Source organism: Homo sapiens, chromosome 6, assembly GCF_000001405.40.
Source record: "Homo sapiens chromosome 6, GRCh38.p14 Primary Assembly".
Classification (NCBI taxonomy): domain Eukaryota; kingdom Metazoa; phylum Chordata; class Mammalia; order Primates; family Hominidae; genus Homo; species Homo sapiens.
In genome coordinates, this window is record NC_000006.12 from 98,217,590 (window position 1) to 98,361,768 (window position 144,179).

The 144,179-nt window shown below is 36.4% G+C and overlaps 1 annotated feature.

Moving 5' to 3' along the window:
- Positions 54,294-55,045: an enhancer, noted in NCBI's record as "VISTA enhancer hs284". NCBI's record gives its function as "enhancer in: neural tube[6/7]" and the evidence as "EXISTENCE:transgenic organism evidence [ECO:0001131][PMID:17130149]".

Genomic DNA, 144,179 nt, shown 5'->3' on the forward strand with positions numbered 1-144,179 from the left:
TTGGGAAGTTGTAATTATGATTATAGAATTATTCAATTTAGGTTCCTACATCTGTGTTTCCTATATCAAATAATCAAAATATGCATTCTTATTTTACATTACTATTGCATTGTATTTCCCAAGTGATTTACATTTATAAATTAGCTTCTGCATGTGAGAGTTTGATGTGAAATGAGGGTAGTGATGGTCTTCCCTTACTTTCATGGGGAGGTTATTAAAAGGTTAAAACATGATATGCTGTTATATTATCAGTTTTTTTCTGATTGATTATTCACCTAGATTTCCACTTGCAAATTTCATTCACTACTAAACTAGATAAAATGGTTTGAGGATTACATAACACCAGTGCAACTACAAACAAGTAATTACAAAAATGAAATCATTTATTTTATTGTGAATCAATCTCTCAACTTGGTAAGCAGTTTGTATATTCCCAATGACCAGCATCATTTTTACTGGAAAACGAAAGGGTAACTTGCCCAGAGCCACTTTGGGTCTAAGCCAGAATTGAAAATTGTAGCACTTTCTATAAAAAAGGAGGAAAAAGTATAAAAGCTCAATAGAAAATGGACAAAAGATATGAATTGATCATTGACAGAAAAATGGTCCTTTAACATATGAAAAGATGCTCATCCTCAGTATAATAAGAGAAATGCAAATTAAAGTTACACTGAGCTATCATTTCTCACTTATCAGATAGACAAAAATAAAAATTGTACAATGTACTCTCTTGGGGAGGCCATGGAGAAGTAAGCACTCACACATTGTTGGCGGGAGATTAAATAGTATAACACCTATGGGAAATTTGGCAATTGCATATATATATGTGCATATATGCATATGTATGTATGTATATGTAAGCACTATGCATATATATGTACATATTTATATATATATATAGTATGGAATGATCTACAGGATAAATTGTTAAGAGAAAATGTATGCCTCATTTTGTGTAAGAAAGTAGAAGACATATGAATATATATATAAATATTTGCTTATATTCTCAAGAATAAGCAAGAGATGGATAAACCACAAACTAATCAAGATAATTACCTATAAAAGAAGGTAAGGAAGAGGATAAGAGGGATGAAGATAGAAGCAAGACATCTATCAATGCACCTTGTTACATAGTTTTGAGTTTGAAATTGTATAAATGTATAGTATACTTTTAAAATAGCAAAGTAAAAGGAATTCCTAAGAACTGAAAACAAACTAAAACAAATGAATCCAACTATATATAAGGTTGCTATTTTAACTACACAAAGAAGGGGATTACTGAAACTGACTTTAAAATAGTATTTTGTTTGCACATCCCTTGTAAAACCTAATCTAATAGGAAGCTCAGAAAGGAAGAGCAAAGATATGTTAAACTACATTTCTTTGATTATTGTTAATTATAATAATGGCTTTGTTATTTTGGCACTATTAAAATATAGAGCAAATGAACAATTACATTAATATTAGGAATCAAGATTTTTGAGTAATAGAAAAGACGTAAATTTTTAAAATCAAAGAAGTTGGCCAAAAAACTGTGATCTCTAACTTAAATCCAAATATCAGTACAGTCTCCTGGTTTGTTTCCATGTTTTTAAAAATATGTATATTTGTGGTTCAGCCTGAAAAAAGGTATAGGAACAAGGATAAAGCACCTATAGTGCTATTCTTTTTAGTGACGAGGTTAAGGTTTCCAAATTATATTTACCATGAGAAAGGAACCATGGCTCCATGGAAAATGGCTATTTCCAGGTTTCTTGTTGTTGTTGTTTTGTTTTTGTTTTTTGTTTTTATTTGAGACACAGTCTCACTCTGTCGCCCAGGCTAGAGTGCAGTGGCGCCATCTCGGCTCACTGCAAACTCTGCCTCCTGGGTTCAAGCGATTCTCCTGCCTCAGCCTCCTGAGTAGCTGGGACTAGAGGCGCGGGCCAGCACGCTTGGCTAATTTTTTGTTGTTGTTGAGGTGGAGTCTCGCTCTGTCGCCCAGGCTGGAGTGCAGTGGCGCAATCTCGGCTCACTGCAAGCTTCGCATCCCAGGTTCAAGCTATTCTCCTGCCTCAGCCTACCGAGCAGCTGGGACTACAGGCACCCGCCACCGCACACGGCTAATTTTTTTGTATTTTTAGTAGAGATGGGGTTTCACCGTGGTCTCGATCTCCTGACCTCGTGATCCACCTGCCTCGGCCTCCCAAAGTGCTGGGATTACAGGCATGAGCCACCGCGCCTGGCCAATTTTTTTGCATTTTTAGTAGAGACACGGGGTTTCACCATGTTAGCCAGGATGGTCTGGATCTCCTGGCCTCGTGATCTGCCCATCTCGGCCTCCCAAAGTGCTGGGATTACAGGTGTGCGCCACCGCGCCTGGCCTATTTCCAGGTCTTGATCGATGTACAAACTGAGCTTGGGACAACTTGTTCCAGAAGGCAAATACATGCTCAAAGACTACAGGCATCATGTCAAAAGGACGTAAAAGCCATTTGAAGAGTTTTCTTCTGCCTTACAAGACAAGGCAAGAAGAAAAATGACTAAAATTGAAATAGCAAATACATAAAAATTCATGAAATCATATCTACTAAAAGCATTAAAAATAATTGATCCCATTAGAAGTTGATAGTACATGAATTTATTCTCTTAATCTTAAAACTAAAGAGAAAAAAATCTAGCTGTTGGCCTACCTTTCCTATACATTGTATTTCAGGATAGGCAAATAGTCAATGTGAGATAGTTCTTCTTTATGGAATAATTCAGTCAATAAATGCAGAATAAAACATAGGGATGAGAAATTATTATATTTTTATCTTTAATGAAATAATGGAGGCAGGACTTGATCATCAATGAAGGCTAAATCCACTGGGTGAAAAACTCATGTGTTACTTGGTAATAGCTAAAAGTCTATGAACCCACTGCTCAATCCTATCACCACTAAAAATGGAAACACTGAATATTATGTAGCTCATAATAGGACATGATAAAATGTACATAGTATCACTTATTTTTTTTTCCTTTTCTCCCAGCTTAAACCTGAATCTAATTAAATCTCTAAATCCTACTACTAGTTAATAGGAATTAGGAGTTAGAGAGTATTTCTCAGCTTTTTCTCCATTACACCCTCCCAAGAAGCATTTTTAGGCATTTTTTTTTCCTCATGGCTTCACCTGTTCTCTTTATATAAGATGGCTCTCCATATACTGTGGCCCTTTGGATTTTCCCCTGGTGGGCGTACATCACCCCCTTTGAGAATGCATCAGTTAGAAGAACAAATGAAATGACATCACAAGTAAGGAATCAATCAAATATGTAATCTACAACTATTTCTCCCAAGAAAGCAATAAAATAAAATTAAAAACCAAAGAGAGAGGGGCACTGATTAAAAAAAAAAAAAAGACATTAAAGAAACATATCATCTTGGTTGGGTGCGGTGGCTCATGCCTGTTATCCCAGCACTTTAGGAGGCCGAGGCAGGTGGATCACTTGAGTTCAGGAGTTCAAGATAAGGGTGGCCAACTTGGTGAAATCTAATCTCTACTAAAAATACAAAAATCAGCCAGGTGTGGTGGTGCATGCCCGTAATCTCAGCTACTTGGGAAGCTGAGGCAGGAGAATCTCTTGAACCCAGGAGGCAGAGGTTGCAGTGAGCTGAGATTGCCCCACTGCAATCCAGCCTGGGCAACAGAGTGAGAAAAAAAGAAAGAAAGAAAGAAAAGAAAGAAAGAAAGAGAGAGAGAGAGAAAGAGAGAAAGAAAGAAAGAGAGAGAAAGAAAGAAAGAAAGAAAGAAAGAAAGAAAGAAAGAAAGAAAGAGAAAGAAAGAAGACATCTAAAAGCAATGTATAAATATATGAAACTTTTTTGGATTCATGATTCAAACAAATTATTTGTGAACAGACATCTTTGTGACAATCAGAGAAATTTGAGTAAGGACTGAGCATTAGATGATATTAAGAAATTCTTGTAATTTTGGTGAGGTGTGATAATGACATGATGGATTAGGGGAAAATGCCCTTATCAGCAGAGATGCATAATGGGGTTTTAATGGTATGATATCTCAGATTTGCTTCAAGAAACTCCAGAAGAAGAAGAAAGATGGGATGTAGTTAAAATGAAATTGGAAAAATACTATAAATTCTGTGAAACTAGGTGGTTGGTAAATGAGGTTTATTAAAATTTTTATTATTTTGTATATCTTTGAAATTTTCCATAATAAAAGTTTATCACACTAAATCACTCCTCAAAAAATTAGAAGGATTTCAAATTAACAATCTAACATCACACCTCTAGGATCTAGAAAAACAAAAACAAACTAACCCAAAAGCTAGCAGAAGAAAAGAAATAAGCAAAATCAGAGCAGAACTGAATGAAATTGAGACTAAAATACCCATACAAACAATCAAAAATATAAAAAATTGATTCTTTTAAAGGATAATCAAGATTGACAGACCACTAGCTAGATAAACAAAGACAAAAGGATGGAAGGTCTAAATAAGAGCAATCAGAAATGACAAAGGTAACATTATAACTGATGCCACAGTAATACAAAAGATCCTCAGAGGCTATTATGAACATCTGTCTATAGACAAACTAGAAAATCTACAATAAATGGATAAATCCCTTGAAATACCCAACCTCCAAAGATTAAATCAAAAAGAAATTGAAACCCTGAACAGACTAATATCTTGTTCCAAAATTGAATCAGTAATAAAAAAAAAACCTACCAACCAAAAAAAGCCCCTGACCAGATGGATTCACAGCTGAATTCTACCAGATGCACAAAGAAGAGCTAGTACCAATTCTACAGAAGTGATTCCAAAAACTCAAGGAGGAAATCCTCCCTAACTCATTAAGTGAAGCCAGTATTACCCTGATACCAACATGTGACAAAAACACAATGAAAAAGAAAACCGTAGGCCAATGTCCTTGATGAAGACAGATGGAAATATTCTCAACACAATACTAGCAAACTAAATCTAGTATCTCATCAAAAAGTTAAATCACTATGAACAAGTAGGGTCCATTCCTGGGATGAAAATTTGGTTCAACATATGGAAATCAATAAATATGACTTAGCACATAAACAGGAATAAAAACAAAAACCATATAATCAGTGCAATAGACACAAATAAGCTTTTCTTAAAATCCAATGTTCCCTCCTGATAAAAGCCTTCAATAATCTAGACATCAAAGGAACATACCTCAAAATAATGAGTCATCTATGACAAACCCACAGCCAATATCATACTACACATACAAAAGCTGGAAGCATTCCCCTTGAAAAGTGGAACAAGACCAGGATGCACATTCTCAACACTCCTATTCAACATAGTACTGGAAGTCCTAACCAAAGCAATCAGCCAAGAAAAAGAAATAAAAGGTATCCAGTTAAGATAAGAAGAAACCAAATTATCACTGTTGACAGATGATATGATTCCTTACCCAGAAAACTCTAAAGACTCTGACAGAAACCTCCTAGACCTGATAAACTACTTCAGCAAAATTTCAGGATAGAAAATCAATGTACAAAAATCAGTAGCATTTCTATACACCGATAAAGTACAATCTGAGAGCCAAATCAAGAATGTAATCTCATTTACAGTAGCCACAGAAAAAAGAAAATGCCTAGGAATACATCTAATCAAGAAGGTAAAAGACCTCTACAAGAGCTACAAAACAGTGCTAAAAGAAGTCATATATAACACAAGTGGAAAAACTTTCCATGCTCATGAACTGGAAGAATTGATATCATTAAAATGGCCATACTGCCCAAAGCAATCTAAAAATTCAGTGCTATTCCTATCAAATTATAAACATCATTTGTCACAGAATTAGAAAAAACCTATTCTAAAATTCATGTGGAACCAAAAAAGAGCCTGAATAGCTAAAGCAATCCAAAGAAAAAAAAACAAAGCCAGAGGCATCACATTATTCAACTTCAAACTACACTATATGGCTACAGTCATCAAAACAGCATGGTACTGGTACAAAAACAGACACATACATCAATGGAACAGAATAGATAACCCAAAAATAAAGCCACACACCTATCTTCAACAAAGTTGACAAAAATAAGCAATGAGTAAAGGATTCTCTATACAATAAATGGTGCTGGGATACCTACCTAGCCATATGCAGAAGAATGAAACTGGATCCCTATCTTTCACCACATACAAAAATTAACTTAAGGTGCATTAAAGACATAAATACAAGACCTTAGACTATAGGAATCCTAGAAAAACACCTAGGAAACACCATTCCATATATTGGCCTTGGGAAAGAATTAAATTCTCCAAAGCAATGGCAACAAAATCCAAAAATTGACAAGTGGGACCTAATTAAACTAAAGAGCTTCTGCACACTATCAACAGAGTAAACAGGCAATCTACAGAATAGGAGAAAATATTCACAAACTATGCATCAACAAAGATCTAATATCTTGAATCTATAAGGAAATTAAATAAACAAGCAAAAAACAATAACTCCATAAAAATGGATAAAAGACATGAACAGATACTTCTCAAAGAAGACATACAAGTGGCCAACATGAAAAAGTGCTCATTATCACCAATCATCAGAGAAATGCAAATAAAATCCACAATAAGATACCATCTCACACCAGTCAGAATGGCTATTATTAAAAAGTCAAGGGCCGGGCGCGGTGGCTCACGCCTGTAATCCCAGCACTTTGGGAGGCCGAGGCAGGCAGATCACGAGGTCAGGAGATCGAGACCATCCTGGCTAACACGGTGAAACCCCGTCTCTACTAAAAATACAAAAAATTAGCCGGGCGTGGTAGCGGGCGCCTGTAGTCCCAGCTACTCGGGAGGCTGAGGCAGGAGAATGGCGTGAACCCGGGAGGCGGAGCTTGCAGTGAGCCGAGATCGCGCCACTGCACTCCAGCCTGGGTGACAGAGCGAGACTCCGTCTCAAAAAAAAAAAAAAAAGTCAAAAAACAGTAGATGTTGGCAAGGCTGTGGAGAAAGGGAATGCTTATAACTGTTGATAGGAGTACAAGTTAGTTCAGCCACTATGGAAAGATGTTGGAGATTTCTCTAGGAACTTAAAACTGAGTTAGCATTTGACCCAGCAATCCTATTACTTGATATATATCCAAAGGGAAATACATCATTTTACCAAAAAGTCACATGCACTCATACGTTCATTACACTGCAATTCACAATAGCAGAGTTTTGGGATCAACCTAGTTACTCATCAGTGGTGGACTGGATAAAGAAAGTGTGGTAAATATACACCATGGAATACTACACTACCATAAAGTAGAATGATATTTTGTCCTTAGCAGCAAAATGAATGTAGCTAGAGGCAATTATCCTGAGTGAATTAACACAGGAACAGAAAACCAAATACTGCATGTTTTCACCTGTAAATGGGAGCTAAACATTGTGTACACATGGACATACAGATGGGAAGAATAGATACTGGAGACTATTAGAGGAGGCAGTAGGCTGCAAAATCACCTGTTGGGTACTGTGCTCATTACCCGTGTGACGGGATCATCTGTACCCCAAACCTCTGCATCACATAATATACCCAGGTAACCAATCTGCACATGTACCCCCTCAATCTAAACTAAAAGTTGAAATTATAAAAAAAATAATAAAATATTTGTAAGACAACTGTAAGAGTATACCACATCTTAGAGTAGCCCAGGTGCAGTGGCTAACACCTGTAATCCCAGCACTTTGAGAGGCTGGGGCGGGAGGATCACTTGAGGTCAGGAGTTTCAGACCAGGCTGGCCAACATGGTGAAACCTGTCTCTACTAAAAATACAAAAATTTGCCAGGCGTGGTGGCAGATGCCTGTAATCCCAGCTACTTGGGAGGCTGAGGCAGGAGCATCGCTGGAACCCGGGAGGCAGAGGTGGCAGTGAGCCAGGATGGTGCCACTGCACTCCAGCCTGGGCAACAGAGTGAGACTCCATCTCAAAAAAAAAAAAAAAACTTATACTTTGTTATATAATTCAATAGCAATGATTCATGTAATCTATTGGGGAATCATACCACTTTGAAAAATTTGGACCACTTGCTTATTTAAAAATAATCTTTTCACATGATGGAGAAATGAAATGTAAAAAAAGCCACTCATCTTGGCAACGATATTCATGGGACTGACATTGATAGAATTCCAAAGACAAAAATATATTTTTTTCATTCATGGTCATATGGAAAACCCTGCATTCACTATTTTTGGATTCCTAAAGAGTGACATGTGATAACTATGACTCCAGTTTCTTTACTCTGCATCAATCTTCTCTTTCTTTTTAATGTATTTTCAGTGGGGAAAGATAAAGAAACTGAAAAATGGGGAATTGTGATATTTCCAATATTTGCCTGAGAAACGCCATGGCCTCAGGTCAAAGTAACTAGCCAAATGATGTTCTCCCTTCACTATTGATAAACTGGTTGGCAGTGAAAATATTCCACTCATTTCAAACATACTGGTTTGTATATTAGATGCCAAAAATAAATTTGTTTGAATATTCTTATGATAAAATTAAATAATCTTGTTGCTAATATGTAATATAGGCCTAAGTTGCTGATTCCACAAAAATTCTCAGGAGAATTGATGTTTGGCATAATAAAATATTTCAAAAGAATTAATTTTTGGCATACATCTGTGTGGTTAAATGCCCAGTCTTTGTTCCATTCAAACTTCCAACAAGAATGTTACTGTTTTTCCTTTTACATTCAGTAACATTTGGCTTTTGCCATTTCTTTTTCAGAAGAACAAAGTGTTCTGCTGAAAAGAATTAAAAGCCATGACCCCATTAGGTGTTTATTATTGTTGTTGGTGGTGGTGTCAATGTATAGCAATTCTAGCTATACCTCCAATACTTTCCAGTGATATCAGAAAACAATAATGACAGAATTTTCTAAAGCTGAAAGTGAAGCATATATCTCAAATGAGGAGAGGGTTTGATATATTTCAAGATCTTGTACTAAACCAAGGTTGATTTTATAACCTGCATATCACAGACAGATGAATAACAGAAACTTGCCCAATTGAAAACAAAATGTTGAACTGTTTTAAGTTCTGTTGATATTTGACGAGTTCATTATTTTATTTCCCATTTACTGTCCAGCTAAATTCTTTTTTTTTTTTTTTTTTGAGATGGAATCTCACTTTGTCGCCCAGGCTGGAGTGCAGTGGCATGATCTCAGCTCACTGCAGCTTCCACCTCCAGGGTTCAAGAAATTCTCCTGCCTCAGCCTCCCAAGTAGCTGGTATTACAGGCGTGCACAACCATGTCTGGCTAATTTTTGTATTTTTAGTAGAGACAGGGTTTCACCATGTTGGCCAGGCTGGTCTTGAACTCCTGACCTCAGGTGATCCACCTGCCTGGGCCTCCCACAGTGCTGGGATTACAGGCATGAGCCACCGCACCCAGCCTGTCCAGCTAAATTCTGTATAGTAAGTCTGTAGTTGTGAACAGGTTTAAAACAGCACTTTATCAAACTAACTTCATATTAGCTTATGAAATATTACCATTTCTATTATTTCCCCTTATTATGACAGCTAAGTTTTGACAAAAATAGAATTCCCAGGAAGATGAAAGGAATTTTTTTTCTTCCAGTAAAACCAAATTGCAAATAAAACAAGGTACTTTTCAGCAATGGTATTAATATTGACTTTTAAATTAAAACTATCTCAAAATACTTAATCCTGATTTACAGTTTTTCAGCTAAGCTACAAGTGTCTAAATTGTGGGGCTGATTTATATCTAATTAGAAAAACAGGTATTTTTAATAGAAAAGCAAAATTAAAACTGAAGATAAAGAATTCTACATATTTCGACTGTTTTCAGCCCCTCACATTGATTAAGACTTGACTCAGGTATAATCTTAATGAAGGCAATAGATGTGTTTCCAAGGCAGATGAGCAAGGAGAGGGAGTTAGAAACTGTCTGGCATGTGTGATATGCAGATTTCTTACACTAAGTAAAATATAGAAGACCCAGAAATATTTTCAATAGAGGAATATTTTTAATAAGTGACTCCATTATAAATTTGGAAACAGTTATTTAATATTGAATTTAAAAGCTTAAAAGTCACTATTCTCACTTACTATGGGACACTTGACTCTTTATATAATTCAACGCAGAAATTTTTTAGCCTTTATATATGTTCAAGATTGTCTTGGTTGTTGGATAATTAAAAAAGAAAAATGAGTTTGTGCAAATATTTTTGACCCATCCTGTCTCAAGAAGTTAACCAAAAAAGCATATTTCAATCATTTATCAAATATATGATTTGTATTTTTTTACATTTTATGGGTTGCCTTCTTACGCTGTTGATAGCATCTTTTTTGATGCGCAAAATTTTAAAATTTTCATGAATCCCAATTTGTCTATTTTTTTCTTTTGTTGCCTGTGCCTTTAGTATCGTATTCAAAAAGTCACTGCCCAAGCAAATGTTATAAAATATTTTCTCTGTTTTCTTTTAAAAATCTAATAGTTTTTGGTCTAACATTTAGGCCTTTGATATCCAGAATATATAAAGAACCCCTAAAACTCAACAACAAAAAAGAAAACAATCCAATTCAAAAATGGGCAAAGGGCTTGAATAGACATTTCTCCAAAGAATATATACAAATGGCAGGTAAACACATGAAAAAATGCTCAATATCACCACTTATTAGCAGAATGCAAATCAATAATAAAGTTAGATACCACGTCATACTCATTTGTATGGCTAAAAAAATACAGACAATAACAAGCATTGACAATAATTTGGAGAAATTAGAATCCTTATGCCCTGTCAGTGGGAATATAAATGGTATGGCTGCTGTGGGAACAGTATGACTTTTCCTCAAAAAGTTAAAAATAGAATTACTGTATAATCCAGCAGTTCCACTTCTGGGTATATGCCCCCCAAAATTGAAAGCAGAGTATTTGAAAAAATACTGTTCAACCATATTCACAGCAGCATTATTCACAATAGCTAAAACAACCTAATTGTCCCTAACAAATGAATGAATAAGCAAAATGTGTTATATACATACAACGAAATATTATTAAATCTTAAGAAAGGAAAATTCTGCAATACACAACATCTGTGAATCTTGAGGACATTGTGCTAATAATATAAACTAGTGACAAAGAGACAAATACAGTATGATTCCACTCATAAGTGATACTTAGAGTCATCACAGTAATCAAGACAAAAAATAGCATAATGATAGCAAGGGGGTGAGGGGAGGGAGGAACGGGGAGTTATTGCTTAGTGGATGTAGAGTTTCAGTTTTACAAGATGAAGAGTTATGGATGGATGGTGGTAATAGCTGTACAATATTGTGAATTTCTGTAATACCACTGAACTGTATACTTACAAATGGTTATAATGGTAAATTTTGTTTTATGTGTCTTCTACCATAGTAAAAAAAATAAAGGGTTCATGTAGATGTTATGAGCTACAAATGAAGCTGGAGATGGAAATTAGCTAAAGAGAAGTATATTTTCACTGGGCTTTAAGAGTAGGTTTTTGCCAATAAACCTTCTCTTCTGAAAAAAAGGTGTGAATGCAGGTGGGCAAGAGGTTTGGGCTGGGAGCACAAACTCATGAAAGTGTAGAAAGGCATGGAAGTCAGCATATCTACTTGTTTAGGGAACAGTGAACAGATCCGAGTGGCTGGAATATGAAATTTATGAAGAGCTAATGTTAGAAAGATAGCTTATGGAAAGACTATGAATGATCTCAAAAGCTTATTGGATTTTTATTTAAGAAGTGAAAAATCATTGAATAGGGAATGTGATGACTAAATACACAGTTTAAAAGTGAGATTTCAGAGGCAAAGAGAAGTGAGAATTGAAGAGTTAATAAATTGAGTGTGGAGAATTACTCAAAAGACTACCGCAGTTGTGCCTGTATGGGAAAATAACAGTGGGCATGGAAAAGGGAAGACAGAAATAGAAGGAAGACATTGTTGAAACTGAATTGACAGGGCTTTGCAAATGATAAGAAAAGTGAATGGAAGGGAGAAATGGGAAATGAGAAAAAATGGCAACATTTTTAAATGGGAAATAGAAACATAGGATTGGGAGGAAAGAATTTGGACAGGATCAACAATATGGGTTCCCTCTGAGGCCTAATGAGTTTGATATGTTATAGAACATATAGAATATGCACATATAATTATTTTCAATGTAATTAGAAGTGTAGATCTTAGGAGAATGATAAGAACCAAAGACATATATGTGAAAATTAGTGGTGACTGGAGGTTGGTTGAGGTCATGGGAATGGCAAAGTATGACCTGGACTGAAAGTCAGGAGGACTGAGTTTTACACCTGGTCTGCCAGCCACCAGGTAGGTTCTGGGTAAATTGCCTCCTCTCTGGGCCTCATCTTTACACATCTACAAAATGGCCTTGTTCTCTTTGTAGGGTTATAGTATCAATCACATAAGTATTTTGAAAGTTCTTTATAAAATACAAAGCACAATGTAGACTCAGAGACTCAAAAATATTAAATGTTTGCCAGTCACAAGATGACTTATCCATTTAATATTTTATTCATTATTATGTACAAATGAATATACTTTTTCATTTTGCTTTTCAGTTACGTTTATACTCTTTGAACTCACTTATCTTTCTCTACATGTATGATGTCTGTATTGTGCCATGTAACACTGAGAACATTCTAGTGGACAATAGAGGTAGGGTAATGTGAAATCCAAACTAAATACACATTGAATTTTTGCCCTTGGGAAGCTTTCAATTAAGCTAGAGCACCAGCATATGCACAGAAAGCATTGCAAGAAGTAGGCAGTGCAAAACTACCAAAAGAGGATGTATGTCCTGGGGGAATGCAGAGTAGAAAACAGTCAGGTGGCTGGGAGTTTTAAATGAAAGCATTTAGGCAATGAATTATGTTCAGTCCAAATTGTAAAAGGGAGTGTGAGGCATGGATTCCTAGAGAGAATGAAAGAAGGTGCTCCAGGCATTTGTTACAGTCGATTTATTCAGGTAATAGCCATGCTAATGAAGACTGCTGTTACCCATAATCACTACTGTCTGCCAGCAGTTCCTGAACAGTGTGCACAGAAATCACTTGGAAGCTCAAAATCTTCACCAGGAGGTTCTAACTCAGGATATCTGAGAAATATACTAAAGCATATGTATTTTTTTTACCCTCCCAGGTGATTTTGATGTGTCCAGATCCCTGGTTAGATACCACTATGCCAGTTATTTCCATTGTTGTTTGTACATTTACATTACTTCAAGACTTTAAAATTCCAAAACTCAACTTATACCTCAGAGTAAGTAAATCACACAATATCTGTGGGTGAGGGGAGAAGAAACATTCATTAGTAGTTTTTAAGTTCCCTGGGTGATTCCAATGCACAGATAAATATGGGAACTACTGCAATTTCCTCTCTCCCTTAATCCACTTCCTAGAAGGAGGAGAAACTCATGTGAGTAGAGGAAAAAATGAATTCCAAAAGCACATGTAAGCCAATGTGCTAAACAAAGAAGCTTCTGTTTGGAAAGGGGTAAACATTTCTGTAGAGAAATGTTTGAGATGCCATATTCCTTATGGTATCTCAATATCTTGGCTCCTCCAGTTAAAAAAAATATTTTGTGTTGCTCTTCCTTCCTTGTGTTGCTCTTCCTTCACTTCTCTCCATATAGATAGTGCTACAGAAGTGGCCTGGGGGTTCATCCCACAAGGGAAATGTAATTCTCCCTCTCTTTCCTTTAGGACAACAGTCAGAAAAAGAATGGAGAAAAAAAGGAGTTATGAGGCATCTTACATAATTTTGATTGTGTATGGAAGATACATGTTATTTAATAAAGAAAAATCCTCCAACATAGAATATAAGCAGCTGGCCAGATATTAATGTGCTTGACCCAGCAACTTTCAGATGGGACTAACCACTAAATCTGCAGTATAAAACTGATGAGTTAAAGTCTTATTACACCATAAGTCTCGGGATTTTTTATTCTTTTGGCAAATGAGAAGTTTTCCCTGATTTGCTTCTTCTTGGAAAGAACCACTAGAACAATATTGTGTTTTCCATGCCTTTAGTGTAGCTTATGTGATTGCAGTTTCCTCTGAAGTGATGTGTTAGGAGATTTTGGAGCTCAATTCTCTGTATCAGTCCATTCTTACACTGCTATAAAAATACTACCTGAAACCGGGTCATTTATATAAAAAAAGAAGTTTAATTGACTCTGTTCCACATGGCTGGGGAGGCCTCAGGAAACTTACAATCATGGCAGAAGGCAAGGGGAAGCAAGGCATGTGTTTACAAGGTGGCAGGAGAGAGAGGAAGCTCAGGGGAAAGGGCCAGACACTTATCAAACAACCAGATCTCCAGAGAACTTCCTCACTGTCATGAGAACAGCATGGCAGAAACTATCCCATGAGCCAATCACCTCCCACCAGGACCCTCCCTTGACACATGGGAATTACAATTGATGATGAAATTTGGGTGAGAACACAGAGCCAAACCACATCATTTCACCCCTGGCCCATCCCAAATATCATGTTCTTTTCATATTTCAAAACCAATCATGTCTTTCCAACAGTCCCCCAAAGTCTTAATTCATTCCAGCATTAACTCAAAGTCCAAGTGCAAAGTCTCATCTGAGACAAAGCAAGTCCTCTGCCTATGAGCCTGTAAAATCAAAAGCAAGTTAGTTACTTTCAATATACAATGGGGGTACAGGCATTGGGTAAATGTTCCCATTCCAAATGAAAGAAACTGGCCAAAACAAAGGAGTCACAGGCTCCATGCAACTCCAAAACCCAGGAGGGCAGTCATTAAATTTCAAAGACCCAAAATGATCTCCTTTTACTCTATGTTTTACATCCAGGGAATGTTGATGCATGGGGTGGGCTCCCATGGCCTTGAGCAGCTCCTCCCCTGTGGCTTTGCAGAATACAACCCCTGAACTGCTTTCACAGGCTGTTGTTGAATGCCTATGGTTTTTCCAGGTGCATGATGCAAGCTATCGATGGATCTCCCTTTCTGGGCTCTGGAGGATGGTGGCCCTCTCTCACAGCTCCACTAGGCAGAGCCTCAGTGAGGAATATGTGTGTGGGCTCCAACCCCACATTTCCCTTCTGCACTGACCTAGCAGAGGTTCTCTATGAGGGCCCTACCCCTGCAACAGACTTCTGCCTGGACATCCAGGTGTTTCCATACATTCTCTGAAATTGGCAAACCGTCCCAAAGCTCAACTCTTGTCTTCTGCGTACCACAGGCCCAACACCACATGGAAGCCACCAAGGCTTGGAGCCTGCACCCTCTGAAGCAACAGCCTGAGCTGTACTTGGCCCCTTTTAGGCATGGGTGGAGCTGGAGTTGCTGTGACACAGGGCACCAAGTCCCAAAGCTGCACTGAGCAACAGGGCTCTGGGCCCAGCTCATAAAGCAATTTTTCCTCCCGGGCCTCTGGGCCTATGATGAGCAGGACTACCATGCAGGTTTCTGACATGTCCTGGAGACATTTTCCCCATTGTCTTGGGTATTAACATTCAGTTCCTTGGTACTCATGCAAATTTCTCCAGCTGACTTGAATTTTCCCAAGAAAATTGGTTTTTGTTATCTACCACATGGTCAGGTGGCAAATTTTCCAAACCATTATGATCTACTTCCCTTTTAGACACAAGTTCCAATTTCAAACCATCTCTTTGTGAATGCATATAACTAAGTGCTTTCAGAATAAGGCAGGCCACCTCTTGAATGCTTTGCTGCTTAGAAATTCCTTCCACCAGATACCCTAAATCATCTCTTTCAAGTTCAGTGTTTCACAGATCTCTAGGGCAAGGGCAAAATGCTGCCAGTCTCTTTGTTAAAGCATAGCATGAGTGACCTTTACTCCCGTTCCCAATAAGTTCCTCATCTCCATCTGAAGCCATCTCAGCTTGGACTTCATTGTCCATATCACTGTCAGCATTTTGGTTAAAATTATCCAGCAAGTCTCTAGGAAGTTCCAAACTTTCCCACATCTTCCTGTCTTCTTCTGTTCCAACCTCTGCCTGTTACCCAGTTAAAAAGTCACTTCCACATTTTCCGGTTATCTTTATAGCATTACCCCACTTCTGGTACCAGTTATGTGTATCAGCCTGTTTTCATACTGCCGGAAATATACTACCTGAGACTGGGTAATTTATAAAGAAAAGAGGTTTTGTATTTTATTATTATTATTATTATACTTTAAGTTCTAGGGTACATGTGCAAAACCTGCAGGTTTGTTACACAGGTATACATGTGCCATATTGGTTTGCTGCACCCATCAACTCGTCATTTACATTAGGTATTTCTCCCAATACTATCCCTTCCCCAGCCCTCTACACCCCAACAGGCCCCAGTGTGTGCTGATCCTGCCCTGTGTCCAAGTGTTCTCATTGTTCAATTCCCACCTATAAGTGAGAACATATGGTGTGTGGTTTTCTGTCCTTGTGATAGTTTGCTAAGAATGATGGTTTCCAGCTTCATTCATGTCCCTCCAAAGGACATGAACTCGTCCTTTTTTATGGCTGCATAGTATTCCATGGTGTATATGTGCCACATTTTCTTAATCCAGTCTATCACTGATGGACATTTGGGTTCATTCCAAGTCTTTGCTATTGTGAATATTGCCACAATAAACATACGTGTGCATGTGTCTTTAGAGTAGCATGATTTATAATCCTTTGGGTATATACCCAGTAGTGGGATTGCTGGGTCAAATGATATTTCTAGTTCTAGATCCTTGAAGAATCGCCACACTGTCTTCCACAATGGTTGAACTAATTTACACTCCCACCAACAGTGTAAAAGTGTTCCTATTTCTCCACATCCTCTCCAGCATCTGTTTTTTCCTGACTTTTTAAGGATCACCATTCTAACTGGTGTGAGATGGTATCTCATTATGGTTTTGATTTGCATTTCTCTGATGACCAGTGATGATGAGCATTTTTTCATGTGTTTGTTGGCTGCATAAATGTCTTCTTTTGAGAGTGTCTGTTCATATCCTTTTCTCACTTTTTGATGGGGTTGTTTGTTTTTTTCTTGTAAATTTGTTTAAGTTCTTTGTAGATTCTGGATATTAGCCCTTTGTCAGATGGGTAGATTGTGAAAATTTTCTCTCATTCTGTAGATTGCCTGTTGTTTCTTTTGCTGTGCTGAAGCTCTTTAGTTTAATTAGATCCCATTTGTCTATTTTGGCTTTTGTTGCCATTGCTTTTGGTGTTTTAGTCATGAAGTCTTTGCCCATGCCTTTGTTCTGAATGGTATTGCTTTGGTTTTCTTCTAGGGTTTTTATGGTTTTAGGTCTTACATTTAAGTCTCGAATCCATCTTGAATTAGTTTTTATATAAGGTGTAAGGAATGGATCCAGTTTCAGATTTCTACATATGGGTAGCCAGTTTTCCCAGCACCATTTATTAAATAGGGAATCCTTTGCCCATTTCTTGTTTTTGTCAGGTTTGTCAAAGATCAGATGGTGTAGATGTGTGGTGTTATTTCTGTGGCCTCTGTTCTGTTCCATTGGTCTATATATCTGTTTTGGTACCAGTACCATGCTGTTTTGGTTACTGTAGCCTTGTAGTATAGTTTGAAGTCAGGTAGCAGAATGCCTCCAGCTTTGCTCTTTCTGCTTAGGATTGTCTTGGCTATGCGGGCTCTTTTTTGGTTCCATATGAACTTTAAAGTAGTTTTTTTCCAACTTTGTGAAGAAAGTCATTGGTAGCTTGATGGGGATGGCATTGAATCTATAAATTACCTTGGGCAGTATGGCCATTTTCACATTGACTATCCATGAGCATGGAATGTTCTTTCATTTATTTGTGTCCTCTTTTATTTCATTGAGCAGTGATTTGTAGTTCTCCTTGAATAGGTCCTTCACATCCCTCATAAGTTGGATTCCTAAGTATTTTATTCTCTTAGTAGCTATTGTGAATGGGAGTTCACTCATGATTTGGCTCTCTGTTTGTCTGTTATTGGTGTATAGGAATGCTTGTGATTTTTGCACATTTATTTTGTATCCTGAGACTTTGCTGAAGTTGCTTATCAGCTTAAGGAGATTTTGGGCTGAGACAATGGGGTTTTCTAAATATACAATCATGTCATCTGCAAACAGGGACAATTTGACTTCCTCTGAGAAAAGAGGTTTAATTGACTGACTGATGCACATGGTGGGGGAGGCCTCGGGAAACTTACTTTCATGGCAGAAGGTGAAGGGGAAGCAAGGTATGTCTTCACAAGGCAGCAGAGAGAGAGCACACAGGGAAAGGGCCAGACACTTATCAAAAAAACCAGAACTCAACTTTCTCACTATCATGGGAGCAGCGTGGGAGAAACAGCCCCCATGATCCGATCACTTATGACCAATTCCCTCCCTTGACATGTGGGGATTACAATTCAACATGAGATTTGGGTCAGGACACAGAGCCAAACCATATCAGGGTTACTCTGTGCCTAAATAATTCTCTATTGGAAGGACCTTGGAAGTCATCTGTTATGACCCGGTTTTGTAATCCATAGGGTCTAGTGTTAGGGAAATACATATCAAGAGAGGAAGGACTGCCTTTGCCTAGCCCCCATTTCTAGTTTGTTTTATGTTGCTCCATCATACTTTTAGATGCGAACATCCTCAAACTTGAGGGAGATTGTGACAAGCATAGCTTCTACCTTTAGAGTTAAGACTACCCTCTACGGTAGTTACCTCATATTCTAATATTCCCAGGAATAGTTTGAAGTCCTTAGTAAAAGTCAGACACCGCTAAGAAAACAAATGTTGTTCCATTGTGAAGTGGTAGACAGGGAGAGTGTTCTCACCCATGTCTGAGGTTCTGCATCTGCCATCTGTGCCCTTCCCTTGGTGGTTGGAGAAGTGTATGATGGGAAACTCCTGGAATATTAGAATAAAGGAGTCTAGCAGCAAATGGACAGATCAGTGCAGTCTTTCACACCAGGTTACAGAGGACAAGCTTGGCCTATTCAGTTCTGAGGTATCGGGGGGCACAGTTTGGAGTCTCAAAGCATTGAAGACTTCCAAACCAAGTTACACAGGACAAACTGGCCCTACTCAGTCCTGAGGGATCTAAATTATAGTTTGGATAGTCTTCCAATACAAGAGAAACCTCACATGTGAAGTTCTTTAGGATTTAGGAGTTAACAGAAGAAACACTAAGAACTGTCATGTCCACAAAAGAGAGAATTAGACAATGTTAGTTAAAAATACATAGAAACCCTGGGCTTTTACTACTAACAGGGAACAATGTGGGCTCCTAGGTCTCAGAGATGATAAATAAAAGCTTGGATATTTAAGGAAGCTAGTTCAGACAGTTTTGAGTCCTTCAGGAACAGACTCTCTCTAATGAGCTTATTTAAAGGCTGAATGAAACTCAACAATAAAATTGGCTTGAATGGAGAAGGCATAAGCATATGCACTGGCCTATCCCACTGGCAGGTCAATCAAAATGCATAGCCTATTTCTTTAAGTAAGGAGAGAATTATGTTATAGAATCTCACAACTGAAAGAAATTTTAAAGATTATCTATTGTGAGGACGTTTGAGGCGGGCTAGGTTCATTCATTCATTCATTAAATTACCCACTCATTTATTCATTTAACAAATATAAAATGAATATCTGGAGATGGCACTCCTGATGTTATTCTTTTCTTATAACTATAGCCTCCTGCTAGGAAGAGAAGAAACTTCATTGGTTCCCAGGCTGCCACCAAGCTGACTTGAGCTAATAGTCTCTATTATGATGACTTAAAAGAGACAAAGGTCCATAAAAGACAAGTGGCCACTGTTTATGATGGTATGCTTAGTGTTTCTTGGTTACCACTAGCACGAGGAAGTTGTGTTGTCAAGGCCAATAAAGAAAGCTTATATTAATTGATGTTCATGAAGTAGAGCAGTCAAAGAAAGTAGAGCATTGGAAAACACTGGCTCCTGGAACAGGAAGAAACCCAAATAGTTATAGATGCTCCTCCTCAAGTTACAGTGAGGTTATGTCCCAATAAACCCATCATAAATGGAAAATATCTTAAGCTGAAAATTCATTTAAAATACCTAACCTACCAAACATCACTGCTTAGCCTAGCCTACCTTAAATGTGCTCAGAACACTTACATTAGCCTAAAGTTGGACATCTAACACAAAGCCTATTTTATAATAATTGAATATCTCATGTAATTTATTAAATACAGTGCTGAATTGAATACAGTACTGACAGTAAAAAACAGAATAGTTCTACGTGTATTCAACGTGCAATTTCTACTGAACGTGTATCACTTTTGTATGACAGTAAAATTGAAAAATTGTAAGTCCAGCTATCTTAAGTTTGTAACTATCCATATATTTATTAAGCAGTTGCCTGAGAACAGGCCTATGATTGTGGAAGTGATGACACAAAAAAAGTTACTTTAAAAGTAATGGTCTTTGGCAAAATAGGCATAGGAAGTAGGATTATCCTGCAGGACTAGAAAGTACCAGTATTTAAACACACTCTGTTGAATGTCAATAACTTCAAGGATAAAGAAGGAAGTGAGAAAATAATCAGGCAGGAAAATATGATATGTATAAATATTATAAGGGGAACAAAAGTCTGGCCTCTAGCAGACCTGTTCATAACATTAGATGCTAAGAGACAATAGAGTAATATCTTTAGAGTTTTAAGATATAAAAGAATGTATAGAAATCATTTATATCCTGTGAAGGTGTCATTCATTTATGATGGCATGCTATTGTCAATGAAGTAAAATTCTATAATATGGAGTGGGAAATAATTATGAGTATAGGGAATCAGAGTACTATAAGTAATAAAAAATCAATTTAATAAATATATATCAAATGTTGTGTCCCACAGATGCTACATTCACTTATTCTCCTAAAGGTCTTTTCAACTCCCTGTCATGTATTGCTGGAATAGGGCCTAAGTTCTCTCTCTCTGTCTTCCAACCCTAATGTCTCTTCAGGATATTTATGAAAACTTATTTAAGCTTTTGAAATTAAAAGCGAACTCAGGAGAAAATTGTTTGCAGGCAAATTCTGCTTTCATCCAACCCTGAAGTAGTAAGTACAGGGTCTGTGTTATGGATAATAGCAGAAGAAGAAAGGGGAAAACCTAAGTGAAAACATAAATTAATAGTTCAAAAAAGGTACTTTCTCACAACATTGACTTTCTTATTATGAAAAATTTCTATGTAAGAAATAAAATACTGGGGTGGGGTAAATCTTCCAAATTTTGTCCTTGAATGCACACCATGGTTTTTTAATAACAAATAATGGTGACACACAATTTGAATAATGTATATATTTTTCCAATCATTAAGCAAATTATTCACAGTCTCTGTTTGGTGCTGACTTGATCCATGTTTCTCATTTCTTCGCACCAGCTTTCAGTGAGAAATAAACCAGATGCTCTTTTAAAAACATATTCCTAAAACTCTATGATTTTTAAAAGGCAATAGATAATTTTTTTTTCTGGAAAAGCACTGAAAGAAAAATGATTTAATTCTTAAAGAGGCAAATAAGTAAGGGAATTTCGGATCAGGTTTCACTAATGACTTAGAGGGTGAGACCTTAGAGGGACTCCTCAGCCAGTACTTGAAATGTTACAAAAACAACAGCACTCCAAGTCCCTGATTCTTGCCTTATGAATACAGATTTTGTTCTTGAGGGAGTCTGGATGTAAATCCGTCACCATCACGTGACAAATGATCCAGAGCACACATCCCTTACCAGTGGGTAAGTAACTTGTCTTTCACTTGGAAGCACAAAGCTCTCATTACCTGATTCCCTGATTTTTTTCATCTATCATGTTTCTCCCATGTGGTATGACTGTCTTTGAATCAGCAAGTGACTTCAGATGTGCTTATCTTTAAATGTCATATGTCCAACATGGAGCTGTTGAACTCCTTCATCCCAAACCTGTAGCTCTTTCTCATTGCAATAAAAGAGACCACTCTTTGCCATGTTGCTTAAATGACACCATCTGAGACTCATCCTTGATTCTTCTCTTTGCTTCACCCCTCACCACCAATCTTTTAACAAACTCTATCAATTCTGTCTCCAAAAGATATATTTGATCATCTCTGCTGCCATATTTCACACCAGGACTACAGCAACAACTTCCTCTATGGCCTCTCAGCTTCCACTCTTGCTCCTCTACCATCCATTTTCCATACAGCAGCCAGGATAAAGTTTTATAAACGTAAATCTGATTATGTTGATTCCTTGCATAAAAACTTTCGAGAGCTTCCTTCACTTTTAGAAGAAAAATTTAAACACTTAAAAGTGTTATGTTATCTGAGTACATCTCCAACTTGATCTCAAGCCCTTGTTTTCCTTGCACACTATTATTCTCTCATCACATTAGCCTTCTTTCTTATCTTCAAATACCCTTTTCCACATCAGAAACTACACTTAGCATTTTCTCTGATTGTATTTATCCGGTTTCTTCGTGATTGCTTATTGTCATTCTTAGCTTGAAAATCCCCTCCTCTAAGAGGACTTCCTGACCAGCTATCTTAAATTTCAGCCCACCTCTCTCCCTTTTGGTGCTTCCCTGACCATCACTCTTCAGTTTCCCCTCAATCTGTAATCTACTTGTTTATTTTTCTTTCTTATTCATCACTGCATTCCCAACTCTTAGCATAGTATGTATCACAAAATAGGTGCTGAGTAAATATTTGTTAAATATGTGAACTCCTTAATGCCTAGTATATTATCCTGCAAACTAAGAACCCATAGGAATGGTAGGACTGCTGACTACCACAGTGATGATAACGGTATTAACAAGGCTGTCCAGGAGAATCAGTGTTCCCCACATGATTCCTACAAATGTGATATTATTAAATATGAGACTCCCCAGATGACTCTAGGATTCATGGTTATTTTTCTTTTGTTCCATGACTAAACAACATTTTTGTGTTCTACCAGGAAGAAAAGCAGGCAGCTGTCAACACTTGTCAGCAAAGTTGGATAGAAAGGTTCTCCAGCCCTGCGCGGTGGCTCACGCCTGTAATCCCAGTGCTTTGGGAGGCCGAGGCAGGCGGGTCACCTGAGGTCAGGAGTTCAAGACCAGCCTGGCCAACATAGTGAAACCCCACCTCTACAAAAAATTGGCCTGGCGTGGTGGCACATGCCTTTAATCCCGGCTACTAGGGAGGCTGAGACATGATAATCACTTGAACCTGGGAGGCAGAGGTTGCAGTGAGCCAAGATCGTGCCATGGCATCCAGCCTGGGTGACAGGGTGAGACTCCGTTGAAAGAAAGAAAGAGAGAGAGAGAGACAGAATGAAAGAAAGAAAGAAAGAAAGAAAGAAAGAAAGAAAGAAAGAAAGAAAGAAAGAAAGAAAGAAAGAAAGAAGAGGGAGGGAAGGAAGGAAGGAAGGAAGGAAGGGAGAAAGAAAGAGAGAAAGGTTCTCCAAAGTCCTTACCCATGACTGGAACTATAATTCTCATTTTGGATTTAGCAATCACTGAATTGTATTTTATAAACTTCCTGATTCTCAGAGTCATTTGTATGAGATATTTGCCACTAACCTAAAGTTCTGCAATATTCTAGATTTAAGTATAGTAGACTTCTAATTGGAATATCTACTTTTGAATATTAATAACTATTTTTGATACAAAGCAGCATTATCATAAACAATTGAAACTCAGATAACAATGTCTAAACAAATTACAGAGAATATCTTACTATTTGAGATAATTTTTATTACATTTACCATCCATTAGCCCACAAAATATAGCAGTTTATAGTTAACAGTTATACCTGAAGAATAAAATAGATTTTAGTCTACATATAATTTTGATTTAAGTTACGGCTATATGTTGTAAATAGAAGTGATAAATAATATATGTATAGCAATTTATATGTTTTAAAAATCCATTCATCCAGGCATTTATTAAATACTTATTGATCCACTATCATCTTCTAGGCTCTAGACTAGATTTGGGGGATTCGATGATAAATAAGGTAGCTGGTGTGTTTCCTCCTGGAGCTTACAGTCTAGCAGAGAGGACACATAGCACTGCATGACTTTATGCAATTTACTTCATTCGCCAAATGAGAGGATATAGCTCATTTTGTGGGGAAGAGATAAGGTTGTCCATAAAGACTCCTGGAAGAAATGACAAGTACACTATAACAAAAGGGTCTATAGGATACTTATTGAGGCAGAATATAGGATACATGGTTACAGGCAAGGGAAGAGCATGTACAGAGGCCTGGAGGCAAAAGAGAGCACAGATAGAGGAACTGGAAGGAATACAGAAACATAGCATACATAAGAGGAAGTTGCAAAGAAATACTCGAAGGGTCTGGATGATGCAGGATCTTATGAGTATAGTTAAAGAATTTGGAGTTATTATAAAGACAATGTGATACAATTGGGAATAATATGATCAGGTTTATGCTTTAGAAGGTCCTTTCTGGAGGTATTGTTGCAAATAGATGGGAGGGAGAGGAGACACTAGGTAAGGAAGATGCCAAAAATAAAACCACTTTTAGTCAAAAATATAATGGGGTAAATTAAAATTAAATATAAATGCAATGACAACTCCAGACAGATGGTAAGGTTCACAGAGCCAAACTTGGATTCAAATGCATAAAAAACATAAAATTTGATCTAATCAAATGCAAGATGTATGCTAAATTCATGTTCTACTAAAATGTAAGACACTTAAATAAGGAAATAGAAAAGTAGAGCAAGTGAAACCACATTAGCACAATTACTCAGTGCCCATCTCATGCAGCCATATGATGTGCATTTTCCTCTAATATTATCCAAGTGGACACTGCTGCTGATGCCTCATCCCCAGGAAGGTGATGGCATAGTTTCTGTAACATTTCTCAACCAGTATCAGTGCAGCATTAATTCTTTATTCCACAAGTATAAAACTCTTTATAATCCTATTGTTCTTCAGGAAATTCAGAATAAAACTACTTGGTGCCAGATAATTATTTAAGGGTGTTATATAACGGCATGCCATTGCGTTCTTTCTCTGAATAATGTCACCAAACATGCACACCTTCACCTTGAATACTGATGACACAATGTTAGGATGTCACAGTTTAAAATGTACATAATTTATTTCCTTAACAATTTTACAACTGCGTAGCTTAAAAATGTTAAGAGACAACTATTTTGACTTTTTCTTTTTATCAGTTTGTTCAGCTTTCTCTAAAGAAAGGAGAAATACCTCATAAACACCTCCAAACGTGCACATATAGGCAGGGCAAACTTTTAACAGTATGAATTGAAATAAATTGTTAAGTGCATGTTCAGTTCCAGATTTTGAAGCAAAAATAACTTTGAACATTTTGGGGCTAGAATTAACAAATATTATAGAATTTCCTTCCCACATTTGAAATTTTAATTTCATAGTATTTTCAGTCCTCTGGGCTGAAACGAGGACCAGATAATATTTTAGCAAAAAAGGTGTTTTGTTTTCACGCTTTCATCATGCAAAAATAACCCAACTAATTTAGCCCTAACTTCCAAAAAATATTCAGTTTTATGCAGAAATCAACTATGTAGATCTCAGGCCAAAAGGAATATTTATCAGAAAACTCTGAAGCAAAGACTTTTATAAAAATATACTCTTCCATAAAGTTTTATTTTCAGTCATCTTTGACATGATGTAAATGAATTACTGCATTATTGCTTCCTAGTTATCTCTTATCTTTGCTGTGCCAGGAATTTGTGAGTTTTTTAATATAAATTTTGATCATTTAAAATTATAAACCCCTGGGGTCAGGCTTAAATATTGTAATTTTAAAATAATTATGAGGCCGGGCGCGGTGGCTCACGCCTGTAATCCCAGCACTTTGGGAGGCCGAGGCGGGTGGATCATGAGGTCAGGAGATCGAGACCATCCTGGCTAACAAGGTGAAACCCCGTCTCTACTAAAAATACAAAAAATTAGCCGGGCGCGGTGGCGGGCGCCTGTAGTCCCAGCTACTCGGGAGGCTGAGGCAGGAGAATGGCGTGAACCCGGGAAGCGGAGCTTGCAGTGAGCCGAGATTGCGCCACTGCAGTCCGCAGTCCGGCCTGGGCGACAGAGCGAGACTCCGTCTCAAAAAAAAAAAAAAAAAAAAAAAAAAAAAATTATGAAATATAATAGCATTTCACATTTTTGGTGCTCCCAAAATGCCAGAGACTATGCTAAATACTGTGTATATATCATCTCTTTTAAGTGTACCACAATCTGGAGAGGGAAGTATAATTGTTATCTCCAATTTGTAGGTAAAGAGACTAGCCCTTAATGGGATTAAATAATTTGTACTAAGTAATACTAAGCAACTGTATTTACTGGGTGATGGAGTCACGATTCCCCTACCCCATGCCTCTCTGACTCCATACTCCACTTGAAAGTAGCATCCTCTTTTAGAACAGCCCCAATATAGCCCTAATCAATATAGTTATAGACGCTTCCCCAGAACAGACAGAAAAATAGTCAGCAGGTTCATGAAAAATGTTAAACATTACTAATCATCAGGAAAATGCAAATCAAATCACCATTTCACTTCACACCTGTCAGAATCACTAGTATAACAACAGCAACAACAACAAAAAAACAGAAAAGTATTGGCAAAGATATGGAAAAATTGGAGCCCTTGTACACTGTTGGTGGGAATGCAAAGTGGTGCAGCTGCTAAGGAAATTCCTCAAAAAATTAAATATAGAACTATTCTATAATCCAGCAATGTCACTTCTGGGTATTTATCCCAAAAAAGTAAAATTAGGAGAGCAAAGGTATATTAGCACTCCGAGGTTCATTGCAGCACTATCCACAATAGCCAAGACATGGAGACAACCCAAATGTCCGTGGATGGGTGAATGCATAAAGAAAATATAAGATACATAGACAGTGAAACATTATTCAGCCTCAAAACAGAAGAAAAATCTACAATATGGACGACATAGATAAAGCTTAAGGACATTATTCTAACTAAAATAAGCCAGTCACAGAAAGAGAGATACTTCATGATTCCACTTACATAAGGTATCTAAAATAGTCAAATTCATGGAATCAAAGAGTGAAATAGTGATTTTCAGAGGCTGGGGGAAGGAGGAAATAGGGAATTGCTAATTAATGGGCATAAAATTTCAGTCAAGCAAGATAAATAAGCTCTAGTAATCTGCTATACAACATTGTACCTATAGTCAATAATAAAGTATTCTACACTTAAAAATGTGTAAAGAGGGTGGAGCTCATGTTAAGTGTTCTTACCACAATAAAATAAAATACAAAAATAGCATGAACAGGAAGAACAACAATGGTAATAAAATAGTGTGTATTATAATAATATATAATATATAACAAGTATTATAATAATATAAGTATAGATGAAATGCTGAACACTCAAACCTTCTGTTAAATTACATAGACATTAAAATGATCTATTGTGTTAAGTTCTAGTGTGAATTAAGTCAACAGATTTTTTAAAAAACAAATTATATTTTTATGGCATTTTAATACTGACAAAAAGTATCAGCTCAATTATAGCAATATATCATTGTAGCTATTAAGACACTTTGGCCAAAATCTAAAGCCAGCAGTGACCATTCTAAAGACTTTGAATCAGCACAGAAGGTATGCTTTATCTAGCTTTTTTTTAAGGTTTTTCACTTACCCACCTATTCTGAGCACCTTAATACTAGGTTACTGGCATTATTTTAGGTACTAGAATGAGGGACATTAAGGTAAGTAGTAGAAATGTTGTCCTTAAGGGACTTACATGCTACACATATAATAGGGTGAATTAAACAAATAGGGAATTTCAAGAGTGTGGATTGGATTGCTAATGGTAAAATTATGTATTGAGCCAAGGAGATGTGAAGCAGGGAACACATAATTCGGTCATGAGCCGTGGCCTACAGGGCCAGTGCGACTTGCTCTGAAGTTGCATTCCAACTTTAGCTCATTTTTACACTTCCTCTTCCTCAGTTTGCTCCTGCCACCCTTGGACCGTGTATCTATTTCTTAAGATTCTGAACTCTTGGAATCTTACCCCTGCCTGGACACTCTGGCCAGAAGTGTGCTTGTCAGCTTATTCTTACCTTTCAGGATTCAGCTCTAATGTCACCTGGTCAGGAATGCCATCCATTAACCTTCTTTCTTTATATATATATATATATATATATATATATATATATATAATTTTTTTTTTTTTTTTTTGAGACGGAGTCTCGCTCTGTCGCCCAGGCCGGACTGCGGACTGCAGTGGCGCAATCTCGGCTCACTGCAAGCTCCGCTTCCCGGGTTCACGCCATTCTCCTGCCTCAGCCTCCCCAGTAGCTGGGACTACAGGCGCCCGCCACCGCGCCCGGCTAATTTTTTGTATTTTTAGTAGAGACGGGGTTTCACCTTGTTAGCCAGGATGGTCTCGATCTCCTGACCTCATGATCCACCCGCCTCGGCCTCCCAAAGTGCTGGGATTACAGGCGTGAGCCACCGCGCCCGGCCTCTTTATATATTTTTTTGAAACGGAGTCTCACTTCATCGCCCAGACTGGAGTGCAGTGAGTGGCACAATCTCAGCTCACTGCAACCTCCACCTTCTGGGTTCAAGCAATTCTCCTGCCTCAGCCTCACGAGTAGCTGGGATGACAGGTGCGCCCCACTACCCCTGGCTTATTTATTTATTTATTTATTTATTTATTTAATTTATTTTTTAGTAGAGACAGGGTTTCAACATATTGGCCTAGGCTGTTCTCGAACTCCTGACCTTGCGATTCACCCATCTCAGCCTCACAAAGTGCTGGGATTACAGATGCAAGCGACTGCGCCCAGCCACATGAACCTTCTTTCTACTAAAGTGGTGCTGGTTTTGGCTTTGCACCAAAGTTGTTCTTCTTCTATCACTCTCTGTCATGGAACTCTGTTTTTGTTTGTTTGTTTGTTTGTTTTCCTTTTATAGCCCTTAAAACAATCTTATCACATAATGTAGTAAGTTTCTTTTGGGATATTTTGAGTATGAGATAACTGTGAGAGTGATTAGATGTTCATCACAGATAAGTGATTAGGGTAAGAGATATCAAAGACTTAACCATCAGGGATCATGCCCAGGCAAAATTGAGAACTTCATCTACTGCTAAGAGGCACTCCTGTGCACATATCCTAGAAGTCAACAACCAACTCTAGATTCAGATGAAACTTGGAAGGCAACTGAGGGGTCATTGGCACTTGGTTCTAATTCAGTAGGTTTGAATTAAGTACTAGAACCTATTCCCAAAGTTTCTTCAAGATTCGTCTGATGACCTGCCTCTTTCCAAATATGGTTATCTCTTTGACAAGATCTCTATAGAATAATTATCTCATTACTGCTCCAACATTTTGAATAATATTAATAACTTAATACTTCAAAAGCACATACGGATGCTTGAAGCATGAAATCTTGATGTTCTTCCAAAACATAGCCTAAATTAGCCCTCCCGTAACTTATAACCACTAATTCTGCTCTCAGATTTAAGTCTACACCTCAACACTTCCCTAAATGTTTCATTTCACATGACAGCACATATTAGAAGACAGTTATCACCTTTTCCACTAAATTTTCTATCTTCAGGTTAAACATCTTCACTTCCTTTCACTTTTTTTTTTCCTTCCAAGGCAACAGATATTTGAATTACTAGTACATATTGGACCCTGGACTAGGCACTAAAATAACATGGTTTTATTTTCTTTACAATTATAGTATTTTGCACTATCCTGCACCTGCAATCTGCATTATGCACACTATCTTGAGATCAAATTGCCCCAAAATGTGGACACTACACATTTAGTAATGTACTTTGTTAGCTTATTGGCTTGAATAGTCACATTAACTTGTATTTCCTACTTGCCTAAACTTGTCATTTTCGTATCTTCATCACGAGTTTGCCATATTTGGACACTACCTCTACAGACTTGATGGTTTTCTTTAACTCTCTTTTGTACCTACATATGTTTTCAAAAGAAGTTTTAAGGTCAGTGTCATAAATAAAACACCAGTATCACTGTATTAATGTAAGGAAACTATAAAATAAAGGCAATAAATATGTTATTAAAATTCAAAATAAAAATTAACTCCATGTATCAATAAATATAGTTAATATTTTAAATTACTACTTTAAAAATCTCTCAGTGAAAGGAATGGAACTATTTTTACTAGTTACTGATTTTATAAGAAAGGTACTAAATCAATAAGAAACGGTATCTTTAGTTTTGATATTAATTATCTCCTTAAATTTTTATTCATATATATCTAGATAAAAAGGTAATGGTAACATTAGCCGTATTATAATTTAAACTATTTATGGCAATAGGTGGCTTTTTGATCAATAGTGAGAAGGTGCAAAGCCAAAAGCTTGGTCATGATACTTGGTAACTGAGCTCAGCCTTCACTCCTGCTGCAGGAGACAAGAACGTAAGAAACCTGTGAAATGAAAAAGCTCCCAAGGACAGCATGCTAGACACATGCATTAGCTTTTATCCCCTCCCTCCACAGTCCACTCCAGAAAAACCCTACTAAGACCACAGTAACAGAACAGGGAAGAGGCCAGGCACGGTGGCTCACACCTGTTATCTCAGCACACTGGGTGTGGATCATTTGAGTCCGGGAGGTCGAGACCAGCCTGGGCAACATGATGAAATCCCGTGCTACTAAAAAACAAAATGCCAAAAAATTAGCCAGGAGCCTATGGTCCCAGCTACACTGGAGGCTGAGGTGGCAGAATCACCTGAGCCTGGGAGGCAGAGGTTGCAGTGAGCTGAGATCCCACCACTGCACTCCACCAGCCTGGGCAACCAGAGTGAGACCTTGTCTGAAAAAAAAAAAAAAAAAAAAAAAAGGACAGGACGAGAGGAGCTCACAGAAACAAAGAAATTGGGCAAGAGGCAGTAGCAACAACTGATAAATAGATGGAAAGGTTGTAACTGATTTAATAGACCTGAAAAGCTGAATCCTAAATTAGCTGTGGGACAAGCCAAGAAGCAACCTCACTTAAATTGTACTGAAAAATTCTCAGAAGGCTCAGAAGCTGGGTGATACTTCTGAAAGCATTTTAGCATGGAGCTAAAAATTTTTAAAAATGGTTAAAAGTTTATTTAGGAAGCAAGATTATTTAGATTTCCCCAAGAAACTGCTTACCAACTGGAAGATGTCTGGAAGTTTATTCTCTAGAAAGAATAAAACTGAGGTCTGGATCAAGGGACACTAAGCACAGGCAAGGTCAGGAGTACCTTACTGAAATCAAAGTCATCAGTGAGTGTTTTCATCCTGAATGTTGAATCCTCAGCCTTATTCTTCACCCAGGTCCCAAAATGTTAGCAGTCATGTTTATGTCATCCAAGCAGGAAACTGGAAGAAATTCTTCTGAAGAATTTGACCCTAGCCAGCTCCAAAGAAAAGTCCTAAAGATATTTACATCCAGGTTGCCCCTCTAAACATAATTTTCTGCATGACAATTCTTACCAGTGAGTCTGATTTTAGTGTGGCACTGGTCTTAGTACCACTGACCTAGTCAGCTCTTTTCAGAGAATAATCTTCCAGTCATCTGCCAGTGGTGAAGGGGATATCTTGGAGTCCTAAATAAACTTTTCACCATTTTTAAATTTTTTAGCTCAGAACTCATTTTTAACAATGCCTATTTACACATGCAGTGGTTCCATCTAGCTTTCTTTTTGCCTACTCTGATAATAGTAGACACTTGAGAAAAGCCTTTATTGTGAGAGGAAGACCAGAGCAAACAATTAAAATAAAGCAACCACTGCTATGAGCAACACACATTAGGAGATAGCCATTTGGTCCTTTTAAATCCTCAGGTTTACATTTAATAATCAACAAACGATATTAACCTGCAAGCAGTTACTGATTCAGATAGAAGGAGATCGTGATATGAGCCATTTTACTGAAAAACTTGGGTGAGAGAATATCACTTAAGGATCTGGCTAAAAGGGTTTGCTAACACTGTCTATGCTAGCCACCCACTCACAGACTCCCAGGCTAGGCATGGGAGACCATCTAGAGAAAAATTTCCATCCGCAAAGCAGGCAAAATACACTCACCCAGGATTGCTCTCTCAAACTGGTCTCAGGTAGAAGCAGACAGGGGATCCCCAGAAAGCATGATTTTTTCATGAAATTGTTCTATCCAATAACTGACTTGGGGTGGGGGGAGTGAAGCTACTAATGGCCGTCATCCACCAATCTAGAAGCACCCTCTCCCACAATGGACAGAAGTGAGTGAGAAAGAGAAGCAGAGGCCAGCAATGCTACTCCAGTGGAAGTAGCTGCACAGAAACCTGAAGGGAAATGAGTATTCCCCTATAACACCTGCTGTGTTCTAGTCTCCTTTCCATGTGAACTGAAAGCAGATTCATCATTTTCAACAGTGTCATTATTCAACTTACATTTATTTCAACTCATTTTTTCACCTAATCACTTTTGGACAATTTTTTCCAAAATGTCGACGTATGTTCAAAATCTGAATTTTATAATAGAGAACTTACCTACCATATTTTAAAATCATGAATTCAATATCTTATCCTTTCTACATATGTATCTAAATATAAAATAGTACTATAAGATATAGCTAATGACAGGACCTTATTGCTTCATGGTAACAGTGTTACATCGGATGATTCTTTTGGATATGGCCATTTGGCCAGTTATAAATCCACTTACCTAAACAGTTTAGTCCAAGTGTCTTACCAACAAGATAAGTCATCTTATCATCATGGAAATATTAAGAAATTTGATCAAATATTGTTCTGAGATTCATATTTTCATGTCTGCTGCAAATTTCTCATTTATGTTGTAATCACATTTTTCAAAAAAGAAAAGCATAAGAGAAACAAAAGGGACTTCTATAAGTGATTTGTACTAGATGAATCCTTTCCAGCTAGTAATGAGCATCACTTCCTTTTCCTAAGAAAATAATCTTTAAACAAACTTTTCTGGAACTTTATCAGTGACAAGGTTATACCCACTTACCTGTAATTTCCATATCTGGCCTTTTTGTTCTTTTTGAAAATCAGAGAAATGTTCCCATATCTGGTATTCTAGCTAGCTTTTTTTTTTTTTTTGTCAAGCGTTATCAATTGAGGCTCTGCAGTCACGTCTGTAACTTATTTCAGTTTTGTAGGATGAAATTCACCCAGCCTAGATATTTGGATTCATTTAAAGAATCTCAGTACTTCCTTACTGTCTTCTCACATTTACCTCTTCATCATTTTTACCCTTTCCAGTTTGCAAGTCATTCTCCTTGAAGAAAAAAGACAAAAGCATAATACTTGTGTAGTTTTGCTTTTTCTGTGTCAGCTGTCAACTCAATCTCTTTCCTCAGTAATAGAATGATATAATATCTTTGTAGAGTCTAAAAAATCCTTTTTGCTCAGCATTTGTCTTTTAAAAAATGTCTAGGAGAAGAGAAAGAAACTGTAGCAGGATTCTTTGTATCATTAATGTATGCATTCATTTACTTGCTTGCCCATTGAGTCATTCATGGGAGAGTGATTAGGCAGCAATTTGCAGATATTGTGTTGTATATGAATGATGGAGACTTAAGACTGATATCACCCCTGGCCTCAAAAGGCCTCATGGTTTAGTCACTGGGGTTGTGTTAGGGTTAGGGAACAGGGATGGGAATGGGGCATCACAGATCAGAAAAGTAAACCAACAAAGAGAATGGAGAGTATTAAGTACTTCAGCTCAGTGCCAAGGGAAGGACACTTGGCCAAGGACAGTGCTTATGATGGGAGGCTGTGAGCAGAAGAGCCAGAGAAAGCTTCCAAGTGGAGTTGACCTCTGAGCTCAATCCTGAAAGATGAGTAGGGGATACACTTCTAGACAGGATGGCGAATATCAGAGTAGGTAGAAGAGATGACAAATGGTTAGAGAGATCAGGACCCATTTAAAAATCTCTGTCATTAGACCTGGCATCTAGTGAAGTTGAGCAGCAAGAAGGCATGCCCTTTCTTAGTGACACTTTCTTTAAACATATAGTTTTCAGGTAGCTAGTTCAGATTTTCTCAAGTGTTCTTTATTTTGCTTTCTTACATGCTGGTTGAGAACTTGTATATAGGAAGTGATCTAAAACTTCATGCTGGTCTTGTTCACAGCAAATTTGTAACACCTTCTGAAAAGCAATGTCTTTCTTCAAAGGCTTGGCACAGTGAACATCTTTTGTCTTGGAATGGTCTCATTTCAGATGTTCTGTTGTCTTTTATGAATATACTTGTCCCACTGTTTACAAAACAGAGACCTTTATATAAGAGAATACTGGAATTATTGTAAACCAGGATTTTAAATATCTCAGAGAGCAGAGAAAAATAAATAATGAAAAATAGAGTTGATAACACAGCCAACACAGTACTTCTGTAATTTTTTCATAATATTTCTTGTTAGTCTAAAAGGAGAATTTTGGTTGTTTTAGATTATTATTCATAGAAAATCATCTTCCCAGATAGATGACAGAAATGCTCTCCCCCAATTTGTTACTAAAACACATAAGAAAATATTGAAACATTTACACATGTACACACTTCTATCGAAAACTAGCACTAAGACCCCACCCCATTGCCAGAATTTTAGTAGGAGTTTTACCAAAACAAACCTAACAAAAAATATTTTACAATTATAAACAATAGTTTATCCTTATGTTTTGCCACCACAAAGTATGTAGGTAGCTTCCTCATGCCTTCTCCATTTTGGTTTCACAGTTGCTCTGTGATCTCTGTTCAGAAATGTAAATCTTCACAAAAGAAAAATGAATAAAAATAAATGGCCCAACTTGGCATTGTTACTTTGAATGAGGTGTTCAGTTTGCCATTTCACCTCAGGTACTCTTTCTATGAGCGAGACACAGCAATTCCTAGGTAATAACTCTCCAGAAAAGAGGCAGGGCATTGTGTTTGACCTGATAACTCTGGAAACAAATGTCCAGCCAGACGACTCCAGCCCGTGAGTATAAAATGATGTCACATTAATTTTATGCCCACATTACACTGACTTGAGGCCCTTTGGCTTAATGATTAGGTGTCAATACAATCTCCTCACAAATTATCCTGGTAGAATTTTCCTGGAAAGATTTCTTGAATCCCCAAAGCAGTGCGTATAACATGTGTTCACAAACAAGTTCTGTTAACTACCATCCCTAAGTGGCATCTGTTATATTATTTTTTTCTGCTACAACTGTATGTGGCTCAGGTCTTCAACCTTTAATCCAGCTGGAGAAGCCTCACAGGTGGTACCGTTGATATACCAGTCAAAAGATTGCCAGTATCGATGTCAAAGGTTTAAATAAATGAAGATCTCCAGGTTCTTATAACCCTTCTGAGAATCAGTAGGTTTTAAATGGAGGTGAAAAAAATGCCCCTCTATCAAGATTTCAGCCATATTTAATTACTTGGGCTCCTTAGCAACTTGGATCATGACCTGACTACTACAAAATTATTTCCTCAGTGTCCGTGCTCAGCTCTGCTTTTTTTCACATGTAGGCAACTTTCAACCTGTGCCACTCACAAGAGATCATTTCCTTATCTCCTTCCTCTTCACCCCAAATCACCCTTCTCTGCAGGAACAAGCAAGCAAGCAACAGTTCTGACAAAATTTATTTTATAATTGACAAAAATTGTATATATTTATGGTGTACAGCATATTTTGTTATGCATATACATTGTAGAATGGCTACATCAAATTATTTAACATTAAATACTTATATTTTGGTAGTGAGAACACAAAATCTACTCTTTCAGCAATTTTAAAACATGTAATACATTGTTATTAACTAATAGGAAGCATGACGTACAGTAGATCTCTTGAACTTATTTCTGATGGCTAACTGAAATTTTGTCTTCAAGCCATCTCTCCAATTCCTCTACCTCTCAGCTGCTGCTAACCACCATTTTACTCTGTATCTAAGAGTTTAACTTTTTTACACTCCACATATAAGTGAGATTATATGGTATTCATCTCTCTTCTTTTGGCTTATTTCACTTAACATAATGTCTTTCAGGTTCATCCCTGTTGTCTCAAACGACAGAATTTTCTTCTTTTTTAAAGATTGAATAGTGTGGCTCAGGTCTTCAACCTTCCATCATGTATATATACCACATTTTCCATATCCATTGATCTACTGATAGACATTTAGGTTGATTTTGTATCTTGGCTTTTGTAATTAATGCTGCAATAAACATGAGAGTGAAACTATCTCCTTGACATACTGATCTCATGTCCTCTGGGTATATGCCTAGTAGTAAGATTGCTGGGTCATCCAGTAGTTCTGTTTTTCATCTTTTGAGGAAACTCCATGTTTTCTATAATGGCTGTACATCCCCACCAACAGTGTGTAAAGGTTTCGTTCCCTCCACATCCTTGCCAACACTTGTTATCTTTTCTCTTTTTGATAATAACCATTTTAACAGATGTGAGGTGATATCTCATTGTAGTTTTATTAATAATTTGCATTTACCTAATAATTAGTCCGGTTGAGCATCTTTTCATTAGTCTATTGGCCATTTGTATAGCAAAGTCTATTTTAGAGTATACTCTACAAAAAAAAATTTCTCCTCAACTGTACCCAACCTCCACTCAAAAGGTCCCAAATCAAATATATAACACCACACATAACCTTAAACAAACAATCAAGTACAAATTGCCACTGCTACATTACCAACTGGAAAACCGAATATCATCAATAGCGAATTTTTAGTTTTCCTCAAGAATATTGACAAGTATATGACAGATTATTTTCTGAAAAGAGCACAACTGTACGTGCCATCCCACATAATCTTCTTGCAATGTGACTTTGACATGGGTCTATGCTCCCATTCCTTAAACTTGGGTGGATTTGTGACTACAGCAGAAGTGACACTGTGTGATTCCCAAGGATAGCTTTTAAAAGATAATACTGTTTCCACCTGATTATCTTGGGGATGCTTGTTCCTGTAATACAGCCAGGATATAGTGAGAAAGCCCAAGCAGCTCACAGAGAGGTCCACGTAGAGACGAAACAAGGACCCTTGTCCACATCCTGGCTGAACTCCCAGCACCAACCTGCCCTGACTCCCAGTCAATCTACCTCACCTGACACAACAGGGAGCAGAGATAATCTGCACCTGCTGGGCTTTGTTTTCTGAGCTCAAAATTGCTCATTTGTGAACAAAATATATGATTGTTTTTGTTTGAAACCATTGTGTTTGAGGGTGGTATGGTATGGAGCAATAGGTAACTGAAACATAGTTTAGTACCTGGAAGTAGGGTGCTCCCGAAATAAAAGTTGTAAAATGTGTCGCAATACTTTTGTGATCAGCCAGCAAGTATAAGCTGCACGGTCTCAAGGACAACTAGTGAAAACTCAAGGGCTTCAAAGAGAGAGTTAGAAAAAGCCTTAAGAGATTAGAGGAGGTTGTCAGTGAGAGCTTCAAAAAAAGTGGGGAAAATGTTGTTGGACACCAGAAAAAAGAGGACCTTTCATATGAAATGGCAGGAAATGTGACAAAACTGTTGTCTCGATTAATGTGAAAAAATAAGAAATCTGTAGAAAGACATTTATGATATGAGGAAATTTTCAGGAAAAAAAATGTCTTGGAGATGGCAGCTGACTTCTTCCAGCTGTCTAGACTAAAATGGGAGAGACAAGAGAAAACAGAAGAAAATAACTGATCATTTTTTAAGGAAAATTTGAGGAAGTATAAATGATCCAGGACCTTCAGGGATTCCAAAATAAAACTTTTCCTCATTCCCATTCTCTCCTAATTGGCAAAATGCTCTCAAATTAAGAAATTGCCTTTGGTCTAATATCAAATCCAAGATCATCTGTAAGATCCTTCATTACAATCTGAGAAACATTTAAGGTGATGCTGCAGAGTTGCCCCTTACCTCTATATGAGATTTGGAGGTTTCAAATCCCCACCTGTATAAGATTTAAATGCCTTGAATGCTGGTCTCCCATTCAAGGCATTCAAATTCTATCATATATCTGAATGCAGTCAACTTTTCCTGAATGCGTACTCATCTGTACTACCCTGGGAAAATCCTGTACCATTTGATTTATGCCTTTCCATAAGATAGGTATAGAGTCCCACCTAGGCTCAATGGATGCCTACAAATGCTGTGAAGATGACTATCTTGTAGTTGTCTTAACCTGTTTCTACCAATTGCTGTCCAAACTATAGATTTGGGAGATTTTTTGTTTGTTTTGTTTCTAGTTTGAGGTTATTATGCAGCAGTTATATAAGTGAAGCTTTACATTTGGATTGAATGGTTTCTGATAATTTCTCTAAAATGAAAATCCCCACAGACGTGAATAATGCCAATGGTAATAAAGTTAGTTAAAATGTTTCAAGCTACACATCACAACATTATTTAAGTAATTATTCAATTAGTTAATATAATAATTTAGAAAGCATTATTATTATAAAGTGCATGAGAAAAAAGATGCAACCATATTTTTGTACATATGACTATCTCTATGATGAAATAAGTATTTAAAAACCCCAAAAAACAAATAATATGCATGGATAAAATAGTGAAAAGGCATTCAAGAAATTCCCTAAAATGATGAGATTATGGATAGTCTTGTTCATCTTTTTTTCTATCTTTCAGTAATTTCCAACATTTCTAAAATATACATTATTATATTTACAGTGAAAACACACCATATGCCAATTTACATAAAAACTCAGTGATTTTATGGAACTTCAGCACAAAGCAAAATTATAGCTCTTTGCCGTTTAGTTGTCATTTCAGGGTTTCAAGGCAAATAAAACATAAAATATTTGTTTTACTTTCTTGAAAATATTTGTAAAATATGCCTGGGTGAAACTGTTTTTCGTTTTTTTATTTTATTTCCCAAACCTTCTTTAGACAAAATTTTAAAATTTTTCTTAACTCCACAAGAGCAGAGATATACCTTCTTCATCTTTCTATGTATATACCTAATTACACATATTACAAAATGCCCTTTCAATAAATATTGTTGCCTGAATATATGAATTCTTTTTGATGGCTCCTGTTCTTTCTCACAACAACTTTATGTGTCCTGTAACACTTGGGGAGATAAATATATATCTTTTTCATGCTTAAAGAGCTGCTCTTCTGCGATACCTTTGACTCCCTTCCCTGTGCAGATAATTCATCAGTCTGTATCTTCATTCCTGTCTCCTCTTCCAGTCCTGCATTTCTCAGTGCTCCGTTAACATCTTCAGTGGGCATGCTCATATATCGTAGCCTTCATTATTTCTGAAAATTCCATGCTGAGTTTCTCATCTCCATAATATGCAAAAGTTTTTCTCACTTTTTCATATTTGCTGTTCGATTGTAACCAGAATACTCAAAAATTGTATATCTGTGTCTTCCAACTCATCACTACATTTTCCTTATTTCCTCCCCTGCCTACAGTCCTTGGAGTAAAAATGATAAAATAATTTGTTTAGAGTGAATCAACAACTCAAGCACTCCACTCTGAATGCATAGAGAAGGCACTCAGTCAAATCCTAATTCATTTCACCCTTCTCATCCTCATTCATTGCTCTTGTTACGGCAAACAAGCACAGTCTTCTTTTCTTCTGTTCTCTTCATTGTGGTCTGTGTAAGTCTCCGTGGTCACAAGCATCTTTCTCATCTATCCATTTGCCATCATAACTCTTCACCATAAATCCCCCCGACACTGTTTTTTCTTTGTCACTAATGCAGATGATTGATCTGAAGCTGTAAATTTTCCAGGAGCCAACCCTATTGACTCACCTGATACTTCATAATCAGGCAAGCAAACTTGCTTTCAGTCACACAAACAGAAAGAAAATTCTTTGAAAATTAGGAAAAAAATGATTCTGGGGGAAAGAATACGCTAGAGTTGTGACAAGAAAGACTAATGTGTAAAAAAATTTTATCATTTATTCATCTACAGTTTTGTTCTGATTTCTGTGTGTCCTGATGGTTAATACTGAGTGTCAACTTGATTGGGTTGAAGGATGCAAAGTATTGTTCCTGGGAGTGTCTGTGAGGGTGTTGCCAAAGGAGATTAACATGTGAGTCAGTGGACTGGGAGATGCAGACCTACCCTCAGTCTGGGTGGGCTCAATCTAATCAGCTGCCAATGCAGCTAGAACAAAGCAAGCAGAAGAAGATGGAAGAGCAGGCTTGCTGAGTCTTCCAGCCTTCGTCTTTCTCCTGTGCTGGATGCTTCCTACCCTCAAACATCAGATTACAAACTCTTCAGCTTTTGGACTATTGGACTTAACACCAGTGATTTGCCAGGGGCTCTCAGGCCTTCAGCCACAAACCAAAGACTTCACTATCAGCTTCCCTACTTTTGTTTGAGGTTTGGGGACTCTGGCAGGCTTCTTCCCCCACAGCTTGCAGATGGCCTATTGTGGGACTTCACCTTGTGATCATGTGAGTCAGTTCTTCTAATGAATCCCTCTTCATATATACATATATCCTATTATCCTATCTGTCCCTTTAGAGGACCCTGATTAATACATGCATGGTCATGTGTTTGCTTCTTTTTCCTGTTCAGGAGGAAAGGGAAGATAGTCATATTAAGAAAAATAAACCCATTCTAAAATAAGTGAAAATATCATCATGCTCATCATGCTTATTGCAAATGAGCATGATATGTGACTCTCTGCTGGTAAACAGAATTGATTGTTAAGTAAATGAAGTGCTCAATGATATGCTGTACTTAAGTATGTGTAATATGAGTATGTGCTGAACAGAAACATCACAAAATAGAATATGCAAGGTAATGCAATAAGTTTGTGAATAACTGTAGAAGATATGAAACCTTGCTCAGGTAATCAGGGACAAGCGAAGTGAAACAAAACTCAACTGCCACTTTTACATTAGGTTATCAAAAAATTTAAATTCTATTCCAAATGGAATTGAGGAGGTCATGAAATTACTATCCTTCATTCTTTGTTGATGTCATTATCAATGGTCACAAGATTTTGGAAAGCAGTTTGCAGTGTGTATTGAGAGCCACAAAATATTTGCAAACTTGAGGTGATAATTCCATCTATGAAACTTATTTTCTAAAAAATCCAAAAACAGAAAAAAATGCATTTTTATTGTAGTAAATAAAAAGGTAATAACTAATATGATTGCCTTCCAGTACTCAATTGAAATTATGCTACAGCTAAAAATTTTTGTTATGAATACCATGATATGGAAAATATGGAATACAGAAAGTGATAAGATACATTTTGAAACTTTTACTACATTTTTTCTTGTAAAGAAGCCTTGTAACAGTCTATAACAATTAAAAACCAAATTACTTAAAATAACACTATCCAGATATAAATGCTATCAAGTTAGAGTATATTTTGTTCCAGAAAAATTGACAGATTGTTTGATAGTTAAATGCATACACAGATATATAAACGGACATAGTTACATAAATATATAGCGTAACTATGGTTGTAGAGTTTGTAGCTTTTTGTTTATTGTGTAATACTGATGCTAAGTGAGAGAAGCAGAATACAAAATTAAAAATAGCCTAAGATTAATGATATAATAAAGAGAAAAATAAATTACAGGAAAAATGAAAAAATATATATTGAAATATATTAACCCTGGCTTGTAGTAGTAAAATGTGATTAATTTTTTCCACTTTGTAAGAATTTTGGTTTTCTCTTTTTGTTTTTGAGGAATGGGGGTGCTTTGAGTATTTGGAATTTTTCCCAACCCAGAATCATATAACCTTCCACCTTAGAAGAACACCCCTAAATAAGTAGGAGGTGGGGTCTCTGACAACAGAAGCTGAAAAGGCATAAATAATACTTTTCCAACTGTCTGGAACCTAGTGCTCAGGTGCATGACACAGGCAGCGATGCTTAGACATTCCTGCTCATGACTAAGAGTCTTGGGGAGGGAGTAAAGTTGCAGTGACAGCCAGGAGATTTTAAGTGACTGTGGAAAACAGAGATATGGCCATGTATCCAGGGGCAATATTATCAGTGGCTACAAATTAATCAGACTTTTCTGGGGAAATTATGGCTATGCCTTACTTCCCTTAGGGTTTTGAGATGGGCTTTCAAGGGATATTAACCTAATGAAATCATATAACAAATGAAATCTCTACATATGTGCATTTTCCTTGGAGAAGAATCTTCAGATAGGCAAAAGATTCCATGATGCAGGATATGCTAAGAGCCTTCAACATGGGTGATATGGTTTGGCTCTGTGTCACCACCCAAATCTCACCTTGAATGGTAATAATCTCCACAGGTCAAGAGCGGGACCAGGTGGAGATAATTGAATCATGGGGTTGATTTCCCTCATGCTGTTCTTATGATAGTGAGTGAGTTCTCAGGAGATCTGATGGTTTTATAACCATCAGCTTAGCACTCATTCTCTCTTGCCACCCTGTGAAAAGGTGCCTTCCACCATAATTGTAAGTTTCCTGAGGCCTCCTCAGCCATGCGGAACTGTGAGTCAATTAAACCTCTTTTCTTTATAAATTATCCATTCTTGGGTATTTCTTTACATCAGTGTGAGAACAAACACAGTGTGTCAACATTACTGAGGTGCCCTATCCATTTCTGTGCTTCATCTGTTCTTTACAAGATATCTCCACCAGGCTTTACATCTAATAGTCAGAGGTTTGCAATGAATCCATGTTATTTTAGTCAACTAATGAGTCAAATGAATTAATTGATTTGCTCAATTACTTAAAAGTATTTATTGCCATCTTCTACCTGTTGGGCATGGTTTGGTAAATGAGGTACACGTGCAAAAGTCATCAACGATAATCCAGGTGAGGGCTAGAGATAAAAGCATGAAATAATTGCAGTCTTCTCTGTAAAGATGGAAAACTGGATACCCTGAAAATCTCTCGTGACAAATCATCTAAAAATGCCAGGTAAAATACGTATAACATTCTCTTCAATAAAGGTACGACCTTACAAGATAGCAATGGAAATGCTCTGAGGACTAGAAAGAAATTCAGGTCTAGGAGGTAAGTGAGTCTTGCAGCATCAGCAATCAAGGGCACCTACAATCTTGAGTGGCCCCAAGTTTTAATGTTATTTATTTATTTATTTATTTATTTATTTATTTATTTATTTGAAGAGCTTTAGGGGTACAAGTGGTTTTTGGTTACACACATGAATTGTATAGCAGTGAAATCTGGGCTTTTAGTGTACCCATCAACCAAATAGTGTACATTGTACCCAATAGATGATTTTTCATCCCTCATCCAACTCTCATCCTCCTCACTTCTGAATCTCCAGTGTCCATTATACCACACTGTATGCTTTTGTGTATGCATATCAAACTAACTTTAAAGGGCATATGCAGAAGGAGAGAGGAAACTTATGGGGTCAATAGAAATCCAATATTTGTTCAACTCTGGGCTTTTCTGCAGTTACCAATACTGAATTCCTGGTGGCTGCAAAAGTCTCCTTTCAACTGATTTGTGTGGAGTTGAACATATCATTCAAAGTCTTTATATCTCAACCCCTCCACTATGAAAATTTTAGTTACAATGCTTCTATAATTTTTGAAGATATATAAAAAGTCCCACTATATATTACATTGCCATATTCATATATGGGCAGAATTCTTGCATCAGGCCACCTTGTAGTCCTCCATATGAGCTGCCTTTGTGTCAGCCACTCACCCCAGATCCAAAGAATAAAGCAGCATCATGACATTTCATGCTTAAGGGACACCTGTGAACCCCTTTCCTTAGCAGGATTAAGTGGGCAGAAATTTTTTAGGAAGAAGTGTAGAAAAAATTCTGAGGCTTTGTCTTTCCAACTAAGATGACTAAAGGGATAATTTCTAAGTAAACAGGGATGCAAGGAACAATTAATTTATTTTTAACCAGAATAGTGATTTAAGTCTAACACGTTCTTGAATAACAATTTTCAAACTCCAGGAAAACATTGAAAATAATTTATATGCAATGTAAGATGCATTTCCTGGTTGCATTTATATTTTAATGTTATATTTTAATATATAATTTTAAAATACTACTCAGAAATCTAATCCCAGTAGGCCGAGGAATGTGTGATGTGTCAGTCACTCATCTACATGAAAGCGTATAAGCCAAGGTTAAACTATCTGACAATAGGCTGAGTTGTAAGACTACCTAAGATATATATTTATTTTCCTTTAGGGAAGGAATAAAAAGGAAATGGCAGTGTATTAATATAATATATAATATATTAATTGCTATAGGCTGATAATTAGGGTAGCTGAATCAAATATTAAATTTATAAATATCACAAAATTTGGATGGTTTGCAAGCACTAGATAAAACTGAAAATACGTTTATGAATATAGAGAGGTTACAGCTTTGAATAAGAAATATCAAAATAAGATTAGGCTTTGGAAAATGTAAAGTAATGCATCTTGGGTGAAATATTCACAGATAATGAGGGAAATTGAGCTACTGTATTTGGAAAATAGTAGTGTTGCATGAGATTGGGAGTGGTAGTTACAGAAAATTAGTATGAGATTGCATGGAATGATATAGTGGTTTATAAAAACTGTTTGGGCAGCACATGCAGAGATAACACATCACGAGTCAGACAAGTGTGTCCATTTATGAAAACCTCAGTTCCAGAAGGATGTCATCGTACTACAGTGAATGCAGAGAGGGGCTACAAAAATGATTGAGGGTCTGGCAGGGCTGATGTGAAGTAAGATTAAAAAGAACTAAATATGTATGGCTTATCCAAATATAGACTATATCACCACAAAATCATGTGCTCACACACTGAGAAAAGGGACAGAATGTTCCAAGTTTAAGTAAAGGTTATCAAGAACATCCTTAGGAAAAGTAAAAAAAGAAGTTAAGGTGAAATAAGGGCTCCCTAGTGTGTTAAGTAGAGAAAATAAGTGTACCACTTTGGTTCTCTAGACCCATTTTGCAAAGTGAAAATAATACTACCATTTAATCTTTTAGTCTTTCAGTCTCCACATCTTTAAAATCAGGAGTAATGATCCCTTTTTAGCAAATTTAAGAGTTTTGATTGACAAGATCAATTCTAGCCATATTCATTTAAATTTTGTTTTTTGAAAAACATTTAACACAATGCTTAGCATTTAGTATAATAGCATTCAGATTTTATTTCAAAAATTCAAGTTGATCTAAGAAATGTATAGTAAATGTAGTAACGTTTAAATATGAACATGAAATATGGAAACTGGAATTTATTGTGGTTTCTGATATCAAAGATCTTGCAGTCTCATGAATGAGTAGACATGTATTCAAGCACAACAGCAAAATATGTTAATGGCTACAGTAGAGTTTCAAAAAAGAGCAACTGAGATTTCAAGAGATCCAGAGGATAATATTTTAAGGATGAGAGTAAAAGGTGGCACTGGAACTGATCCTTAAAGAGTAGTAGGAATTCAACAAGAGGGGATTGGGTGCAGATCTAAAGAGTGAAGAGTATCAGTGAATGATACCCGAGAGAAGATATGAAACCCATGGGCAAAAGCATGAGTGGCCTGGTATGACTAAAACAAGAACCACAGGGAAGTATGAATGTAAGACCAATCTGGACAGGTGCATTGTCATTTATTGGAGAAAAGCTATGACTAGGATATTAACAGGAGTTTAGACCATATAGAAATCAGTTGTTTTCAAGCATTTTTTAGACTTTTGTCAAATAAAATATTACACAGAGGCCTTATCTATGGAACAGATGAATAGAGTGCCTCTCTGAAGCAGGTTAGAAGCCTTAGGTCCTGCCCACCAGAATCTCTTTAATCTTTCTTCCGAGTCTCCTCACCCAGAAGACTCTGAGGCTAATGGAAAGACTGAGAAACTGTGACACAGAGTTTGAAGAATACAAATATTTGTAAAAAGAAACAACCCAGAACTGTCGAACAAGGCAATGTAACTGGCAGAAATGTGAAGGATAGGTCAGGCTGGGTGAAGGATAGGTGAGCCTAGGTGGTAGATGAGGAATAGAAAAGATGTGGCTTTGATACAGTATAGTTGAATAGCAACTCTCCTAGATTTTTTTTTTAAAGACTGATCATGAGAAACAACAGTAGATGCTAATTTAGATCTTCAGAATGGGTGAGTAAGGCATTGTATAATGCCACTAACTGAGTTAGAGGGAATTTTCACTTCATACGTAATTATGGCTTAGGATTTGAATCTACGACTTTCTCAGCAGCTCTGTTGTGTACCTAGTGACATAAACAATAATAAACTGTATTGCTTGATAGAATTTCTGCCTTCTGAGTTCTGAATTACAAAATCCTGTCACCACAGGGAGAGGGGAGAGAAGTATGTACAAAAAGAATGGGATATCATTGTAAATGAATTCTTTTATTCCCTCATTCATGGGTTATGCATCACTCACTAATCATTTGAAATATGTTAAGTACTGTGGTAGATGCTGGAATAATTGAAGTTTTAATTATTTACTCATTTTTTTATAGATTATTAACCTTTAAACTCATCTTCCAGATAATCATTTCTGTCTTTGTCTCTTTGGGCTGCTATAATAAACTACCACAGACTGGATGGCTTGTAAGCACCAGAAATTTATTTCTCACTGTTCTGGAGGCTGGTAAGTCCAAGATGAAGGCATTGGCAAATTAAGTGTCTGGTGAAGGCCCAATTTCTGTTGTATAGACTGCCATCTTCTCACTGTGTCCTCACATAGCAGAAGGACTGAGGAAGCTCTGTGGTGTCCCTTTTATAAGGACACTAATCCTATTCATGAGGGCTCCATCCTCACGTCATTTTATCTCCCAAAGATCCCATCTCCTCATACCATCGAATTAGGGTTAGAATATGAATATTATTAGAATAGAATATGTATAATAGATACAAATATTCAGTCAATAGCACCATGCTTCCAGATTTATATGTATATAAATACAGAATTTTGAATTTTTTCATTTTTGGATATTTTTATATGTCAAATAGTGTCAAAATATTTGTGTAAGTACCAAATACTATCCCTAAATGAAGACATTTTGACCTATGTTATCAAGTGTCCATATATTTGAAAATATTCTATGTAATAAATAAAATTCACCTTTGTATCCATAAATTTATTTTCATGAAACTTTAGATATTTTATTTCCATCATCTTCATCAAACTAGGATCCCAGTTGGCCAGTTCTATTATGTAAGGACAAATATATGTCTTGAAAAAAAATGATAAGAGTGCTCCTTTAACTTAGCCATCTCAACCCCAAGGTATCACTTCTTATTTTGTATTGTCAGTATCACTGGCAGCAATATTAAAGACTAAAGTACGTTTATTTTAAAAAAATGCCTATTATCAACGTATTTTGAACTATCAATTTTAGAGCAGAGATTGAAAAATTTGAAAAAATATTGTATTTACAGCCATTACTGTATGTCATTACTATACATCATATTAAAAATATAGCATTGCTATATTATCTTTTATATGACTTTTATATTTTTATATAAAAATATTGTTATATTATATTATATACTTTGATTTAATCTTTGAAACCTACAAGACCGGTATAATCACCAATTATATATATGAGGAATTTGGGGTTTTAAAAGTTTAACTTGCTCAAGGGCACATAGCTCCTTACAAGTAAAGTAAGAGTTTGAACTCAGGTTTGTAAATTTCAAAGTCCAAGTACCTTTCATAAAAATGCTCCCTACCAGAGAATAGTAAAGAACTCATTAACATCATCCAATATCATTGTCATTGGGGAGGGGAGAGACGTTAATACTTTTTCTTCCTTGTAATAACTCACTAATTGTCATTTACTGCTATAATATTGTAGTGATAAACCAATTTGAGTTTTGTTTTCCTATCTAGTTGGAAGAGCCATCTCTGGTCAAAATAGCTCTTTAGAAGGAGATCTTTTCATTTACTGTATAAAGTAATCAAGGTCATCAAGTCTCAAATTTATTTTATAAACGAATGAATAATTTGATAATATACATGTTCATAGGATGTCAAATTCATTGTAAATATTTGAAGGATTGGCCTATAAACCATTGGGAGGTATTTACACTGAAATGCATACCAAACTAGATTGAGGTGGGGAGAAATGAGTTCTTAGAGAATGTTTTGAAATGCTGATACATTGACATAAGCTACATGAAAAGTGGTTAATTTTTCTTGTTTGTCCAAAGTTGCTTTACTAAGTTGTAAGACCAAACAAAACAAAAACAAAATAGATTTTTCTATTTTTAGAGATTTCAAAGAGTATTTAAAAGGTGTGCTATGAGTCAAGATCCTAGCTCTGTGACTTCTTACCTCTAGGTCCTTGGCAAGTTATTTTAGCCTCTTTGCACCTCTGTGTCTTCATCTGTAAAATTAAGATATTAGTATCTAATTCATAGAATTTTGGGTGTTAAACTGAGTTAATCACTGTAAATATTTAGTCCACATGGGTAGAAATGAAAAGAATCATTGATGTGGTAGAGAGCAGTGAAGAGGGTGGCTTGGGAGCAGCTGGGCAGGAGCAGGGGCCAGGCCAGAGGTGTTCTGGAGACTATGAAAGGAGCATATCCTTACACTAAAGACACTGAACAGCCATTGCATTATTTTAGCCAAGGACTGATATAATTAAATCTGTAATACAGAAATAATGTTGAAGCTAATCAAAGAGGTTATGATAAAGATTTTTTACTTTCTCACCCTGGAGCAGACTAGGGCAACTATTTAGCCTTTTGTTACTTTCAAGTGGGATCTTGGTCAGGTTCTGGTAGAGCTGCTCTTTTCCATAACTCCTAAAATACAAAGACTTATCCTTACATAGAATAATAAAAAGAGAGGCTAGGTGCGGTGGCTCACACCTGTAATCCCAGCACTTTGGGAGGCCGAGGACGGCGAATCACGAGGTCAGAAGTTCGAGACCAACCTGGCCAACGTGGTAAAATCCTGTCTGTACTAAAAATACAAAAATTAGCCAGGTGTGGTGGCAGGCACCTGTAATCCCAGCTGCTCGGGAGGCTGAGGCAGGAGAATTGATTAAACCCTGGAGGCAGAAGCTGCAATGAGCCAAGATCACGCCACTGCACTCCAGCCTGAACGACAGTGAGACTCCGTCTCAAAAAAAGAAATAAATAAATAATAAATATTAAAAAAATAAAAAATAAAAAGAGCATCTTCGAGAGAATGGATAATAACAGACTTATCTAAAAAGTCAAGTTAGAGAGAAGATCAACAGGAAAAGCAGTGCTATCTCAAGCCATCACACCTAGAAACAATACCCAAATATAGTCTATGTGCTATTCTTACATAAAAATGTTGCCACATAGTACATTGCTTTTGATATGTTGAGGAAGAGAGAGGCAACAAAATTAGAAAATGGAAAAATATATTGCAAATATATATGTGTGTGTGAAATAAATGTTTTAGGATGTCTTAGTATCCTGAATCTATTATTTCCATACCCTTGGATTAAAAATACATAATCAATGAAAGTTTGAGGGAAATATAATTTTTTCATATTTTAAATAGATTGAAAATATGTGGATACACACAGAGACAGACAAACAGAAAAGGGCAGAATAAAGATATTAGAAATGAATTGCGTTGGAATAATTTTGCTCTAAAAAATAACTATTTGGGTTTTCTCTGGAATTTAAAGGCAATTCACAGGAAGAAAGGGTTTCTGGGCAGCCAGAAATCAGCCAAATTCATAAAGAGCCAAGTACAGTTCCAATATATCATCTGCAGCATGCTAGTGCTGAGCCCTACCTTAGCCAAGAGAGTTGTGTACAAAATGCGCTCAGAGATCCTGATTCTTTTCCAACATTTGCACTCTGCTTTGGCTGATGTTCATTTAGGTTAAATTGTCACTTTTTTTTTTCAAAACAAGAAAACATACTTCATCAATTTAAAAATGTTCTGGAGACATTTAATGAATGCAAATGTTTCTAAAGTCTAAATTACAAAGTTGGTTAAGAATATAGGTAAGTATATTTTGAAATATCCTGTTACCTAATTTTCTGAGTTAGCCATGAAAGATTCTCTCCTTCCTTCCTTCCTTCCTTCCTTCCTTCCTTCCTTCCTTCCTTCCTTCCTTCCTTCTTTCCTTCCTTCCTTCCTTCCTTCATTTCTTCCTTCTTTTTCTATTTCCCACACCACCTGCCTTTCTCTTTCTTCTTTCTTTCAACTGAACTAACTGGATAGTTGGTGGTTGCTTTCTATCCAGTGAATATAGTGCAGCAGACCATGAGCTCCAATAAATAAATAAAGTTACTTTGTCACAGAGAACTTTGTTGGCTTACTTTTTTATAATTTGTGTAAATTTAAGAGGTACAAGTGCTGTCTTGTTACATGGATATATTGTGTAGTGGTGAAATCTGGGCTTTTAGCTTAGCCATACGTATATGTATCCATTAAGTGTTTCTAGTCACTACATTGCTCAGATTTGTGACATTAATTTAGAGAGGACAGAAAGCTAACCTTAGACCACTGCGTTTGTTTAATATTACAGTCTAGGCCTTTGGTCTCCACTAATTACTATACTGAGGAAACTAATCACATGAGCCAACTGTAGAAACATCTTAGAAATTAGAAATTTTACTAACTGAAATACCTAGTATTTCTGTAGAAGGCATATCATACTTGTACGGCATGTCATAGGTCATAGAGATTAGAGCTTTATATTGTTTTATTTAATTCATTCCTTCAACATTAATTCATTCACAAAACTATTGTGTGCTAGCTATACACAAAATCAAAGATGTCCCTGACCTTGAATAATTTGTGATCTAGTCATTTACTCCGTACAAAAATGGTCAAAGATGGCTCTTATCATCTCTACCTGATGCTTAAATGCTTAAATCAATAGTGTGGGAGCACTGGATAAGAGCCTTCTGAATCTAAATTCAGGGTATTTCCATGATTCCATGTTTCAGACATAGTCTCTGCAAGGAAACATTAGCCTCTACTTGTCAACCCTTCTCTCTTAGTTCGTTTGTGCTGCTATAACAGAAGATCACAGACTAGGGATTTATAATGAACAGAAATTTATTGGACTCACAGTTCTGAAGGCTGAGAAGTCCCAGATCAAATTTCTGGCAGGCTTGGTGTCTAACATAGGCCCAGTCTCCACTCCCAAGATGGCACATTTAAATGCTGTATTTCCCAGAAAAGAGGAACAAGGTTCCTCACATGGCAGAAGATCAGAAGAGCCAAGAGAGAGTGCTCACTCCGGAAAACTATTTTTTAAGGTATTAATCGCATCCATGAGGGTGGAGCCTTCATGACTTAATCACCTCTTAAAGGCCCCACCTCTCAATACTATTACATTGGCAATTAAATTTCAATATGACTTTTGGAGGGGACACATATTCAAGCCATAGCAGTGTTTTAATAACTACCTTGATGTATTGACAGTCGCATGTTCTCTAGAGTCAGGTAGATCTGAGGTAGGATCCCAGCTCTGTCTTCTAATACTTATATGAATATGGAAAAATTACTTACTTTCTCTGTTATCCCTATTTGCAATAGAAACTGCTCATGCCCACCTTACAAGATTGTAGATATCAGTAAATGAGAAGATACAGATGAGACTAGTATGAAGTAATGGAAACACTCAAAACAGGGTGCAAAATGTAAGGAGATGGTACCAGTAATGTAAATAATATTTTAATGTAATATTTAAACATCATATTATTAAATTATGATGCATAGGTTAGCCATCTGGTTTTGTGGAAAAACAAGTTTTATCAAAAACATCGTCGGGGCAAGGGTAAGGCAAATGAGCCAGAGTCATTCCTGCAAGTGAAGGGTTAAATACTATCTTCATTTAAAATTTTGATGTTTTGTTCATCATGTAGTAGGCAGAATTTCTAAAGCAGCCCCCCAAAGATGTCCTTGCTTACTCCCCAGAACTTGTGAATATTCTGATATGTAATTCTCATTATTATTTCATGTTATATGGCAAAGTTGGTAATCATATGAGCTTTTAAAATCAGAGAGCTTTCTCTGGCTGATGACAGAAGAGTAAAGCAGGAGTCAAGAAGATTCAAAGTGTGGGAAGAATTTAATGTGCTGTGGCTGCCTTTGAAGAAGGAGGAAGCCATAGGCAAGGAGTGCAGAGCAGCCACATAGGATGAGAGTGATCAGTAGGCAAGGAAATAGGTACTTCTGTCCTACAACCACAGATTATATTGTGAACAGGAATGAGTTTGGAAGGCAACTGTAAGCTACGACTTAATTTCACCTTATAAGATCCTGAGCAGACCCAGCCATATCATCATGGACGTCTGACCTACACAAACTTTGAGATAATAGATGAGTGTTGCTTTAAGCCACTAAATCTGTAGCAATTTTTATGCTACAATGAAACAAATAAATCATAAATGTTTTGTATTATTATTATTATTTTTTTTTTGAGACAGGGTCTCGCTCTGTCACCCAGGCTGGAGTGCAGTGGTATGATCTCAACTCACAGCAACCTCCGCTTCCTGGGTTCAGACGATTCTCCTGCCTCAGCCTCCCAGACTACAGGCACCCGCCACCACACTCGGCTAATTTTCTGTGTTTTTAGTAGAGATGGGGTTTCACCCTCTTAGTTAGGATGATCTCAATCTCCTGACCCCGTGATCCGCCCGCTTCGGCCTCCCAAAGTGCTGGGATTACAGGCGTGAACCACCGCGCCTTGGCCCTAATTTCCATTTTTAATGCTATCTTCATTTAAAATTTTGATGTTTTGTTCATCATTGTAGTAGGCCGAATTTCTAAAGCAGCCCCCAAAGATGTCCTTGCTTACTCCCAAGAACCTGTGAATATTCTGAGATGTCATTCTCATGATTATGTTATGTTATATGGCACAGTTGATAATAACATGAGCTTTTAAAAGCAGAGTTTATTGCAAATATATTACATGAAAATATTATTTATCCTGAATACTCAATTTTTGGCACTCCTTACATATTTTACCAGAGTTGAGTGCCTCATTTACCTCCTTCTATTCCCCTTAATATTTGGCATTATGTAGCTACCAAGTGCATGTTCTTATTATTACGCTTGTTATTCACAGTGTCCTGTAATTCTTGTCTTATTGATAGAGAATCATCTTTATCTTCCCCATTTTTTCAAAGTTTCTCTTCTCCGTCTGCTTCTTCCTACCAGTGGCCATGGTCCATGCCTCCTTTACTACATCAGATCCACCTAGTCCCTGGACTAATCAGGTGATTATATATTGGAACAGTGTTGTAAGGTTATCACTGGATATCTTGCCAAGTAATTGTCTCCTTAAAAGGCCCCTGACTTCCAAATAATTCAAAAGTAGTTTTCTCCTGTTTATTTGAGAATTTCTTTTCATCATTTGGTATGGCACATTGAATTCATATTACTAATACAATTTACTCCTACAGATTTCAACTTTTTCTAACTATCTTTTAAAATACTTTTGCTAGATGTAGGGGATTTAGGATATATGAGTTTGAGAAACATGAGTTTGGAAAGAGGTAGGTAAGAACAAAAAAGAAATGGCTAATGAATTTGCCCTCTGGTCTAGAAAGTTCCTATCTGAATTGTTACAGTAACACTTATTCTGGAGTTCCTATTTTATTACAAAAAAAGACAAGGAAAGTAGCTGTAAGAATCATCCATAACCACCCGTATTAATGACTATTTTCACTAGATTGAATCATAGATATTTTATATCTATAGAAAGTGGTCATTTTTACTGTGCATGTTGATTCATAGTTGCATAACTAATCATGACAACTTTATTAATTGCTTATTATCAAGGGTTTTCTCTTTTATTAGAGAACAAGTGACTTCCTTCCCTTGCACTGGTGTGCATATATATCTCTGTGTGATAGAGATTAATGCATAAAGCTTTGCAGGAAACTGCCTCATTGATTTTGTTGCCTTTATATTTGTCTTCCTTAGATGACTTCCACTAACATAGATAAAGGATGTATAGCCCGTTTCAGTGGGACACCCAGGGCCCCGCCTATGGAAGTTGGAGTTCTGGCTTGAGTTCAGGCAGCTGAGTGAAAAAGAGTTTAAAGAGATATTTTTGGAGAAATGAATGCATTATATTGTTGGTTCTTGTTAAGGTCTCCAAAACACTGCTTCTTTGATGTGGGCACTTTTACATAGTAGTAGTCCTTGCTTGTGTTTGCATACTGATTAGAAAGTGCACTAACAACACTGATGTAAAGATGTGCCCCAGAATATTATTTAATTTTCTAATGAGTTGTATAGAAGTTCTATCTCTCAAATCTATGTGTTTGAATATTCTATGCCATATTTTCTAATTCTTCAAATTTCATATTAACCAATCCACAGCCTTAATGTATAATTTAGAAATGTTTTTAAACTCCTGTTGTTTTCCCCCATTATTAAGACTTGAATTGATTTATAAGATTTGTATGCAGTAGTAAATTCTACTCTTAAACATAACTTAATCTAGCGGCATCAGAGCTAATGATGAATAAATGTAACCTACCTTAATAACGGTACTTCCTTTTAAAGAAACTCTCAAGAAGTCTTTTTTGAAGAAAAGTATCAAATCGGTACCTTAGAGTCTTCTGTGCTATGATAGTGCATTGAATACAAGAAAGCTGATGGGGTAGTTTTAAAAAATGTCCTGACAGAGTCAAGGTGATGGCCATTTTTAGCTGCCCTGCTATCCATCACCTCTTTCAGCCAAGCATACTCCATCATATGCAACAGCCTCATGAATTTATGCATCAAGCTGTGCAGCCAGTCGTGCCGAGGGCGCTGGTGACAAGTGAAATTGCTGTGCGCCTCATTTAGCTGTTTATTGCGCCTGAGTACGTGTTGCAGCTGTCATCCCACGATGGGATGATAGTGCTCGTTAATAGACAAGACAGGCAAATAATGATGGAGGCCACAGCAAGAGATGCTCATCTGCCAATGGGCTCTGAGCAATATCACAAACATCCACAAAGTTCTCCATCAAAAGCAGCCCTGTAAGAAAATACAGAAGGCAGGGCTGTTCTTCATGGGACTAACAATGGAGATTAAACTGTTGCAAAAAGTGTAGCCCAGTAGATCTTGTAACTTAGGACTGGCATTTGAGCTTCTACACTATGCTTCCCTTTTAAAAGAAATACAGGAAAATGACCAGACGCAATCTCCAGGTTTGCTTCTGATGTGTAAGTTGACCATATTCCTACCACACACCATGGAATTAACCTTAACCCAGCTGAACAGTTGGCCTTATTCTGCTGGCAACCACAGTACCAGAAATTTGCAAAAGTTATTTTTCAACTGTTTGAAGACTTCTTCTATACATTTAGGATTTTGGATGGCTATGTTTCAATTCTTTTCAGTATTTTAGTGAAAAGTAACTTGAAATAGAAATATTCTATCTTTAGATTTGAATGGAATTTTCTTTTGTATAAAATTGAATTATATTCAGGCATTCATATCTTGGCACATAGCAAAGAAGCTCCTAATAAAATCTCTTGCAGATGAAAGTCTGTTAAACAACTGACTTTCATTTCCCTTTTCTCTGAATATGTGATGCTTAATCTTATGGGTATTTTACAATTGGTGTTTAGTAAGTGCCTAAGGTATAGGCTTAAATGTGAATCTTTATGATTTTACCAACAGGTTATTCATTTTGTAAGAATATAGAACTTAAAGAGTTAATTAGCATGTTTGGTGTAATGAGATGAAGCAAATTCTGACAATCCTTTGCAGACTTTTATATATAACAGTAATATCCAAGAGAATTTGAGTTCTGTGCTTGCTAACTGGATATTATTTTGAGTGTCAAATATAGAAACAAATATCAAGGTCCAAACTGTGAACATGGGATGGAAATAACTATAGGTATTTTAAAATTTAACAGAAGAGCTGGAAAAACCCTTCAGTACAAAAAAATGAAAATGAAATATAGAAATAATCTATTAAACACATATACACTATTAGGAACATGGCCTTCTTGGATTTAATAACATGTGGCTATGACCTTTTAATGATGTCCATTTTGCTATAAGGAAAGACTGACAAAAGTTTAACACAGACATTATTACTCATAAGCACATCAAGAATTATATAAAGTACTAACCATGCCAACATAGAGAGAACACCCTTGTCAGGATCACGAAGCTATCATGATGAAGAAACCTTAACGACCCTCTAGTGTGGCCTCATCATTTTAAGGATGAAGAAACCAAGTCTCCGAGAGGCCAAGTGACCCAGTGAGGTCTGCAATGAGTCACCCGTAGCATCTGCAGGTCTCTGGGGCCTAATGTCCTCCATAGCTGCTGTACCTGTGACATTTCCCACATCCTTGCTGTGACTGACCTTGTGCGCTTATTTTTACTATTTACTAACAAAAATCTTATTTTTATGTATGTGTTGCTTCAAAAGATCATTCTGATTTATTTATTTACATATGCATATTTATTTATATGCTTATTATTTTTAAAGAGGGAAATACAAGACATGTAACAATAGGGGTAAAATAATAAATATTAAATAATGAAAAGAGAAGAGAGAATCAGAACGAAAATACTCAAGCTAAGGATAATTGCTAGATTTGAATATAAAATTTACCACCGATTTAAAAGGATTGATTCATTCTTAAATGTGATTATTGTCTTTGGGCCAAAAATTACTTCAGTGAGAGTGAATCTTCAGTTTTATGATAGAAATAAATTAGAAAATATAAGTTAACTTGCAGAAAAAATAGTTTTATGATGGGCATTTCAAGAATGCACATTTTCTGTAAAGTGAGGCACATCTGTGTTAATTTTTTAAAGGTCTTTTCCTTGTTTAAAACATTCATACCTGTGAATCTTCTGTTTTATTCAAAATGTGTAATGAAAACCATTTAAAACAAGTATCCAGTGAGTATCTTGATCCAGAAATATCTATTTGCCATATAAATCTGATAAACAGTATACAGGACAATGTATATTCTACAACAATTAATTTGGATGCATAGTAGACATCATTACATGGGCAGTACAGAATTATATTTGGATTATATATTATAGTACTGATTTAGCTCAGAGTCTTAATGTAAAATCCCATAGACTAACATGTAATAACTTTATATACTTTATTTTCTTTTCCTGTTTTGTGCTTACTGTGGAATAATACAGTGGGAGCTATGTTATTCTGTTCCTTTGCTTTTTCAAAAATAATGACAACAATCTTTTATTTTTGGCATTTACAGAACTAATGGTCAGCAAATTTGAATATGTTGACTCCTTTTTCTTAATAAAATGGGAAAGAGATGTGTGTTACACACACACACACACAAAGTTTTATTAATGTTTCATAAAATGGTTGCTACAATCAAAGGAACTGCTCTGAAAATTAAATTACTGGGCTGACTCTGAAAATCAGCATAATATGCTCTGTTTAATTCAGTCATGCTAAGATGTTAGATTCCCCTTCATTCTCTCAGCTTTCTCTCTCCTTCACCTGGGGGCATCTGCTGATGAGTCTCTTCTAGAGGTTGTTTAATGACTATTTTACAGGAACTGTCAGCTTTCTAAAGCCCAGTGGCATTGGGCGTCACTGTATTATCAGCCTTTTTACACAATTTGCCTGACTGTAAATCGGAGGTTTAAAAGTACAAGAAAATCTCCTATTTGATTTAATGACTGGTTGATGGGGGTTGATTAATCTTTCTATGCTCGGATGTTTTACTCATAAAGGTCATCTATTGTTTGTTTATACTCACTTTTCTGATTTTAGAAACACAAGAAATAAGAAGACCATTTTGAGAAGAACAGAGAGTAGCCTTAAGAAAATCCCTGTCGCAAGCACTCTGGGATTTGGACTCAAATGCTAATTATACAGTAAGTGAAATGAACACAGCCTTCACATTAACCTAATGTAAAGCTGCAAAACCATGATACCTGCTCAATTTGGTTACAGAAATTGAAGATGGTGGCCCTTCTTTTGAGTGGGGATGGGGGGGATTTATTTCTATTTTTAAAAGCAGGGCTATTGATCATATAAAGAACATTCTTACCTCGCCACCCAGCGCTTTCAAAAAAAAAAAAAAAAAACAAGCAAGAATCTTTTTAGTACTATCATCTTGTTTTACCCAGGACATTGCCTGTATTCATGGTTAGGAGCTTTATTTAATTTAAAAAAATTATAAATTTACCCTTTTAAAAATTTGAATCAATTCATGGTAACCTTAATATGTACAATACACATTCTTGTTTATGGAATATGAGTACTCAGGATGTCCATCAAATTATTTTGGTCAGTTTTAATTTTTGTAGTGTTTAAAGACAAAAGGGTAACTCCTTTGATCGAAAAGTGTATCAATCAATCAAAGCTACTTAATAAATGGTATTAGATCACACAAAAAAGTAGCATACACAAAATAATGCTGAGGAAATATTCAACAAGTTTGTTAACACTATCCTTTCAAAAGTTAACACAACAGAGTACAGTTATTCTTCAACTAATCAAAATATTATCTAACCATGGGCTCCCCTAAACAAGTGGAAAGGAACAATCATTCTGACAGTTTTTCCTGAATGAAGGAGGTCTTTCTTATTACAAGTGGATACAAGACAATACAACCCAGTAGAAGCTGGGGCATACATACTGAGAAAAGGTGGTTGTAAATTCCCCCTTTCCTTTCAAGAGTGAGAATAATATAAACACTGAAGAAAAATATGGTCCCGTAGCTTTTCATTGGAAAATCTGTTGAGACATGCAGAGCTGAGGCATCTGGATATCTACCCTGCAAAATCCCTAGAGGTAAGAATTTTGCTATTACCAAGCAATTCAAGGTGTCAAAAAGCCACCCAACTAAACTTAAGACTGCTTTGTTTGAATCTCAAGTCCACATTCTACCACCAAATGACCATAAAGAAACCATACATGTAAATAAAACAGTGAGTAGAATTCTGGTAAATTTTTCTTAAAGTATGGTTTTAAATGCATTTCTAAGGACAAATATAGAAGGAATAAGGTATAGCACAGTATAGCTGCTCTGAAGATGTAGCTCAGGTATCATCTCTTCCTGGAAAACTCCAGGACTTATTTTACTGTGCAGCCCCCCTTCCTTGGGCTTTTACTGCATTAAATTGCATTCATTTTTTAAAACTTGGTCATCTTTCTCTAGAAAATTGTCTTTATGAGAGCAGGGCCTATTTTATATTTACCTTGACATATCCCAAACATTCCAGGACCTAGGTTAGTGCCACACATTTGGTAAACATTCAATAAATATTATTTGAATTAAATAATCAAGTTCTGCTAAAAGTTTTTCACATTTAGCAGAAGCCAGTTTTAAATATTACATTCCCTGTTAGGATTCCGACTGCTTCGTATTGCTAAGCTTGAAGGGGCAATGAGATTGAACATGGAAATGGAGGCTGTAGTCTCAGCTCTGTGACTACCAAGCAAGGCACTTAAACTTTTGATTCTTTAGTTTCTTATCAGTGAAATTCAGGATTGGATTTAGCGCTGAGATTCTTGACAGCTATGATAATCTGATTCTTAGATCCCTGCTATTCTCATTTGTAGTCAGCCCTTTTCTGTCAGCCTAGCTGCAACTCTAAATTATCACTAATATCTAACATTTACTAAGCATTTATTTGCAGCATTCATACTGCCTCCTATAATACTCACAACAATCCCATGAATAAAGTTTTTACAATGCTAACGCTGGGGCTCAGAAAGATGCAATATTCATCCAAGAGATTACATTAGCCGTAGGTGGCATACATAAGATTCAAGCCTTGATCTTCCAGTGACAATTTCCCCCACTTTTTCCGTTGTGCTGCCCAATATTAACTGTGGCTCATTCATTTCTGGACTTCTAAAAGTATAATATTGTAATTTTTAAAATCGAATTCCTCAAGGAAACAACAGGACCCTCTGAGAGGAGACTTTCTGATTGTAAGTCAATGACTCTGAGTTGTTTTATCATCAGACCTGATGGGGTTCTTCTGATTCCCCCATATCTTTTCTCATCCTCTGGTGCCCAGTGCCATGCATTTTCAACTGCAGTTTCTGGACAGATGGCCAATGGACCCTTCGGCCATAAAATAGAGCTTGGCAAGCTACTCACACAAGAACTGAACTTGTGACCTTGGTGTTATTTTCACTGTACCCCAAACAAGTGATTTAAATAGCCAAAGACAGGTCTGATAAGCACTACATGAAATAAAACACAACCCCAAGATGTGTAAATATTTATCATTCAGGCCATTTATATTTTAATTAATTTCATTTGTTTATTTCAGACTTGTACTTTGTAAAACAATGCACTAGAAACTGCAGAATAAATGCATAGTCTGGATGGACCTCTAGAGCTTAGAGGATATGGGGAGAGGGGAAACACAGATCCTTACCACAGGTCCTAAGACAAGCCAAGTACCAAGAAGTGCAGTCAGAAGAACCTCATTCAGATGTGAGGTATCAGAAAGAGCTTTGTGAGGTGACCCTGATAACCTCTCACTCCTCCCCAGTTCCTCTCCATATCTCTATTTTTATGATCAGGAATAGTTCCCAAGTTACCACTTCAAAAAGGCTGTTTAACAGCCCATTGGCACTCACACCAAATTCTTAATTGGATCTCAGTCCTTGCAATGGTCCTGGCTTGAACTTACTCCACTCCGTATTGTGAACTTATTTTTATCTACAGATCCAGGTGATTTCCAGTGTGATGCCTATTTTTATGTGTCAACTTAACTAGGCTAAGAGATGCCTAGATAGCTGGTAAAACATTATTTCTGGTGTCTGTGAGAGTGTTTCTGGAAGAGGTCAGCATTTGAGTAGGTAAACTGAGTAAAGAAGATCCATGTCACCACTATGGGTGGGGATCATCCAATCTGCTGAGTGACCAAACAAAACAAAAAGAAGAGAAAAGGTGAACTTGGGCTCTCTGTGTTTGAGCTCGGATATCGATCTTCTCCTGCCCATGGTTATTGGCTCTCCTGATTCTGGGGCATTCAGACTTAGACCAGTACTTATTCCAACAACTGTTTGGTTCTCAGTCCTTTGGACTTGGACTGAATTACACCACTGATTTTCCTGGTTCTCCAGTTTACAGACAGTAGAGAGTGAGACTGCTCAGCATCCATAGTCAAGCCAATTCCTAATATATTCTATTGGTTCTATTTCTCTGAAAAACCCTGACTAACACACCCAGTTTACTCTTTCATTTAATTTCCCATTTACTGGTTTCTTACTTCTCTGAGTACCAACTGGACGTTTTCTTCTTTGATTTCGCTTTCACCCCCTCATCTTTTAGTTGTACTTCCCGTGCACTGTATTTATGATCCTACTGCTGTTACTATCTGTGTTACTTAAAGCCTTTGCTCCACATAGTTCTCTCCAACTTCCAGAGGAGCCCAGAGATTTCACTCTTAATCCTTTAGAATATTATAGCACTAACTGCCTTAGAACAGAAGCTCCAGAATATAGAGTGTTTTGAAGAGCCAAATTTAAGATTTTATTTTAAAGGGAGTAAGGAAGCTCAGCTTAGGATTCAACCCAAGGTCAGCTTGACTAGTAAGTTGAGACTATCAGGTGGATTTTGACTTTCATCTAATGGGCAAGAAACTGAGGCAACAGAGTGTCATGGAATGGTTTTCTCTCCTCATGAATCGTCAACCTCCCTTCTCTATTGGCTTTTCCTGAAGGTCTCCTTTAACTCTGAGATTCTGTAATACTCGATGTCAGTCACACTGGGTGTATGGGACAATATAATGATGTGTTTTATGCTTTTGTTGTCTACAAATGTGGTGGTTTCTTTTTAGGAATTTACTTCATAAAATTGTTTTTTAAACCACCAAAGGAAATATTTTTAAGTGTAGAGGGATTTAGAAAATAAGACAATTCAATATTGTTCAGTAAATAGTAATTAACAGACTAGCTTCTCAATCAATGCCAGCTCTTAAATTAGTATCTCCAGCAAGCTACAAGTAATATTTAAAATTAAGTTTAACTTAATATTACCATGTGTGTCCAAATTCTCAAGGATATTCTCAACCTCTTATTATAAACTGCTTTCAAAATTCTATCTTAATATATCTTATATTTTGGGATTTAATTTAGGCAGGTCATGCCACTGCATATATTTAAATGTTTCTCATCTAAGGTTTCCATGAAGTAATGCTGACTTAAAAAGTCTATAATGGTAAAATAAGTGACATTTCTACCAATAACTGCATATCAATCACAACATAACTGAACCCTGATTTGCTAGAAGATTGTTCTCTATTGCTTTGGCAATAGAATATGGGGACCTACTGAAGTTCATGTCAACAATTCCCCCATAAAGTTACAATAAGCTTAACAGATTGTTTCTCCAGGTCTATAATGATGACTGGAATAGGAAATTCGGACAGCAAAAGTGGTCGCTTCTTAGGCTTCCTGCCAGATTTTGAAAACCACTATAACTAGTCGTTTCTGCCAAGTAAGTGAAATCTGAATGCTGGCTAAAACATTTGGAAAAAAAAAAAAAGAAGAAGAAGAAAGAAACCCATGCTGACTAATAGGCGCTAATGTGTGAGTAATAATTAGTGCAATTAAGTGACTGGCGCTGTGTGGGTGAGATTTTCAGAATACAAAACATTAATGTAGGGGCTTGCATACACATAAACAAAGCTTTATAATGGGCTAATATAAGCGGTGATATATGGAAAAGTTTAATGGTCAGAATAAAATTTGTGGAAGTCTCATTGCAGGTATGTTAGTGTTAGGTATAGAAATTCAATGAATATAAATCATTATTACAATCTTATGTAATATTCAAACGTGTGACTGTGTGTATGAGTGTGTGTATGTTTCATATATCCTTGGATATATGGAAAACAGGTTTTGAAGCCTGATAGAGGGCTTAGTAAAACTAAACTGAAGCATATGAAGTTAGAAAATGTTCATGTCTACGAAACCACACTACCTAGCTGTCTACTCAGGTTCCTATTTGTCCCTCTCTACCACCTATTCAACCCCCTATCTCCTTGCCATATATCCACCTCCATTCTTCTATTCTTTAAATCTGTCCAAATAAATGTCTGTCATCCTGCTCTCTCTCTCTCTGTCTGTTTCTCTCTCTCTCCCCCTCTGTCCATCTGTCTCTCTCCTCCACCCATCATTTATCTAAATATATAGGACTAGTTTTCTTGGTAAGTAGTACAGAATTATAACTGAGAACAACCATGGACTTAGTTCATCTAACATGGGGAATAAATTATTATTCTCTCTTAGAAATACTGCTATGTCAAGGTCAGGATTGAGGTCATTTGCAAGGCAATGCAGAGGACAGCATATAATTTACTAGCCAGAATCACTCACAGCTGATGGGGGGTGGGAATAATATTTCCATCAGAAATCCATACTCATTTAGCTTTCATAAACAAATGCTTGTAAAAGTATAAAAAATACTGGGTTGTGAGCTTAATTAAGAAGCATCAAATTATCCACTTCTTTTGTTCACCTTTGGAAAATATATTTAGTAGCTGATGATTAGCGACCTGTGTGTTTATTCAACAGGAATAAGGAACTCTAAATCAACATGTTCTAATGTGCTGTCCTTTGCAAATGAAGACAACATTATTGATTCACAATCAATGGCCATGCATTTATTTCTTCTTTCTTCTGAAGGGTTAAAGTATTGATGGCAAGTGGACTATCATCTGCAGTTTCTTATGTTGTCTAATTTGTGACCTATGGCTTTAATCTAATAAATAGCTGTCCAACATAAAACAAGTAGCTCTTGATTGTGAAACAGAGTAAACACAGTATAAAATTTTTTTTGCTCTCTTTACCAAGTGTCCTGGAGAGTTTTAAAATAGTTCAAATACTCACAATTTCAGTATTTTAAAACATTTATATTTGGTGATGCCATTCACCACTACCCCTTGCTATATATTCTCCATATATGCTCTGGACAATGAAGAAATGAACCTCAGAAATACAGAGGGAGTAAAATAAGACCAACAGGAAAGAATCTAGAAAATATTAAAATAAAATACCCTACAAGTAGGATTCATCTGGGCCTGCATACATAAGTAAAATTATGGTCTGAACTCTGAGCACAACTTGATATTTCAGCCCATCCTCATCATTTCATTCTAATTTTAAAACAACACGATCCCCTTCTCCAATTTGATGGATCCTCCTGCTCTGTTCTCTATCCTGTATCATTTCATCTCTTCCTTGACATAGACATTCTTTCAGTAAACACTACTCTTGGCAAAAGGGATTTAATGACAAATTAAATGAGCCCCCAAATTCCCTAGTATGAAATATTGACAAAATAGATAATTATCTATTAGATATAATCATATATTTATTTAAAAATCCTGCAATTATACATAGAAGGGACTGTGAATCCATACTGTAGGTAGAAGGCAAGAAGGATTTAAGAAGATGAAAAAAATGCTTCCGAGGGGATCTGTTTATGTTTATGCCTGAATTTCAAAGCTCTTCTTCTATACTGACTTTTTTCTGTTAACATGCTCAAGTCTTTCCTATGCTGAAAGAAAGAAAATCTTCTCATCAATCCTGTATTTCTCTTTGACAAATATCCTAGCTCCTCTTCCTCCCTCACTCAGCCAACTCTCTTCTCTGCATGGTTTACACTGTGTCTGTGTTCTCAACTCACTACCACCTAGCTTTCAATTTCCCTACATTGCCCAAATTTTTCTCACTTTGTCACTTTTGATCTCTTTTCTTTTTGAACCCTCTATTCCCAGGAATTCCATGGTATGTATCATTCCAGGTTCTTCTCTTATCTCAATTCCAAATCCTTTCCTCTGCATTCATTTTAAAAACCGATATTCTTGAGTTATCTGGTATAGCATTTCTTCTTAGTCTACATATTGTCCATAGTGATCAATCTCTCTCTCTCTGTGTGTGTGTGTGTGTGTGTGTGTGATCCATTCTCTTGGTTTTAACTATATACTTACCTACATACTTACATCTTCCAAACACAAGCCTCTACCCCTTTGGTTCTCCTCTGAGTTTCAGAATCAAATACCTAAATGTTGAGAACTCTCTGCTTGGAAGTGCCAGAGACATTACCACATTTCCAGTATGGTCCAAAATTTATCTCATCACCTCTTCCTTGACTTACAGTGGGGTTACATCTTTATAAACCCATCATAAGTTGAAAATATATTAAGTAAAAAATAAATTTAATATACCTAACCTACCAAATGTCATAGCTTAACCTAGCCTACCTTACATATGCTCAGTGCACTTACAGTTGGGCAAAATAACACAAAACCTATTTTATAATAAAGTTTTGACTATCTCATGTAATTTATGAAATACTGTACTGAAAGTGAAAAACAGAAAGATTGTATGGGTACTGGAAGTACAGTTTCTACTTAATGTATATCATTTTCATACCATCGTAAAGTTTAAACATTATAAGTTGAACCATGACAAGTTGAGGACAGTCTATATATACAAGTATATAAATATGTATAAGTTCATATGATTAATGTCAGCGGTATAAAAATAAGTTTACTGTACATTTAAGTTGCTTTTATCTATGCCTTAAATTGGTATTCTTTTTCCTAAAGAAGACTCTCAATCTTGCTGGAGTTATCTTTGTTTTACAGATATTTAAACAGAAACACATGCAATTTAAATAACTTTCCCAAGGCCGGTTAAGTGGTAGTAATAATGGTCAGAGATCCTAATCCAATTCTCTTACTTTTAAAATATTAATTGTTTTTACTATGCCACAATAATTCCCTATATAACAACTTACAAAAAGAAAAAAATATATAAAACAGTTTTTTCACTCCAAACCAATAATCAATATCACTTAATGATCAAATGATGTTATAATATAAAAAAAAAGAATTTTGGTGATTTTTAAAACATTATTCTCACTTAAAATGCTCTATGTAAATTGAAATTAGTTGCAGATATTATTAGTACCTACTGATGTAAACCATATGTTTTCTTAATACGTTGCTAATGCAAATTTCAAGGATTATACTATGATATCTTAGTAAATTGTATTAAACACATTAATGGGTATTATATGTTTAAATTTGTTTGTAAATCTTCAAAATTATCAATGTGTGAAGGCAATCTGTTCTTCACACTTTACTCTTGAAAGTTGATATTAGCCTTTTTGAAAGCAGCTAAAAGGACTGAGGTAATAATACATTAGAAAATGAATCCCTAGAATAATAATTAAAATGGCACCCAACTAAAGTATCATGACAAAACATGGCATGACAGGTAGTGAAAATTAAAAACCAAAATTAATCAAAATATGAAATAACCACCAATAATTAAAGTCCCTTGCAAAAATTAAGGATAGTGATTCTTTTAATGATCAAAGAAGCCTTAAAGTTATGAAAATGGTACATTATAATACAACCCACTACTTGATGGGAGCCAATTCACAAATTTTCGTGTTGGAGGAATGCAGAAAATATTTCTTACATCTTGAAAGCTAAATCCAAATAAAAGCAAGCTAATAAGTAAATCTGATGACAGTTTTCTCTTCAGTATTATATAAATTAAAATTTTAAATTGCATTTCTTCTATGGACTAAAGAAAACATTTTTGGAGTAAAAATCAAGAAATAATTTTACCTTAGAGTTAAATAGAAAAACCTTTGAAGTGGGAAGCATAAGGCAGTAAATGGTTCAGTAGTTTGACCTTTACAGTTCTTTTCATCTTTAGAAATATTTCACAAAAATATGTAACAAAAGCAGAATTTGAAAACATGAAGTTGGCCATTTATTTTTAAACACAGTGAATACTGACTGTATATGGAATAGAAATGAGTATGTTTTTGAGCTGGAAGGAGACAATGATAAAAATATCTAATAGCCAAAAGCAGAGGCATAAGAAAATCTGAAATGAAACTGAATGAAGAAAAGAAATTACAGGCTCAGAAGATCATGTGGCCTTTTAAAATAAAATTTATTTAAAACCTATATTTTATTTCAATAAATATTTATTGACAAGAAAGGAAAAATAAATAATTCTAAAGGGATATGTTAAACTTTCTCCTAAGCACAAGTAGATGCATTCCCAAATCTTTAGGTCATTCTAAATATCATAATGAGTCCCTAGATGGTAAAATATGTGAGATTTTATAGGAAGCATGACTTCTTCAAAAGATGGAGAGTATTTAACAGGGGAAAGTAAACCTTAAATAAAAGGCTTAAAATTCTTTGAAGGAGCCATATGTAGTAGCAGAAAAAAAAACTATTGATGAAAGTAGCAATTGTTTACATTATAATAATTACTAATATGCATTTTCATCAACTCTAAGCTCAAAATACAAAAAATTCTGCCTCATTTAAGATTAAGATTCTCTCTAGAACATCTTAATCTCAGTATACACAAGAATCTCAGCCACGTAAGTACTGATCTCAGCTACTCTATCACTGAAGACCGAAAAGAGTGTGTCACATCTTTAGTCAGGTATAAATGTTAAAGAAAAAATTATTTTAGGCAATAGTTGATTTTTTCGGGCTTTAGGAGAAATCACATCAAAGATACTCCACAGAAAACCCTGAAGGCAGAGATAATAGTAAGAAATGAACAAGTGACAGGCACTAGGAAGAATTTATCTTTCTTCACTAGGAAATTCTTATTTTTTTAAATAGAGGATAAAAGGAAGAAAGCATTATTCATTATGGTATAATGCTTGTTGTTACGGTTAGGTTACCATAGACTGTTCCAAACCCGAGAAAGCACAAAAGTTAAGTGATATATGAATTATACAAAATGGAAGTCAGGAATGAAAAATGGCAGGAGGCAAAAGAAACAGGAAGATAATTACGCTGGGACTGAACCCGGTGCCTCCCACAGCCAATTCTCAAAGCATTCTAGTATTTCTTTTTAATTGTTAAGGGCACTTGGGCCTACAGATCTCAAAAAGCTGAATTGGAATGAGCAAGTTAGATTTGGCTACAGATGTCACAAATATGAAAGGTCTAGAAATGATTTAAAGTTCATCAAATCTCCGTTTCTTCCAAGAACTTCACCTACCCATCTTAAGAACTTTGCATTCATTGTCAGAATAATAATTATATGGTCTCCTTTGTTCCTCTTAACTTAGTCAAAGGTCTCAGGGTATTTATTTATCAAGACTTTTCTAATAAATTAATTACCAATTATTTTTAAACCATTATATTATATTCCAGATTTGGTACTAATGGCAATTTCCACTCTCCCATAAATTCAATATCACTACATGTAGTCAAAATTATCATACTCCATTTCTCATACAGACTAAATAACCCCAGTAATTTTGCATTATCTTATTACCATCCATTTTCTAGCACCTTCATTATTTCCATTTTTCTCCTCTATGCCTTTATCAATTGATTAAAATACGGAGTTCAAAAGCAGATAAAATGATAGATTTTGAGGGCTTAGTCCATGTTGGATATAGGAAGTCATTTTGCGGAGTCTTTAATGTTATGTTCTTATTTATACATCTTCAAGACCAATAATCAATTACCTGTGGGCATTACTGACTCCTGGTTAGTTCTTGGGTCTTTTTAAGCCATAGTGTTCTCATAAATCATGACCAATTTTATATTTGTGAAGTCATTGTCAGGTTTCTTGTATTTGAGAATTTAATGTCATTCTCTGCCTACCAACAATTCCAATTATAAATCTGTTCTCTAGCTATGTGCACTGTCATGTTCATACAGATCTGTGCTCCAAGTTATAATAAAACCAAATAAATTTTAAATCCTTGGGACTTTCTTTGAAGGATCTTCTGATTTGGCATTAAGTTATTGGTCATTATTTAATCTCTAGGAACTTATAACATGTTTTCGATATCTGGAAGTAACATGAGCCAAGCAAAAACTTCCTATTGTGTAGATGGTTCTGTCTAGGCCCATCAAATAATAAAGGTACAGGCTTGTCATTTATTGTTTGGTATTACACATCAACATTCTTTATGTGACAGAGTTTGCTTTTACCAAAACATTATAAAATATTAAAAAATAATTTGCCAGTGCATGATTGCCATATTATGGAATATTTGCAAATTCATCTGAATAGCTCTAACTTAATTTTACAATACATATATTATTTAAAATTCCATAAAATTTATAGAGGATAAAGTCTTAATTTTAGTGAATTCTAAATCAAAACTCTATTTATTTCTATTCACCAATGTCTGAGTCCACAAAACATCCTGGAAGCAAGTGAAACAAGATGGCTTTTAGAAACTTTAAGAAAACAACAAAAAAAGAATCTTTAGGCTCTTTTGAGGATGGAAGTGGGGAAGTAGTTAATGGGGATGAAAGAGCTGACTATTCACAGGTGCAATGAAATGCCTCAAAACGCAAAGCAAAATTACATATAGCTGTCTAATACTGACTTACTACTGCATATGCTCTTGAGTTTTCACAGTTTTTCTCATGAGTTGTGACAAGATGACAACAAAACTACTGCCTTAATTACAGGAAGATTGGAAGGTGCGTAACAGCCCCTCAAGATGACTGAAGAAATTTCACATGCGATACAAATCTCAAGACTAGCATTTAAATATGTCTAGATAAAAATTTTAAAGCTACATGGAGACTATAATCTTGATATCTTTATCTGCTCTTTGATATATGCTGCTGTTTATGTTTTGAACCAGAAGCATACTATCCTTTTCTAGTAAAATATAGACACATTTTCTGAAAATTAGTTACAAACCCTGTTGGAAAACTTTGTTTCCTCACAAAATTATTTAACACAAAATCATGGATGATATAACACGATGCAATTCTGACAATGTATTGTTTCATCTAGTGGCTTTAGGTTTTTTATTTGTTAGGTAGATCTCACACATGAGGAAAGTTGTCTCAGAGCCAATTTGCAGAGTCCCACTCCCTCAATATTTGAGGATGCTGTTTCTGATCATGATTGCTCTCCAAATAAGGGTGGAAGAAGAAACCAATGTACAACACTTTGCAGGTATAAAGATGGCTCTTTAATTTCCAGGACTTTTAGACTTGTCAGCTGCCCAGATGTTTTGTTGTAAAATACCAAGTCACTTCTGATTGCTGAATGCTAAACTGCCCAGACAGCTCCATGGTCCCCCACCCATGCCAGGTGGTTGGAAGTTGAGCAGCTTAGAAACCTTAGAGTATTCCTATTTTTTCTTTGCCTGCCTTTGCTTTTCTTCGGTTCACTGTACAGCAGTGGCTTAGAGATCTAGCTGTCATTCATTCTCCACAGATCTTTTACCAAAGGAGGTTCTGCTGTGATGAGCAGCAGCACTTCTGTACTGGTAGATTGGCTGAGTTCCAGCCCTGGTTTTGAATAAGCCTGTCTTACCAGTTGGTGAAAATGTTGCTCATGTCTGGGCCAGTGAATTGAGAAAAAAAATTTCAGGACTAGGTTCTAATGAAGGCACAGTTCTAACTAGAGCTGTTGGACACTACACAGGGACTACCCCTGTCCTCTAAACAAAAAATCATATATTGTTACTGGGAGTTCAAATGCATGCCACAGGAATTAGGATAGTCCTATTACTGTTAGAGGAAAAAAACTGAAATCACAAACAAACTTCAAAAGAAAATGGATCATTAGTGTGTTCTGTGTATTTGAAAGGCGATGGATTTCACCTCTAACTCTTTCACATGTTAAAAGGTAAGCTCAGGCATAATAACATTTTAAAGAGTTTATTTGAGCAAACAGCCATTCATGAGTTGGGCAGCACCGAACTGAAGGTAGTTTTGGGCTCTGCTAAGGAAACTCGAGGGGAAGTTATTTGGAGGGTGAATACAGAAATAAAGCAAAGAAAATAGTTGATTGGTTATACAGTTGTCTTATTTGGTCTATCCTAATGGAAAGTTTCTAGTTATATAAGTTAGTTGGCAGCTTCTGATTGGTTGAGCTTAAGTTTGGGGTGTGTGTGTGTGTGTGTGTGTGTGTGTGTGTGTGTGTGTGTTTAATACAGGCATTTGCAGGAATTAGCCTACATTAACTTTCACTTATGTTTTCTAATTAAGCAAGGGCCAGGTTGCTTCCATGGCTTAACTGACTTCCTCTGCTCAGAGGATTCTTAAGCCTTTTCTTCATTTTATTTTAACAAGTCCCCACTTTTGGTCATCCTCTCAGTTGAACTGTGAGTGTGGTTAACTATTTAGTGTTACTCCTCATTAACACGTGTTGTTTGTCTTTCTATGGGCATCTAAGGATGGCAAAGCAGTTTTAATCCTAGTTTTTTTTTAAATGATGATTTGAGTTTATGTCATCTTTGTTGTTCAGTCTGCATGGAGAGCATCTTGTGAGTCAGTAGCTGATGACGAGTGTTAAAGATTCTTGAGAGAATATGATAGACAAGAGATATTATCATTATGATTAACAAGAGGATAATACCAAAAGTTTGAAAAATACCCCAAAACAGAGATTCCCTGCAGTCAAGATTTAACCAATTAAATAAATCAGTGGAAGAAGTACTACCTATCTGATCAAAACTTTGCATCTGATCTTTAAGATCTTTTAAATTTTGGGTAGCAATTTCTGACTTCTCCTTTGTCTGTTAACTTCTGCTGGGCCCTGTATCTCAGATAAGTTGGAATCCTCAGTATGGATAGGTTGTCTCATTTTCCATTCAGAAGTGTGGTGAATGGTATCTAAAACTGCTAAATATATAGGCCAATTGAACAGAGTGGAAAATCAAGAAATAAATTCATGCATTTACAGTGAACTCATTTTTGACAAAGGAGTAAAGAACATACATTGGGGAAGAAACTATCTTCTCAACAAATGGTGCTGGAAAAACTAGATATTCTTATGCAGAAGAATGAAACTATTCCTCTATCTCTCACCATATATGAAAATCAAATCAAAATGGATTAAAGACTTAAATGTAAAACCTGAAACTATGAAACTAGAAGAAAACACTGGGGAAATTCCCCAGCACATTGGACTGGGCTAAGGTTTCTTGAGTAAGACCTCAAAAGCATAGGCAATCAAAGTGAAAATGGACAAATAAAATCACATCAAGCTAAAAAGCCTCTGCACAGCAAAGGAAGCAATTAATGAAGTTAAGAAACAATCTACAGAATGTGAGAAAATATGTACAAACTATTTAACTAACAAGGGATTCATAACCAGAATATATAAAGAACTCAATAGCAGAAAACAAATAATGTGATTAAAACGTGGTCAGAAGATTTGAATAGACATTTCTCAAAAGAAGACATAGAAGTGGCCAACAGGTATATGAAAAATGCTCAGTGTCACTAATTATCAGAGAAATGCAAATAAAAACCAACCACAATAAAATATTATCACCCAACATAGAATGGCTATTACCAGAAAGACAAAAAATAATGGATGCTGGAGAGGAAACAGAGAAAGAGGAATGCTCATATACTCTTAGTGGGAAAGGTAAAGTACTACAGCCACTATGAAAATCACTATGAAAGTTTCTCAAAAACCTAAAAATAGAACTATCATATGATCCAACAATCCCATTGCTGGGTATCTATTCAAAAGAAAGGAAATCAGTATATCAAAGAGATATCTGCACTCCCATGTTTGTGGTAGCCATTATTCATAGTAGCCAAGATATGGAATCAAACTAAGTGTCCATCAGCAGATCAATAGATAAAGAAAATGTGGTACATATACACAACAGAATGTTATTCAGCAACAAAAAGAATAAAATCCTGTCATTGTCAGCAACGTGGATGGAACTGGAGACCATTATGGCAATTGAAACAAACCAGGCACAAAAGACAAATATTGAATGTTCTCATATGTGGGAGCTAAAAAATATTGATCTCATGGAGGTGGAGAGTCAAATGATGGTTACCAGAGGCTAGAAAGGATAGTGGGAAATGAGGGATTAAGGTTAAATAATGGATACAAAAGTACAGTTAGATAGTAGGAATAAGATCTAGTGTTCAGTAGCAAAGTAGGGCAACTATAGTTAACAATAATTTATTGTATATTTCAAATGTCTAGAAGGGTGGTTTTATAATGTTCCCAACCCCCAAAATGATAAACGCTTAAGGTGACAAATATACCAAATACCAAGTCAGGGTGACTTGATCATTACATATTGTATGCATGTATTAAAATATCACATGTGGCCAGGTGCAGTAGCCCACGCCTGTAATCCCAGCACTTTGGGAGGCTGAGGTGGGTGGATCACCTGAGGTCAGAAGTTTGAGACCAGCCTGGCCAATATGGTAAAACCCTGTCTCTACTAAAAAAAAAATACAAAAGTTAGCTGGGCATGGTGGCAGTCACCTGTAATCCCAGCTACTCGGGAGGCTGAGGCTGGAGAATCTCTTGAATCTGGGAGGCAGAGGTTGCAGTGAGCTGAGATTGTGCCATTGCACTGCAGCCTGGGTGACGAGCAAAACTCTGTCTCAAAAAAAAAAAAAAAAAAAAAAAACACACGTACCCCATAAATACGTAAATTATTATATAACCAGAAAAATTAAAAATTAAAAATAAATAAAAATACTAAATACAGTAATAATAGCTAAAATTTACTGAGTATTTATCATAAGGTAGGCACCCTGTTGGCTTTTTATTTGCGTAAGCCATGTCTAATTCTCACAATGTTGTACCCATTTCACGCATAAAACTAAATGATTGGTCCACAGTCACATTGTTAATAATTAGCTAAGCTAAAATTAAAGCCCAGATCGCCTACATTTCAATGTCTACATTCTTTCAGTACCCTAGACAACCATTACCAATGTAGTACTGCCTTTGCCCACGGGCTTTATGAAGCATAGGCCCTGTAGTGTTCCAGCAAGTGTTTCTGGGTGTCTGTCCTGGAAACTCTGCTCACCTTTGGTCACAAGATCATGCTTCGTTACTTTTTTTTTTTTTTTAAATCATCTGTGATTCTTTCCCAGGAGTGGTCTTCTTGCTTTCAAATTTCTGAAAGGCTACTTCACAATTGACAGTTTCTTAAGGGCAGGGCCTAGGTCTTTGTTCTCTATATTACTAGTATCAAGGAGAGTATCTAGCATATCCCAGGTATTCATCAGACACTTTTTGAATTTATGACTGAATTGACTGAATTGAATTAAATTGAGACATGACTCATGGACACACAAGGTAACAGGATAAAGTGATTCAAAAAATACTGATGCTAGTGTCATGAAGATCTGTCTTCAATGCCAGCTTAATTACTACCTTGATCAAGTTCCTTTACCTTTCTGATTTTCGGTTATCACATTTATAATAAAAGGACTACAGTTCTTTCATAGGATGGTTGTGGAGATCAAATGAAAAGCAAGGAAAAAAATCCAGCATACTACCTGGCATTTTTATAGGTCCTCTGTAATGGCTCCTCTCCCAAGTAAACTATGTGCTACTCTCATGGATTACACTGTTAAAATCGTAGTGCTTTTTAGAGAATCAGTAAAGTCCAAAGTGTGGAAAAGACGAGAGCTGTATAAAGTAAGAATGGCCTGAGAGAACTGACCAAGAGCAGGCTCATTTTCTTTTCTGCTCGTTGGTTCCTTTTCTTTCATCACCGATCTTGATCCATCCCCTCCTCCCTTTTCCCAGTCCTTCCACCCAATCGCCTTTCTGGGGCATACAACCTCCTCCTTCTTGCTAATGCCAAAAAAATAAGTTTTGATATTTTCACCTCTTACAGTCCATCTTAAATTGGTCTGCTCTTTCTTCTCTGTCCCATCTGGCTTGACTTTATTTCAGGCCCCATCGTCTCTCTTCTGGTCAACTGTAACGGCCTCCTGGTTCCTGCTTCTTTCTGGGCTTTCAAAACAAATCAAAACGAACAAAAACCAACCAACTTTCTCTCTTCAAAATGTTGTGATTATAGAGCATCTAAATCTACTGGATTTAAATCTACTTGTATAGTACTGATTTCTAAAACTATCCCCATATATCAGAAGAATATTCTGGGAGGAAAAGTTTTTATTTTTCAATTTTATTTTTGTCATAGAAAAAAAAATCTTTTTGGGCCATGTGCCCTAATGTTAAATTCAGAACCCATGGTCACCATATCTGTGAGCTACCTTGTGCCCAAGAAAAAGGAAAGAAAGTCTCTTGCTCTTTCCTTTTCCTGTGCAAAATGAATTATCCCCATCCCAGTTCTCAGACTTCAGAGATCTCCATTCCAAGTCCCCAGCAGTCCACACTAGTACAGCTGAAGAATATATATCTTTTTTTTAACAGACGTTGGTGGACCAGCCTTAAAACCAACAATGATTTGTAACATTGATTCTTTGGGAAAGGGCATTCGGGATCCCACATCACCATCTAACAAATGAATTTTTGTAAGAAAACCCATTGGTAAGTTGGAGGCTATATTTACTGGGAATGCTAGAAGGGATAGAATTGTGTACTATCTGTTTAAATGATGAGTAGAATGGGAGTTATTCATATAAAGCAGCACTTTGGAATCACTTTCCTTGACTCTGTTTCAGCTGTCCGCCTAATAAGAAAATTCTGGAAATCTCTTTTTTTTTTGACACTTACTTTTTTTTTCCTTCACCAACACTCAGTAAGACTTCATTCTAGACCTGAGAATATGATTTGCTTCTCAGTAGGCTCTGGTGGTAACAAAACTTTACTCATTTCTCTGCTTTATTTGTTTAAGACACAGAGCAAACATGCAGTAAGTGATAGCTCTGTTCAAACGCCACTGTGTGAAACAAGTGAGCGAGTCTCATGACCCCCATCTCATCATGGTGAAGGGGAATGATGGCAAGAACAGCACAAGACTAAAAACTACATGAAGGAATTTGTATCTCTTGAATTCCTTCAAAATATTTTAGAACAATTTATTCTGTTTTCTGGGGACACCATGAATGTAGAAGCTCTTTCTTTTTGATTTTAATAAGAAGCAGAGGTTAATGTTGTGTATGATTAGGTACTGAGATTATTAAATTATATAAGATCTCTTTTGCTTTGTTGTTTGTTTTCATCTTTATTTTAAGATTACCTTAATGAATCATATTTTGCTGAGAAATTATTTGCAGTATTCACCAAATGGTTCCCATGAAGAAAATGATGATTTTCTTCACTACTGAAAATATCAAGAATATTATTGTTTTCTCTAGATGAGTGAAACTAGAGAATTCTTTCTCTGAGAGCATAATGCAAATAATGCCAACTGATTAAATCAAAGAGATGTTATAACTCCTTTGGGAAAGCCATATTCTTTATTTTTGAAATATTCCCAAACAAAAATCTAGATCTCAAAGCTAGTCACACCATGATCCATCATATCTTAGCTACTTGCAAGTCATCAGCAGTTTATCATGATTTACACTTAGTAACCATGTAAACATAAGTGACACTCCTAATTATCATGACTAATCTAGAATCATCTGGCTTTTTTTTAAGTAAGAAAAATTAGGTTAATAAAACAGTGTGTCTCTTTTTCTCTCTCTCTCTCTCTCTATATATGTTTTTTTATTTTTTTTATTTTTTTTTTTTTTTGAGACTGAGTTTCACCCTTCTTGCCCACGCTAGAGTGCAATGATGTGATCTTGGCTCACTGCAACCTCAGCCTCCCAGGTTCAAGAGATTCTCCTGCCTCAGCTTCCCAAGTAGCTGGGGTTACAGGTGTGCACCACCACACCTGGCTAATTTTGTATTTTTAGTAGAAATGGGGTTTCTCCATATTGGTTAGTCTGGTCACAATAAATATATTTTATAGATGTTACTTTTCAGTTTGTTACAACAGCAAGTTCAGATAGAGTCCATTTTAAAAGATTTAAGAGTTTAAAATATTATACCCATTGTCCTATTTTATTATATTATTTATTTATGTGTTTATATATTTATTTTTAGAGACAAGATCATGTTCTGTTGCTCAGGCTGGAGTGCAGTAACACAATCATAGCTCACTATAACCTCAAACTACTGGGATCAGGAGATCCCCCAACCTCAGCCTCCCGAGTAGCTTGGACTACAGGTGTGCACTGGCTAATTTTTAATGTTTAAAAATTTGTTGTAGCAATAGTGTCTTGGTATGTTATCCAGGATAGTCTTGAACTCCTGGCCTCTAGGGGTCCATCTGCCTCGGCTTTCCAAAGCTTTCGGATTACAGATGTGAGCCACCGCGACTGGGCTTATTATCCTTTTTAAATAAACATTTTTGATGGTGAAAATACATGGAACATATGACCAAATTCAATAATTACAATGTATATAATGTTACTGAAGGATGGATATAACAGAAAGTTAAGACTTGAGGTCTGATATAAGACAGCCTGCCTGAGTTCAAGACCAAACTCTTCCTCAGATGGGCTGTGAGACAGTGATCAAGATACTGACCTCTTTTAAAATCTCTGCTTTTTCATCTGTAAAATGTAAATTAAAAATACCTTGTGCTATATGGTTGTTGGGACAATTAATATGCTAAAAGAGCACATGAGAATACACACTGATATTGCCTTAAATTAATAACTTGCATTTTAGGTTGTTTTTGGTATTATAGTAATATTTGATAGTTTTTCCTAAAACAAAAAAATTAACATATTTTTATTTGTGGTTGAAGAAGTAATTTTAGCTCTTGACTCCAAGATGGTGATAATAGGATATTCTGCACTATGTTTTTTTACCTTTAGCAACTCAATTTTTAATAAACAATAAAACAAGCAAGTTATTCTAACATATGGTTAACTTTGCTAACGGTGTCCATAATTTGTTTCACTACTTATAAGGAAATAAGTACGGGAATTTATACCAAGGGACAGAAATAGAAAAAGAAAAGAAAATTCTTGCACAGTATATTTCATCTGATCTGGCAAACTTAAACTTTTCAAATATGTTTATCTAGTAAAATCAGGTTTAATCCTTTAATTGTGTCCCAAATATGAGCCAATAGGTTTAATGAACATTGTGAAAATGCACATTTTTCCATACCCTGATTTTCATCTGTTTTTTTATAGGAACAAATGGTCCAGTAACCACTCTTGAGGTTGGCTGTCCTCAAACTAACTCAGCGATGCAGTCTCACATTTCTGAGTTTAGCAATCTGGAGACATATGGGGAACGTGTGAGCTGGTCAGCAATCAGCAGTGCTTGATTCAGTTGCAGAATATCAATTAAGGGAGAGAATAAGCTAATGTTCCTTCCACCAGAGAAATGACTAGAATATTATGTCTCCCTTAGCCTACTCAGTGACAGCTGACTTGTGCCCATAAACTTTGGTGCATGGACCTATTAGTTCAGCAACTTCAATAAGCTTTATTTTCAATAATGTACTCAAGCTGTGACTTTACCATAATTTTCCCCACAGGTATTCGTATTTGGAGTGATCTACTGTGTGTAGTGATATTGGCACACTCTATAACACAATCTTGAAATCGCCATACACAATTTATTAAAAGCTGTGTGACTGTGCTCTAAAGATGATCCTACTGTTAAGTGACTTTGAGTGCTGAGCATTCTTCATTCATGACAGGAAAAAACACCTACGCTCTGAAATGTCTGGATTTTGTGTAAAAAGATAGAGAGAAAGAGATGGAAGAAAGAGAGAGAGAGAGCACACAGAGAGCTTTTCCCTGTTTACATTTTCATCTTGTGTCTACTGGATTGATCCTCTACTTGATGTCAGCTCACCAGGCTGACAGCAATTCTAGCAGAGAGACAAGGAGTTAGAGGGGCTTTGATTCATCCCCTCCCCCTAACTCCCTGCCTGTCATTGTCTGCTCCTGAGTAAGCAAAGTGAATGTGGTCAGAGAGGTCTGGGGCTGCTGGAGCTATGTTTTCCAATCTCAGGGGCAGCGACCTTCTCATCAACAAATCCATGCAAGCATTTGATGCATTATGCCGCTTTTTACTCACAAGTTTTGTTCTTCACTAGAGAAGCACTCAGCCCAAATAAGATAATTCACCATGGAATTGTGTGTGTGTGTGTGTGTGTGTGTGTGTGTGTAGATAGATTAAGTGATAGATTGAGAGTATAGAGGTTTTTTTAAGCCTTCATCTCTATTTTTGTAATGTTAATTTTCCCCTTCCCCCATAGTTCTCCCAAAAACTGCTCTGTGATGTGATCACAAATACTCATGTGCATAAATTCCCATTATCATAATAGGGGCACTGCAGTGAGGCTTCTCCTGAAAATAAATTACTCTGTAGAATATATTAGGAGGACTAAACCCAAACAAGCTAAATTGTGTGTTCTCCCATCCTGTAAGTTAAGCATTTGAAGATACAAAATCAATTGCATTTTTCATTTTATGTTTATTTTCTTGTTTTCTTTGCTTCATATACGGTCTATCTATTCTCTCTCTCTTTCTCTTTCCCTCTCTCTTAAGACAGAAGACATTTCAATTATTACATTTTTTTCTTTCAAGTGCCTTTATCATTCTTTTTAGCTGCCCCTTCTTTTCAACACATTGTAGTCCATGTCAATAGTCTTGTTTGACTTCAAACACACGAATATGCATGTTTTCAAAGGAAAAGAGGTGCCCACTAGGCACATTTATCATGGGCAGGTCTAAGGGCACAGAACAGTCTGAAAGTGTGGGGTCTATGTCCTGTTATTGCATAGGCTTGAGTTAGTCACCCACTTTGTATCCTCTCTCCCATTTCTAAAACTAAGGCAAGACCAGCCTTCCTACAAATTTTCCAAGGATGGTGTTAACACAGGTGAAATAATCCATAGGAAAGCACTATAGGCTTTAGGATAACAAAGACTATTAAATTCAAGATGATTCCAGTAAATTGTCTTCATTCTTGAATTTCTGGTAAATATTTGTTAGCAACTTTTGGGTATGCTTGTAGGTTAGTTAAAAAGTTAAAACTACTAAGGAAGTGATTACAATTAAGCTGTATTCAAAAAGGTCATCGTTTTCCAATGACTGAGTTACAGCAGCATTCTACCCTTAGGAATGAAAGTTACTGAGAAAATTGAAATCACCTTTAAAATGACCCAGAGGTAACAAGGCCTGTCTTGTTCCCCCGCTGTTGGTAACCACCATTGTCATTGATTCAAGGGTAGACAGTCAGCTAATTAAGAATTACCTTTGATGACATCTGGATTAATTAAAAAATGTATAAAATCTTACTTGATGTGTTTTAGAAACTGAGCTTTGAGGGGTTTTATTTTAAATTTAATATGAGCTTGAGTTTGTGAGTCAAATGGATACATTAAAATATCTTTAAGTTAAGGTCGAAACTTGTTTAAGATTATGCTTGGCATGAAAGACATAAGGCAGCCTTAGCCCCTTCATGAATATATCATACAAATGCTTTTCAAGATCCTATGCATCTTGTCTTCTCCGAGGCCAGCTCCACTCAGCTTTTTACTGATTTATAAAAGAGACCCTCAGATATAAAAGTTGGTACTGGACCAAATAAAGAGGTTCATGAGAATTGTAGTCATTTTTCAGATGTGTATGTTACTTTTTAAAATGTATTTGCTCCATTGTTATCTATCAGGAATGGTAATTTTTTACATCAATTCCAGCACTTATGTTGCTTATGCCATTTTCATGTCCTGGCTGGCTGGAAAGTGCCTGCATACTGGACTTTTCAGTGACATACAGATACAAAAGCAAATTCCCTCAAGTCAAGCGGAAAAGGATTTAAAACTCAGTGTGCATCCCTGTTGGAGCAAGAGAGCCTATTGCAAAAACAAAGAGTGAAGAGAAAATTCTATCCTTGGAAGCTTCTCAACAACACAACCACAGCTTTTCATGTAATAGCTCCAATGTTCCCACTACAGCCATTAAAAAGGTAATGAAACAAATCACTTGCTATTCATCACAATTATGATAGATGGAATCCAACTGGACTAACTTGGGGGAAAAATCACATCTCAAAGTGGATCCATTTCAGAAAACAGCAAAGTGTGAGGAGTAGGGATAACACTTATTTCCCATAAACAATATAGTCAGGCATTTGATCTATCTAAACCAATAGATTACTGTCTTGATATATCTTTCCGCTGCAATTTTGTCTTTTATTTTATTAGGACTAGTGAAGAATTTCTTGCTGCCTGTGTGAATGAGAGAACTAGTTTGGGACCACATAGAATGTAATAGTGAGATAAATATAGTAAACCAGTGTGAGTACCACTCATTCTTCACTCTGCAGGTAACTATTCTTGATTTCTTTGGTTTTCATTCTTCCATTGGGTTTCTATATTCCTACCACTTTCAGAAATCTCCAGAAGTATTAATAGGGGTAACAGTTGTCACAGTATTCAAGTAATAATAAAGGAGACCTATATTGAAAGTAGATAATACACTGTATTAAACAAGATATATGGCCAGTAGCTTTATGATACTCATCGGAAGTCAGTTCTATTTCAAAAATTATGCCCGTGGGTTTAAGCATCTCCCCATCTTCAGAGGGAAAAAAATTAGTGCAGAAGGTGCTGAACTTAAATTGATTTACGGGACAAAATATAATAATAATTGTAGCTATCGCTTCCTAAATACCCGTTATGCACCAGATAAGCACCCATGCATTATCTGAATCTTTACTGCACTCCTATAGTCGTAGTAGCTCTTTTGTAAACCTCCTTTCATAGGTGAGGAAACCGAAGTTCACAAATGCAAAGAGATTTTCGAAACAGCGAATGTGCTAGTAAATTGCCAGAACTTGAATTAGAATACCGGAGTGTCTTTCTCAGGGTCCATGCCTTTAATTAACCAAGGTTGCCCAAGTTGGATAATTCTTGCATCTTTAAGAATATACATGCACATCAGTTAGCCACCCAGCATTAATCGTAGTGGCAGTACTTATTTAACACCATAGGCTTAAAATTAAATTCTATCCCTTTTGAAAGCAATGGGCACCAATCTATTCATCAACATAAATCATAACTGGCACTGACATCCTATGGGCAGGACCTAGTTATAAGGTTGGCAGGCAGATCATTCAGAATTATATATGTATTATCATTGAAATGGAAACATAAACTGGAAAAAAGTAATTGTAATAATATTCAACCTCTGAGAATATGATCTACATTTCTAGCTGGAGCAACTATTCTCTCTACCTTCCTGAACACAGGAGACCCTTAGAGCTGAGTGCTGTGGCTGCGTTTTGGAAAGTAGAAGGTGAAAATGTGCTGATTCTTCTGAACAGAGGCGTGTTGCTTTCCTAAGACACATATCTTGTATAAAAACATGTCATCACTGACTCCTAAGCTAAATAGCTGCCATCACAACTTTAGGGAAAGTGGATTTCTAGCCAGAGGGATATGAGTAGACACAAAAATCCAAGCCTGAAGGTATCTTTCCCTCTTTTTACTTCTCATTTAAGTAGCAGACATTCTGAAAAAGGCATGAATTTTAGGAAATGGCTTCACTGTTGCAGAAATAGCAGGAAAAAATTAAATAAATGCTTGAAATGCAAATGAATTTAAATTTCATTCATGGGCAACAAAAATCTAGTAGATGCATGTGAAAGGAGGGGAAAGTGTTTCATACAAACTTGGGTCAAAGAGATTATTTTGAAGTAACACATTGGTTTGACTGGAAAAGCGAGATGAGGCAAGGCACAAAGAGCCCTCACAGGAAAGGAACTATGGTGGTTCTATGTTCTCAAAAAAGGTGAGCACCTTGCCCTTTGCGGGTGCTAATAAATATTAATAAATGGGATAAGCAATGTGGTTTCAAGGGCCCAAATTAAGAAATAACTAATTTCTGAATAAGGATTTGGTGCTAGAAATTGCTTATACTTAGAACATTTTGGGTGCTCCAAAAATAATGATTAAATAATAACCAGAAGGGTGTATCTAATTAGCTTCCTCTCATGAGAAATGTTTTAAAAGCGGTTAAAGAAGGTTTTATGCTGGAAAATGAAGAACTTAAAAGAGTGATAATTATTCCCTAGAGAAGCCCAGGGGAATGTTAGGGCGATAAAGCTGAGGGTACACACAAACATTGAAATGAGGTTCTGTACCCCAACTTTTGAATGAGGGAAACCCTGCCTCTAATTTTTAAAAAGGTTCATCCCATTGCATAAACATCCAAGCAAGAAGAAAGAGAATTATTTCTCCTTGAAAGACCAAACTACTGAATCAAGGTCTCCACCCAAGTCTCTGCCCATCTTCATCACTCTCTTATTGCTTTTTCTAGCACATTTTGTTTTCTAATTCAAATCTAACTATAAAGACTGGAAAGGATTTACCAAGTTGAAGATAGAAATGACAGATTGTACAGCAACTTGATCCAGAAAATGAAAGAGATAAACAGACATCAGAAACAAGTAAAAGACAACAAACAAACATGCTTCCCATAGTACACAAGAGGACTAAACTGTTTCATAACTCATTCTGAAAATGGAATATGGAAGTCAGGCTAATTATTGAAGTCACTAATTTTCTAATACCTCAGTTCAGGTGGACATGCATAGGATAACAAAACAAAACAAAACAGCACAGTGGTTTACAGTTGTGGTAAATTACCAATGAGTTTCAAATTTCCTGAGCTCCCCAATTTGAGTTGAGAACTTCCTCTTTTGTGCCCAAATACATCTTTATGTTCTACTTTTATTATAGTACATTTTCCACATTGATTTGTTTATATTTTAGTTATGCCCATTATACTGTAATCTTTCTGAGTGCACTGACCATATCTTATTCATGTTTAACCTATCCTGGGAAATAGCTGGCTCAATAATTGTTTGTTGAAATTAATTGAACCAAATTAAAATGATAGCACAGGTTTAAAATATTAACTAATCCCAATTGGTTACTCCATGTTACCCACAGGACTTAATTATGATTCTTATATAGCCTTGCTATTCAGAGTGGTCCACAGAACCAACAGCAATGGCATCATCTAGGAGCTTGTTAGAAACAGAGACTTGATTCTGAGACCCCATTCCAGACCTACTGAGTCAAAATCTGCATTTTAACAAGACCTCCAGGTGATTCATCTGCACATTTGAAGTCTGAGAAGTATATTTATTGCATGTCTATCATGTCAAATAATGGTGCAAGGCAATATGAATATAATGAAAAACAAGATGTACAGTCCTTGATCTGTTACATCTTGCATTTCTAGCAAAAAAAGATAAATGATAATATCTTTTTCATGACGGATTATTTAATTAATATATGATTGCTCTGTTGGAGAAATATAGGAGCTATGGGAGACAGATCTAGCCTGGGGAACACGGGAAGGTTTTCACGAGAAACTGATATTTGAAACTGAAAAATGAGTAAGAGTTAACTAGAGAAAAGCCCAATAAATGGAAGAAGGGCTTCTAGTAGAGGGGACTGCAGATATGAAGATTCTGAGTTGAAGTATGGCATATTGGAGGAACTTAGTAAATGTAACTGTAGGTCAAAGAGTGGGGCAGATAGTGGGGATATATCATTCAGGACATTGAAGATAATGTTTGAAGATTTTGATTTTGATACTGAAAGCATTGAGAAGCTATTGAAAAGTGCTAACCATGGTAATATGATATAAATATATTTTAAGACAAATAACTGGCTACAGTACAGAAGATAGAAGAAACTTAAGGATAAATGATGCAACACTGTTCAGCTGGGCCGTTCTCTGATTCGCATGGTGGTAATTAGAGTAGCTGCGTCTGGAAGATCTCCTTCCAAGATATTACATATCTGCTGCCTTTGTTATCTATCTATCTATCTATCTATCTATCTATCTATCTATCTATCTATCCATCCATCCAGTCACCTATCAATCTTTTGATCTTTTCCTCTCCCCTAGAGGACATATTATATCTTTCAGTGCCTTTCCATATAGCTTGGGCTTCTAACAGGATGCTAGCCTTGAGGTTCTAAGAGTGAATGCTCCAAAAAACAATAAGTAAGTGCTTCCAGTTTTTAGAGACTTGAGTCTAGAAATTGCAAAACAGGAATTAAAGCACTCAGAGAAGCCAGCCTAGATTCATGGGAAGAGGATTTAGACCACACACCTCTAAAGGAGAAGAAAATAATCTTTAATTTTTAATTTAATCTTTTTCTTTTTCAACTTTTATTTTAGATTCATGCTGTACATGTGCAGTTTGTTACCTGGGTATATGCATGATGCTGAGGTTTGAGTTATAAATGATCCCATCACACAGATACTGAGAAAAGTCCCCAACAGTTTTTCAACACTTACCCCATTTTCTCCCTTCCTCATCTAGTAGTCCCCGGTGTCTACTGCTCCCATCTTTATGAGTATCCAATGTTTAACTCCCACTTGTAAGTGAGAACAAGCAGTATTTGGTTTTCTGTTCCTGGGTTAATTTGCTTAGGATAATGGCCTCCAGCTGCATCCATGCTGCTGCAAAGGACATGATTTTATTCTTTTCTGTAGCTACGTAATATTCCATTGTGTATATGTACCACATTTTCTTCATCCAATCCACCATTGATGGGCACTAGGTTGATTCCATGTCTGTGCTATTGTGAATGGTGCTGCGATGAACATGCAAATGCATGTATCTTTTTGGTAGAATGATTTGTTTTCTTTTGGATATATACCCAGTAATGGAATTGCTGGGTTAAATGATAGTTGTTTTAAGTTCTTTGAGAAATTGCCAAACTGCTTCCCACAATGGCTGAGCTAATTTACATTCCCACCAGGAGTGTATAGCATTCCCTTTTCATTGCAAACTTGCCAACATCTGTTGTATTCTGAGTTTTTAATAATAGCTATTCTGACTAGTGTGAGATGGTATCTCATTGTGGTTTTGATTTGCATTTCTTTAATGATTAGTGATGAGGAGCATTTTTAATAAGTTTGTTGACCACTTATATGTCTTCTTTTGAGAAGTGTCTGTTCATGTCTTTTGCCCACTTTTTTTTAACAGGGTTATTTATTTTTTGCTTTTTCAATAGTTTAAATTCCTTATAGATCTGGACATTAGGCTTTTGTCAGATTTGTAGTTTGCAGATGTTTTCCCCCATTCTGTAGGTTGTATGTTTATTCTGTTGATAGTTTCTCTTACTGTGCGGAAGCTGTCTAGTTTAATTAGGCTCCATTTGTCAATTTTTGTTTTTGTTACAATTGCTTTTGAGGACTTAGTCATAAATTCTTTCCCAAGGCTAATGTTCAGAATGATGTTTCCTGGGTTTTCTTCTAGGATTCTTATAGTTTGATGTCTTACATGTAAATATTCAATCCATCTTGAGTTAATTTTTTCTATGGTTAAAGGTAGGGAACCAGCTTTATTCTTCTACATATGACTAGCCTGTTATCCCAGCATCATTTATTGAATAGACAGTCCTTTCCCCCTTGCTTATTTTTGTCCATTTTGTCAAAGATTAGATTACTGTAGGTGTGTGGCTTTATTTCCAGGATCTTTATTCTGTTTCATTGGCCTATGTGTCTGTTTTTGTATCAGTACCATACTGTTTTGGTTACTGTAACCTTATATTATACTTTGAATTCAGGTAATGTGATGCCTCTGGCTTTTTTCTTTTTGCTTAGGATTGCTTTGGCTATTTGGCTCTTTTTTGGTTTCATATTATTTTTAGAATAGTTATTGCCAATTCTGTGAAAAATGATGTTGGTTTGATAGGAATGGTATTGAATTTGTAGATTGCTTTGGGCATTATTGACCATTTTAACAGCATTGATTCTTCCTGTCTGTGAGCATGGAATGTTTTTCCATTTGTTTGTGTCGTATATGATTTCTTTTGGCAGTGCTTTGTAGTTCTCCTTATACAGATCTTTCATCTCCTTGGTTAAATGTATTCCTAGGTATTTTACTTTTTTGTGGCTATTGTAAATGGGATTGTATTCTTGATTTGGCTCTCAGCTTCAGTGTTATTGGTATATAGAAATGCTACTAAATGCTACTGATTTATGTACATTGATTTTTATCCTGAAGCTTTGCTAAAGTCCTTTACCAGTTCCAGGAGCCTTCTGGCAGAGTATTTAGGGTTTTCTAAATATAGAATTGTATCGTCCATGAAAAGAGATAATTTGACTTTTTTTTTTTTCTATTTGGATGCTTTTATATCTTTCTCTTGCCTAATTGCTCTGGCTAGCACTCCAGTATTTTGTTGAATAGAAGTGGTGAGAGTAGGCTTCCTTGTCTTGTTTCAGTTCTCAAGGGGAAGGAAGATGCAAATAATTTGAGGTTACCTTTAATCTACCATAGAAACTAAGTTGATGTTTATGAGACTAATATGGCTTTTGTCACCCAAGATCAAGATCTGCTTCTAAGTTGGACGAGACCACCATTAGGTGAATCTAAAGCCAAAGTGAGTCAGATATGTCCATTCCCTGATGGCTGGGAGATGGTCCTATTTCCCAATCTTGACCGTCAAATGCTCCCAAACTGAACTGTAACTCTGAAGGAAATGACCTTGGCTTTGTTATCTGCAGTCTTATTTCCCATGTATTTTTTTTTGATATCCTAAAATGACCTCACCAGTGTTCTCCAGTCATCGGTGACCTACCCATTATCTTTATGTGATTTTTCTGAGTAAATTACCCAGAGCTGATTTGTTTTGCCTGAAATACAGAATCCCGATCACTACAGCAGTTCAAGCAAGAGTTGTTATAATCTGTGCCCAATGGTAACAATGGAAAGGGAAATAATTTAGTGGATGGTAAGAATGTTAAGTAGATCAAATAGATTAGTAATAGTATTAGATGAAATATGAGAATGATGGAAAAGATTGGCTACTGTCTGGATGATAGTGCCATTCACTGAGATATGGAAATTGGAGGAGAGTGAGATTTAAGGATTCGTCCATGTTTTAAGTTTTGAATATGTTGATGTTGAAGTACTTGTGAGAGATCCAAATCAAGATGTTGTGTAGACAGTTATACATATCATTTGTAGTTCAAATGTGAAGTCTGTACTAGAAATAGAAATAGAAATATGGGAATAGCTAGCTTATACATCTTAAATAAAACTATGTGTATGGATGAGTGACCCTGGAATGAAAAGACAGACTTCTTCCTCTATATCTGTTTCTGTAAGTAGACTTTTATTTGAATAGAGAACATTTCTCTATAGCCTTGTCTCTTGAGTTTCTCTTCACTCTGCATTATTGCTTTAATGTTGCCTATTATGAGAAATCTCATTGTGAGAGCCAAAGTGGCTCTTCTCAGAAATTTCCAAAACCTGTTATTCTTCAAGTAGCAAAAGACATTCACAGCTTAATGCAGAAGTAAGGTGAGCGCTCTCTTTTCAACCTCTGGCTCCCTAGATTCCAAACAGCATTGTTCGTACCCAGAATCTAAGGAAGACTCTTGTGAAAACTCCTCTTGAAATTTTGGAATTTCTAGTTAAGAGTTTGTTAAGTACAAAATGGCAAAATGTCTTCTAATAATTCCTGACAGATCTTGATCTTTTATTTTTCTGGAGTAGAAGACTTGTCTGAGATAGAAAAGTCACGTAAATAAGTCACGTAAATAAATTAGGTAAGCTCTCTTGTAGTTAAAATGGATCAGTAGAAATTCTGCTTAATTCCATTGAAGGGTCACCATCCATGCAAGGCATGGAAGCCAGACTTCTTTATTAAGGACTTGATATTTTTGTTCCAAGTGAGGAGGCTCTGGGAACTAATTAATGCTAATCAAACTTAAGCATGATTGATAAGTGAGAATCTCAATTTACCCACTTGTACTGAGTCATAAATATATATGTTGACTGAGGTACAATCCTCTCTCATGCAGGAATTGGTCTTTGGGAAACAACATTACTAAACAAAATTTACGTGGTGAATATAGGGTGATATTTTCTAAAATGTTCTCTTGGTGGAATGCAAATTTCAATTTACGTTAAGGGTGTTATTATTACTCCCCTTCCACTAAAAACAGTTTTGGCGATCAAGCAGTTTTAAAAATTAACCAAATTAGAGTGAATACCCCCAAACTCAGTGGCTTAAAACAACAGCACTGTATTATTTCTTAAAGTTTCTGTGTGTTGGAAATTCAGAAAAGGCTTGGCTGGACAAGGCTTGGGATCGCGCATGCATTTTCGATGATATGATTGCTGGGGTTGAAGAGCAGATATCTAGTGTGTGCAGGTACTGGCCAGGCATCTCTTCCTCTCTTAATGTAGTCTCAGAGCTTCTCCATGCAATCTTTTTATATGGGCTGATTTGGGCTTCCTCACAGTATGGCAGCCTTACCACAGCCAAGCTTCAATATTGAGACTCTTGGATTTAGGAGGAGTATTTCACCAAATAAAGTTAAAATTGCAACACATTTTCTGACCTAACTTGGAAAGTCACTAAGTATCACATCCACTGCCTTTTGTTGGTTTCAAGCAAGTCATAAGCCTGCCTAGATTTTAGGGAAGAAAAGACCCATCTCTTAATGAGGGAGATATCAAAGTCACAATTCAGAATAGCACTTAGAATGGGAGATAATGTTGCAGCCATCTTTGGAAATAGTCATCCCTCGGTATCCACAGGGGATTGGTTCCAGGACTTCCCTCAGACACCGAAATCCATGCATGCTTATGACCCTGAAATAAAATGGCATAGTATTTGCATATAATCCATGCACATCTTCCTGTATAATTTAAATTATCTCTAGGTTATTTATAATACCTAATACCGTGTAAATGCTAGGTAAATAGTTATACTGTATTTGCTATTTGTATTTTTTAAATTGCTATAATTTTGTTTTTGTTTTTGTTTTCCAAATATTTTTGATATGCTATTGCTTGAATCTGTGGATGCAGAACCTGGAGACATGGAGAGCCAACCATAGCATGTCACAGCAGCTGTGGAAGAATGGTCATGTTAGATAACATCTCAGTCTCAGATACTTCACATTGAGGAGGAGAAATACAGAAGAAAACTTCCTGCTTTGAGCCTCAACAAATCTATTACAACAAAAGAATAGCTGTTAGATAACATTTATCAATCAAGAATGACTTGAATATCCTTTTTTCTTTGCCCTCAATCTTTATTTCACCTTTCTGTTTTCATATTATTAACCATTTTGCACATCTATCTCTCATTTTCCATGATTATAAATTCCATCTATAAGCTGACAACTCTCAATATCTCAAGCCTAAACTTCTCTCCCAAACTCCAGACTTACAGATTGAACAGCCTGTCCAAAACTAAGCTCCTGATATTACTCCTGTGAAGGGTTAAGCTTCTTTTTTTTCCATTTTTATTTTAGGTTTGGGGGTACATGTGCAGGTTTGTTACATCAGTAAATTTGTGTCACGGGAATTTGTTATACAGATTATTTCATCACCCAAGTATTAAGCCTAGTACCTATTAATTATTTTCCCTCATCTTCTCCCTCCTCCCACCCTCCCCCCCTCCAATAGGCCCCCAGTGTATGTTATTCCCCTCTATGTGTCCATGTGTTCTCATCATTTAGCTCCTATTTTTAAGTGTGAATATGCAGTATTTGGCTTTCTGTTCCTGTGTTAGATTGCTAAGGACAAAGGCCTCTGGCTCCATCCATGTTTCCATGTTGCAGCAAAAGACATGATTTCATTTTTTTTTTTTTTTTTTTTTGAGACAGAGTCTCGCTCTGTTGCCCAGGCTGGAGTGCAGTTGCGCTATCTCGGCTCACTGCAAGCTCTGCCTCCCGGGTTCACGCCATTCTCCTGCCTTAGCCTCCTGAGTAGCTGGGACTACAGGCACCCACCACCACTCCCGGCTAATTTTTTTATTTTTGGTAGAGATGAGGTTTCACCCTGTTAGCCAGGATGGTCTCGATCTCCTGACCTTGTGATCTGCCCACCTCGGCCTCCCAAAGTGCTGGAATTACAGGAATGAGCCACCATGCCCAGCCGATCTCATTCTTTTTATTGTGCATAGTATTCTATGATGTATATATACCACAGTTTCCTTAAAGATTGGCAAGGTTTAGGTCCAAATTGCTTCTTTTCTTGATAAGTTCTAAACTTATCTCAGACTTACTTATTCTTTGGCCTGTTGTTCGCTAACTGTGGTCTCCACACCAGGAATATCAGTATTACCTGAAAACTAGAAATGCATATTCTTGGGATAACCCAGATCTACTGAATTAGAAATTCTGAGGGTAGGAGCCAGCAATTATGTTTTAACAAACCCTCCTTATGACTCTGCTGTGCACACAAGTTTGTGAACCACTGCCTTAGGCTGTGTGTTTCTGAAATCTGAGAGCTGTTAAGTAATATCTTCTTTATCCTCCATCTCATATTTCTGTTTTTCATTTCCCTTTAGTTTGACTAACCTAATGTTTATAAGTTATAAAATCTTTTGTAATTGCCAGTAGACAGAGCAGAATCCCATTCATATGCTTCTCAATTTGCAACAGAAAAACATAATTTTCTCTTTTTTCACCTGCCTTCGGGTTGTAATACTGGTGTGGACCTTTGACATCTCAAATTTTCTATATCCTCAGGCTTTCCTATCTTGGCCGGTAACAACCTTACCCTTCTAGCATCTTTGCTCTACCTGAATAGATCCAGACTCCAACCACAGCTCACCACCTCCACCGCCACCGCCTCCATATGATTCACCCACAGTAACTTCCACCTGGATGATTGTTGGCAGGTCTCCCTTTGTCTGTCCTTGCCTCCCTAGTCTATTTTCATCATAGCAACCCAAGTGTTCCCTTTGCAACATAAATCAGATCACATCACACCCCTGCTCACAAGCTGTTAGTGAGACACTTCATTTTTCTCAGAAGAAAAGCCAAATTCTTTTTTTTTTCTTTACAACTTTTATTTTGGAATCAGAGAGTACATGTGCAGGTTTATTACATGGGCATGTTGCGTGATACTGAGGTTTGGGGTATAGATGATTCTGTCACCCAGGTAGTAAGCATTGTACCAAATTAGTAGTTTTGCAGCCCACGTCTTCCTCTAGTAGTCCCCAGTGACTATTGTTCCCAATTTTATATCCATGTGTACTCAATTTTTAGCTCCCACCTATAAGTGAGAATATGTAGTATTGGGTTTTCTATTCCTGCAGAATTCACTTAGGATAATGGCCTCAATTCTATCCATGCTGCTACAAAGGACATGATTTCATTCTTTCTTGTGGCTTTGTACTATTCCATGGTGTATATGTACCCCATTTTTTTAATCCAGTCCATTGTTGATAGCAACCAAGATTGAGTCCATGTCTTTGCTATTGTGAATAGCACTGCCATAAACATGAAAACACATGTATTTTTTTGGTAGAACAATTTAATTCTTTTGGATATATACCCAGTAATGGGATTGCTGGGTTGAATAGTAATTCTGTATTAAGTTCTTTGAGAAATGTCCTACCTCTTTTCACAGTGGCTGAGCTAATTTGCATTTCTACCAACAGCGTAAAAATGTTCCCTTTTCTCCACAGCCTCACCAGCATCTGTTATTTTTTGACTTTTTAATAATAGCCATTTTGACTGGTGTTAGGATGGTTTCTCATTATGGCTTTGATTTGCATTTCTCTAAGAATTAGTGTTGATGAGCATTTTTTTTCATACATCTTTTGGCCACTTGAGAATGTCTTTTGAAAAGTTTCTCAAAAAAATGAGCATGTCTTTTGTCCATTTTTTAATTGAATTATTTGTTTCTTGCTTGTTGATTTAAGTTCCTTGTAGATTTTTGATACAGACCTTTGTTGGATATATAGTTTGCAAATGTTTTCTCCCATTCTGTAGGTTGTCTGTTAACTCTGTTGATAGCTTCTTTTGCTGTGAGATGCTCTTTAGTTTAATTAGGTCCCACTTGTAAATTTTTCTGTGATTTTACAAGGTGATACATGGTCATCCTTGCCCCTTATCTCAGACCTTCTCTCTGACTTCCTTCCCTCCCCTTTTGCTCCAGACACACTGGTAGTCTGCTATTTCTCTAGTGTTACTTGCCTGCATAAGGGAAGAAAGGAAACAGCCTGAGGACTTTCTTCATGCAGTCAACACAGGGGAAGAAGTGGGGCTTTGAGAGGAACTTAAACTTTAATGGAAGGAACTGCTGAGTCAGAAACAAGCCTATATAGCAGGTCACATGACAGTAATTTTCCCCAGAGGTATATTGGTCAGGCAATGAAATAGGATGATCTTTCTGTTTTTCCCTCTTCCTGTAGGTTCGTTTCTCTTTGCTATTATTTAAACATATCAGGCTTTGCTTAAACAAAGAAAGGTGTTTTTGAGAGCTCTATCCAGTGAGAATCACAAGTAAGCATTCATTTGATGGCCAATTATAAACCATTGACAACCAGATAAGTCAGAGTTTATTGTGTTGAAGGAAACCACAGGTGTAGTTCAGCTCTGCATTCTGGGAGTGTTAGAAAATCCTAGTTCTCTACATTTGGAATGGGACGAGTTGAGAATATGAGGATTAAGGCACTAATCTGCCATTCATAGCTTGCTCTTTGAAAGAGCAGAAGCAAATAAAGGCTTTGATCAGTGCCGGAGTCGAAGAGCAGAACTACAGCCCTTTCGTACCCTTTGATTTGGAAACAGTCGCCCTTCACAGTGGGATTCAAAGCCTGGATCTTTACTCTTGGAACCTTTTTCTTGCTGTGAGCATGAACACTCCTGCACTTTGTTTCCAAAAGGATTCACTTAGACTTTAGACAGTGGTGAGTGCCTCTCCCCTTCCCCCCATCCATCCAAAGACAAAATTTCAAGTGACATTCAGTTCAGTTCTACTTTATATTCCTAGAGTAAAAGCCTCCATTCTGTTGGTGTAGGCTTCTTTCTCTCTTTCCACCAGTGTGATATATTTATGGGATGAAATAATAAAATATATACTTTTTAAAAACTTTATTTTCACTCTCTAAGACCTAGAAGGCTCTCAAATTTGCCTTTTCAAAAACTACAGCTGCAAAAGTTGGTCCTCTATGGTTTACCTAGAAGATCTTACACAATTTCAGACCAGGAACTCCAAATTATTTGACAATGAGCAGCAAACATTCATGGGAACCCAATCGATGCTAGCTGTGGTGTCAGTAATAATTGTTAAAAAATAAATAAATTTTCAGCCTAATGGGGAAGACAGACACAAACCATGGGATAAGTAGAATCACAGGAGGGTATGAGAGATGCCTTGAAAGCAGAGGTACTCAAGGAGCCCAGACTGGATCAGAGAAGGAGACCTAGAGCAGGGGATGCCTCAGTGAGAAATGAAGGGCTTATGAGGTTGCTAAGTTAATGTCTAATTTTATTTAGTAGGTTTCTAACCCTATTTCTCTGAGCCCTCCCAGGCTTTTATTTCTTAAATTGCAGTAATTATAGGATCCACTAAGATCTCTAAGTGTAATTAATCTAATTTTCTAAAGAAATGAAATAAAAACGATGTATTTTTAAAATATGTTGGAGCTGTAGTTTGGGGGTTTGTAGGTTTGTTTCTTTGTTGTCTTTCCGGAAAGGAAACTAGGCAGGGTTTTCGACAAGTTCTGTCAGCCCATGGGGATTCGACCTTAGGATCTGAAAACCATAAAAATCATACCATGAAATGTGAATATACTTATTCTTTTTGTATATAAGTGATAACAAAAAGGGAAATGTGTGCTTCGTATCCTCGACACCAAGCACAGAGCTGGTGGATTTTGTATTCTGTTTTGTTGAATGAGTAAGTGTCTTGTGATGCTTTGAGGATTTTCTTCTTCCTGGTTGAGAATATTCTCTCATTATGGCAGTCTTCCCCCAATACACACACATATACCCGTATACACATACACACTCACAAACACACATATTTGAAATGTTTGCTAAACCAACTTAAATACTCGCTTTCTAATATATTTTCCTGAATGTTTCTAGCCCATATTCATCACTGTTATTAAAATTTTAATTTATAATTATTAGTACATCATCTTTCCCTCCACACCCCACTACAGACACACACACACACACACACACACACACACACTCTCACATACACACTTATACAGTCAATTCAGAAGTTTATATATTAAGGCTGGATGTGATGGCTCATGCCTGTAATCCCAGCACTTTGGTAGACCAAGGTTGGGGGATCACTTGAGGCCAGGATTTCCAGACCAGCCTGGGCAGCATTTCAAGATACTATCTCTACAAAAAAACTTAAAAATTAGCCAGGTGTAGTGGCTTGTGCCTGTAGTTGTAGCTACTCAGGAGGCTGAGGCAAGAGACTAGCTTGAGTCCAGGAGTTCCAAGCTCTAGTGAGCTCTGATAATGTCACTGCATTCCAGCCTGAGCAACAGAGGAAGATACTGTCTCAAAAGCAAAAAAAGAAGTTTATGTAATATATTAGATTTTGTTCTCTAATTGTTTCATCTATATACTTCTTGTTCTCTGATGAGCTTAAGCTTCTTGAAGTCAGGAATTAAGTCTCATATGCATTCTCACCTTCCTAGTGCACTTTGCCAAGGTGGCACTGTAGGCTTTATTAACTTTATACCATCAACAAAAAGAATTAACCTTCCATCACATTTGCAAATATTCTCAGCAAATATTCTCTCTACATGGACACATTTGCGCAGTATCCACGTATACCTGTGCAAGCACAGGCACATGCACACACACACACACACACACACACACTCCTCTCTCTCTCACACTCTATCTCACTCTTTCATATATACACACTTTCACACACTCACATCCTTTCACCACTCTCATGCACCACTCTGTTCTTCAGATTCTGCTTGCAGAGCTTTAGCCTACAGGCAGTGCCAAAAAATATATAACCACATATATCCCCTCTAAACTCCTCTGTCATATTATTATAAAACTGCTTCATTAGCCTCTAAAATCAGATATTTTTAATGTATTTTAACACATTCCTGGTGAGGTTAGTAGACTGCTACTTTACCAATGGAACTTTGGAGAGTGAGGAGTTCAGAGACTTAATCAGGACATTGCAGGATGGTCCACAAAGGCTGCTCCACACAGTTCACACCATTGTACTACATGTTTATGATTATTTATATATTGTAAAGTTTCTGATATTTTTGAACATCCTCATTCTTTTTAGTATTTTAAAATCCAACATTTATCTATAAAATATTATTTTGGACACATTATAATAGTAAATTTGACTACATTTTGAAAACTATAAAGTAATGCACAAATGTACAGTATTATGTTTCTAAGGAAGTTTGGCATCCATAACAAAGTCTGTACATCAGAACTGATCAAAATAGAACCTGTTTAATATTATTGTTCTTTTTGGATGATATATATGTAGATAAAATTGATAGAAACTATCTGTAAAGTGATAGGTGATATGCTGACAATAAATCATTAGGTAAAATGTTCTTGCCTCCTACAGAAAGCTGAAATATTATAGCTATAAATTATAGATAACATATAATACACAAACTAATAATCATCTACATTTATACAAAATAATTACTTGCTGAGAATTTTGTTTTGGATTGTTTTCATTAGTGAATTAAGAATTTAAAAAAAAAAAACTCCCCCGTTCCATTCAGGGCATGGATTTTTTTACATCCTAAACAGCAAAAATATGTAGTTTTCAACTAATTGAAACAAATAAAATGGAATATCATTTATTCAGAGACCCCTGAATTGATTCTGGGTGGCCAGTGCTGTATCTCTGTATTTTATATCTTGTTATTCACATACCATTGTTTCTATTACCAGAACTTCTTTATCTTAAAAAGAGAAAAAGTCTGATAGTTTAAAGAGAGAATTAACATGACAAAATTCAAAATGCTATTTTGTAAACCCCATCTTAATTGAGGTAGTTTAAGGTGTCTTACTCGCTAGCCTAGAGTCACATGAGTGGAGAGGAAGGGTCATGTCTTTGTCATAGGTATCCTGATCATGTTTCCCTGAAGTTGCTCAACCCCAGAAAACAGCTGTAGAAGACTGAAAGAGCTTGTAAACAGATGGGGTTTTCAAAATGGCTGAGGAAACAGAACATCTGACAAAGGTTTCACTGCATTGAAAGCATCTCAGGTTATTTGAAACACTACTTAACTTACCAAGATATGATTTACAAGAATATACTCATTTCATAAAAGCACATGCATCCTCCGTATGTGTCCACTCTTACAGCTGCTCAAATCTTTGTGCTAATCTAAGGTTTACTTACTCTAACCACTGCTCTAACCTGAATCCAAGTATAGAATGGAGACTGCCCTCTTCGTCCCCTTTATTCAACTACACAACTGATGTCATTTGTTGCTTTATTCAAACCATGCAACACTTTTACTGAAAAGAGGTAAAATGCTGGGAATGCAGCTTACAAGGCTGAACAACCGGTAACTCTGCCAGTGCACTTTGCAAAGTCTGAAGGATATGCAGGCATGCTCAAGTACTGCAAAGATCCATATTAAACTGTGGCTTGAAATAGGAGGATGCTGCAAGTGCTGTTTCACTATACCTGAATGATCTGTTTCTTATTCTTACAACAGTCCACCTTGGAAGTATGGGTGACATTGCTTTCTTTTGTTTTGTTCTTTTTACTTTTTCTAATACTGCTTCCACCATTTAAAATCTCAGTTTTGTCTTGTTTCCGCTCTCTGAGTTTAGATTCAATTGTGCCTTGTGTCTAAAATTCTTAAGTTTTCTTCCACACTTGTGGCCAAGGTCAGCACAGTCCATTCACCTATCTTCTTCTTGAGTTCTCCCAGTACATAAAGTACTGGGAGAACATGTCAATTACGTGACAACTATTGACAATAATAACGACCATTGATAACTCTGCAGTGTTATTAAGCTAAGAAGCTCCCTCCCTACAGTGGGTGAAGACAGGAAAGAAGGAGGAGGTTAAGTAGATAGAGACACCTGTCTTGCCACATTCTTTTCCAACTGAAAATTCTTCAGTTGTTCCAAAGTGGAAGGTCACCCTCTTCTAAATAAGTGAGTGGGGCTCTGGCCTTGCTTCACAGACACCGAACCAGTATCTCCTTGGACAAAGATAGTTAGTTTTTGAATAATCACCATATGGATGACTTTTACCAAAACTTCTTCAGGAGCTGTCTCTGGTTCATCAGAAGTCAACCTTTTTAACACAGTACATTTCCCACATTTCTGTCTTAGATGGAACAAGGCCCTGCAGACTTGATATCTGTGACTTTGAGATTATGGTTTGGGGAGAGAAGTTGTCTCCTGGAGAGGCAATGAGAGGTGTCCCCTTTCCCAAGTCTGAAGTGTCATCAAGTTTGTACCTTAAGGATGCCACTTCTTTTTTTCCCCTTTTTATCTCAAAACATCTTCTCTGTGAAGGTGAAGATAGGATTCCTTTCTGGTGCTACATAAATAGAAGTAACTAAACTGTAGATTTCACTGTGATTATTCTAGGTTGGCATGAATTTTCTCCCCTTTATAACAGTTTTCCATGATGAATTGCATATTTTTAATGGTCACAGATTTGGCTTTGAGATTGTAGTTATGGCAATAACCATAACAGACACACTGAAATATCTAGGGAGCACTTTTGACATTCCCTCAGTTTTATTGATTTCTTATTTCCAAATCTCACATGAGATCTGACTGAAACTCAGGACACCTTACCCAGCTGTCACAATGTTCATTCTGGCACCCAGTACTATAATGATTTGCCAGAGCTGCTAGCCACAGAGGGTCTGGAGGTTTGCTTCTCAGTTTAGTTGTTTCAGAGTCAGGCCTTCCTAATCTGCCCCTTTGTCACTAACCCCAAGACACAGATCAATTGGCAGTGGAGTTTCTTCTAAACATCAAGACAGAGATTGTAAAACTAATGGTCTGCTCTAAATGGATTTTTACAGGCTCTCCTGCCTCTTTTACCCTGACCACATACACCCAGCAGATTTAGTAAAGTTGCATTAGCTCTCCTGGATTGAAGAGAGAAGGTTCTCTTGAGAATAATAGACATAATTCTATCTCTTGATTCCTGCCAATTAGATTTCTTTCCAAAGGCATAGTTCTCCAAATTTCTCCCTTGGTCAGAATGGATCTATAAGCCAAGAAGAAATTTTCACCCCTACAACCACACCACACATAGCAATTTGGAATTTGTGTATGTTTAAGGAAAGAATCACCAATCTGGTGGCAGATTCTGGTACTATCGTTAATGTCTGTGGAATTCACAAAACTATGCTTTTTGGTCAGTGGACTGGGTTCCTTAAATCAAGGTTGCTGATGGAACGGTCTCCCTAGAACACTAACTAAATGGTTCTAATTCAACCCAGAAAATGCTGTTCTCCTCTAGATTCTGAACTCATGAAGAAAAACCACTTGCCTTCTAATCCATAGCCTCCCCTTCTGTGGGCTCCACAGAAATCCCCAATTAAAGCAGCTTACATTCTGCTGCCACTTCTTCACATTTAGAAACATGTTGGCTGTGGAGTAGAGGAGGCTGCACCACGAGTCTCTCAGCATTTACCTCACCACATGTGTTAGCACAAAGTGCTGTGGGGAGGGTGGAGGATCCCTCCAGCATAGCAGTGACCACAGTAGTGAAACAACACACAGTAGAGGTTGAACCCAGTTAATGTCACCACTGTGATCAAACCCACCATGCAGCTCAGCACAGGGAAAGTATCCACTAACTCACCCCACAGAGACTCCAGCCTCAACACAACATACCTCAGGCAAGTAACATTGCATATTTAGACTGCAAATATCTATAATCCTTTCAGACTCTGAGAGGGAACTGGAGTCAGGTAGAGCTCCTAGATAAAACAATTGAAAACTAAGTATTATTTGAGATGCACATACAGCCTTACTTTGCATATATGGTAGGCAAAATTCTAAGATGGCACCAACATTATCACCTTTTGGTGTAGAGGTCCTGTATAACTCCCTTCTCTTGAGTGTGGGTGAGACCTTTGAATCTGGTGTGATATCACTCCAGTGAAAAGGTGAAAAGATTTTGTAGAAGTAATTAAGGTCCCAAGTTAGTTAATACTGAGTTAATTCAAAAGGAGATTATCCTTTTGTAGAAGTAATTAAGGTCCTGAGTTAGTTAATACTGAGTTAATTCAAAAGGAGATTATCCTGAGTCGGCTAGACTTAATCAGGTGAGAGTCCCTAGAAGAGGGACTGGACCCATCCTGAAGAAAGAGATGCTTTCCTGCTGCTCTTGAAGAAGCAAATAGCCATGTTAGAAACTGCCTATGGAGACAAGTGGCCTCTGGGAGCTGATAGCCTTCATCCTTCAGCCCAAAGGAACTAAAAAGTGGTAAAATGCTGGGAATCTTAATTCTCTCAACAATCTTTATAATTTTGGAAGATGACCCTGAGCTCCAGATGAGAATTCACTCCAGCCAACACCTTGATTGTAGACTTGTGAGACCCTGAGCCGAGAACCCAACTAGGCAATGCCTGTGACAGAATAAATTGTGAGATAATAAATGTGTGTGGTTCTTAGCAGCTAAACTTGTGGTAATTTGTTAAGCAGCAATAGGAAAATAACTCAGCATACTTCTTTTCAATTGTTATGGACACATTTTCTTGGTATCCCACTAGTCCCTATAAGAAACCCTGACTGGAATTCTGTAGTCCATGTTGGAAGTCTTGGAGCTTGGGTTGCTGGTGTGGATTTAAACCATTTACATCTTGTTTCCCTCTGATCAGTCCTGAAGTCCCCATAGTTTCCCAGCCATCTCCACTAATCCCGATTTCTCCCCTCACATTAGGGAGGAATTATCGAAGAATCTCCTAATTTTCTAGTATGTATCCTATTGTCTACAATGGGAAACAGAAGGTGAACGATGCTCAATGCAGAGAAGAGAAGAGAGGAAAAGGTAGAAGATAACCCAACTCTCTTTATCGTCATCAAGGAAAGGATGATAAGTTCCCAATCGCAACCATTTTTGAAAAAGTGGGCAGTATCTAGCCTCTGTACAGTTACTGCTAGCTTATTTATTTAGAAATCTGAACCAAGATACCATCCTGTTTCTTTCTGATTCTTGATCATCTTATTTTTCTTTTCTTTTTTTTTTTTAACTTTTAAGTTCAGGGGTACAAGTGCAGGTTTTTATATAGGTAAACTCCTGTCATGGGGGTTAGTTGTACAGATTATTTTATCACTCAGGTATTAAGCCTAGTAGCTATTAGTTATTTTTTCCTGATCCCTTCCCTCCTCCCACTCTCCACTCTCCAATAGGCTCCAGTGTATGTTGTTTCTTTCTTGGTGTCCATGAGTTATCATCATTCAGCTCCTACTTATAAGTGAGAACATGAACATGTGACATTTGGTTTTTATCTTCCTGCATTAGTTAGCTAAGGATGATGGCCTCCAGCTTCATCTATTTCCCAACAAAGGACATGATTTCATTCTTTTCTATGGCTGCATAGTATTCCATGGTGTATGTGTACCACATTTTCTTTATCCAGTCTATTCAATTAGAATTTGTTGTAATAGCGAAAATAGTGCCTCTCAAGCTTTCTAAGGCTGGCTAGAGCTGAGTGAGCCTGGACCTTTATGAGCAACTGCCATGAGCTCTCGTTCCTGGCAGATACCAAAACTCATTTTGGTATTTGTTGATTTGTTTAATCTCAACTACCATACTATACAAAAGTTTTTTTTAGCCTTACAGTACAGTTGGAAATAATTTTATCTTGTATCTGCCTGGATATCAAGATATTGGGAGATGCTTCCTCAATGATTTCTACAATTGAATCTATTCTAGCAATCAACGGCCTGTCTGGTCTAGGAGGTGCCTTCTTTTAAGTGTATATTGAAATGTCACACTGAGGTGAAATCTTTTATAGTTCTCAATGCTTGCTTGCGCCTAAGTCATTGAAGCATTCTATTCTTGTAACATTACCCTAGTTTGTTCAATTCATAGTTTATATTATTCTTTTCTTGGCACCTGCTCCGCCCTGTCCTCCAAACTGTACACTTTGAGAATCACCAAGTATCCTTTATTCTATTGCTTTTTCAAGAGCCAGATCTCTTGTTGACTGGGATTCATCTACCAGTGCTACCACTTTGTTCCTGGATCTTTTGTCTTTCTTTGGAAACAATCTACAGTTCTTTAAAAATTCCCCAACGGATATTTATCACTGCTTAGGTTTTTTTCTCCTCATCGATTCTGTACAAAATTCATCAGAATATTTTGAATAAACAATCATAATATAAACATCATTCCATTTTTAAAGTTTTCTTCCCCCAGGAACTCTTCTGTGATCACATTTGTCTCCATATCATTCCTTTCCCAATAATTAAATATTGCTAATACCATATACACTTGTACTAGATCTTGTCTCCCTCCATGGCCCATTCTGCTAATACTAAAGGTGACACAGTGGCATACTACTAGTTTATTTCTGTAGTGTGCTTTGTTGGGAGAATGATTAACATTCCAACTGTCCAAAATTCAATAATATTGAAACTTAGCCTTCACATAGGTAAGTGTGTCATCCCATCCTGCCATATCTGAAAGGGATACGAGATCAACCTAGTATGAAAATACAGGGAAAACAGTTGTATTCATTGCCAAGTGCTCTAAAAGTTAAAAGGATGCTGCAATATATCTCATTCCATTCGTTCCTTTCAACTGGACATTCCACTTTGCATAAACATCCTGAATTCCCTATGTGCCCCATTGCTTTCCTGTCTTTCTCTTCTCTGCTTCCAACCCCCATCAACTCCCAGGCTCTCAGCTACCTCTTACTGTTATCCCAGGGGCTCAAGTCAGCAATTCCTTTTTATCCTATCTGGCCAACACAAATGTATCTTTTCATGCCAGTTCATAGGGAATCAACTCTACAAACCTCTCTTGTCCATTATAGCATATCTTTAAAATGCAATGTAATATCTATATATATTGCATTTAATATATATTTTATATATTGCATTTTATATATATGTAATGTTCCACAAAATGTTATATAAATGACATTTACCCACAAAGGTAAGAATAAGAGGAATGAAGAGATTAAAATAGATAACTCTAAGTTTCTCTCCAATGTCAGGGACTAGGCCTTTTACATCTTCATGCCCGGTCACTGGCACATACTGAACTTTCATATACTTTTCTGCAGCATGATTGATTTTAAGTTGGTGCCTGACCGAATTACTTATGGTAATGTGAGGATCGCTGGATTTGAAAACATACAGCTAGATTTGCAATTGTTCCATTTTATAGTCAGACTTGTTCATTCTTTCATATTAACTCTATGCCAATGTCATTCCTACATTGCCTGCACAATGCTACGGCTACCTGTTGAAAAGCAAATCAATCATCTGACTGTTTGATGTCAAACAATTGGGAGTATATAAAATTGTAGAAAGTAGCAGTTGCAAGGAGGCAAATGGCATATTCTAATCCTGGTTTTGCAATCTCCTCATGATGTAACATTGGCAAATCAGTCTCTCTGGGTGTAGTTTTCTTATCTATAAACGACATTTGTTAACATACTTTCATAACCTTTTTTTGACATTTTTCCTATTGAATTCATAAGTTACTCTGGCTCAGGTTAAGTTTTCCAAGTGATATTTGCTAATATTTTATGGCAATATGTGTTACGTAATTCTTTAAATATACAAGGAATTCAGCATTTTGCCAAAATATTTTATATACTCACATTTTATATTTCATGTAAAATTCAAGGGATCATGTGTTGTTCTCCATTTGAACAGATGCAATATCTTCTTGACAGAATTTATATTTTCACTACACAGTAGCAACAAAATAAAACAAGGAAACTCTTCAAACAAAAGTGAAGTGGATGGAAATTATGGTCACTTTATAACAGCTACATTGACCGCTTCCATCTTCCTTTTTTCTCCATGCTCTTTTTGTATGCTGCCAGATTGTCTCCTAGCTGGAGGTGACAGACAGCCCCAGCCCAGACTGCATCTACAGACAACCCATCTGGGAATTGTCTGTGCGAGTTTCAAAGATGTTCCCTGTGGCAAAAACCACTTTATAAGTCTCTTTTCAAACTTTAGGTTCTGTTTAAATGTGTTTTAACAGTTATAGTATGGTGTCTGACTGGATAGACACTTCTGCAGTTGCTGGCTGGACAGTGCCTACAGTTCATTGCTTAAGAGCTGTGTCTTGTGTCAAGGCCCCGGGAGTGGAAACAGGCTTGGACTAACTACATTTCCTGTCTTACCCCTTCCATGAAGACTCTTTTGCTCATTTTTATTTTCTAAAGTATACATAGGACAAGGGGAGTTTTAGAGTTATAAACATCTCACCAGTGTTGCTTATATTTTATATCTTCAGTCCTATAAATATACATATATAAATATTCTAATGAAGAAAAAATACCATTTTCAAATTCTTCTTTAAATTTGTGGAAAATATTTGTTAATGTATTCAGCTTTTAATTATCCTCGCAATTTTAAAACATGTCATGTATCTAAAGATGTAAACTGATTTCTAAGGAGCCTAAGTGTACAGACAGTCTTTGCAGGTTATTTCTAATCTCCCTGACTTCTCAACATTGGAATGCCCCAGGGCTCAGTCCTCAGACATTTTCTTTCCTATCTGCATTCATTTTCTTAGTGACCTCATCAAATCTCATCTCTTTAAATATCATCCATATGCTGACAAGTTGCTAATTTATAACCCTAGCCTAGAACTTTCTCCTCAACTGGTATGTCCAACTGCCTATGTGACATCTCCATTTCAAGGTCAAAAGAAATCCTGCCGGGTGCAGTAGCTCACGCCTGTAATCCCCGCACTTTAGGAGGCCAAGGCGGGTGGATCACTTGAGGTCAGGAGTTCAAGACCAGCCTGGCCAACATGGTGAAACCCCATCCTTACTAACAACACAAAAATTAGCTGAGTGTGGTGGTGTGTGCCTGTAGTCCCAGCTATTTGGGAGTCTGAGGCACAAGACTCTCTTGAATCTGGGAGGCAGAGATTATAGTGAGCAGAGATCCCACCACTGCACTCCAGTGTGGGCAACAGAGTGAGTCTCAAAAAAAAAAAAAAAAAAAAAAAGAAATCTCAAACTTACTACTTTCAAGACAGCCCCAATGCCCCAATAGGTTCTGCTTTTACACCAGGTGTCTTCATTTCCATAAATGGCAGTTCCGTTTCTCCAGTTGCTCAAGTTAATACCTTGGAGCCATTCTTGAATTTCTTCTTTCTCTTATATCTTGCAAATGCTCAGAAAATTCTGGCTGTATTTTAAAACCATAACCACAATTCCCATCACTTGCTTCACCTCGGTTGCTACAGTCTTGATTCAGCTCACCATTAGCTCCTGCCTGGATGACCACTGTAGCCTGGGGCCTGGTCTCTCTGTTTCTACCCTTGCCTCCCTGGATTCTCTTCATCAGGGCAGCAGCCAAGATGATCATTTTATTCCTCTTCTCAAATCCCTCCTATGACTTCCTATCTTACTCAGGTTATAAAATACATACATTTACAATTCCCTCTATGATCCCATATCCCACATATGCTTCCTTTCTCTTCCTGTTCTCTGACTTCGTCTTCTACTACTGCCTGTCCCCCTTGACTACTGAACATCTTTGGCTGGAGCTCCCCATATGGGGACCCTCAGAGCATTTACATCTGCAATTCTCTTGACCCAAATGGCTGCTTGTTACTCCAGATATCAGCATGATGCCCTCACTTCCTTTAGGTCCTCATTCAAGTGAAAACTTCTCTGGCCACCTCATCTAAAATTGCAAGCTCTCTAGCAACACAGGCATATGCACACACATTTCTATCACCATTGCCTCTTTTGTTTTCTTCTTAATAAATGCCACAGTTACTTATTTTTATTTTTTTGTCTGACTCCTCCACTTGGCGCTAAAGGTCAATAAGCTATAGCCCATAGACAAAATCTAGCTCCCCATTCATTTTTGTGAGTAAAGTTTTATTGGAACACAGCTGCACACGTTTGTTCATGTGTTATGATCATTTTCATATGGCTCCAAAAGCCTAAAATATGTATTTACTATCTAGCCTTTTGCAGCAAAACTTGCCAACCTCTGTGAATATAAGCTTCAGAAGGACAGGTGTTTTTGTTTATTTTATTCTCTTCTTTGTCACTAGAACCACAGAGTCATGACTGGCACATATTAAGTATCCAATAAGAATGTGTTGTCTGATGAATAAATGAAGTGTTGCTGGCTTTGTGATTTAAGGATCTTGATAAGAAAACAAAGTGGAATTGAAATTTTACATGGCTAGGGATCTACAATAAACATTGGAAGGGTTTTGATGATGTTCCTTAGTGTTGTTTTTCAACTGAAAAAAAAACAAGACATTTTTTGAATATCATTCATTCTAAGTAAAAATGGTCATCTCCTAGTGTTGACTTTAAATACAGTGTAAAACAACTGGTAGAGGTATTGTTATTACACCAATTATATTGTTACAGAACCACTGCTGTAATAGGGCCATTAAATAAGCCCTCTGAGAGCAGTTATGCAGGACTAAAATTGCTTTAAGGTGCCAATTGAAATCACCTGTGTGACCTTTTCAGGCCTGTTTGCATCTTGTTATCCACCAAGTGAGAGATAAGAGCTAATCCATTTCGAATGCACGATTGTAGTGGGCATTGGTCATTTAGGTCCAGCAGAAAATGTGGAGTCCACTCTGACTTTACACTTTTAGTCAACAATATAGCCTATTGCTCCCAATGAAAAGACAAGATAGAAAGTATTTTGTTTGATCTCTGGTGGCAGTAGAGATTTCAGTAGTGAAACCAAAACCAATGACTTCTCCCTTTTCTGTGTAGCCATTCATAGAAGCTCTGGCACCTAAGAACTTTGTCTTTAGGGGGACAGGTTGAGACTCTTTCAGAAAGAAATGTTCCCCTCTTTTTATGTGAGACTTCAATACTCCATTCAAAAAAACAAGGGTTTCAGGGTTAGACCGATTGATGGTAAAGATGACAAAACCTTGAGAAGTCTCTTAGCTTGAGCTGAAAAATGTGTGTGGCTAACTGCCTTAAACATTTTAAAATGTAACTCTCTAACTGTAGTAAGGGCTGTCGAGCTAAGATTTGGGGTTAATTGTTCACTGTTCAACATGGTTTGTGAATAATTGCAGAACTGTAGCAATTAAATTGTGCTTTCTACAAAACAGGCAGCACATGCCTCCTGCTTTAGATAGACCTGCGGTTTTGCAGATTGGCAAACCTCTGTAATCTATTTGGATGTACAGGTGACATCTCTCTTTGAGTCTTCAGGACCCTGGGACCTCTGGGATGTTTGCTATATCATAAACTTGAATGATGAAAAAGCAGCAGGACTACTTCAGCCTCTAATTAGAACCACTCAATGCAGCAAAGAAACTGAGCAACTGTTTATTATTCCATTTAATGTTTTTTTCTACATTCACAAATCATTTATCAGTATCATCTGAAAATGAAAAATGATAAGTGCAGTGATACTTGGCACAATACATCCGGTTTGTTACCCAAGAGTTGGTATTTAGGTACAGAAGTGTTAACGATGAAGTCATACCCTGGAGAGGATGCAAAAGAGAACTTATTCTTCAGTTCTGGCTGAATTCCCAGGTTTGGGCCAATGTGAATCTACCGGAATTAGTGATAATGTTTTCTGTCATGGTTGTAAAATACTTTCAGAGAAACATAAAGTTTTTATGAGAAGAATAGTAAAAGAAATGAGTTCTTCTATGCCTGGGGGGTTAATATTTGTTCTTGTTGGCTCATTTGAGGATAGCAGAGGTTGAGATGGGGAGATAAAGGCACAAAGCCTTGAGTTCCCTCTTGCCACTGCTCATTATAAATAGTAGCTTCTAGATAGCTCAATTGCTTAAAATGTGAAGGTCCTAACAAATCCCTAAGTCACTAAGTTAAAACATCTGTACTTGCTGGTTTTATCTATGTCTGAGGCCCCATTACAGTTTTCTCTTTCTCCCCTTCTTTATTCTTTTTTCTTTAGGATGATAGAATTTTTCCTGTGATAGGTTTCCAGGTTTCAAGTGTTATTTATTTACAATAGCTTAATGGAGAATGTCAGTAAGGTTTAGAGACCTTTCCAAAGAATGGGAATGTTAGGATGCTCAAACCACATGCTGTCAAAAACTATTTTAAGTACTCTGTTTCATCAAGTAAATGCAGTTAGTTAAATTGAATTTAGAGAATTTTCCCCTCTTTGTGATGAACAGAGAATGATTATCATACCTGTGATACTCCTGACTTCCTTTTTGTATAAGTAGTGTAGTTGTACTGATCTTGAAGTTTATTAGCGCTTTAAGCTGTCAGGTTATTACTGTCAGTTTCAAGAAAAGAAAGAGTTACTGATGTAAAATTAATTTATTGAATGGAATTGTTTTGCCCTCAGGGAATAACATCACCATTTAATTTAATTTCCCCATCATATTGTCTCATTTGTAGAGGAAAAAAATAACTTTTCTTTTAAAGAGAATAAAGTGCATTATGCTGAATGGTGTACTTCATCCTTACAGGTTTTGCTTGTTCTAGATCGTCAGTTGTCATAACAACATGATACATTGTGCAATAATACTTGCTTGCTGAATTTGGGAAGCTAGCACTGATTTAGATATTTACTTATAAGAAAATGTTGTGAGGACTTAAAAATATGTATAAAATTTTTCTTATGGTTACATTTTTCAATATCACACAAATTCATTATGGACCATCTGATACCAAAACTATATTTTAAATATTGTTATTAAAAGCCTTGAAATCACATATATCCTGGTTGCTGGTGGTGTCCTCAGTGTTTGCCCAAAGATACAACTATCTTCTGTTCCACTGGGGTTCAGAACACAGGTGTGCTTAAGCCTAGTAGGTGGTATTAGAAAGTCAAATCCACAAACACCAAACAAAATGCCTGGCATTCAATTCACGTTTCAAAGAGAAGCCTACAGAAGTGCTGAGGGCAAAGGTGGGGTCTTGGGGAAAACGACTGTCTTAACTAAAGAAACACAAAGACTCCTTTTGAGCTCTGTTTCAAGAATAAATTTACCTTTACCCAGACGTTAAGTATTACACTAGAAATTTCTCTTGTATATATAGGTCTACAAAAATATACAAGCCTTGTAGTTACAATGTTAAATTCTCAAGAACTCAATCCCTCTCATTATGTGTATTTTATTTAAGCAGCATAGTTTCAAAATCTTTCCCCTTCCTCCTCAAAATGAACCATAATGGAAAATCAATCTTCATTCAGCAAACACTTATTAAGCACTTATTATGTGAGATGCATAATACTTAACACTACAGGCTGTAAAAAGGTGAAGAGTCATGATTTCTAGCCTCTTGGAGCTTGCGATCATATTAATAAGGAGAACAATAAAATTACACCAAGAACATTGCTACAGAATAAAGCAGATATCTTGGTTGTATATGCACAGGTACAGTTGTAGTCATTGCTAAAACATTGCATACTTCTATACAGATTGGTAAACATTACTAAATGCTGACCGAAACCCCACAAGTGGCCCCCGGTCCCAAGCCACCTATACAAGGACTTTCATTTTCCCAATTCTTCTTTGGGCAATTGAAATATTAAAAACCTACATAGCAGAGGACCATTAAGGACCCCACCCCAGTGAAGAAACTCTTTCTGATTCATGAGATCTCAAACAAGAAATTTTTATTGCCTTATGTATATTTTACTGGCAGTCTTGAAATTTTAAAATAAACAACATTCCTAAAAATTACCAAAAAAGCATATTAAAAATTAAGACTATCAGCTTTTCCAATATCAAAGCTTATTTTTGTTTTTTTCAATCTCTTCTATTTTAAAATTTATTCTCTAGAACCCCAATTATGTGTATATATAGGCCCTTCTGTTCCATAACTATATATATATATATATATATCTTTTAACTCTTTTTTTGGTTTGGATTAGAGGAACACAGAATTGGAATTTGCATGATCATCATGATCCTTACATGTCTGCTTTTATTATTTATTAATTGATTTGGTTATTTTCCACAATAGAATTAACACAGTGAATCACCCCCTACCTCAAAAGAAAAGAGTTAGAACTTACATCTAACTTTGTGGTTTCTGTCACACCAAGCCTTTCTCTTCATGTGCAGAAAATGTTATTTTAAATCTTATGTTGATTATTCACTTTCATTTTTAATGGGTTTCATATACTTCTAAATATGCCTAAATAAGAATTTTTAAATAAGAAAACAGATGTGGCTACAAGTTTCATTTCCAGAGCATTAACCTCATCATGATTTCTATTTTTTATTTGCCATCCACTTAATTTTTATTTATTTTTATGTATTTATTTATATATTTATTTAATTTTAATAGTTTTTTTGAGAGAACAGGTGGTGTTTGGTTACATAACTAAGTCCTTTAGTGGTGATTTCTGAGATTTTGGTGCACCAATCACCTGATCAGCGTACTCTGTACCTAGTGTGTAGTCTTTTATCCCTCACCCACTCCCATCCTTTTCCCTGGAGTCCCCAAAGTCCATCATATCATTCTTATGCCTTTGTATCCTCATAGCTTAGCTCCCACTTATGAGTGAGGACATAGGATATTTGATGTTCTATTCCTGAGTAACTTCACTTAGAATAATCGTCTCCAGTTCCATTCAGGTTGCTGCAAATGGCATTATTTCATTCCTTTTTATGGCTGAGTAGTATTCCATTGTGTGTGTATATATATATATATATGTGTGTGTGTGTGTGTGTGTGTGTGTGTGTGTATGTGTGTGTGTATATATATGTGTGTGTGTGTATGTGTGTGTATATATATATATATATATACCACATTTTCTTTATCCACTCATTGATTGATGGGCATTTGGGCTGGTTCCATATTTTTGCAATTTCAAACTGTGCTGCTATGAACATGCATGTGCAAGTATCTTTGTCATACAATGACTTATTTTCCTCTGGTAGATACCCAGGAGCGGGACTGCTGGATCAAATGATAGATCTACTTTTAGTTCTTTACAGAATTTCTACACTGTTTTCCATAGTGGTTGTACAAGTTTACATTCCCACCAACAGTGTAAAAGTGTTCCCTTTTCACCACATCCATGCCAACATCTATTATTTTGATTATGGCCATTCTTACATGAGTAAAGTGGTATTGCATTGTGGTTTTGATTCGCATTTCATTAATGATGTTGAGCATTTTTTCCTATGTTTGTTGGCCATTTGTATATCTTCTTTTGAGAACTGCCTATTCGTTTCCTTAGCCCACTTTTTGATGGGTTTGTTTTTTTCTTGCTGATTTGTCTGCGTTCCTTGTAGATTCTGGATATTAGTCCTTTGTCAGATGTATAGATTGTAAAGATTTTCTCCCACTCTTTGGGTTGTCTGTTTACTCTGCTGATTATTTCTTTTGCTGTACAGAAGCTTTTTAGTTTAATTAAGTGTCATCTATCTTTGTTTTTGTTGTGTTTGCTTTTGGGTTCTTGGTCATGAAGTCTTTGCCTAAGCCAATGCCTAGAAGGGTTTTTCCAAAGTTATCTTCTAGAATTTTTATAATTTCAGGTCTTAGATTTAAGTCTTTGATCCATCTTGAGTTGATTTTTGTATAAGGTTACAGACGAGGGTCCAGTTTCCTTCTGCTACATGTGGCTTGCCAATTATCCCAGCACCATTTGTTGAATAGGGTGTCCTTTCCCCACTTTATGTTTTTGTTTGCTTTGTCAAAGATTAGTTGACTGTAAGTATTTGGCTTTATTTCTGGGTTCTCTATTCTATTCCATTGGTCTATATGTCTGTTTTTATACCCGTACCATGTTGTTTTGGTCACTATGGCCTTATAGTATAGTTTGATGTTGGGTAATGTGATGCCTCCAGATTTATTCTTTTTGCTTATTCTTGCTTTGGCTATGTGGGCTGTTTTTTGGTTCCATATGAATTTTAGGATTTTTTTTTCTAGTTCCGTGAAGAATGATGATGATATTTTGATGGGAATTGCATTGAATTTGTAGATTGCTTGTGGCAGTATGGTCATTTTCACAATATTGATTCTACCTATCCAGGAGCATGGGATGTGTTTCAATTTGTGTCATCCATTATTTCTTTCAGCGGTGTTTTGAAGTTTTCCTTGTAGAGGTCTTTCACCTCCTTCGTTATATATATTCCTAAGTATTTTTTTTTCTTTTTTTTTTTTGCAGCTATTGTAAAGGGAGTTGATTTCTTGATTTGATTCTCAGCTTGGTCACTGTTGGTGTATAGCAGGGCTACTGATTTGTGTATATTAATGTTGTATCCTGAAACTTTGCTGAATTCATTTACCAGTTCTAGAAGCTTTTTGGATGAGGCTTTAGGGTTTTCTAAGTATACAATCATGTTATCAGCAAACAGTGACAGTCTGACTTCCTCTTTACTGATTCGGGTGCCCTTTATTTCTTTCTCTTGTCCAATTGCTCTGGCTAGGACTTTCAGTACTATATTGAATAGAAGTGGTAAAAGTGGGCGTCCTTGTCTTGTTCCAGTTCTTAGTTCCATTTCTCAGGGGGAATGCTTTCAACTTCTTCCTGTTCAGTATAAAGTTGTCTGTGGGTTTATCTTAGATGGCTTTTATTACCTTAAGTCATGTCCCTTCTATGTGGATTTTGCTGAGGGTTTTAATCGTAAAGGGATGCGGGATTTTGTCAAATGTTTTTCTCCATCTATTGAGATGATCATGTGATTTTTTTGTTTTTAATTCTGTTATGTGGTATATCACATTTATTGACTCATGAATGTTAAACCATCCCTGCATCCCTGGTACAAACCCACTTGGTGATGGTAGATTATCTTTTTGATATGCTGTTGCATTCAGTTAGCTAATATTTTGTTGAGGATTTTGGCACCTATATTCATCAGGGATATTGGTCTGCAGTTTTCTTGAAGCTCCTTTTCTAAGTTCATAATTATTCTTCACAGTCATTTGTGCTGCTATTTTTTTCAATTCACGATTTAAAAAGTAAAATGCAAATTAAAAAGAATGGTTCCTTGGAAAGTAAAAAAATAAACATTTTAAATATTGTCTCTGGTAAAAAGTATTCTTAGAGATTTCAAAAGTTGGACTATGTGAAACTGCCATTTTTGTAGTTCAAAAGCAGTAACGTATCAGCAATTTCATATGTTTCACTTAATGCAAACCAGGTATTACAGAGATTCACAGGAGGGACTGATTACATCCTATTGTGTGAGAAGACATCTTGATTCTCTAACTTGGTGGCCTTCAAACTTCAGCATGCATCAGCAAGCCCGAAAGGCTTGTTAAGACACAGCTGCATTGGGGATGGAATGGGTCCTGAGAATTTCCATTTCTAATAAAGTTCCCAACTGTCCCTGCAGCTAGTCCTGGAATCACTCTTTGAGAACACAGGGAGTCTAGCTGCTTGATTTTTTCCTTGCAGAAAGTGTTACTGCTTTTATTATATGGCTCTTATAAGTCAATAAGGAAAAGAGGAATCTCTCAATTTAAAAAATTGCAACGATGCTAAACCAGAAAATCATAAAAGAAAAATACAAATGTACATTTAATATAAAAAGTCAAAATCATTAGTTATCAAAGACATGTAAATTGAAGAAACAAACCCCTTTTGAATACTCAATAGTCAAGATTAGAAACTATTAGTAGTATTCAATGTTAAAAAAGGTAGAAACAAATGGATGCTCTCATACATTGCTAGTGGAATGATAAATTGCTAAAATCTTTCTGAAAGACAATTTGGCAACATATGTCAAGCACAATACTTATGCTTTTTGCTCAGATAGTTCTACTTCTAGAAATTAATGCCAAGATTCTCATCAGAGTCATACACTAAAATTTATATACAAGTGTTCATTAAAGCACTATGTATAATAAAAATTTGGATTATCCATCCTAAGTATTCAACACAAGATCCATAGAATAGAATATTGTTAACCATTACTAAAAATTCTTAAAGACTATTGTATAATAAAATGAATAAAGCTGGAAAGAGTACTATAGAGAAAGCAAAGATGCATTTTATGTGTAAACATACACACATGCAATACATGTACACATAGATGTATAGAAAAATACTGAAAAGAATTAGAACTAGAATGTTCGTCACTGTTCCCTCTCACCAGTGAGATTATAGAGGATTTTTCTTCTTTTTCTTTCACATACATTTCTGCATTTTCCCAAATTCTCCAAAATGTATTTTGTGAGGAGTGGTAAACTGGTTCCAGGGCTCCATACGTTCATTGCCCAATTTTCTGATGAAAATATTTCTACTAGTAATTGCACTCCTAGAAATATAGTCTATCAAAATAATCAAATGTACATGTAGAGTTTTATGTACTGGGAATACTGATTGCAACGATATAACAAAATTTACAACCTTACTAAATGTTATCAGTTGAGAAATGGTTAAATAAATTGTAGTTTATCCATAATATAGAATTCTAAGCAGCCATTTGAAAGAATATGCTGTTGAAGATTAACGACCTGGAGAAATGGTCATTGTCTAATGTTAAGTGAGAAAAGCAAAACACAAACTACGTACAATATAATCCCACTTTTTAAAAATATAAATATACAAATAAAAGATGGGAGGAGTATATCCACATATAAATAGTGTTTATCTTATTATGGTTGATTTTTTCTTATGTATATTTTACTAGTAGTCTTAGAATTTTTAAATAAACATAATATTCCCAAAAATTAACAAAAAGATATTTTAAAAAATAAGACTATCAGCTCTTCCACTATCAAAGTTTCTTTTCTAAGGTCATAGTTGTTCTCACAGGCATTTGTGCTGCCTTTGTGAAATCCACCATTTAAAAAGTAAAATGTGATTTTAAAAGAATGATTCATTGGAAAATAAAAATAGAAGTGACCAAAATGTTTAAAAACAAGGAGCCCTTGTTTATCTGACTGATGATAATAACCCAAGCATCACTTTCCCAAAAGAATTCATTGCATAAATATCTTCTGGAGATGTGGAAACTGGGGTTCCTGGGGGTTTCAGTCACTATTTCTAGCCAGAAATTCAGAGACACAAAGCTCTTGAATTTACGTTAAAAATTCACTTCTTAGTTATAGACCTGCACATTTCTAGCTGTAGTAATTCTGCAAAGCAGCAGCCGGTAGACACTAAAAGGAGCTTAGCTGCAAGTAAAATGGGAACATAGAAGGTGGTAGCAACCTGCCTCTAGGTAATCAGTCCGTGTCTAGTATAGCTAGTATATATATATAGCTTCCTTTAGTGAACTCCTCCTTTCTACCCCTCTTCGAATTCTCCTGGAACGGGCAATCCCAGGACCTTTCCTCTGGTAAACCCAAGGACACTTGGCCCAAGCTAGGCCAATCAGACCTTTTTCTCCTAGGACACAACAAAGTTAAAACTGGGTAGCTTGATGAAAAGGCCTAAAGTTACATTCTGTGAATTGTTATTACTCAGTTCTTGGGACTTTCTCTTGTCCTTCCTCTATCTAAGTCCTGATTATTTAATTCTTCCTTCAGTTTTATAAGTTACTCAGTCTCTTTTCAATAAAGTCATCAGTGAACATTTCTGTTATTTACAACCCAAGAATACGACTAGATGTGTGGCAGAAATACAAACAATACTAGAGAAGCAAGAATAGGATTAGGGAAGGGGAAGAGCAAAGACTGATCTGGTCACGTTTGTCACCTGCATCTGTTAGGACATCAGACACTATGCCTGTTTATGTTCCTTAAAGAGTTATTGTGAGAATTGGCTTCTCCTACTCAGTCCATTCTTGAGGTTTCAACCACGCTGACATTCTTCTTTTTCCTCAGAAGGACCAGATCATTCTTGTCTTTTGTGTGGTCTTAGTAAACGATCTCCTTCTGCTTGAAGTGTTACCATCATAATCATGACAACCCTTAAACTAACAAAGTCTTACTCATCTTGAAGATCCTCATTAATTATCATTTCCTTTGAGAAATCTTCTGTATCCACAAAGACAAAGAAAGTTCAGGCACTTGCCCCTTTTGAAAACATTAAAAATAACTATAGTTAAATAATTTGCTTTATAGTTAGGTATGCAATGTTTCTCCACCCTGCTATAGCTCCATGATTGTATAGAACCATGCCTGTTTTATATGTACTGATGTCATGCCCATCAACATACATTCAGTTCCTAAGAGCCTATCATCTAGATAACAGTTAAATATCTGTTGAAGGAGCAAATGGTCCAATAAAATAATGTATGTGAAAACTTTGAAAGAAAATAAGAGGATAAAAACACAAGGTGATACAGAGTTCCACAATCCATAATGAGAGCATTTGTGTTATTTATTTTCCTAGTATTACCACATTCCCTGTACATCACTGTGGGTCACTGAATGTCAGCAAGCTTAATTGCACTTCCTTTTGCGGACTGATTTGGAAGAGAAGGGTTCAAAAGTGCAGAATGATGGGTGGGAGTGTCTCCATGGATAATTAGCAGAGCCTTGATGTAGCTTAAAGCCTTATCTTAGTCCATTGGCACTTCTATAATAAAAATAACATAAACTGGGAGTCTGATAAACAATAAACAGATTTCTCACAGTTCAGAAGGCTGAGAAGTCCAAGATCTAGGAGCCAGCAGATTCAGTGTCTGGTGAGGCCCCACTTTCTCATAGATGGCCATCTTCTCACTGTAATTGCACATAGCGGAAGAGGCTATAAATCTCTCTGGGTCTCTTTTATAAGGGCACTAATCTTATTCATGAAGGCTCCACCTCATGGCCTCATCACCTCCCAAAGACCACACATTCAAAAAGACTCATATTGGGTATTAGGTTCCAACATACGACTTTTCGTGGGACCCCAGACATTCAAACCACAGCAAGCCTGCCACCCTGAAGACATTCTAAATAATACAAGGTCATGTTTAAAACAGTGTATTTTCTAAACAAATGCAGCCTCAAGACAAGTAGCTATCCCTGCAACTAGCTTTTCACCCTAATCCCTCTTATATAGAAACTCCAGACGTAGTGCTCTTGTTGAAACTTATTCAATCCGATTTAACCGCTGCTATTGATAAGTAGTCAGGACGACATGTGCCATGGCAAATAGTGACTCAATCCAAATGGATAATGGAGAATAAATGTCTGATTTGGAGTGTTTATCACCTGAACTGCAAAAGAATTATATTAACATATGCAGTAGAAGGAAAAAGAATATTCTACAAAAGAAACAAAATAATTCAAGACACATCTTGCACAATGGCCATATTCTTCTCCATTTTAGTTATGCCACTAGAAAGGTGCTAGCAATATATGTCTACACAACAATGATACAGTTTTATATTTTATGATAAAAATAGCTCATTCCTTTTTGACTTGTCTTTTGAGGGCTGTATTTACAAGACCTGTGAGGGGAGCTTGAAATTATATAAAAGTTTTGAGTGAGAAAAAAGAAACACAAACATTCCTTTGAAATGTTCTTAATAAATTTTTAAATTAATTTCCAGAAAGATAGGTCTCAGAAATCAATTTAAACTATTTAACTCACCATGCAAGAATGAAATTATTTTTTAAAAAAAGAGGTAAGCTGAAAAATTTCGAAGGCTACGTGCAGAAAGCCTTTAGCAGACAGCAGGAAGGAAAACTGCAGGCTTATAATGGGATTAGGAGGGTTTTTTCCCTGGGAAAAGTGTTCACTGAAGAGTGCTAAGAGGTACAATTAAAAACACTATTACACTCTTATGAGCAAAAATTCATCCTAAGATAAGAGTTGTAACCAGCCCATACTAGATGATCCTGACCTGGTTTGGGCTATTATTTTTTAACATATCTTTAGTCCTATTAAAGGAGTTTACATTGTATGTGCTAGACTATATATCTTCTCTTTCAAAATTGTTCTCTTCGAGGATTTATTTATTGTACACAAATAAACATGAACTGTTTTTTCCCATCAACTCCTTCAATAAAGAGAACATGTTTTCTCAAGTTATGTTTTAGCCCTTTTGGAATGAGCACAAAAGAGTAGAGTCATAGAAAAAATCTGTAAATTTTTCAAGAGAGTAAGAAAGTCTTGACATGTTTTATGCAAGTGTAACCAATGCCAAATGTTCTTGCTGGGTATCCACTTGGAATGTGGGGACAGAGATTCTTCCAAACCCACCCTTTCTGTTTGCAGCTGTAATGCTGGGTAGAAAGAGTGCATTTAACAGTTATTTGGTTTATTTGATTGAAGCTGGGTCCTTCCCAGCAGTGCCTTGTCCCAGCAGTGCCATATAATGAATCTCTGTATCCAGTTGTTGCATCAGGAAAGCAAGAGTGGAACAGTACTTCTAGGGTAGGTATCTTTTTAATTCAGTTCAATTCATTATACCTTGCAATCACTTATTGACTCTCTAACCTAAACTTGGTTCCTTTAATAACTCATCTGCCCTTCCTTTGGTGGCACGGAAGTAAAAGATCATCTAATTGAGCATATAGATGGATCTCTCTTTCTCTCTCTCTCTCTCTCTTTCCAGATATATATATACACACACATACATATATATATATATACACATATATATATGCTTTTCTATTTCCCTGCTTAAATATCTAAGTAGCTATTATACATGTATCTTTTGATCCATCTATCTATTTTAGAAGAATTTTATTTAAAAAATCTTCAGAGGAAAGTTTTTAAAATAAATGTATAGCTTATTCCCCACCTACACACATTTGCACACTCATTCCACTCACACCCACATGCACACTCACACACTGTATTTTTTTCTTATTTGAATCAGCCACCACAGCTGCCAGTGCCTCAGGGGCTTTAAACATCAATCAGTTTCACAGCTGGAGGCAGAGTGATCTACAGCAATAAAGCTTAAAGTGCTTCCTTTTCTGATATAATTTGATTCTTCCATTAGAGCACACATTCTTTTTTTTTTTAAGCCAAAGCAAATGTTCTCTGTCCATACTAAGGCAAATAAATAGTTACCTTAAAGAGGCAGAAGGTATTACTCACTAGTTGGGATGCTAGATGGAGAAACTCTATCCAATAATCCTTACTTCTGCAGTGCTGAGTTTTTCACTTTTATCTCTCAGATTTGCATCTCTCCTGCCTCCTCAGGGCTGACAGTGATCTTGGATCTGTTAGGCTGGGGGTGAATTCTGGTAGCTATAATAAATCAGACAAGAGTGGCTTTATTGATATGTTCTTTGGTTTCTAATACAATAGAATTCAATGGAATAGAGAAAAATGCTATGACAATCACTGTCATACTTTTTCACTGGACCCACAATGTTTGTCTCAAAGTTTCTCCATCAACCACAAGTTTTAAACTATCTTAAACATGACTTATCATTGTTTCTCTGACAAGCTCACTGTACTTGTTATTCTTGACTTTTGAAGTTATTTATTAAGTAGTACTAGATAAGGTAGAAAGTGATTCCAGCTAACTTTGATAACGATAGTTGCAAAGAATGTGCTGTTGTCAACAAAGATGTGCATTCAAAGATTAACAGTGAGAGTGGGTCAGAATCCATTATGCTTTGGTTCCTATCAAATAAACCTGGTTGGAATACTTGTTTGTTTGTTTTCCAAAAGAGACAGGGTTTTGGTAACAGAAATCCAGATATTTTTAAAGTAAATGAGCAGTCACATCCTAACCTGAAGCTTGCCAGCCCAGTTCATCTGCTGCTGCGGTCACCCCATTCCAGCTGTTGACTGGTTACATTTATGGTTACATTTACATTGGCTCTACCAAGGTTTCTTTCCCTTTTTTTGAATGAACCTATGAAACCAGTTTATACCAAAATTCGTAATTGTAGAATGTGGGAATATTAAAGCTAAGAGAGTCCTTAGAAGTTTCTAGCTCAGCAATATTCCTTCATCGTCTTTCCTTTTACTGTGGGAAATGTGGGACTCAAGAAGTTTAAATAATCAACCCAAGGACACACAGATAATAATTTATCAAACTAGAATTTAGACTGAAATTTTCTAAATCCCTATTGCAATGGACTGACTTGTGTCTCGCAAACTCATAGGCAGATGCCTTAACTACCAATATGATTGTCTTTGGACATAGGGTTTATAAGGAGGTAACTAAGGTTAATGAGGCCATAAGAGTAGGGCCCTAATCTAACAGGTCTGGTGACCTTACAAGAAAAGAAAAGACACCATAGTGCTCATCTTGAGTCAAATGCAGCTATCTGCAAGCCAGGAAGAGGGCCCTCATCAGAAACAGAACTCTGCAGGAACCTTGATCTTGGACTTCCAGCTTCCAGTATGATAAGAAGACATATATCTGTAGTTTCAGTAACCCAGTATATGGTTTTTGTTAAGATAGCTAGAGCTAAGATACCTGTCTTTCCATTTCTTAATCTTATGACTGAATACTGAGTTCAAATCTTTTCTAAGAGATCCAATTCTGCCATTGTGCTGAGTGGGGGATAGAAGTGTCTCTGATAAAATGTATTCAGGGCTGAGCTCACTATCAATGACTGAGCGCTGCCTGTGTCCAAGCTACTCTGGACAGCTTCAAGAAAGGTAACCCTTAAGCTCAAACTAAAGGTTTCATTGCTTCAAATTCTCCCAGCTTTAGTCTCCCACAAAAGGAGCTAGTTTTTATTTATTTTTATTCCTAAATGTCTAGTCCTTGGTTTAGTGCTTTCAAACTAAGTGTGCGTAACTACCACCTGGCTTTGTTTCTTTTCTCGTTATTCTGCTTCTCTTTCTTTTCCTACACTGCTGCATTAATTTTGTCAAAAAATTCCCATAACCTGTTATAGAAGTTTAGAAGTACATATTATTCTCTATAAAGGGCCCTTACTTAGTAAATGTCTTTGTCTCTCTCTGGCGTAGAGGCAAAAAAAGAGATGAAAGTGAGAGAGAGGGAGAGAGAGAGAGAGAGAGAGAGAGAGAGAGAGAGAATGAGAATTGTGTCCCCAGCTGAGCCAGAGTAAACACCCAGCTTTGCAATATATCTTAGGAGAGGCAATAGTTTTTCATATTTGAAATTAAATTTTAAGAGATCTACTTGGAATAAGTAGTTATTACCAGCCAACATATTTACTTTTGAATTGGCTAAGCAATTTTAGGAAAAAATTTAAGTATTTTGTACTCGATCTTCCTAAAATTTGGCTATACTTGTCATTTTGCTGTTCAAAACCTTTCCATTAACCTTCTCTTCCTGGAGAAGGGAATAAAACTCTTAAGCCTGGTCCCTGACACTCCTCAACATTAAGCCCCTTTGGATTCTCTCACTCTTAATGTGTCTCTTCCATGACATCTTGCCCTAGACAAACCGGTTGATCCTTTGTTCTCTTAAAACACAATGTGCCTTTCTATCATTTTATCATTACTTCCTAACGGAAATATCTCCTTTCTTCTCTGCCACTCAAATAAATTCTACCTTTTCTTCAACATTAGGTCTCATTTCTCATCATCTCTTTCCCCAAATACTCCTGCAAAAAGTAATTTTTCCTTTCTTGCTACTTCTCTGTCACTTAAAGTCTGTATTTGTCTTTCATTACTTGTATGTTAATTTGTCAAAGTACTCTCATATTTGTATGCCTTTTCTTCTTATAGGCCAATGCTCCCTAACACTCAACCCCCAGCACTTAACACAGCACAATGCCGTGCACAGTCCAGATGCTTTTTGGTTCTGTTAATCGTGATTGTGACGATAATGAAGTTGCTCCACAACTACTCTGAATTACCACCACTTGCTACCGAATGTGTGTGGAGCAATTATCATCAGGCAAGGACTGTGCAAGTGCTTTATATAGGCCACTTCATTTACTCTTTCCACAACCCTCTGAAATACATGTTTGTTGCTCTTTTACAAATATATAAAATGAGACTGAAGATGTCACATTAGACTGATAATTTCTATGACTAGATGATGGAGAAAAGGACTAGTACAAGTTCAGGTTAATGCCTTCTCAATGTCAGGTGTTTTGTAGACATTACATCATTTAATATTCACAACAATCCTGTGACATGGCTTCATCTGAAGATGAGAAAGTCCAAACCCCAACAGGTTAAGTAAGTTGCCTAAAGTCAGGCAAGTGTGCAGACACCAGGTTTTCTTCCTCTTTCAGAATAATTACCTTTAGTAGCTGCTTTAGGGATTTGTAAAGAAAAATACTACTGTATATTACAATTTAATATTGTTTTACCAACCTAAATTAATTTTTTTCTTTAAATACGAATTTTTCAAGTCCAGATTAAAGAAATAGTTTATGGATATTTGAGAATAAATCATCTACATTAACCAACTAATGAGTACCATTCCAACATAATTTATATGTCTGGTAAACTTCCTGAAATAAGGAACCCTTTCAGGATAACTGATTTTAGGTGGTCACTATGAGAAGAACCCTATTGGAATGGTTGGTTTCAGGGTATGGCCCAGAGCCTCTGGGCACAGAGTCCTTGGTAGGGAGCATGCCTGGAGTCTGCCCGGCTGAGGGACGGGTGTCTTCAGGGAAATACTACATTTTAAAGGGAAGATTTTTTTTTTTACTTTTCAGAGAATTTCAAATCTTGGCACTAAAGAGGGGGAAAAAGGTATGTCTTTTCTTTGAAATACTGGCTTTTTTTTTTCTGAAAAGACCACCCTCTCCCCAAGCCTTGGAAACTTCAAACAGCCTGACTGAGAAGTCAGAACTCCTCTGGTTAAAGAAGCTGTTATCTTGAAAGCTGCTACAGGCTATAAGCTCTTAGAGGGTCCTGGAGCTCAGAGTCTGTTTGTATTCATTTTTAATAAGCTAAATGAAAAATGGGAAAGAATCCTGAGCATGTGTATAAATGCATACATATGTGTATATCTATATATGCACATATTCTTATCATTTAACAATGTAAATATATATTTAGTTAAACATGCACCCGACAAGCTAAATGTCTTCTTTAAAAAAGTAAAATTCAAATACAAATGTAAATTTTACTTGAAAAATTGTGATTAGGCTTTTTTACTAAATATATCCTTGCAGCAAATTTCCTGTGAAATTTTAATTGGATTTCATACTTTTAATCTTATTTGTATGCACCTCACATTTTACTACTCTGTAAGAATTTGACATAATATCTATGTGTTTCTCTTACCTGATATTATAGTTTAAATACATTTTAAATGCATGAATTAAAGGGCAAAATCCAGAGTCGTTGACTGGGGTGAATATTAATTTTAATATAGTGTCTCTATTTTTGGCACATTCTACACTGTGGATACTTTTCTGTGTCTCCTGGGTGCATGTAACTGTAGCTCTTGCTTTCTACAGAGGAAAAAGTCCTGAATTACATATATAAACCAAAATATGTTCGCCTATTCTCCTCTAAATGCATACAAAGAAGAAATATCCAAAGTCTTAAATGTAACATAATGTGTCTTTAGGTTACATCTGACACCCTTTCAACCCTACCTTACATCCCTTCTATCCACTTTCTACTCCAACTATGGCTATGGCACCAGTCTCACACAGGTGTAACCAGAAACCTGGGCCTCAGCAGCATTTCTTTACTTTCTGACCTAGAGGTTTTTCATAACTTGTACAATGCCAACCAAGCCGTTCTGACGCTGAGCCAACCAAGCCATTCTGGCACAATCACAAAGGAGTGCAAGGCATCAGTCCCCTACAGGGTGACCCTCGACAGATGACAGATTTGATCCAGTAGATAAATACACCCCTCTTGCATCCTTCAGGTAAACAAAGCATAGTTACATCTTATATACTCAGAGGTCCCCAGCAAAACAGAGCCCCAGTTGCCAGTTGTTCCCAGTTGTTATTAAGCTGGTGAGTAGTTTAATAACATATCCTTGGTTTGACTTTTTCTCCTTCTGGATGTCATTCTATGCCAGTTGTCAACCGTGGGTTATTTTTCTCCTCTCTCCCAGCTCCTGGGGATATTTGGCCATGTCAGGAGACATTTTTGGTTTTCACAACTTGGAGGTGGGGGCTATTGGCATCTAGTGGGTAGAGGCCAGGGACGATGCTAAGTATTCTACAATATATGGCACAGCTCCCACAACAAATTGAGCTGTTAACTGTGCTTGAGTATAGCCTATCAGACCAATTTGCTTTCTTAGGCTTGTCAAGAAAAATTCCACTTGCTCTTTTAATTTGATGCAAACAGGTTTGAGGGGAAGAGCTAAATTAAAATCTAATAACGCCTGGAAAAAAAAAAGAGGCTGAAAATCAGCAATTTAAGTTCAACTTGAATGAGTTTCGAAGTAATTGGGTCTAGACACTGAAGAAGTTAAAGTTTACATAAAGCTTTCCATGAAACAAGGCTCTTCTTTTTCTAGATGACAACTCCAACTTTAATTTTTTTTTTTCTCATTGGACTGTGCATTCTTTGGAGGCAGGGTCTTGTTTCATCTTTGAATTTCTCACAGCTTTCAGTTTGTCTCTGCCCAGCAAATGTTCAATTGGTTATTGAATTTGTGGCAGATGAGGATTGTGCTCTGTTCCCTTGATTCCTAGTGTGTTGTTATTTCCAAGGAATGCGGATGTAATGTAATAATGGTCAATTAGGCAAGCCAATTATTTTGTAGCCACTTTAAAGTAGCAGTCTTCTGTTATGTCTAAGTACGTATTTCCTATATTTTATCATTTTGGAGTGTTGGAAAAATTTATTTCAATCAACTTTTCAGTTTGAATATTATAATCAGGTCACACCTTAATGAAAGTATATCAAGGCCCACTGAGTTTGTTTCTACTTTTCAGGAAGCAACAAAATGAACTCTCATAAGGGATTTAGTTCATTTCAAATATGGGTTAAATCTTCTCTGAATTATTTAACCCCTCTAAATCTATAAAATTGGCCCAATGAAAGGAAAAATTGTCACAAGGATTAAGATCTTCCAATTATACCCTGAACAGAGAGTTTCCCCTGTGTCATTCAATTACATCTTAAAAGTTCAGTGAAATTAAGGAAAGAAAATCCTGCTCACTTCTTGTTAAATTGGCGTTGAAATTTGAGAGAATGTATAGTTCAACTAAGCCAAGTCCCTCATTTCAGGAATCAGAACACTTAACGCTGGGAGGTGTCAGTCAAGGGTTATAAAGTTTTAGTTAACAGGATAAATAAGTTCTGAAGACCTGTTTTATAGCATGGTGACCATAATTGGCAGTAATGCATTGTGTGCTTGAAAATTGCTCAGAGAATGGATCTTAAATTTTCTAACCACATACTTACACAAACTGTAACTATGCGAGGTGATGGATATGTTAATTAGCTTGAGTGTGGTAATCATTTCACAATATATACATGTATCAAAGCATTACATGGTACACCATAAAAGACAATTTTTATTTGTCAATTATACATCAATAAGAAATGTTTTAAATTAATACAAATAAAAACATTTAACTTCTCTATGGGCAGATACAGAAGAGCCTTCATTGGTTATTAGTAGATTGTGTTGCTTCTTCTAAGCCAAATCTTTCTTAATTATGTAGTAGTGGCATGGCTGACTTCCACTTCCACTTGTGTCTTCTAGAGAGCCAATCATAGCATTAGTGTCAGACACAGCATGCAGGTGGAATAGGAGAACAAGAACACAGGTTTCATGCTTACAAATGCACCTTCTCAAAGAAGAGGTGTGATAGGTAACCTTGAACAAACTTCTGACTTCAATTCTGAGCCACAATCCTATGACCTTGACCTTCTTCTCCTTCTCTTTACCAAGGAGGGACCATAATAAGGTATTCACTCTCCTAAGACATTAGCAGGTGTTTAAAGGATCAATGTTTCAAAAGCATCCTGGGGAGAAAAAAATGACTTGGAAACATGTAATAGTTTTATTAATTCACCTTCTTTTTAATGAATCATTAAAACTGAGCTTAGAGCAGCCTACCTGTTGTGGATTCTTGCTTCAAGCTCTCTCTATGCTTACCACCCTGAACCTGAAACCTTGTTGAGAATGACTGCGAATCTACAGTTTTAAGGTTCATTAATCACACTCCCTGCTGCATATGCTTTCTGGTGTGCTATGATGCTGAATGAGATTCTCATACTTATGCAAAATATTAGCAGAACTTTTTTTATTAAAGACGTGGTTTATTAATCTTAATAAATCATAGTTTGTTGGAGTATTTCTGACTGCTTCTCAAGTAAAATGGGGCTTGACTGTGCAGTAACTGTGTTTATGTCATGCTTGAATTGCTTAAGGTGAGGCTTTGAGTAGTTTTATTGCTTTTGTTTATATAGGTAAACCCAATCTGCACATTTGAAATGATTGATGAACTGCAGCCCCACTTGGAGTGTTTGTCATCACTCATGTGCTGAAGTGACATTTCTTTATGTATTTTGGCATAAACATATGCAACTACTGGCAAAGCATTTGACCCTAGAGTCTGACTATTTGTCATTCTAATCTTTTTTTTTTTTTTTTGCCCAAAGTCAGGCAAGTTACTGTATATTCTTTCTTCACACACATTGCTAATTATTCAACAGACAGTAAAATAGTCTTTTGACTGGGATTGCATAAATTGCTGAATGTGCGATCTTCATTTCTCCAGCCAGGCAGCTAGGTACTATGCAGTAAAATAAATAAAGTTGAGATCCATGTAAATGTCAAGGAAGACAGCCATATTGAACTATAATAGCTTTTCAGGACAATCTGCAGCTTTTATCAATAAAAAAAAAAAAAAAAGAAGAAAATGCCATGAGTGTGAGATTTGGCAAATCAAATGTAGGCAAAGATTAAGCAAAATTCATTAAGTACAACTACCTTAGAATATAATTTTCCTATAATGGGTTGTTGTTGAAAAGCAAGTAACCAATAACTCATATCATGTGGACAGAGATAAATGAAAGTCTTCCTAACCTCCAGGCTCAGAGTTCGAACTCTATGTTGTGCTGTTTGAAAATTTCTGATTATTTATTGGTAAAAATGTCAGAAAAATAATTAAAGTGCAAAGTAATTTTCTGAGGAAAGCAATCACACCTCATTCAGAGAACTTGCCTATGGATGCATTCCTGTGAGGCCTGAATGAGCAACAAACAGACACACACACACACACACACACAGAGAGAGATAATAGGACAAACCAAAATAAATGACATCATTATTACCTGGTTCATGGAATGTAATGAAGAGGCAAATGGTTAAAGATTCATTGAAAAATCAGAGCTGATAATTCTAGACAAAATACAGAACATGGTTCTTAGGATACTCTTTAATGAGAAATTATGTAACTTGCTCTTTTTTATGATACAAAAATATTTTATTTACAATCATTCAATTTTAAGCTAAGTACTCAAATGTGGGATAGTTGACAAGAAGGAGACACCAGGTAGACGAAGAGATTTCAGGTCTTCGTCTGTGGCAGGCACCACGTTTTAGTGTGATGTTCAGGGAGAAAGTTTTCATTCTCTCTCTTCAGTAATCAAGCTGACACACTGGGGTTAAAGGATAGCAGCCATTGTGTTAGTAACAAAAATGAGCATGAGGTCATGTTCCTTAAAAGTATAAACATATACATACAACGTATTGGCTTTTTTTTTACTTGTTAATTAAGTGTTAATTTAGTTTGAACTCTGCAGTTCCAGAAGGTAATGTAGGAATTTGTTTCTTACTTTGTCTTTGTTTTCAGAGTTCTTTTTTTAAACCGTGTTATACTATATTATTGTTCAAAGTGTTTGCTGCCTTCCCGTGGGGATGGATTATACTTCCCCATGACTTCAGATTTAGTCATGTAACTGGAAGTGCCCCTCCAAGCAAAAGGATCATACATCAGGAGTGGCCACGTGAATTTTTTATTTTTTCCCCAATGAAATTGTGCACAGAAAGGTTCATGACACATCAAAACAAAAGTTTTAAAGACCATTCTGTAGTTTCCCCACATGCTTGTCCCTTTGCTGCAAGTCTGGCAATATTCCAGAAAAGTGATACTCCATCAGCCTGGCTCCCAGAACAAAGAAAGGGAGCAGAGCTGCAATTGACCCACAATGGACATGTAACAGGAATATGAAAGAAATTGTAAGTTATCAAGATTTGGGGCTTATTGATTATCACAAGTTAACATAGTTTATGTTGATGGGTATCCTAAGGATTTGGCAATCTTTTGAAAATCAGAGCATTTATAGAAATTTTCACCAGGGACTCCTCATGTTTCTTCCTCTGTCAATTACACTAAGTTAAGTAGATAATTATTAAATATCAACACTCTGCTAGGTGGCATGGAGAAGTACCAAGGAGCATACATCATAATCATGACCTTCAAGCCCTTAGTTTAGTCTTTGTTTATAGCCTCTACTAGAGGAAATATTTCTTCTACTCTTGAGACATAGTTATGAAAATGATTCACACGTTTACTTATGTGTGCAAACTATAATTATAATCTGATTTCCAGAAGTCACAAAGGATAGTCTAATTACTTCATGTTTCCACCTCTAAAACACCCATTACTTTAGATGTACCTTCAGAGTAAGGCCACATTTACGCAGACTAGTTGAGGCTAAACTCCATGCTGTGCGTTTTTGCATTTTACCTCATGTAAGCTTAACCACTTCCCTGCGAAGTAGATGTTATAGTCCAGATGTTACAAATGAGCCTTGCCTGAGGCCCCAGGACTTAGAAGCAATGACTGGGAAATCCACCCTGCATCTACGGGCCCAGGTCTCTTTCTTGTACATCAACTTGATACACAGCATGAGTGTTTCACAGTCATGCGCTGGGAACTGCAGTACATTGGGGCCTGTGAGAACTGAGCTACAGTCTTTTTTCAGGCACTCCAAAGCTGTGTCCCTTTGATTCTCTCTGGCATTTTTTTCATTTATCATCATGGTATTTGGACTGTGCATTTCAAAGTATTTCTTTGTGACTTATTCTGATAGACATGGGAGAACCCACAAAGTGCCATTCTCTCCATTTCCTGCTTCCTGCCAGAGATGATAGACCCAATGCTAATGAGGAATAGTATCTGAGGAATATTAGACCAAGGAGCTATGGTTCCTTTTTCCTTTAAAATCCTATTGCTTGTGTACCAATATCTTCTTGGCTTGGCCTCATTTCTTTTAAACCTCACATTTATAGCTTGTATTAATTTGCATGGTTGCACTGAAATAATGAGGAAAATAATTAGAGTCCAAAATATTATGAATCAGAGTATTCACATCAATAGAACTAATGCTTTAGGGAGTAAGAAGGAAGAGTATAGACCAAAGAACGCTGTTATAATACACTTCGTGGTACCACAAATCGAAGGTGGATATGCCGTTTTGTTCAGTATCAGACAAAACATTAAAATATCGGGGTTTTTTTTGTTTTGTTTTGGCTCCCACAGCATTGAAGTTATAGCAGTAAGAATATATTATGTAGTATAGAATCAAGTCCAAACTTTTATGAAAAAACAATAACTACAGTGTCATTCCCTTGTAGTTATAAGTTGGGCATCCCAAAGACATATGAGGCCTAGTGTCAGCAAGCCATCTTTATCGAAGTGACCAAGTTCCTTTGGCCCTTTCTTTTGTTCTTGTCATTTGTTATTCTCCCCATTTTATTGGTTCTATACTATGATCAGGTTATCTGTATTATCTGAACTTCTTTCTGTGTACCTATAATGTATAATCTATTGCATAAGACAAGCTGGCACTCAGATCATTATTAAAAAGGAATAGAAATTTTTCATAACTGTACGTACATTAGTGTGTATGACAACTTTGAATGCAACCTAGTTGCCTAGGTTTATTTGCTGAGTATATGCAATTTAAAAATTCTAATACTTGAATAAACATATTTATGTTTCAATACATGGATTTACATTCTATAAAAATATGTTGAAGGCCTTCCTTATACCAGGTTTATTTTTAGGAGTTGTGGATAGACAATCAATAAAATGTAGTCTCTGTTTCATAAAGCTGATATCCTAATGGGGAAAATGGACAATAAACAAGAAGAAAGATATTTAAATATTTTTAAAATAGCAATTGATAATTATTAGAAAAGTTAAAAAGAGTAAAGAAATAGGAAATGCAGATGCCATTTTAAGTAATGTGGCCAGAGAAAGGCCTTCTTAGGATGGGCTTTTCAAAAGAAATTTGTAACTGAAGTAAGGATGACAAATGAGGATTGAAATGAACATTGATGAGTAGGCTAAGGGTTCCTTCTTAGAGGTATAAATTGTTTTCTTCTACTTCTTCTCTTTCTGTCTTCTCCTCTCTCTTCTTTTGTTTTCCCAATTATATTTCCCAATTATATTGTTTTCCCAATATATAAAATGCTAACCTTTATTTTCTTGGGTCTTCATTACTAACAGAAAATCATTCAGACAATGATAGCCTCTCTTCAAAGATTAGAGTCACCTTACACCCTACCTTTATGTTGGGAATTCTCTTCAGATAACCTCTCAGAATTAATAGTTGTTTTTGCCAGCGGACAGTTACTTTTACATATTTTTTCCTTGAATTAAGAGAAGTTTTATTCTTCTATTTAGAGATGATTTATCAGCCAGATTTTCCTCTAAATTACTAAGCCGATTCAGGTGACATGAAATAATTTATTCTTTAAGGTAAACATGGAGAGAAAAATCAGGAGGAAATTGACGGCCTAGTGAGACAAAAAAGGCATATTCATTAAAGAAAACCTTTTCAAGAAAAACTTGCAACATTACTTCTTTAAAAATCTACTTTTCTGTCACAGCTGTGTGGCTACACATATAGCTAAAGCTACTGGCAGTGACACAATCCTAGGGCAGATACACAAAGCTATGCTTTAAGTCCACATTTCTTTTCATCCTAAAGCTGGAGCAGGAAGGAGGTAGAGACATAACTACCAAAGATGGGGAGGCTGTGAGTGCCTATCCTGGCTAGGCAGTCTGGTTAGATGAGCTTGGGCACATTGCTACACTTGATTTCTTCAAATGTAAATGGAGATACTAATGCTTACCTCATGGGATTTTTATAAGGATTACATTAGATAATGTGCCTAAAACACACACTATGGTGCCTGGCGTGTGCTCAGCACTCAGTAATTATGAGGTCTAATTATTAGTATGGCCTATGTTCTCTTTCCTGTTTATTCATCTTCTGAATGTGTATGGAAATATCAAGAAAAGACATACTTTAAAGAGATGAAAAATTGGGGATAATTAATAGACACCATGTAGTAATCATCTGTTATCCTCAAAATGTTGAAAATTCTAAGTTCCAGATAATATGAAGGTCTGGGCCTTGCCAGTGATAGCAGTTATATAAATGCTTGTCAGGTAAAACGAAAGAATAAGTCTACCTAGATAGAGGTGAACCATGCCAGATGGTTTTGCCCATCTGAATATACACATTATATTGAGCACAGAAGAAGGTTCAGATAAAACCATCATTGTTTAGATCCCACCAAGAGGGGCTTCCTGAAGATAATGATCTACAGCTGTTGCATTTTCTGAGTGGCAGGAGGGGGAGAACTGTGTGCAGCTGATCTACCAGTTTTGCGAGAGACTTGGTTTAGAAGGGATTTGCCCTCTGCTTTTCAAGGGGATTTCATGCTGATATTCTGTGATTTTTTATTTTAGTTTTCTGCAAGATGAAAAAAATACTTAAAAAAAATTAAAAATTAATATTTGTTCGTAAATTTTATTGTAGTCTCTTCCACTTAAATGTAAAATCTATGAATATATTGGCATATCTTCAGAGCCTAAAACATTGCCATAAACCTAGTAAGACATTCAGTAAAAACACTGCAATTGTTGGACGAATATATAAATAAACATATGAATGAATGGATTAATAAATAAATCAATATCCAAATGAGGAAATGTCTTTTTATATTTTTTCACATCTCGACTGTGTCTGAAACACAATGAATATTTCATACAGAAATAAGTATTTAGAATCATGAACCCTTGCCAAAAAATAGTCCTTTTTCTAGGAAAAATGGCCTTTTCAACCCAGATTGTAGCTTCAAGAAAGACATAAAGAGAGTCAAAAAACCCAGAGAGATGTCACAGTCAGATTGTTCTAACCTTCAGCATATTTGCTTTGAGACATCCTATAGGTGTGTTGTTTAAACTCCCACCCAAATCAGAAGACTCTCCTTGGAGGAGAGTACTAGATGATGAGTATTTGCTTGAATACTTCCTGTGAAGGGAAGCTCATCAAATGAGTCAGCCCATTAAAAGTTTGGAAAACTATAATTATTAACATTTTTCTCTGGCTATGGGGTCAAAATCTGCCTCCTTCTAACTGGAACCCACAAGAGTACCCCTTGTTATCCCCCTAGGAGCAATAAAATCAACTTTATTCTCTCTTAAATATGGAAGATAGCATTATTCCCTTTTTTTTTCTCCTCCCCTAGGCTTTTTGCTATCTGCTATTCAGAGAAAATGTGTCTGATGATTCATATTCCACAGTAGAATGTAATATATGTGGGCCAGGCACAGTGGCTCACACCTGTAATCTCAACACTTTGGGAGGCTGAGGCAGGTGGATTGCTTGAGCCCAGGAGTTCGACTCCAGCCTGGTCAACATGGCAAAACCCCATCTCCACAAAAAATTAGACGGGTGTGGTGGCACATGCCTGTAGTCCCAGCTACTCGAAGGCTGAGGTGAGAGGATGGCTTGAGTCAGGAAGGTGGAGTTTTCAGTGAGCTATGATTGTGCAAGTGTACTCTAGTCTGGGTGACAAAGCCAGCCCTGTCTCAAAATAAGTAATAATAAAAAAGAATATAATGTATGTGGGCCATTAAAAATCTAGGAAAGAACAAAAGAATATTCAAACTGTCATATTTCCACTTGTATTATTTCAAATGAATTCTCACCATCACCATATGAAGAGGCCTTTATTAGATCATTTTAAGGATTAGGAAACCAAAGCACAGAGAAGTAAAATACTGTAGAAAGTGAAGCTGGAATTTGAAACCAGAAATAGTTAATTGAAAAAAATATATGTTTTGTCTTATCCCGATACAATGTGGTGTCTTTCTGTAAATTATGGATAAAAATAATTAATTTTCTGTGAATAAAGGTAACCTTATATTCTCCCATGATAAGAAATTTGTTTCAGAGTGAACCAGCCCTAGTGGTTTGTGGCATGAGTATTAAAGGTTTTAGATGGAGTAACGTGTCACTAGCATGAGCAAGGTAGCTGAGAAGTGATAGGAGTATGTCCAGGACAAGGCAGAAGTTGCCTGGCAGACTCTCTTAATTGGGTTCCAACAGTTCTATAAAAATTTGGGAAGTACAGAACATACAGACAGAGAAGTCCACTCCCAAGGGCATTGACTAAGGATAAAGATATCACATAGCTGCCACAGTTCTCAGCAGCCTGAGCCTGGAGTCTGAGAATTCAGCATTAACGAGGCATGTATTTGCAAGCATATCATGATCTATTTGCCTATTATGTATAAACTTGCTTATTTTAAAAAATAATTTAAGTGTTTTAGCTTGCAAAATACAGATATAAGAAAAACATTAAAATAAAGATAAACGAATCCATCAAGTAATGAAAGACAGAACATAATTTTATCAGAAACAGTGAGTTGAAGTTGGGCTCTGCAATTGTGCATCACATTTAACTCTGAGCTTCCTGACAGCCAAGACAGAATTAGTGAATAAGAAACAATTGATATGCCTGAGTCTAGAACACAGGCTGTTGCCATATTCTTTTTCCTCATCTCCTGAAACACACAAGAGGATGAGCACAAGTGTCTTCATTATAGGTTGTTCTAGCCTGAGCTGGAAACTGCAGGCAGAACCGCCTGGGAATCTTTTACAAGGATTGATACTCTGATGGTATCCATCTGTTAGGAAAACGTTTGTATATTGTCTAATATGAATTTATTATTCAGTGAATTAATCAACAGGTATTTACTGAACCTCAGCTAAGTGCCAGGAAAAATTCCTCTGTCTTTACAGCACAGAGTCAATATAAAAAGTGGTTGATTGTCTCCCAAGTCATGGGTATAAATCGGGGGTTTTCAAAGTGTTTTCATTAGATAATTTCTCCTGAAACATGCGCTGCACATACCATACCCAGAAACCCAGCTATGATGTAGCAATGAGGAAGACAGAGGCCTTTGGCCTCCTGGAGCCTGCATCCTAGTGGTATTTTCATATTCATGCCATGGCAGTCGATAAACAAGAATGATGACATGTTCAGGCTCTGAAGTGGACTTAAACTCAAATCTTAAGTCCTTCTTTTCTATGTGTGTGTCTTTGACCATTAAACAAAACTGATTCAGGCCCCGATTCCTCTTAGTTATAAGGGAGATAATTCATAGGGTTATTGTAAGGATCAAATATTATAATGAAACAATTCTGGCCACAAAGTAAGCGTTCAATAAATTTTGTTACAAATTAAGAAACTGGAATTCAGAAAGGCAAAATGATTGTCTAAAGATATATAGCTAACAAACAATAGAACTTGGATTCATGTCCAGACAGCATGTCCCAAAATCTTGTGTTTTTCACCATTATGCAATGCAAGACAGGGTCACAGAGAATCTGAGCCAGATCTCAAAGTCTCTGGAATGGCAGGCTAAACAAATGAACTTAGCAATAAAGAGTCATTGAAGATTTGGAGGGTCATATGTAAAATGACCAAAATGTTATAGGATGATTAATCTTATGGCAATATGAAGAATTGTTGAAAGGACAATTAAAAATAACAGGGGTTGCAAACTATCGCAAGGACAAAAAACCAAACACCGTATGTTCTCACTCATAGGTGGGAATTGAACAATGAGAACACATGGACACAGGAAGGGGAACATCACACACCGGGGACTGTTGTGGGGTGGGGGGAGGGGGGAGGGATAGCATTAGGAGATATACCTAATGCTAAATGACGAGTTAATGGGTGCAGCACACCAACATGGCACATGTATACATATGTAAAAAACCTGCACGTTGTGCACATGTACCCTAAAACTTAAAGTATAATAAAATTTAAAAAAAAAACAGAGGTTTAAGTTTGTATCGATTTATATTTCAGTTTTTAACAAAAATGGAAAAAACTTGCTGCCAGAGCTCAAAAAAGGGTCAAGTCATTGACAGATTGATTTCAGTGGACCAAGGCCAACCAGAAGGAACTGGGCCCCAGAATCCGACACTCTCAAGTGTGGGACCATCTCTGCAGATCAGAAAGCAGAGGCTAACATGACTGGTCAGGACAGCCTACTATGTGGAGGTGGGAAGTAGATGAGCCTTTAGTGATTCTTGTCAACCACATAGCCATCCACTTCATAGACTCTCTTGGGTCTCACTTCCTTCATCAGTAAAATCAGTATAAAGTTACCTACCTACCTCACAGGATTGCTGTGAGTTTTAAAAATAGTTAATATATGAAAAGTGTTTAGAATAGTGCCTAGTACATAGTAAGGGCTCAATAAATCTCAACTCTTTGGATTAAGCTTAAGCTCTTTGGATTTCAGTTTCCACATCTGTCAAAATGGGGACCGTATTTTATTTACTCAGTTCTGTCTAAGGTACAAAACAAGTAAGTCCTGTAAAATAAGAAACTAAGGCTAGAGTTCTCCAGTTCTTATAGGAATCCAGAACAAAAATCTATATATACATTTAATGTGCACATAAAGTGTAAAATTTGTCCTGATTATTAGCTTTGAAGTGTGGTGGGGTGGGGGTGGGGGGAAGAGATCACAAAACTGGCAAAAGTCATGAGTCACCATTTCTGGAGAGAGAGAAAGGGTAAGATCAGCATCCTGTTGCCACCCACTTAAAATTTCACAAAATGTCCCCCTTTGATCCCTCTGTCGGAAACCAGTTATTAAGACAATGATTAGGTCAAATAGGAAAACGACTAGAACTCCACTATGTAAAAATGTTTTTGCAAATTAATAACTAGCAATAATTATAGTCAACTTTATTACATGCTTGGTATGTTCAAGCTCCTATGCTAATTAAACACTTCTTGTGTAATTGGTCAAGAAACCTGCCTTATTCATCTTTATGCTCTCAGCATACAGTGTGGTGTTTGGTACATAAGAGACGTTGAGTTAACATTTGTTCAATGCAAACACAATAATGTTATCTACATAAAGATGATGTTAAAGACCATCATATTTCCTTAGTATTTTTGAAATGATAATTTCATGTTTATAATTATTATTTATAATCCTATAACTATTTTTGCGTGGGTAGCTATAGCTCATGTTTGAGAAAATTGTATTGCTTAAACAATTATAAACAAACACTTTGAAGTGTTACTCAAATTCACATTATTTTATATTCAAGTTCCTTTTGTATTTTAACCTTAAAAAATCTTTTATCTGAATATGAATATATTCTCTAATCGTCATCTTTATATAGGCTATTAGAATATCCCCCTTTTCCTTAGCTTTAATTATCCTTGAGTTTTCTGGGGATCATTTTCATCTCCTTTGTAAATGTAAGTAGAACATTGTATTTTCTTTCCTTTTCATCTCTTGCAGTTCTCTAGATCCCCACAGTTTTTCAAAAATAACTGTAAATGATGCAGTTAGCATGCTTGCCAGTTTCTTTCATCCCACAGATAGAAGGTATATCATCTGGACCTGCTGATTTGTAGATATGCCGACTGTCCAAGGACTCACTTAGCCTGCTTTTGTAGATAGCTATTTTTACAAGATCTTCATTACTTCTGATTGCCTAATATTTTTCTTCTTTTATTCTTTCCAAGGACCAATTTGTAAGATAAGTTCAAGGCCTCAGACATGTTAAAGTTATCATTAATTTCAAGACGCTCCACATTTATGAGCCCATTGGTCACAGCACTGATTGTGTTCCTACTGTGTTCAGAGCACTGTGCTTACCAAAGCTAAGAACAGTTTGAGGCTTTTCTCTCTGAGAGCTTCTTCCCCTTATTACAATTTACGTGCTTCCCTGAACAATTCTGAAGAGTGTTATGAGAAAGCACACCCAATGTTTACACATTTAATTTTTGGTATATTAATGGAATTTTAAAAGTTATTCTACTTTCCTTTGTGTCACATGTTCACTTGTTTAATATCTTCCAAAATACAATTCATTGATATTTATTAACGTATTCAAATAATGGTGTGCCCTGATTGGAATAGCACACAAGCAATGGAATTTGAGGGGTAAGTTTGGCTTTATTACTATCCTAGATGCACTATGACATTTATCTAAGCAATAATATAGCCAACTCTATTCAGCTAATGGACAATTTTGAAATATTTGCTATGACTATTAATAGCCTAACGGTTTGTAAGATTTGTATTTCACATCGAGCCATTTGGAAATCACAGCTAACTACAGAAGCCTGCAGTCAGATATATGCTGTATGTAACTTTCTTACCCAATTAAAGGGAAGCAACAGGTTACTATCCGTCTTAAGTTGAGCATTAATGACCTCATTTACAAGGCAAATGGCTAATTTTGGTTAATGCTTGAGTTTCCGTGCCACATTTTTTACTATACTTCGGGATATCTGGAAGAATAAATGTTTTGTTTACTTTGTTTTAGTCGTAACCTCAAGTGCTTTCTTTTCTCATATGCACTGCTTTAACTCTGTCCTAATGACATATAATTCCATCACTGGGAAAAACATTTTAACTCTTCATATAGTGGAGAAACACTGGACCAAATTAACTGAGATAAGTAGTTTTTTTAGGACTTAAAACAAATACAGTTGTTTAATGAAGCCTTGTTTTAATGTAGGGCTTTGCTTTTCTGGGTCCTTGGATTCAGGCTCCAAGACCATGCCTGAAAATGCAAGTGAGCTTTTCTGTGGCATGGCATGGTCTCTCCTGTTGGGTAGCAAAGTATTGTTTAATGTAATGCAAATAGCATAGGCTTCCAACTCACAAAGGATGGGTTCAAGTCCCCAGACCTCTACTCTTCATTCCTTGAAACTGCACAAGTCACATTATTTCTCTAAGCTTCACTTTCTACATATGTAAAATGCAAAGTGTACCTACTTCATCATCGTTCTGTGAGATCTCATGTGGTATCAGATGTATACAGCTTAGTATGGGATCAGGTACCTGATCTAATTTAACCAGCTGTTATATTTAAAGAAGCCAGAAACAAGATTATTTCTGGACAAACACATATGAAATGAGCCATGTACACATTACCAACATAATTATATACAGTCAGTGTTTTAATGAGATGTCTTTACATATATCTTACTACATTGTAAAGCATTTTCTTCTCTCCTCCTTCAATTCCTCTCTTTTTCTCTTATGAGTTTTGCAATATGAGAATAACCTTGAAGGCATGATAAACATCAGATTAGTACAACATGAAAGACAAGAAAAGGAAAAGACTACTGTTATTCAGTACTTGTCATTTATTTTTTGGTCAGAAGACCAAAAGGTCAGCCTGTGGATTAGCATGTAAATTTGTTATTCCCACCAATTAATGAAGGATTCAGATAAATGCAACCAGAATTTATGTTGTAGGGTTAGACCCCTTTTGACTTAAAAATCTTATTTTACTTATTTTCCTTGTGTTCCAATCCATGTTGATCTGGCTCAGCATCTAGTCTCTGAACATGCCACATGCTGATGCTTCATTTGAGAATGTGATGTCCTTATTCCCAGAAACGCTCTCTGGAACCAAGTTCCCTGGCCCCTGCTATTTATCTGTCAGCTCTCAATTTAAGCTTGACTCCTTTAATAATCTGGGCCTCAAGTCCACTTAGATATCCCTTTCTCTTTGTTTCTATAGCTCCTATGCTGTAGCACTCTCTGGATCCTTAGGGACAAAAGAGCGTCTCTCTCTCTCTCTCTCTCTGTCTCTGTCACATATATATATATACACATATACATATATATATATATATACACACACACATATGTCATAAATATATATATTTCATAACATATATAGTCATAAATATATGACATATATATATGACATCACCATGGTGCCTGTTGTACAATAGGTCCTCCGTCAATATCCACTGATTGATAGATGTTTGTTTTCTCTTAACAATGCTGATGTGATAAATGCAGTGTAACAATGCTGTTAGTTAGAAAACTCATAATAAGCTGAAACCCTGCAAGGCAATTTCTATTCCTTATTCCATTTAATCCTGAAGGCAATTCTACAATAGACACTATTGTACTTATTTTATAGGTGAGACACGAAGACTCAGAAAGGTCAAGTCATTTCCTTAAAGTCATATAGCCAGTAAGTGGTAGAGTAAAAAAGAAAATCTATATTGGCTCAGCTCTGAAGTCTTGGCTCTTAATCACAAGTATTGCAGAGGGTTTTCAGTCTTCCTACCTCTACTTCTCTAAGCTACTTCAATAATAATTTAAAAATCCCTCATATCTCAACCACACAGATTTTAGGCACAGCAATTCAATGGTCTGGTTTAATTCTTTATATTGCTACTGAAGTCTATTAGTACACAGCTGTAGATTCTGTAAGCGATGCTACTCTCCCAAGAAGCTTACTTCAGTGTACAGGTGCTCAACCATACCTCTTTGCAGCTTTGGTCAGAAACCAGAATGTGTTCCAGATTGAGTGCTACCTTGAAGAGTTTCTTCAATCACCCAAAGGCATATTCCCACTAATGCCTTCCATACAAAAGTGTCTGCCCCCAGAGTCAAGCAGAGTCTAATCAGCTGGAGGTTTTGTTGTTTCATTATTTCAAACTCATCCTCAGTGGCTTTTAATATTATAATTTATTGCATCAATTTGATCTATGGCCCTGATGTTTAAAGTAATTGTGTTAATTCCCAACTTTTTAAGCTGTTACTGTGTGATGGGCATTATGCTAAATGTTCTACCTGAATTATCTAATTTAAACTTCATGATTATGTAATACTAGTACTGTAGTCATCTTATGGGGGAAAATGAGGTAACTGGCCCGAGGTTACAAAGCTAAAAAGTAAAAGACGCAGAATTCGATCACTGTACTGTCTATTGCTAGAGTCTGAACTCCGAATCACTGTATGTCACCTCCAAACTAGTACCTCATAAAACACGACTATTTATGCTGAAAGTGAAAACTATAGCGGTAACTAATAAAAGGGTTAGTGGAATTTCTCAACAGTCATATTTTTAGGGGCAAGCTGTAATCAAATACTTTGAGTAGAAGAGTAAGATCAAACACCTATATATCTAAAAAATTTAGAAATACGACTACATCCTTTTTGCCAACCTTCTTGCTATCAGTGGATTCTTCCAGTGTATATTATTTGTCATTAATATACTAACAAGAAATAATTACAGCTGAAAGTAAATAAAGCTTAGAAGTCTGAGCTTTTGCAATCTAAATGCAAGAACACTAATGACCCTGTTAACTCGGGAAATGTTGGTAAGTGCCGACAGACCCATTGCTACACTGGGGAGGCAGCCATAGCAGAAATATCTGGGGATCCCAGAAGGACACAATTGTTATAATCCATTTTCTTTCAAACAGGCCATTTTCTATTTTAAAAGACTCCTTAAAAAATTCCTCACAGTGTGCACCCTGCCCAGTATTAAGGGCAATTCTTTCTGCATTGTATATTTAATAGTTACATTGTTCAGAGCCCCTCTGCTCAGAAGGCCAGGCAAAGCTCTCCTGGATATCTTAAAGGAGGTCTCAGCTTTATCTGCATATTCGTTAGAACTCTGACTCTCTCAGGGTATAGAATTGAGTGGGACCCCTCTTGTTTCTATTATTATCCATCTTATTGACAAATGCGATGCTCCATCATTTTAGTTTACAGTTACATTGCAGAGACAGAAATGTGTAGAGTATTTCCAAAATGCTAATATGAGCCACATTGCATAAAGATGCACTGACAGTGACCCAAGAAAGTGATACAACAAAGGCACATCTGAAATGTCAAATTTTGTCATTTTTTAAAAAGACAATGGTCATCTGTCTCTTATAATTGAATTAAATGCTGTATTTGGCTGTTTAAATAAATAGACTAATAAGTATATTTTTTCTCAGTGTTGCTGTCTGTGAGGTACAGTGAATTGCTTTCCTCAAGGAATTCCTGTGGGAATCTCACTTCTTTATAAATATGCTTTCTTTACAAAAGTTGGGGGTTCATTGATCTTTAATGTTTTGTAAATTTTTGTTAAAATTTGCACTTGAGGAGAGTATTTTTAAAAGGATGTGAAATAATGCATGGAAAACTATGGTTTCTTTTATCATAGATAGATAAATGAGTAGACACATAGATACACTGTTCTTTCTATTTGGTGTCCTTTTCTCTAATTCTATTTGGTGCCCTTTTCTATAATTCTCTTCATCTGATCAATAGGTTACTAAAGAAATAGAAGGATGTTACATAGGACTTTTAATTGGTCAATTTCTACTTAAAAAAATCTTCAATACTTTTCTAATTCTCCCCTTTCAATCTTCAAGGTTATATCTGCAATTATGCTACATTATTGAGGTCATTCAAAATAATATATAGACACCTTAGTATTTTCTATTCTCCATTGATGGCTTGACTGTCCTTTCCCCTGATTTGCTATAACAGAGCTCCCTTACAAGCATGCTGTGTGTTTATGGCTTCATGCCTGTTTTGCATCGGCAGCTGCTTGCCTCTTAAGCATTCATCCTACTTAGCACATTATATAGTGCTAGTTGCAAGACTGCCTTACAAATAAATGAAAACATTTAGTGTAAATTCTGAAACAGCAAAAGTAAATCGATCAACACATGTCAGTTGAATTATAAATCTTTAATATCCAGCCAGTCGCTCCTTTGTCAGGCCTGAACATTGTCTCTGGAGTTCTGTACTTGTTATCCTTATCCTTCCCATGTCTTCCTCCTCTTTCAGGAGCTAGGAGAATTGGGAAAGTACCTGGATTATCAGCAAGGATGGTGGGAAGGAGGAATATGAGCACACACTGCACAGCAGGATGCTCTTCTCTATCTGTGTGCCTGTGTGTGTATGTGTGTGTGTGTGGGTGTTAAAATACCTAAATCATTGTCTGACTATAACAACAATGGCAGATATGGAAACATCAACACAGTGAGGCAAGGGATCTCTAGTATTGTCCACTTCATGTGATAGTAGCAACATTTTAATCAGGGTCAAGGGAATTTGAATTTATACCTATTCTTTTCACCCAAATCCTTCATGGGATCCACAAAATCTCTTATCCACTGCTTGAGGAAGAATAAATAGGTGCAGCCAATTTGAATATTTATGTTTTAATGTTGAATATTTGTATTACCTAGCAATTCCATTCCCAGACATAGCCCAGACTCTTCATAGCAGCTCTATTCACAACAGCAAAAACCTGGAGAAATGTCCTTCAGCTGCTAAGACAATAAATAAATTGTGGTCTATTTACACAATAAAATATAAGACCATAGTCACAACAAACCGACTGTAGTGAGAAGCATCAATACGGGTGAATCTTGGCAGTATATTATTTTATTTTAACTTGTTTTAAGTTCAGGGGTATAAGTGCTGGTTTGTTATATAGGAAAACTTGTGTCATAGCTTTTTGTTGTACAGATTATTTAATTAGTACCCATTAGTTATTTTCCTGATCCTCTCCCTCCTCCCACCCTCTGCCCTCTGAAAGGCCCCAATGTGCGTTGTTCCCCTCTATGTGTCCATGTGTTCTCATCAGGCAGCTCCCACTTGTAAGTGAGAACATGCGGTATTCAGCTTTCTGTTCCTGAGTTCATTTGCTAGGAATAATGGCTTGAGTTAAAAAAAAAAAAAAAGATATTCAAAAGTGGCAGACTACTCTTAAAAAAACTAAAATAAAAAGTATACACTTTTATGATACTAATAAAGATGCAATAAAAATGATACAACATGAAAAGTTGGGGTGTGACAAATTGGAGATTCAGGAGAATGATTACCTTGGGTAGGGAAACCACACAATTCGATGTATGTTTCAGTTGCTGAGCCTGTGCAGAAACATTACTCCCAAATTTTGTATAATAAAACAGCCATTTATTACACTCATGGTTTCTGTAGGTCAGAAAGTCAGACATGGTGTGGCATGATGGCTGGCCACTTTTCCATGATGTCTGCCCCAGCTGATAACCAGAATTAACCACCAACTCTGTGAGTGAATGAGGCTTCAGATGATTCCATCCCCTTGATGTTTTCCATCTGAAGTTGCAAGACAACATGAAGGTTCTTAGGAAGGTGGTGAATATATATATTTTTAATGCAGGAGGGATGTAAATGTGGTCATCAGAGAGTGGACTGTGGCAGATTTTATTTTCCAAAAATGGTCAAAGCAATGTTTCTTGTCCCATAGGCTCTTCAAAAGTTTATCATTAACATAAAAGCGTGGGGACTATTTTCTTCCTCTTGAATCTGGTTGAGACTTTTTGACTGCCTGGATGACTACAATGTGGCAGCAGTGTGAATCATGAAAGTTCTCCAGCTTCCAAATGGCTCTGTAGTGGGATACTGCCAATCTCTTCAACACTCTTCCAATTTCCACTGCCACTTTTGTAGAATTTTGTTATGGTAGCAACCCACTTTCAGGTAGTGATTTCTGTTCCTTAATATAACTACATGAAAAATTTCCCCAAAACTTAGTGGTAAAAAATAGTCATTTATGATGATCATAAGACAATTGTCTCTCCCTCATCAGGTCTGATGCCTCAGCTATAATATTCAAAGACTAGAGGAATATAATCATCTAGTGTTATTCACTGTTATTTCTGAAAATCGGTGCTGTCTGCTGGGAACCTCAGACCCTCTCCAAGTGGGCCTTTTTATCTATTCCCTCTGAGTGGTCTACTTTGGGCTTCCTCATAGCCTGGAGCTATCCTCTGAGGATGAGCATCATGAAAGATAAAGAGAGATAGGTTGAGAAACAGGCAGAAGCCATATTATCTCCCATGATCTAGTTCCAGAAGCTAAGCAGTACCACTTACACCTTATTCTCTATTCATCAAGGTAGTCACAAAGCCCTTCCCGAGTTGAAGGGAAGAGGAAAAAGATTTACCACTTCATGAGGAGGGGAGGAAGACAAGGTTTTCAAAGAGTATGTGGAACTGGAAATATTATTATGGTCACTTTTGGAAAATACAGTCTGCTACAATGTATTGCTAAGGCCCTGGATTTTTTTTGAGGAGGGTAGTTCACAGGTGATTATTGCATTATGGGAAAAAATTAATTAAGGAAAATAAGGTTATGCATAAACTTAGGATAAAATGGTGACCTAAGCAGTATAATTAATTCAATGTGCAACTGAAGACCAAAGTGGAGGGAAAATCTTGTTCCCCTTTGAGTGAAGCAGAGTGGTATCATTCAGTCATTAATTCATTCACTGAATAGAACAAAACTCGGTCGAAATCCTGGTTCTTTACTGTCCTTGTGGAGTCACTTACCTCTCTAACAATAACAACAACAATGACAAATAACAATAATATATTAATAATTATGGCTAATGTTAATTGAATGCCCACTATATGTGCCAGGTGCTCTTCTAAGTGTTCTACATATATTTAACTTTAAATGTCCCAAATAATCTTACATGTAGATACTCTTATCCTTGCTTTTCAGATGAGGAAATTGAGATACAGAAAGGTGAAGAAATAATGTCACATAGTAGTGGAGTCAGAATAAAAATGCAGACAGGTAGGTTTTAGACTCCTATGCTTTTAATCGCCATGTAATTTCCTTGTCTCTTAAATAACCATAATAAAACAACAGTTTTGATATAGGACAGTAAAGAGCCCTTTGATATACTACTGGTTTTGAATGTGTATAGAGACCTCATATATACTCTTCAGCCATTAAGAAATTGTAGTAATATTTTGCTCCCAAATTGTGGAGTCTGTAAATTTTCTCAATAACATCATCTTTATGAAAATCCACAGAGGCCAGGGATGGAGTAGGAACAGAACTAAGTTTCAAAGGCAAATGGTGATCTGGGCTTGAGGAAGTAACAGTGAGGTCAGAGGGAAGAAGGGAAGGAGAGAGGGATGGCCAGC